The 144,179-nt window shown below is 38.7% G+C and overlaps 1 long non-coding RNA gene across 1 annotated transcript; it reads right to left on the reverse strand.

Annotated features, from left to right (window-relative positions):
* Window positions 1-23,142: 23,142 nt before the first annotated feature.
* On the reverse strand, window positions 23,143-111,579 carry LOC145511494 (uncharacterized). Its single transcript, XR_014057897.1, has 3 exons — window positions 111,386-111,579; window positions 54,733-54,981; window positions 23,143-25,153 (listed from the first exon to the last, which is right to left on the reverse strand). It is a non-coding gene; the product is annotated as an uncharacterized LOC145511494 (long non-coding RNA).
* Window positions 111,580-144,179: the final 32,600 nt, after the last annotated feature.

Here is a 144,179-nt window from a genome sequence, read left to right on the forward strand (position 1 = left end):
TCCCCAGCTGTGCTGACCCCTCTCCCAACCCTGCGGGGTGTTCACAGGGTGCAGCTGACTCAGCCAGGATCGCTGCAGATGAAGCCTCCCCTGGGTGGGCTTTGGTCAGACTACACTGGAAGATGTGTGATGGAAGGATGGTTTGTCTTTCATCTTTGAGAAAGTCAAAGTCCCGCCTGGCTACATCCGAGTAAAGGAAAACGCAAAGGTGAAACTTACGTCTTCTGTCTGCAGTTTCAACTCAGCATGTAAACTGAGTCCCTACCTGTGGTGATGCTCCGCCTCCTGTATTCTGGAGACTTCCCCTTCTCTCCTCTTCTCAGATTTCCTTCCGCAATAGTCATCCTCCTGGTCTGTCAATGACATCTTTTCCTTCTGTTCTTATTGCCCTTACTCTTCTAGTCTACTGTCAAGAATATTTTTTCCCTCTATAATAAAAATAACAACGAGCATCCTGAATTGCTCTATTTTTTTTTCTTTTAGTTACCGTTCTTTCTTTTTCCATTCGATGGAAAACTCTTAGAATGTATGGTAATCTTAACTTTTCTCCTATTATCTTCCAAAAAATACAACTTAAAATTTGCTAAAAGAACTCTAGTAAGATATTTTATTGAATTAAAAACCATCAGTTGAACTGTATTTACAACTTAATAATTAACTGAATGATATAAATTGGCTTATTGATTTCATTGTTTTAAAGCTCATACTTCATGTATTTAAAAAAGCATTTACAGTTAACTGTATAATATTTTATCCCTGAAGAATCAAAGATATTCTCTTCAATTAGTAGGGACCATTTTTCTATATTGCAAACATTTAGCTAATTTACAAATCACTGCCCTTTTTCACTCAGGGTTTAATAAATTTATTTTAATAATAAATGTATTCAATCATAATAGGAAAATATAGTTAATAATAAATATCAGTAATTTGAAAATTAAATATGTGAGTAACCAGTTGGTTTTGTTCTTAATTACTTTAGGTATACAGATGCACAGACACACTCTTTTCTTTAGCCTGTTTCTACCCATATAAAATTTAATAGTAGTTTGACTAATGTGATGAGGAAAATTATTCTATTTATAATTACTGAAAATTTTGAAGAGACTTGAGCATTTTGTTCCTGAAGTAGAAATTAACATTTTAAGGGTACAGTGTTATCAGAGCATTCAGCAAAGCATTTGGTTATTTTTTAGCCTCAAGAAGTGGGAAAATTGTAGTTATTGAAATGTCACTGCTTTGCAAGAAAGACTTCAGTCTCTTTGTTTCTTTGTCTCTTTATCCTTCATTTGCAAGTGCTTGCATAATATATCCAGTAAGTGTATTTTTTGAAGTATAATTATTTTTTAACAGATGCAATCCTTAACTTTTATTGCTTCATATTTATGTTAGAGACTAATATATTTTCTTGAATGCTTGGCAGATTAACATCTCTTTATTTATCTTTACGATTTTTTTTTAAGCACTAGAGAAGTCTGTCATTGACAAAACTGAGCTAATGTCAATGACTCTATTTTTAAGAGTTTTTCTGTGACATTGAAATTTTGGAAAATCATGTACACATATAAATTAGATGATGAGGGTAGAAACTGAAGCTTCAATTGCTAGAGTTACAGTGTATTGTTTTTTTTAAGTTTACTAGATGAGAACATTGAAGCTGTCATTCCATGTTTATAAAATAATTTATTGCTGTTTGTAAAACTTTGCCATTTTTATTCTGACTCTTTATTTTAATAAAATAATCTAATTAAATCATTGATGGTTAAAATCAAACTCCATTTCATATTATTTACCTAGGATTCCTAAGAGCTTCTAAGTGTTTAATTAACTCAGTTGTAGAAGGGTTAACAGTCAGAAATATATCCAGGTCATCTAAGTCATGCAGTTGTCAGATGGTTGCTAGGCAACAGATATCAGGTTTGGCTGATGTATGTTCTAGGCAAAGATTATAGTGTGAAAAGAACAAATTACATGATACCTGCACTTTTATTGTTATGCTTTTTGAAAACAAAGTTGTATTGGAGGAAGAAAAAAAGCCTTGACATTTATCATGCACATCGTATTTCTTCTAAATGTCAGAACTATATTATTTGATAGTTAAGTGATAAGGGACAATAAATTCAAATGACAGATGACATTTTATTTCTTATGTGGTTTTAGATATGAGCCTTCCATTTAATCCCGTTTTTGTAGCGTGTCATCAAGTTAATTAATTTCTAAATCCATTGTGATTGAAAAGAAACTGCAAATGAAAATTAATTGAAATATGATTAATTTAATATATACATATTTTAATGCTACTAAGGAAAAGAAAGGAAAATGACTTATATTACATGATTCTAGCAAAATACCAGACTATTTCAACAGTGATGAAAATGATTTTGAGAGAGGCCACAGTTTAGAAATTTAGGGTGAAAATGTAATTATTTGCAAATGACTTAAAACTGCCATTATTACATATTACTTGATTTATTTTTATAATCCGTGTGAAGCATAATGCCTGTATCTTAGTTATAAAGTCCTAAAACATTAGTTCTTCCTCACTGTTTAACTATCCTTAATAATTGATGAATAAGGAGTAGGTGAGAATTTTGATTGCAAGAGGGAAAAATTCAAAGTTATCTATTAGATGTCTAGGAAACAAAAATATATTGTATGATCATTAGTTTTCAAACATACTATATGTTATGTTAAGCAAAATTTTAAAGATCTAATTTTTATCCCCAAATAAGTAGTTGTGGCAGAAATCATAAAAGAATCTTCTGATTAGTTATTCTTTAGGAAAATTTAATTCAAAACTTAGCAAAACTAATATTTTCTTTTGTGTCAATTGGGAATGCAATCTTTCACCAATTATGAGGTCTCTCAGTGAATTTCTAGTTCTTAGGATTAGAGGAAAATCATAGAAGATATATATTTAAACTCAAGATCTTTACAAAAGAAAATTTTATTAAATTTATATATAAAATTATGATCCTGATGCTTCTCTCTGGTTTCTGGTATTAGATAATAGAATTTAAGAGAACTCAGTTGGCAATGATTTAGCAAGCCAACTGAAAAGTACCACAGTTTTTTTCTAATTCAAGCCAAACTTGTTGCTTATATAAACCTGAATTCTGTATTCAGTTCACAAAGCAGACACCCACTCAGCTATTATAGACTCTAAATCAGGCCAAGATTTATCTTACATCTTGGAAAATCAGCCAAAGAAGATGTTCTTGATTTTGTGAAGTGACAATTCCAGACTCCACGTGAGCTTGCTGATGATACCATATAACCATAAAGATAATAAAATAATATTACTTTAAATTGTGAAAACTACGTTATTTATGAATATGTCCAACATAAAGAAAAATGTAATTATGCTTAATGAGTCCTCTATATAGCAGCTTTTATTTGTGACCTTGTTCAAGAGCAAACTGTCTGCCTAACACTTTAAAAAATAAAGACTATACTCAAGTAAATATTGTTACCAGGTTTCAGAAATGTCTCAACACGTTATGAAATAAGTGCATTTAGAAAATCAAGTCTGTTACGATTTGAGGACTGGATTTCTCAAAAGGTGATGCTGTTTTCAAAGTTATGTCTCTTAAGACTATTATGCTCAATTTTCTTTTTCTTTTTGACATCCAGAAACAGGCATGTCTGGATGAAAGGAGTCTTATTTAAAAGGTAAGAGAAAACCCTTTAAAGGATTAGTATAGATGCCTGATGATTCGACATGAATCTCTGGGATATTTTGGAAAGTAGTTGTGTTTAATTCAGCTTTGCTCCTTTCTTCTAGATTTATTCCACCTTGAGGCACATGTGAAACTGATGTACCATAGAGGCTCAAGCTGTATGAACCCCGTCTCCCTTAAACTGCTAACTACCGTTATCTATATTTTAATAAGGAGACTTTTATTGGTGTTGGGGGTTCTTCTTGTCTTACACCTTCCATTGAGTTATGTCTTCAGTTACTTCCTTCTTCCCATGGGGCTTCCTTGGTGGCTCAGCTGGGAAAGAATCCGCCTGCAATGCGGGAGACCTGGGTTTGATTCCTGGGCTGGGAAGATCCCCTGGAGATGGGATAGGATACCCACTCCAGTGTTCTGGCCTGGAGAATTCTATGGGCTGTATAATCCATGGGGTTGCGAAGAGTCAGACATGGCTTTCACTTTCCTATATTTTTAATAGATTATCTGTATAGAATTTCATGACCATTCTAAGAAATGATGATGAAAAAACTCTTTAGACTTGAATTGAGGTAGAGTAAAATAGTAAATTTTTGTTAGGTCACTAAATCATTGGTCTTTTCAGTTATTCCATAAAACACGTTAAGGAAGGGCCATAACAGAATCTTCAGACTTTATTTTCCTTCCACCTGTGGACACGATCTGCTAGAGACTGACAGATGCCTCTACTGGGTCGCAAATCACCCCATTTACATAGAAGGGATTCTGGATATCCAAAATTGACTTGGAAATTTGTATGTTATTTGTGTGTTATTCTTGAATTACTGAGAGAGACTGATCCAAACAGGTCGCCTGCTCAGCCATGAGTAAGAGAATAGAAGAAAATAGACATGAGGTGAAAAAAATAAGGAAATCATGATGTCATTAGTTTGGTTTATATAATACTTGAAATTAATTTGATTATGTTATAATTGTATTATAAAGTAAAGATGAAATTTGTATCTTAGGCCTTTGTCAGGAGACCAAGCCTGGATTTTCGCAATGCTTACTGTACACGTGGAGATTGCAGGAAGAAAGAGAATAAGGAAGAAGACCGACGTTTATTAAATGTCTTCCACTTCTTAGACACTGTTCTAAGGGCGTGTTGTCTCATTTAACTTTATAACCCAGTAAGGCAGGGAGTGTCATCTCCAACTGAAAGATGAGAAGAAACTTCCAGAAGTTATGCAATTTTCAAAATGACTTAAACTGGTACCCAGCAGAGAAGGCATTTGAACTCAGGCACGTCTGCCTGCTGGGCCCAGGTTTATAGTGGATGCTGAACTTGAAATGAGCAGCAATAGCAGCACCTACAGTGGAAGAGCCGTAAAATGTTCCTCGTTTTGTGGCCTCCTTCTAGTGGCTGAATAAGCATTCAGTGACATGGGCAGAAAGCGAACAAGTCTTCGCTTCCTTTGTTTCCTAAATCCTATGTAGGACAACATTTCAGCTGCAGATTTACAGATAACAGCCTAAGTGTGTTCATTTGGCTAAACCGAAAAATGCTGGTTTACAAAAACACACAAATGGTGAACATCACTTACAACAGTGGTTTGCAAACTTATGTTTCCAACTTATTTTTGAATATGACTCATAGTAAGAAAAATATACTTTCTTTCATCATCAACACACACATACACACAAATTTATAAAATAGTACTTTACCATAGCTACAAGTAACGCGGTATATATTCCATCTCATCTTAGTTCATGCTATGGTATAATCTACCATTTAAAAAAAATACTAGTTATAGACACACTGAAATAATTTCATAACACTCTGTGGGGCCATGATTTATAGTTTGGAAATTACTGATTGAAAGGTATCAGGTAAAGTTTCCTAGGGGGCTTCCTGGTGGTTCAGACAGTAAAGAATCTGCCTGCAATGTGGGTGACCCGGGTTTGATCCCTGAGTCAGGAAGATCTCCCAGAGGAGGGCATGGCAACCCACTCCAGTATTCCTGCCTGGAGAATCCCATGGACAGAGGAGCCTGGTGGGCTACAGTCCACGGGGTCGCAAAGAGTCGGACACGGCTGAGTGAGTAGCACACACAGACTCACCAAGTTCCCTGGAGAATTTAAACTGTAAACTTAGGCTAAGAGAATAAGTGGAAGGTCACTAGACCAAAAGTAGGGAAGAGGAGGCAGTGTAGACCTGAGCTCCAGGCAGAGACAACAGGAGGCGTGCAAGCCAGAAGTGGAAAGGAATTAGGCTAGCTCAGGAAGCTGAGAGGAGGGACTGGGTCGCTGGCATAAGTTGGCAGAGTGGGAAAGTAATAATATATGTGACACATACGCATATTACTCAAGCTATCCATGGGGTCGCCAAGAGCTGGACACGACCGAGCAGCTGAGCGTGCACAGATGCAGAGGTTTAGAGGGATGCTTTTGGAGGAGGGAGTAGTGTTGACAATCAGACTGTCTTTGTACAGAGGTCAAGGTGGGGAAAACCTGAAGGTGGACAGGGCTGGATATCAGAAGGACAGTTCGGAAGCTGTCACAGTGGTCTGCGTGTGAGGTGGAGAGTGGGCTGCGTGGCACATACTTTAGAACAGGCCAGTGAAGGAGAGCTGGAGAAAAGTAGGTGATATAAAAATATATTTAGGAAATAAAAATAAGATGATTTAGTGATGAACTGGTTGTGGAGAGGAAGTGAAGAAGAAAGATGGCTGTAACAGTTATAATGATTGCTAGCATTTTAGACTACTTATGTCAGATACTTTTAAAGCAATTTTTGTGTTAAATTTTACATTCAAACATCCTTCTGAATGTAACCTGCATTAATAAGTCTATTTTCTGTTGTCATTTACACACATTTATTTGTGAAACAGCACGTCTCAGGTTTTTCACTTAATTGGGTAAAGGCTAGTGCTGTAAACTAAAATAAGGAATAGTGGAGATGTTTGTTTTTCAGAGTGGAAATGAGGGGTTGATGAGTTTGGTTTGGATGTCATGGACTTTGGATGCTTCTATGTAGATCTGTTGTTGTTCAGTCACTCAGTCATGTCCGACTCTCTGCAACCCCATGGACTGCAGCACCCCAGGCCCCCCTGTCCATCACCATCTCCCAGAGCTTGCTCAAACTCATGTCCATCGCGTCGGTGATGCCATCCAACCATCTCGTCCTCTGTCAGCCCCTCCTCTGCCTGCCTTCACTCTTTCCCAGCATCAAGGCCTTTTCTAATGAGTCAGCTCTTCACATCAGGTGGCCAATGTATTGGAGCTTCAGCTTCAGCATCAGTCCTTCCAATGAATATTCAGGACTGATTTCTTTGAGGACTGACTGCTTTGATCTTCTTGCTGTCCAAGGAACTCGCAAGAGTCTTCTCCAACACCACAGTTCGAAAGCATCAGTTCAGGGAAGCTGTCGATTGTGTGTGTGATGGGAAAGATTTTCAGGTTAGAGCAGATACAGAAGACAAGGAAAAGTAAAGCACCAGAGTGAGTAAGAACAGACAGCTCCCTAGAGAGCACGCGGCTGATTCATGTTGATGTTTGGCAGAAACCAGCACAATACTGTAAAGCAATTCTCCTTCACTTAAAAATAAATAATTAAAAAAAAAGATTGCCTATAAAGAGAAAAAGACACTAGTTTAGTATTTGGGATCTCTTTTCAGAAGCATCTATTTTCTTAAGGGATGAGGCTGTCTGTTGGTTTGCAACCCTCAGAGGTCCGCAGATGAAATTAAACACTGACTCCCTTAAATGAAGGACCAGCAGAAACTAAGGGAGGAGGCGGACCACTCCAGATTGGCAGGTGGCAGTTCAATAAGCAGGGAACGTGCATAAAAGGCTTGCCATGAGCGAAGATCTCTGCCTGTCAGAATCTTAAGAGTTTGTATAGAGCTTTGCTGGGGTTCAGTCACATATACTTTCCTGATGGTCTCAACAACAGGTTATTCTCTCAAGGCTTGCATCCTTGAAAGCACTCCTTGCAGCAACGCTGGGCAGAAAGCACACGCCAAGGACAGAGCCCCAGCTCCTGGGTCAGCCAGTGGTCACGTCCCCTCTGTGATGTCCTCCAAAAATACCACATCTTTGTGGTATTTACAGTAACTGCAGTGGCAAATACTGTAAATACTGTGGTATTTACAAAATACCACATTGTAATAGGAGAGAAGCGAGGAAAGAAGGAAGTCATTTTAGGCAGAATTATAAATGAAAAGAAAGTGAAAATGTTAGTCCCTCAGTGGTGTCTGACTCTTTGTGACCCCATGGACTGTGGCCCGCCAGGCTCCTCTGTCCACCGGATTCTCCAGGCAAGAACACTGGAGTGGGTTGCCATGCCCTCCTCCAGGGGATCCTCCTGACCCAGGGATCCAACCCTGGTCTCCTACACTGCAGGCAGATCCTTTACTGTCTGAGCCACCAAGGAATCATGAATATAATGATGCAAAGTTGGGCTGGTTATTTTCTAAAGGCTTTTTTATATTCTCTGTGAAATATATAGATAAACTCTTGAGAGAAAGAGAAATAACAGGAGGTAAGAGAGTCAACAAGAGAAATAAGAGAAACCTCGTAGGATTCCTGAGCCGGACTGAAGCCCCACGTTAGCTTATAATGGTTTTAGTCTCCTCACATGTGGGAGTGTTTCCACTAACTCCACAGCTTGCACAAGGGAGGCAGGTCATCCACCTTGTTTCCTGGAAGGATTGGAAGGTGTGTTTCGGTAGGATGAGGTCTGAGTTTAGTATCCGAAGCCAGGGAGATTCTGTAGCTGACAGAATCCAGAGTGTGCCCAAAGGAGTTGTTGGCTGAGGCAAAATGACGCTCCTGCAAACAGCAAGGTTACTCCCTTGTTGCAAGACTGGTGTGTGGTTTGGGTCCTTAACACTGACTTGGAATCATCTAAGACCTCAGGCTTCCCTGGTGGCTCAGCAGTGAAGAATCCGCCTGCCACTCAGGAGACGTGGCTTCGACCCCTGGGTCGGGTAGATCCCCTGGAGGAGGGCAGAGGAGCCTGACAGGCTATGGTCCATGGGGTCACGAAGAGTCGGGTATGACTGAAGTGACTTAGCAGGCAGCAAGCGAGACACACAGGAGAGCTGGAATGGAGGTTGAGACCATGATCCCAAACCTGCAGTGAGTGAGGGGAGAACTGCAGATGGCGGTAGCAAGCGGGTTTTAAATATGATTTTCAGTAGGACTCTGATCATTACGGAACAAAGAATTGAAGGGAGAAAATACAGTCCAGACACTTTTTAGAGTTAGCGTGCAAGGAGGGATTTATAACTGGAAAGGGGTCAAAGAGAACCACGTTAGAACTCTCACAGTAAGACTCGCTAAAGAAGACATAATTTCTGATGCGTTTAGAAATTTTGTCATCAGCCCTCACATATTACTGTGATATGGCATAAAGGCTTCCTTCACTTCCTCGTAGATCAGGGGTTGGAAAAGAACGGGTGAATGGTGGGGTGAAAGTCATCAAGATACCTCCCTTTTCCTGACCCCTGGTCTCTGCTGTGCTGTGAGCAGGGTTTGGAGTCACTGCAGTTACTGTCGATAATTCCGTCTGCTGTTTGTTGACATTTTACATAACAGAGTATGGAAGTCAGTTATGAATAGTAGTCACTGTCTTTTTCTCGTATTTTGATCAAAAAGTCATGCTGAACTGTCCTTGGACACATGGACCTCAGTGACAGTGGTTTCAGCTATCTCCCCCTGCTAACTGCATTTGTGAAATGCATGAAAACAGTGGGATGGTGTGAGGAGACCGAAGGGAGAGACATAGGCAATTCTTGGCTAAATTCAACTGGGGGAGGCTTTGAAATGTACTGCTTAATTGTGATTAACTAGTTGAGCGCTTGATTTAATTAGTAGTTGCTCAATTAGAGAAGAATTTGGTGGGTAATTTTTTTTAATTTCCAAAGCTTCATTTAGTGGGTAGATTGTATCTATTATAAAATGTATTTCCATGTGAGACTGATTTCTTCAATTGCTTTTTCATAAAGAATTCTAGAATTGACACTTTGAATAAAGTTCCATATTATGCGCAGTAACCTTTTAAAGAAATATAAACCAAACCATTCTGATGAATTTGCAGAGTTGTCATGTGGTTTCTTTATTTACAATCATTAGAATTTATGCTGTTCTCAGAAATAATACCTTGTTACACGGCTTATTTTTTTTTTAATGCTAAAGGTGTTATCTAATTATGCCGTAATGAAATGTAATTTATCAAATAGAAATAAAGACAAAACCAGTAATCAGAGACTCTTCCTTCATTCATAGATATTCAGTGAAGGTGTATCATGTAATGAGTTTACCAATGTTTACTCTAGAACAAGTAGAATAAAATTGTCATCATTTTTCCTTTCATCATCTGACAGAGCAGTTGCAATTCATTTTCATAGCTGTACAATGCACGTCGTTACCCTCATCACAGATACACTGCTATATAACCAGCAGTGAAAAAGGGAAGCTTTTGAAGAGGGACGAGATAAAGAAGATGGATTTCTTGTTGAATGAAAGAGTTCGAAGTTCCTTTTCCTTCTGAGCAACTTGTGTTAACACAGAGCTTGCGTGTTCTCAGGTTTGGCCAAATCTCCAAGAAGACAGTTTCTACACAGCAAAGTGAGGAAGACTTCAGAGGGGCCTGACTTACAAGGAGGCAGCCTGAAGCCGGTGCTGTAAGGCGCTCCGTCCGCATCCAAAGCGATAAAGAGATTCCAGTGGAGAGATTGGGTAAGCGGGAGATGAAGGATTTCCTCAGAGCTGTGCTCTGTGTCCCCTCACCAAGGCCTGTGTGTGCACACGAGCGCGGGTGTGTGTGTTGGGACGGTGAACTGTCTACTAATTCTCATCCTGCTCTTCAAATCTACTGTGAGGCACTGCAGGGAAACCTCATGAAGGTCCAGACCCTGTGTCTGTGGTTTGGCGAGCACAGAAGCTGAGGCGGGGGAGGCCTCTGCCAGGCTCAGGCCCTCAGCCGGGTCCCACTCTGTGCGACCCCACAGACTGCCGCCCGCCAGCTCCTCTGTCCATGGGCTTCTCCAGGCAAGAATACTGCAGTGGGTGGCCATCGTTCCCTTCTCCAGGGGGTCTTACTGACCCAGGGATTGAACCTGGGTCTCCAGCATCGCAGGCAGATTCTTTACCATCTGAGCCACCAGGGAAGCCCCAAGTTCAAGATAGGGAAGCATCAGTTCCCCAGCTCTCATCCTCACCTCCATCCCTCTTCCACTCTTGACTTTCTGGAGTAATGGTCTCTTTTAATTCATTTATGGTGATTAGCAACATGGACAGTCAGGTCAACACACCTGGAATAGAGTTTTGACTCCACCCTTGATTGACCCATGAGAAGTTGCAGTTTACTGAAGCCCTTAGGCTTCTGTTTTATCATCTGCAAAATGGAGAGAAGTATAGTGCTGACTTCACAGTTACTAAGACAAACCAACGCATGTCAAGCCATGAGCTCAGTGCCTGAAAACACGGAGCTAAATAGATGTTATAGCTGCTGTAAACTATGGGCTTCCCAGGTGGCACTGCGGTAAAGAACCTGCCTGCCAGTGCAGGAGACGTAAGAGATACGGGCTTGACCCCTGGGTTGGGAAGATCCCCTGGAGGAGGGCATGGCAACCCACTGCAGTGTTCTTGCCTGGAGAATCCCAAGGACAGAGGAGCTGGTGGGCCACAGTCCAGAGGGTCGCAAAGAGTCAGACACGACTGAAGCGACTTGGCAAAATATATATTGAAAAATTACATTAAAATGTATATTTTAATATATATATATACCACATTGTAAAGTATACATTAAAAATGGTGTCCAGTCTAAAATGTCCTAGTGTGCCCAAAGTGTAGAGTCAGGAGTTTCTCCTCTGAACTCAGTTGGGAGTCTTGTGATCTCTGTTGTTTTTTTAAAGTCTTTAGTGCTGCTGGGAGACATCTGCATCAAGTAGCTGAGTGATACGGAATGGGAAGTCTTTCATAGCCAGTCATATCCATCATATGACTACTGAGTGGAGGACAGAAGAGGCTTATGCATAAAGTCAGGGAAATATTCTTGCTTATGAATTGAATTGGCAGGAATAGCTCTATGAAGCTACCAAGCATTCTCACTTAAATGATTCATGAAATGACCAGCTGCATCAGATCTCTAGAACAATTATGGATCCTAGGCATTTGAATGGTGTCTCTTAAAAAAGCCTTTCTCCAGAATCTTTCACTGAAAAATTTTCCAATCAACCATTGTATTTTGGAGTCTAGGAGAGCTATGCCTCCAGCTTTGTTCTTTTCCTCAGCATTGCTTTGACAATTCTGAGTCTTTTCCCTGGTTAATCTTTCCTGTTACCCCAAAAGAGTGGTATCATGGGACTTTCCAGGTGATCCAGTGGTTAAGACTCTGCGCTTCCTGGGCAAGGGGTTCAATCCCTGGTCAGGGAACTAAGATCCCACATGCAGTCAAAAAAACAAATAAAAAAAACCACCAAGAAACAGAATGGTGTCATGATCTCAGTGCATACTAGGAAATCATGGGTCAAAGAAGTTAAATACCTGGCTTAACTTTGCATCGCTAAGTAAGGAGCAGAAATGCACAGTGTCTTTGCAGTATCCCATGACCTCTATGATTACTCAAGTGCAGTTAATTTGTATTCCTTGAATAGAGATGACCAAAACATGGGCCTTCTTCTGGAAAAGGTAACATAATGCCTTTTCAAAGGTACTCATAACTTTTCCTGAAATGAATTTTCCTAAGGCAAAGAGGAAGATATATTAAAAAAAAAAACCTAGAAAGAGAAATATAAAATTGGTTCACTTCATTCTGTGGCCTAGAGGTTACATCGGTATATGTGTTTAATATTTAAACATATGGAACACAGTATTACCAGCTATAGAAATTCCAATATTCCCACACGTGGAAAGGAAAAAATGATTTAACTGACTTCTATCCTTAATCTGGTGTGTTTTAGGGTATTTGGTAGACATTTCATCTAATATCAGATGAAAACAGTTGGCCCAATGAAGAGCCTTTTAAATCTTTAACTCCCATTCAGGTTTTGTTTTGTTTTGTTCTCCTCAAAAATGCTGGTCTTAAGTTTCCGTGTACTAAAATGTGTCCAAATTTCATTTTTTGAGACATTATATCTTAGATCATGAAATATGTTAGTCCTTACTATTTTATCGTTCAATATAGCTGTATAAATTTTGAACAAAAATTTCAGATGCAGAGAAACATTTAAATGGCATTTAAAAATCAAACAAGAATATGTCTTTGTTCTGGTTATATGCTCAGGGCAGGAAAATTAACACTGGGTATCAGATGTTTTTTCTCCAGAAGGAGCATGAGTTAATGGATTCATATCCTACTATTCAAAACTACAACTAAATAAATAGTTGTTGAATTTGAGGATTGGATAATCTGTATAACATTACACACAGGCCCCGGAGGCTATAAGTTACCTAGATTTTTGTAGATCGAACTAAGTTTTGTTCTGTATTTTTGTTTTTGCTTTGCTTTTGTTTTGCTTTTTAAAAGTTATATAAATACCAGAAATACACAGTACAAAAATATACTGAAATATATTTTATAACATATAAATTATTTTATGTCAATTCGCATTTCTAATCTGTATTTTTTGTACCTAAATTATACAGGCATTCACAACTGGTTGATTGCAAATATTCATGGAATAAACTGAGAATAAAATCTAGATAATATACCCCTGATGTGCATATTGTAAAATATTACATTAGACAACTATCTGTCATATACCTCCTTATTCCTTAGAATTTAGACTTCCTTAAGATATCACTATCTGTACTGTATTTTGAAAATATATTTTTGTTGCTCATATTTATTAAAATTTACTATGGTTGTTATTTTATTGTTTAGCATAAATAAGAAAGAATGTAAAAGAAAAAAATCTAGTGTTTTTATTGGTATCAGTATGTGCTTATATTATGTCTAGTGGAATTTATTTACCTTTATTTACATATTTTCTTTTTTGTTTTGCTAACTAAATATCTAAGCAATTTTCTATAATTTGCACTTAATTTTAAAATTATCTTTTCCCACATAGGGAATATAGGAATAGGGCAATGTAGGAGCCGACGGTGACGGGGAATTATGAGGAGACCAGTCTTCTGGGTTAGAGCTGCCAATATTACATCAAAAAGCCCCTGAGGAATCACATTTACATGTGAATGTTTTCTTGAATTTGGGGGGCATATAGAGACACTGCTATGGAAAGAAAGTAATTTCCACAAAGTTGTTTAAAACCAGGGTTTCACTTAGAAGTCTTTTCCTCCAGATATTTCGGTTACTGTACTTACAGTGAAGAGTTCTTTCTTTTTCAATACACGTTTTCAGTTTTAGCACATTTCCCCAGGAAAAGTAGGAGATTGGTGCAGTCTGATTTTGATTTCCCTGAGGATTTAGAAATCCTGTACACTAGAGACTTAAAGCAGGATGGATGGAGTCAGCTTGGTCTGAATGAGGAGGCCTGCGAGGCCGCTGGGTGAAGGTCAGTGGGTAAAGCTTGTTTCCTTCCCTCTTCCTTCACTGGGGTCTGGAACGACTCGCCAGCGCACTGCTCTCAATCTGAGAGCTTCAGCAGACAAGCCGGAGAAGAGCAGTTAGTGAAGACTGTCAGGTAGTGAGGCATATCTTCACTTTCATCATCCCGTTTGCTCTGAGAGCACAAAGCCCCAAAGCAACCCAGTGGCTGTGATGGGCCCTGGGTTCCTGTCTCCCCACGGGCAGCCGAGGTTAGAACAACCCAGTGCTGACCATCGCATCCTCAAAGGCTGTCTAGACGAGGGAAAAGATGTTCTCATGAGCAGTCTTGCAGGCAGGAAGAATATAGGTTTGAGGGACTTGCTGGCTCAACCCTTTTGTGATATGGTTATAAAATGAGAACTGTCATTTGTTTCTTATATATTTTACAACAAGTAAAATGAGGGCGTGGAAGCCACTTATGAAGCCAGTTCCAGGGGGCAGGAGCCTTGCCCAGGGCCCTGTGCTCAGGATGAGAGTGGGAATTGCGTGTGCAAGAGCTCAATGGCGGCTTTAGTTTCCAAACTCACTCTTCCAGGTCAGTTCCATCTGTTTGCTCTGATTGTTGTTATCATTCTTTGCTCGGCCCCTTCTGCTTGGAACTTGTTTTATATAAAGGTCCTTACATTTATTGTTTTTTTGAGTAACTGGGAAATCCTTTTCCTTCAATTTTTAGCTGCTCCACAGCAAAACTTTCTTCTTTTGCTTTTTTGTTCTTGTTCCTTTCCTTTTATGAACTGGTAGCTTTCTTACAGATCCTGCACTAGATCATTCCTCATCTTGAAAAGACAGGAAATCTTTCTAGATCAGAAATTTGTGTGAGGTCTGCGTGTGGCTGTAGGTGCGTGTATACTGTCCGATGGAGGCTAAAGGATCTCTGCTCCGGAGTCGTCGCGTGGGTAGTCGGCTCTTTCCCGCACTTCAGCTCAACGACATGCCCAGTGTAGACATCTCTCCCCTTCTCCGCGGCAGCGAGCTTGCTTGTAAAACAGACGGCCTGAGCGACCTCTCCTTCAGGCCATTTTCTGAGCCAGATCCTAGTCACCTGGCATCCACCTGCTAATTTTGGTTGTTATTACAAAGTTATTATGTTTTAGTATTATGAGGAGAATGGATTTTTAAATGGTTTGGTTGTAAGATATAACAGGGAATTGCATAAGAATAGAATGCTGAGGCTGTAATTTTGTGCGGGGCCTGTATGTCAAAAATCAGGTCTCTAAAAACTCAGAAATAGTGTTTTCTGAATCAAAGTATACAGCTATAATAAAATTCTCTATTTTTGGAAATGGAAAAGAATATTGACCTTTATTTATCAAAGATAGTATAGGTTCCTATACGGAAATATGAAACTTCTCTAGCTAGTAAATAACAGAAAATGAATGACTCATGCTGTCATAGCTTTAAATTATTTTTCTCAAATCATTTGTTTACATAGTAACCAGTCAAATAGATCAGAAGTGTTTATGATGAAAAGTAAAAATTAGTACTCTCTTCTTTCCAAAACCCTACCCACCACCCAGAGGAAGTCTTTTTAAAGGGTTGTTCTATTACTAATCTTCTCAACTAGATGATATGACCACACCTCTATTTTTTGCTTTACTAACTGAATACAATTATTTGCCTGTTGTTTAATGTACAAGATTATTTTTATTGCAGCTGTTCTTTTCAGTCATGCTTCTGCAGAGCACAGCTAGATTGCAGGGTGGCCTTGAGAAGAATGGGTGTAAAGGACTCAGAGATACAAACACAGTCAGTGCTGAGGAGCGACTGCTCCAAATGGACCTAGAAAAATGGACCTGGGCTCAGAGGGGCATGTGCAGGAAGGAAGGTGTTTGTACTGGTTTGTGTGTGTGCTCAGTCTCTCAGTCGTGTCTGACTCTTTGCGACCCCAGGGACTGCAGAACACCAGGCCTCCCTGTCCACCACCAACACCCAGAGTTTACCCAAACCCATGTCCATCGAGTCGGTGATGCCATCCAACCATCTATCTCATCCTCTGTCGTCCCCTTCTCCTCCTGCCTTCAATCTTTCCCAGCATCAGGGTCTTTTCCAATGAGTCAGCTCTTCCCATCAGGTGGCCAAAGTATTGGAGCTTCAGCTTCAGCATCCGTCCTTCCAATGAATATTCAGGACTGATCTCCTTTAAGATGGACTGGTTGGATCTCCTTGCAGTCCAAGGGACTCTCAAGAGTCTTCTCCAACATCACAGTTCAAAAGCATCAATTCTTCGGAGCTCAGCTTTCTTTATACTCGAACTCTCATATCCATTCATGACCACTGGAAAAACCATAGATTTGACTATACAGACCTTTGTTGGCAAAGTAATGTCTCTGCTTTTTAATATGCTGTCTATGTTGGTCATAGCTTTTCTTCCAAGTTGCAAGAGTCTTTTAATTTCATGGCTGCAGTCACCATCTGCAGTGATTTTGGAGCCCATGAAAATAAAGTCAGCCACTGTTTTCACTGTTTTCCCATCTATTTCCCATGAAGTGATGGGACCGGATGCCGTGGTCTTAGTTTTTTGAATGTTGAGCTTTAAGCCAACTTTTTCACTCTCCTCTTTCGCTTTCATCAAAAGGCTCTTTAGTTCTTCTTCACTTTCTGCCATAAGGGTGGTGTCATCCGCATATCTGAGGTTATTGATATTTCTCCCAGCAATCTTGATTCCAGTTCATGCTTCATTCAACCCAGCATTTCTCATGATGTGCTCTGCATATAAGTTAAATAAGCAGGGTGACGATATACAGCCTTGACATACTCCTTACTAAATTTGGAACCATCTGTTCTTCCATGTCCAGTTCTAACTGTTGCTTCCTGACCTGCATACAGATTTCTCAGGAGGCAGGTAAGGTGGTCTGGTATTCCCATCTCTTTCAGAATTTTCCACAGTTGGTTGTTATTCACACAGACAAAGGCTTTGGCGTAGTCAATAAAGCAGAAGTAGTTGTTTTTCTGGAACTCTTTTGCTTTTTTGATTATTCAGTGGATGTTGGCAATTTGATCTCTGGTTCCTCTGCCTTTTCTAAATCCAGCTGGAACATCTGGAAGTTCATGGTTCACGTACTGTTGAAGCCTGGTTTGGAGAATTTCGAATATTACTTTGCTAGCATATGAGATGAGTGCAATTGTGTGGTAGTTTGAGCATTCTTTGGCATTGCCTTTCTTTGGGATTGGAATGAAAAGTGACCTTTTCCAGTCCTGTGGCCACAGCTGAGTTTTCCAAATTTGCTGGCATATTGAGTGCAGCACTTTCACAGCATCATATTTTGGGGTTGAAATAGCTCAACTGGAATTCCATCACCTCCACTAGCTTTGTTCGTAGTGATGCTTTCTAAGGCCCACTTGACTTCACATTCCAGGATGTCTGGCTCTAGGTGAGTGATCACACCATCGTGATTATCTGGGTCATGAAGATCTTTTTTGTACAGTTCTTCTGTGTATTCTTGCCACCTCTTCTTAATACCTTCTGCTTCTGTTAGGTCCATACCATTTCTGTCCTTTATTGTGCCTATCTTTGTATGAAATATTCCCTTGGTATCTCTAATTTTCTTGAAGAGATCTCTAGTCTTTCCCATTCTGTTGCTTTCCTCTATTTCTTTGCATTGATCACCGAGGAAGGCTTTCTTCACTGTCCTTGCTATGCTTTGGAACTCTGCATTCAAATGGGAATATCTTTCCTTTTCTCCTTTGCTTTTCACTTCTGTTCTTTTCACCGCTATTTGTAAGGCCTCCTCAGACAGCCATTTTGCTTTTTTGCATTTCTTTTCCATGGGGATGGTCTTGATCCCTGTCTCCTGTACAAAGTCATGAACCTCCGCCTATAGTTCTTCAGGCACTCTATCAGATCTAATACCTTGAATCTATTTGTCACTTCCACTGTATAATCGTAACGTATTTGATTTAGGTCATACCTGAATGGTCTAGTGTTTTTCCCTACTTTCTTCAATTTAAGTCTGAATTTGGCAATGAACAGTTCATGATCTGAGCCACAGTCTGCTCCCGGTCTTGTTTTTGCTGACTGTACAGAGCTTCTCCATTTTTGGTTGCAAAGAATATAATCAATCTGATTTTGGTGTTGACCATCTGGTGATGTCCACGTGTAGAGTCTTCTCTTGTGTTGTTGGAAGAGGGTGTTTGCTATTACCAGTGCGATCTCTTGGCAAAACTGTGTTAACCTTTGTCCTGCTTCATTCTTACTCCAAGGCCACATTTGCCTGTTACTCCGGGTATCTCTTGACTTCCTACTTTTGCATTCCAGTCCCCTACAATGAAAAGGACATCTTTTTCTGGGTGTTAGTTCTAGAAGGTCTTGTAGGTCTTCATAGAACCGTTCAACTTCAGCTTCTTCAGCGTTACTGGTCGGGGCATAGACTTGGATTACTGTGATATCGAATGCTTTGCCTTAATGGTTAATTTTTCTGTTAAATAGCTTTTGCTCCTCCCACCACCTAGGATATTTTTGCATCTTCTCTTTATACTAATAACCAGTGTCCCAAAATGTTGCAATGTTCCATCCAGTTGTGGGTCTTTTTTGCTGAACGCTGGGAAGGACGTTTGAGCTAAATACTAATGGCCTACTTAGGTCTGCAGCATTCCTCCTTTTACTGTGTCATCTTCATCTTTTTTATCATCGCCATCATCGGTTTCCCCTGTATTTGTTTTCTATTGCTATGTAATTTGTTACAAACTAGTGGCTCCAGAATCACTGCTGATGGTGACTGCAGCCATGAAATTAAAAGATGCTTACTCCTTGGAAGGAAGGTTATGGCCAACCTAGATAGCATATTTAAAAGCAGAGACATTACTTTGCCAACAAAAGTCCGTCTAGTCAAGGCTATGGTTTTTCCAGTGGTCATGTATGGATGTGAGAGTTGGACGGTGAAGAAAGCTGAGCGCCGCAGAATTGATGCTTTTGAACTGTGGTGTTGGAGAAGACTCTTGAGAGTCCCTTGGACTGCAAGGAGATCCAATCAATCCATCCTAAAAGAGATCAATCCTGGGTGTTCGTTGGAAGGTCTGATGTTGAAGCTGAAACTCCAATACTTTGGCCACCTCATGCGAAGGGTTGACTCATTGGAAAAGACCCAAATGCTGGGTAGGATTGGGGGCGGGAGGAGAAAGGGACGACAGAGGATGAGATGGTTGGATGGCATCACCGACTCGATGAACATGGGTTTGGGTAGACTCCGGGAGTTGGTGATGGACAGAGAGGCCTGGCGTGCTGCTATTTATGGCGTCCCAAAGAGTCGGACACGACTGAGCGACTGAACTGAACTGAGTGTCTCTTTATTAGTTCGTAGTTCTTTAGGTCAGAAGTTCAGGCGGGCTGGCTGGGTTCTTCAATTAGAGTCTCAGTAAAAGTTGAAATTAAGGTGTCAGTAGGGCTGTGTGTTCCTCTGGGGGGTTCATGGAAGAATTCGTTTTCTTGCTCATTCAGATTGTTGGCAGAATTTAGTTTCTTGCGACCACAGAGCCAGAGCCAGAGACGCAGAGAATGACGTGTGGGCTCCGTGGAGGACACGGGGTGGGAGCCAAGCGCGGGGCAAACTGGGAGATTGAGGTTGACGTAGATCCACTGGTGAAGCTCTGCATAAAATAGCTCACTGACCAGAGTCTACTCTGTAGCTGAGGGAACGTGCTCAGCGCGCCGTGGTGACCTAAACGGGAAGGAAGCCCAGTAAAGAGGGTATGGAAAGCTGGTTCCCTTTGCATACAGTGGAAACTAACACAACATTTTAAAGCAACTACATACCAATAAAAATTAGTTTTTAAACAGAACCGAGGTCCCTGTTGACTTGCTGACTGTCACCCAGGGACCGCTCGCAGTTCCTACAGGCTGAGGGTGTTCCCTGGCACATGGCCCCGCTGCGTCCTAAAAGCCGGCGTGACTTCACTGCATGCTTGCAGTCTCCTACCTCCTTATCTTTATCAGCCAGAGGAAAAATTCTGTGCTATTAAAAGGCTCACCTGATTAAACTGAGTCCACCTAGGCAATACTCTGTTGATTAACTTAAAGGCAACTGACAACCTTTTTACATCTGCAAAATCCCTTTTGCCAAATAATGTAATATTACAGGTTCAATATCTGGTCATATTTACCATTTTAAGGTCAATTTTAAAATTATTTCTACCACAGCCACTCTCTCTTTATTCTCTCTCTTTCCTTCACTGATGCATGTTGTGTTTCTTTGACTGGTCCTCTATGTTATTTATATTTTTTCTATATTTTCCACATTTCTGCCTTTTTCTTCTATATTTTAGGAGATTCCTTCTACTATACTTTCTCTTTCACTCTCTTTTGAGAAATTTAATTTTTTTCTAAGACCCTTCTTTTTATCTTTTAAGAAATGACATTTTGTTATTGTTTTATTGGTTTATGATGTACTATTAACATAATTTTGAACTCAATAGTTACATAATCAAAGTTTTTAGAAGTTGCTTTCTGTGTTCTGAATTATTTCTGTCTTCTCTGTTGATCACTTTTACTGTTTTTACCTAAATTTTTAACTTTTCTGAATTTAATATTATATATGGTGATTCTTAGTTATATGTTCATATTTAAGACGGTATAGCTGAGAGGACATGATGGGTTTCCTTTGACTTTTTTGAAGTAGGTCTATTTTCTTAGGTGACTGAGGATTTTAACCAGAAGTGAGGCATGAGACTAGATGGCTTATGTTTATTGATAGACCTGGAAGCTGTCTGATAAACTGTGGGCCATACAAATACAAGAACAAGAATTTTTGGAGGTTGCTTGCTTTAGAGTCATACTTTGGCTTTCTCCAAACAGGTTATTTATTTTTCCTTTTTTTGGAGTATGCTATCACATGTTGTGCCCCAGGGGAAAGTCTGGCTGTCAATGCAGAGATATTAGAAGAGAAATTATGTTGCTGATTAGCAAAGTTATTTGTTGTAAACATTTTAAATCAATCTTCCTGGTTTTAATGTTATTTCTCACTTTGGCTCTTTGTTGTACCGGTTGACTTCGAGACGTCTTTTCCAGGTTACTGTCAGGTGAATATTCTCACAGCTATTTAGCACTATTTTTATGGCCTATTCTGGCCTGTAGTTTTATCTCTTCTCTTTCATCTGTCAGTCTGCTCACATATCCCTTAATCTTTGAAAAGTTTGTTGAAATATCTTTTATTCCTTGATGGACCTCTCATTATTGTTTCTAGTAGGAAGTTACTTATTTTATACTTCAGAATCTTTCCGGAGTAGTTGGAGGGATGGATAAAACACAAATATATGTTTCCAGCCTACCATCTTACACTGCAAGTGAAAATTATGGCTCTTTTTTAAACAGATAAATTGATGGGTTGTGTATTTTTTGAGTTTGCTGAATTCAGCATAGTAGTTAAGGACAGAAACTTAAATTTCAGTCTAAAACTAGATGTACCATTTTTACTATATGCCAGCTACACCTGCTCTCTAACTGAATACTTAACCAGTTACCTTAAGAATACAGTGGTTGAAACTAATTGAGACAACATAAGATTGACATTCATCATAGGGTAAATCCCGTGTTAGGACTTAATGAACTGGAATTACAGTTCATTACGGTGATGGTAATAGTAAAATACTGACAGTTACCAAAAAATATGGGTTATTTGATCTATATTGTTGGCATGATCATTAACATCATCAAATACTGATTGAAGAAGCTTTCAATGTCCTGGGCAATAAGAATGCAAAGATATACTGATAAAAATTGTTTTCCTATAATTGTAATTAAAAATAGTTGCTTCTAATAACATGTATGTAGTATTCTTATGTTGCAATGAGGATAAGATTTTTTTGAGGAAATATTTCCAATTTTTATTTACAAATTATTTTAATCAGATATTCTCAAGTTCTGTATTTTTTCCTATGGGTAAGTAGATATGTTTCTTTTTTATATAGTTATTTTAAAGGAAACACTGCTGAATATAACATATATCTGAAACACAAAAGTAGTTTTCAGTTTATATAATCTTTTAGTATACAAATTTTATAATATATTCAATATTTTCTAACATGTATATTTAAATATATAGTATATATTATGTAATCTAATTGCAATATGTATATATCTAATATGTGTGTGTGTGTGTGTGTGTGTGTTTGTATGTGTGTGTGGTAAGTCACATCAGTTTTGTCTAACTCTTTGCAACCCTATGGACTGTAGCCTGCCAGGCTCCTCTGTCCATGGGATTCTCCAGGCAAGAACACTGGAGTGGGTTGCCCTCCTCCATTTATATATATATATGTGTGTGTGTGTGTGTGTGTGTGTGTGAATACATATATATGGACTTCCCTGGTAGCTCAGCTGATAAAGAATCCACCTGCAATGCAGGAGACCCTAGTTCGATTCCTGGATTGGGAAGATCCCCTGGAGAAGGAATAGGCTACCCACTCCAGTATTCTTGGGCTTCCCTGGTGGCTCAGATGGTGAAGAATCTGCCTGCAATGTGAGAGACCTAGGTTCGATCCCTGGGTTGAAAAGATCCCCTGAAGGAGGGCATGGTAACCCACTCCAGTATTCTTGCCTGGAGAATCCTCATGAACAGAGGAGCCTGGAAGGCTACAGTCCATGGGGTCACCAAGAGTCAGACACGACTGAGCAACTAAACACAGCACAGCGCATATATATATATATGTATGTATGCATGTATGTATGTATATATTTATGTATGTATGTATATATGTATGTATGTATATATGTATGTATGTATATATGTATGCATGCATGTATGTATGTATGTATATATGTATGTATGTATGTATGTATGTATGTATGTATGTATCTCCTATGCAAAACGCCTTGTTGGTCACTATGTCTCTTCTCCATTATTCAGCCAAAAATTAATTCTAATTATTGGGATGGTGGTTGATTATTAGCTTTGAGAATAAGAACCTTGCTTCACTTTGACAATTTAAGTCATTTATCATTATGTGGTTGGGACAACTCTGAGACTTCATACATTAAATTAAAAAACAGCAAACAAACAAACAAAAAAAACCGAAATAAAGACTGAATGTGTTCTGGTTAGGAAAAAAAGGGATGTGTGACCAGTTGCCAGTTTATCATTTGGTTTCCATTTTCTCTATCAAAACCAACTATGTTATTATCTCCATTTATGTGAGCTCTGACCTTATTGTGAAATATTATCATCTGTGGCTGTACTGAAATCACTTTGTGTTTAACGTTATTGACTTTTAGAACTTTTAGCTTTCATCTAGAGAGCATGAATATATTCACATGATTTACCCACAAATAAAACATATGAATTTATAAACTGAAAATATAACATTAAAAAAAGTTACTTGGTTTCTAACATTGTCACATTTGACAGCACTTTTTCTAGAACATCTATTTTGAGCTCCTAATTTTGGTTACTTTACTACTTTTTTGTTGTTTGTATTGCTTGATCTTCTTATACTCTCTGATTTTCTTCTAAATCTATACCCTTTTGCAGGGTGGGAGTGGGGTGAAGGGACAGTCACAATAATCACTCAGCTGCAAACACTACAAAACACAATAACGACCATATTTGTATATCCTTTATTTTCTAAATGGTGTGTTTCTCTGTCTCTGCCTCTAATATCTCAGCTCTATTTATCTACCCGCTCGCCTGTCTACCATCTACCTATGGATCATCTATCTATCTTCCATCTGTCTATATATCTCTGTTCCTAGATGTTTTACCAGATATGCCTGCCTGAAAATCCCAAGGGCTATCTAAAACTCACCACATTATAAACCAAGCAAATTCATAGTTTTCCCGTGCAAAATACTCTCTGTTTTTGTCCTACAGCATGCATAGCACATCAACAACAATCTCGAAATCTGCTACTTTTGTGAGTTAATAGTAGTGTCAACAAACCAGTTTCCGGAGTAGTAAATCAAGGATCTTCTCAATTTCTGATCTTTTTTTCCCTTTTAACTTTTACTTTAAAAGTATTTTAGAACTATCATAACGTGCTTTCTTCAAATTTAATTTATCACCAAATCATATTGATTTTGATTGAAAATGTTTATTAGATATCTTATTTCATTTCATTAGATGTCACCGTGGGGCTTCCACGTAGCTCAGACCATAAAGCATCTGCCTGCAATGCGGGAAACCTGAGTTCGATCCCTGGGTTGGGGAGATGCCCTGGGGAAGGGAAAGAACCCAGTCCAGGATTCTTGCCTGGAGGATCCCACGGACAGAGGAGCCTGGCGGGCTACGGTTCATGGGGTCACAAAGAGTCGGACGCTACTTAGCGCTTTTCTTTCCTTCCATTTCATTCTGAACTCACCTTTCCGAGTCTGTATTACCTTGTTCATTGTTTACTAGATGTCTTTTCATTACTATATATTCGGTTTTGTTTTCTGGAAACGTTTATGGAGAGTCAGTTATGAGCTTGTCACAGCCGGGGAAGCCCTCCTCTGTGGTGGCCGGTGAGCGATGGCGATGGGAAGGTGCGGACACGCCGTCTGTTCGCACAGCGGCTCCCCGCTCGGATGCTGCTCCCAGCGCTCATCCCGCCAGTGCCGGGGGACCTCCGACCCCCAAACGTCCGGAGACACAGCTATTGTTCAGTGTTAACATTATCGAAAGACTGTAATTGCCTGGGGTGTTCAGTCCAAATTCCTTCAAGACCCAGCCCTTTGCTTTCTTTGCCAGCAAGAATTCTTTTCTCCTCTTTCCCGTACTACAGAAAAAAACAAAAAACCCCAAAGCATTTGCATTTCCCAACCAAATCTGAACAAAACAGCACAAAGTAAATGTGAAAACTGTTACTTATTGCTATCACTGCCTGTGCCCAGTGTACCCACCTTTTCTTCTTGTCTTCCTAGCTCACCTTTCAAAACTCTTCCCAAGTAAAACCTCCTCCATGAAGGTGTCCTGAGTGAATTGGACTCTTTCACAAGCCTCTGCATTCCCTCTGCCTCAAGAAGACACTTCAATTATAGCACCTGTCAAAGTAAAATCCAGTCATCTTTTGCATGTTTGTTTATTCAGCTAGGTTGAGTTTGTTCAAGTTAGGGTCTGAGATACTCACGCCTGCTATTTCTGGCACCCAGCTCAATGCCCAGCATTTCAGGCCTTTAATACGAGTTTGATGAATAGATAGATGGATGGGTAGGGAGATGAATGACAAAAATTTGATTCTTTCTAAAAATCATTGCTTTGAACATATCGTTAGTCTTGTTCTTATTTCAGTGCCAACAGTTGTGAGAGATTTCAGGGACATGACTTTTGTGACCCTGGAAATAAATTTCTGTATTTTACAACTCCAACACAAAGAGCTAAAAAAAAAAACCCAAAACTTCTCAAATTGTGCATTAGATTCTTTTACATTTTTAATATTTGAGGCATGGAGGGAGAAGCTAATGGAAATTCAAAGTAGATTTGAAGGACAACTCAGTAGTTACTTGTAAATAAGAGCATTCTGTTTATTTCCTTCTAGTTCACTAAGGAAAAAATACTCAACAACATCGGGGGAAAATAGATCCTGCATTTTAAGTCACAACAAACAAAACTAATAAGCAGCAAACCACAGAAACCTGTCAGCTGAAAGGAAGATAGAGCGTTCATTTTATAGACAGTTCACTAGAGTGTCAACAGTCAGTCTGACAGAGAAAGAAATGAAATTTTAAAGGTACATCTATTTTGCTGCAAAAATCTTGAGCAAAATATTGTGTAAGTTGTACATATCTGGAGTAAAGGGCATGCAAATGTGATGCCATATCTCTAACATTAAATAATTTTTTGTTGAGATGCATTCACTTTGAAATTTGAAAATTATCCTAGTGTCATTAATATTAATTCCTTTTCTACAATAGAATATTTGAATACGTGTTACAAAAGACTTTCTAATGATGAAAAGAATGAGGTATGGTGATAGAAATAGTAAGGCACATGTAATTATTTTGATATTAACAACCTGACTCTGGTGATAACAGAGGAAGAAGTCATGAAAATGAAAATTGATCAGAATTATTGACAATAGATCAACTCATGTGATTATCCATGCAATTTATTAAGAATACTTGGAATTTATTACACAGATGATTAGATTAAAATTCAATGTAATGAGATTCTTATCATAGTTAGGGGTCTCCCAAAAGCAAATCCTTTGATTTAGGCACAGATTTGATTTAGATTTGATTTAGGCACAGGTAATTTTTTTGATCCCAGAATGCTGCAGTGAAGCAATGGGGAAAGTGAGAGAGACATGGAGGGAAAGCCAGTTAAAAGTGGGATCTAGTTGAACTAGTTAGTAGTTTAAGCAACTGGACTCAAACTTGCTGGGGGTCCTTTGGGAAACCATGTAGAATAAACCTCAGAATTATCCTTCCAAAGACTGGAGCTAGGACATCACCCACTGACACTCTTGTCTCACTGCCTGAAGGTCGCTCTTGGAGATAATGTATATATATACATCCTTATGCTTAAGTGCTGTGCCTTTAGAGTAAGAGGCTCTGAGAGCTTACGGAGGGAAGCCTGCAGTATGCACAAGCTCCTCCTGCCACAGCTCTGGCTGAAGCTGGCTCTAGGGAGTGTGGTGTGGGCCACCAGCAATGTCCAGTGTACACGTGCCTTTGCATTTAACTTATAATTTCTCCAGCAACTGTTTGATATGTAAAGATGTATTGTTTTGTAATGTTATTGCTCTAAGAGGTAGGAGATAACCTAAAGAGAATAACCTAGTATTTAAAAACCTTCAACATTTTTGAAAATTTTTTGACAAGTCATAATGCACTAGTTAAATACATCCTATCATCTATTTGTTGCTGTGACTAACTGGCTGGAGATAATTCTGCCTTATGTAATTGTGAAGACATCGTTTCAATGAGGTTCTTTCTAGTCATTCTTTACCTTTTTTCTTTGAGTGGATCATGTTAACAAAAAGGAAAAAAGGACTCCTGACAGCTAGGAGAATATTTTTGCCTTCTCATCCTTTATTGCCTTATAGGTAGAGCAGTCCTCCTCTCGGGCCCTGGAAGAGCACTGATTTTCATTTTCAAATTGTGTCTTAAACCGTCTATAGAGGATATCATTAAACTTGTAAGTTATAAATTATAAAATTTTTCAACAAATATCTATTTTGTAAGTCTTCAGCAAAATATATGTGAACAGAAGTTTCACATGTGTATATTTCAGACACTGTTCAAAGGAAATGATCTGTAGTCACATATTTAAGCTTAATTAAAGCACTGTGAGGGAAGAGGTATTGCTTCTTTATTGAACAAATAACAAAACAGACACAGTGAAGAAGGTCTCTATGAACTTCCTAAAGCTCACAGAGATGGTAAGTATTTGAATGAGGTTTTAGACCAGGCAGTCTGATCCTAGAATTGTGCTTGTAACAAAGCAAGTGGTAATATCAGAATTTATTTATTTTTAAATTTTATTTTATTGAAGTATAGTTGATTTACAATGCTGTGCTAATTTCTGCTTCATAGCAGATAAATTCCGCTATATATATATATATATGTTGCTGTTCAGTTGCCTAGTTGTTTCCGACTCTTTGTGACCCCATGGACTGCAGCACACCAGGTCTCCCGGTCTCTCACCAACTCCCGAAGTTTGCCCAAGTTCATGTTCCTTGTGTCAGTGATGCCACCCAGCCGCGTCATCCTCTGCTGCCCTCTACTCCTTCCCTCAATCTTTCCCAGCATCAGGGTCTTTTCCAATGAGTTGGCTGTTCGCATCAGATGACCAAAATACTGGAGCTTCAGTTTCAGCATCAGTCTTTCCAAGGAGTGTTCAGAGTTGATTTCCCTTAAGATTGATTGGTTTGACCTTGCTGTCCAAGGGAATTTCAGGGAATTCTCCAGAACCACAGTTCGAAGGCATCAATTCTTTGATGTTCTGTTTACCTTATGGTCCAGCTCTCACAATCACATGTGACCACTGGGAAGACCATAGCCTTGACTATAGAGACCATTGTCCACAGAGTAATGTCTGCTTTTCAACACTATCTAGGCTTGTCATAGCTTTCCTGCCAAGAAGCAATTGTCTTCTGATTTCATGGCTGCAGTCACCATCCGCAGTGAGTTTAGAGCCCACGAAGAGGAAATCTGTCACTACTTCTACATTTTCCCCCTCTAATTGCCATGAAGTGATGGGGGCGGGTGCCATGATCTTAGTTTTTTAATATTCAGTTTTAAGCCAGCTCTTTCACTCTCCTCCTTCACCCTCATCTAGAGGCTCTTTAGCTCCTCTTCGCTTCCTGCCATTAGAGTGGTATCATCTGCATATCTGAGGTTGTTGATGTTTCCCCGCCTATCTTGATTCCAGCTTGTAACTCACCCAGCCTGGCATTTCTCATGATGTGCTCAGCATATAGGTTAAACAAACAGGGTGACAGCAGACAGCCCTGTCGTACTCCTTTCTCAATCTTGAACCAATCAGTTGTTCCACACAGGCTTCTAACTGTTGGTTCTTGGCCCACATGCAGGTTTCTCAGGAGACACGTAAGATGGTCTGGTAGTCCCATTTCTTTAAGAGCTTTCCACAGTGTGTTATGATCCACACAGTCAAAGGCTTTAGTGTAGTCGATGAAACAGAGATAGATGTTTTTCTGGAATTCCCCAGCTTTCTCTATGATCCAGCGAATGTTGGCAATTTGATCTCTGGTTCCTCTTCCCTTTCTAAACCCAGCTTGGGCATCTGGAAGTTCTTGGTTCACATTATGCTGAAGCCTAGCTTGCCAGATTTTAAGCATGACCTTCCTAGCAAGGGCGATGAGTGGACTTCTTGGATGGTTAGCACATTCTTTAGTACTACCCTTCTCGTAAACTGGGATGAGGGTCGACCTTTTTCACTCCTGTGGCCACTGTTGGGTCTTCCATATTTCTGACATACTGACTGCCAACACCTTGATGGCATCATCCTTTAGGGCTGTGAATAGCTCTACTGGAATTCCACTGCATCCACTAGCTTCATTAAGAGCGGTGCTTCCTAAGGCCCACTTGCCTTCACACCTGGGTGACTGACCACACCATCACAGTAATCCAGTTCATAAAGACCTTTTGTGTATAGTTCTACTGTGTATTTTTTCCATCTCTTCTTGATCTCTTCAGTGTCTACTAGGTCCATTTCTTCTATGGGATTCTTGCCCACAGTAGTAGATAAAATGGTCATCTGAGCTAAATTCGCCCATTCTCGCCCATTTTAGTTCACTGATTCCTGAGATGTCAATGTTTATTCTTAGGACCACTTCCAATTTACTTGATTCACGGACCTAACAGTCCAGCTTCATATGAAATACTGTGCTTCCATCACCAGATACGTCCACTACTGAGCATCATTTCTGCCTTGGCCCAGGCGCTTCATTCTTTCCGGGGCTCCTTGTAGTTCTTTTCTGCTCGTCCCCAGGAGCGTATTGCATACCTTCCGAACTGGGGGACTCCTCTTTTGGTGTCATATCTTTTTGTCCTTTTATACAGGTCATGAGGTTCTCAAGGCAAGTATACTGGGGTGGTTTGCTATTCTCTCCTCCAGTGGATCACGTTTTGTCAGAACTCTCTGCTGTGACCCATGCATCTTGGGTGGTCCTACATGGTATGGCTCATAGCTTTGTTGAACTATGCAAGCCCCTTTGCCATGACAAGGCAGTGATCCCTTAAGGGGAGTCATACATATAAAATTTTATAATATTCTATTTCAAATTCTTTTCCATTATAGTTTATGAAAGACATTGAATATAGTTCCCTGTGGTATATATAGGACCTTGTTGTCTATCCATTCTACATGTAATAGTTTGCAACTGCTCATACCAAACTCCCAATCCAACCCTCCTCCACCCATCAGGATTTTAATCAGAGTGTGACTTAGACCTGGATAGGGCTGGTTTCCAAACCTATGCTTCAATGGGTATTTCCCATGATGTACCTTCACAATGGCCACTGCGACCCTCCTTTGTCCGGCAGGCTGATGTTTTGAAGTGCAAAGCGGTCATATCATCCCTCATTTTTGGTCTGTTTGAAACCCTTCAATGGCTCCCCTTTATTTCAAAGAACAAATTCAAGCTCCATCTTCTGTAGCTCCTTTTCCCTGCTGGCTTCACAGCCTGCTAGCCTTTAAGTGCCACATCCTGATGACGTTGATTTTTTGCAATTACTTGTTTCACACTTTCTCACTTCCAGAATTTACACATGATGCACACTCTGTTTGGAATATCTTGCTCTGATTTCACTTGGTTTCACCCCGTTTTTCTTTACAACACTGGCTAAACTATAACTACTTGTGAATATCACTTTTCATCTGAGCTAGGACATGTCTGACAGTGAAATGAGACACTATGAAAAAGCTATGTCAAGACAACAAGTGTAAATCCACGCTTCTCAGGGTAAGCTGGGTCTCACCGTCATCCAACTGATGAGGGTCTTTCTATCCCCTCATCTCTTCTAATTTGAACTAAGTATTCCTTTCTCTCCCTGTATTTTATAAAGGTTATGTGTTTTTAATAATCTACTGAAATTAACTGTTTGGGAGCCTATTTCACTAGAATGTAAAGTTACCCAGGATAGGAACATTGTTTTGCTCCCCTTTGTACCACTTCCCAAACCCAATTCATCGCAGGCATTTTACAAGTATTTGTTTAATGAATGGACTCAACACGCATTTCCGGTACGCTACTTGTAGCAGGAGAAGACAGATTTAGGGGGACTTTGCTTAGTTTATGGGAGTGGTTTGCTGGAATTGAAAAGGGATGGCCAAGTTAGTGAAAATTAAATTAGGTTAACTTTTTGGCAGGTCTAAGGCTCAGAGTTTGGTCTCAGATGGAAGATTATCTGCTTTGAGATACAGTCATACATCTTAATCAAAACTGGGTTAGTGGGAAGGACTTCAGTTGCAGTGACGAACAAAGGTGAAAAGAAGAGATGTACGTAACCCAGGAGTTTTTTAGCAGGGTCCAAGCTAGTATCAGGTCTCTCATAGTGAATTTAAATATTTCAAAATATCAGTATCTTTTTTTTTCTTTTCTTCTTCAAAATAATGGTATCTTATTTATTTCTCTGTGTTCTGAAACCGTCATTTACTTCTCTGTGTTATGATTGATTTTTTTATATGTGCGTAAAATATAAATACGTACAAAGGAGTATTTCTATTATGCATTTTTTTTATTATATCATATATGTGTGTTTATATCAGTTTGATTACATAACTGTTTTCCTATTAAGCCACATGGTTTTTGAAGGACTGGGGACTCTCTTTTTTGTCTGATTTTAATTTTTAAAAATTGAGATATAATTGATATAGAACATTATATCAGTTTCAAGTATACAACAATTATATTTGATATGCAATTATATCAAATATAATTATTTGATATTTGTATACAGTGCAAAATGATCACCACAATGTCTAGTTAACCTCCTTCAATATACAGAGTTGCAATTTTTTTCCTGTGAGGAGAATTTATAAAATATACTCTCTTTGCAATTTTCAAATATACAGTGCAGGATTATTAACTGTGTTACCATGCTGTACATTATATCCCCATGGAGTTTGTTTTGTAACTAGGATGTCTTTTTCCTCATTTCTCACGTTCTTAGTCGACAGACTCAGGTCAAGTGGCTCCCTTTCTTCCTCCTGCCACGGCCCTGCTCTTTCTCAGAAATCCTTTATATTTTGGAGTTATGGCACATTAAATTCTCACCGTGCGTGAGAGGGTGGCAAGTGGGATAGAAGCCTCAGCGTTATAGCTTGAACCTAAGCTTTTACCAACTTACCACTGTATCTCACTGCTGATGGTGGTTTAGCCACTAAGTCGTGTCCAACTCTTGTGACCCCGTGGACAATAACCTGCTAGCCTCCTCTGTCCATGGGATTCTCCAGGAAAGGATACTGGAGTGGGTTGCCATGCCCTTCTCCAACTCTATCTTACTGCTCTTCTCTTATTTATACACTTACTAAATAAAGGAATGAGACAAAAGCAAGGATGATTGATGAATAAGCTCTTCAGTTCAGTTTAGTTCAGTCGCTCAGTCATGTCTGACTCTTTGTGACCGCATGGACTGCAGCACGCCAGGCCTCCCTGTCCATCACCAACTCCTAGAGTTTACTCAAACCCATGTCCATTGAGTCGGTGATGCCATCCAACCATCTCATCCTCTGTCGTCCCCTTCTCCTCCCACCTTCAATCTTTCCCAGCATCAGGGTCTTTTCCAGTGAGTCAGCTCTTCACATCAGGTGGCCAAAGTATTGGAGTTTCAGCTTCAGCATCAGTCCTTCCAATGAATGTTCAAGACTGATCTCCTTTAGGATGGACTGGTTGGATCTCCTTGCAGTCCAAGGGACTCTCAAGAGTCTTCTCCAACACCACAGTTCAAAAGCATCAATTCTTTGGCGCTCAGCTTTCTTTATAGTCCATGTCTCACATCCATACACGACCAGTGGAAAAACCATAGCCTTGACTAGACAGACCTTTGTCGGCAAAGTAATGTCTCTGCTTTTTAATATGGTGTCTAGCTTGGTCATAACTTTCCTTCCAAGGAGTAAGCGTCTTTTAATTTCATGGCTACTGCCACCTGGGAAGCCCCCAAATTGTTTGGGGCTTACGTGCATGTATGTGCAGTTGGGGTAAATTCTGGAGAAAAGATACAAAATGACCAAAAGTGCCTACTGCCAGTTCTGAAGAGCCAGGAGCAAAAACAGGGTGTCGGGAGCAAAAGCAGGGCAGTGAGCACGCCTCCTGCGCATGACACTAGCAGAGGCTGGGCAAACGCCTCAGCCACCCTCTGGCCCGACACTGACACAGTCCTGCTCTCGTTCCATACAAGGAGCCCACCTGTTCCCTCAGCAAAGAAGTAAACAAGGGGACGTGTGGCTTGTTCTCTCTCCTCCCTCCTGCAGCAGGGACCCCCATAAAACCTTTCTTGAATTTCTTGTCTGGTCTCTGGTCAATTTCCATTAATTAGAGAAGGCCAAGAACCCTGGTCAGTATCAGGTCCACCATTATTGGCTTCTGTGTTGCTTGAACAGCATCCCGGTCTTTTTTTGACCTAATATTCACAGGTCAATCTTTTTCTGTGTTGGCATAGTACTTTTTTCGCTTAAAATGCACATCTTTCAAAAATATATAGTACTGTTAAAATATTACCTAAGAACCATCACAGCTAAAGGAAGGTGTCGTAATTTAACCCATATTGGCACTGAAAGTAAAATATTATTCTGGAAAAGGTAAATTTTTTCATGATGTTCATGTATTAAGTAAATGTCACTAATTGTCAATGATGTTTTATGTCCTTCAGTTTATCACAATAACTCAAAAACAAAAGTTTATATTTTCTTTAGAAACTTTTATTTATTTTCATTCAAATTTTATTTTTATATTTTTATTAAAATGTAGTTGATTCACAGTGTTAGTTTCTTCTGTACAGCAAAGTGAATCAGTTATACATATACACTTATCTCCTTTTTGAGATTCTTTTCCTATATTGTTCCTAACAGACTGGTGAGGAGAATTGCCTGTGCTATCCTTATTAGTTACCTATTTTTATATATACCAGTGAGTATATATCAATCCCAATCTCCCAATTTATCCCTCTCCCTTTCCCTCTTGGTAATCATAATTTAGAAATCTTAATATAAATTCTACTCACATTGCAACACAGTTTTGCTGCTATAGTAATTTGATTGGGAAAGATCAGCTATAGCTATATATTTATATAGTTAGTGTCATTGGTATATAGATAGGTAGCTACTTAAACCCTACACTATGTACAAAAGAGAAGTTAGTTAAGACTTAGGATCATAATTCTTTCCTGCTTCTGCTAGAAACATTTATAAAAATTTGGGCAGGTTATCTATGTAGCCTAACTTGTAACTAACGTATTTTAAAATATGTAAGTACCCCAGAGAAAGAAGAGGTAAGAAGGTAAGATTTAGGTGAAATAAGTAAATGAAAACTTAAATAAAAGATCTTGGGATAAAGAATACGGGGTTATATTTTTAGATTTGCCGATGATTCATTGCCTAGAGAAACCAGTTTATTTGAACATTATGAAGAAACTGTTGAAATACATGAAATCTAAAATTATAAGATTCCAGAACATTTTGTTCACCTAAACAAGTCTTTAATGAGTCAGATATCATAACTAATATTTATTGAGTGTTTCCTATGGCCTAGGCAACACACATATGCATTATCTCAAGTGCTCTCCTGAAAAATCATGAGGAATCAGGACAATTCTGTCTTAGAGAAAATGGAGATATAGAGACATGTCTCAAGTTATAATTCGCGGAGCTGGGAATCACACGTGTCTGGGGATCGTATCCCACCCCCTCAAACACACAAGCATGGACACATTCTCTGGGAAGTTTTGCAGAATGGAAACAAAGAATGTTGTAAAATTGTCTGATGGATTATAAATTTCCTGATAATTAGATGAATAACTATCTGTTGTTGGGCAGTGGTCATATTCATTCATTTTCGTATCTCTAGCAACAGCTAAATTGCCTGCCATATGGACGCTCAAATAATATTAGGTGAGGTGAGTTAAATGATCTGAATGCCGGTGGAGAGCACTGCACTTGGAAGTGTTGGGCGTGTGTCTAGGGCTCTCGGTAAGTAGGTACTGCGCTGTTCCTCTGTCTACTATGTTGTTGCTGGACCGACTCCATTTGCATCTTGAGACTTTAACTTTTGTTCTTTTCATGAAACATCACCAACAATCTTTTATTTGTCATTTTTAGTACACTGAAATTTGGATTTGAGAGCACAATTAAGTATATTTAAATAACCAATAGTTTAGGTGAAAATAGCCCCAGTGGGAAAAAGGCGTGGATTCTCAGTATAATTTACCCCCTTATTCCCTGTTACTACTATTGATACAATGTCCCTCTTTTAAATATATGTAAACACCTTTTAAATGTTATGACACTATATAACCCAAGATGATAGAAGGTATTTTTTTCCTTCTACCTAATGAGAAATACTACTCATTTCTCAGGGAAAAAGGATAATTTAGGGATGAGTTGAGACAGCATCTGTCATAGCTTTAAACCCAGTTCTTTCTTAGAACTCTTGTTATCCAAGGAAGTATGGAATTTTTAAATGCTCTTTTGGAACAAAACTGAAAAGATACATCATCTTTATCTGTTGCTTCCTACTGTTAGTGTCTTTTGCTTTCAAGTGTTTCTATTTTTTAAAGATTTGCCTTATTAGATTTCACTTTTTCATACATTTTTCAGAAAGCTGCTAGAATGTTTCTCTATTATTACTGATTGGCTTCCTGCTTCTGTTTTGGTACTAAAAATAGTTCTACTGGTACTATCATAATTTTTTTCCACAAATTTATTCCCATATCTTTATTGATCAAATAATTAAAAAGCAGAGAACCTTGACTTGGTGGCTGGTCAGTTTTTGTTCAAGTATTTTGTTTTGTAATTTGTCCTTAGTTTATCTTGGAAAATGCACACAATAAAGTTGCCATGAAAAACTATGTGTCACTTATCATATGTTAGATTAACTATTTTGTTTGGTTCTAGAGGGGAAACGTAGAACTAATAGGTAAATATTCCATAAGGAAAGAGTAGAATTTATAATAGGAATTAATTCTATACTGTTACAGTTGTAATAATTTTAAATGATAATTCTACATGCTTAGAAATATTTAAGAAGAGAATTAATGATCCCTTCCCTGAGATATAATAGAGGAAGTTTATAGACATAAAATGTAAGCAGAGATAAATTAAATGATTTAAGTTTTTTATAGCTACAAATATGTAAATACACTAATGTTTACATACCTAATTGTACACACATGTTTCTAAATTGTGTGTGTGTGTGTGTGCGCATGTGATAGAGAAGGTTGAACATAAAACGTTGAGTGGAGAGAGAAGCTATAGCATTAATTAAAAAAGGAAACTCGACTGTTAAAAGGTACAGATAAACCCATGGATACAGAGGAAACCACGGCGCTAACACTGGCACATGATGAACCCGGCTGAGACCAGACGCTGCTGGGAACAATGAAGCAGGCAGGCAGCATAGTCATTGTGATTTGCGGGTTCCTAGACTGGGAATTGATCTGTCTGCCCAAACCCTGAGAAGACAGTGACAGAAAATACAGTGGCTCAACTGGAACATATTGAGAGGCATTTTCTGATTGCTTTCAAGACTTCGTGAGTGTGAGGTTTAGACTGAGGAGAAAAGGAATTATTTAAGTTACAGAAGTTTTCTTTTAGAACGGTTTGGGGAAAGAATGGAAGAGTGTCCACGTCCTTAGAAAGTGTGGAGATCAGACACATATCTCATATGCTTACCTGGTGATCATAGTGGGAAATGCCTGGACTGAGCTGAGTTTGTGCTTTAAATCTAGTAATGAGAAATGTGTTGATGGATTAGTGATGTAATCAAACATGCTCCCAAAAGAATAGAACTCAAAAAGAGGGCATTGCCTCTGTGTCAGAAATTGGGAGGTGTTACAGCTTCAAAATACATAAATTTCCTTTCTAAAATAAATGTGTCAATGCTGATATCAAAGACAAAATCCTTGAATAGGTTTTCAATAGGATTTTTTAATAGGAAAAAAAATAAGGAAACCTCTTAAAGTACAGAGATGTTTCTGATTTATCCACATTGCCGTCTGTAAAGAGCCCAACTTGCCCGTGTTCATATGCAATTGTCATGTAGCATGCTGATTTAGTGTACCAATTTATTTTTATATTATGGACTCAATATCTGCATTTCCTGATCACTTTCATGATGAAAAAATTTTGGAAGCAAAACACAGATAAAATTGGTAAATTCTAAGGTTAAATGCAGTTTCTTTCTCTATAAAAACATTTTAACTTGTCTTTTCCGTTACTATTTCACCCACTTGATGAGGTCAATAATTGTACTAGAATTTTAGACACAAGGGGTGGACAAATAAGCGAGGCAAAAATATCTAATTACAACATGAAGCGTAACAGACTGAACAAGTGACAAAATAGCTAATTGTAGAAGCAGCAACAACTGAACAGGCTAATATTTTTTGTTTAGTTTAAAGGTGCAGTATTCCGCAGATTCTGCGCTAGAATTGTCGTGGCAACAATAACACAGACGCAGAGTCTTGCACTCTTTGACAGTCTTCAGCTTCTGCCCTGAAATGACTACTGTTACATAATTGCAAACGTTAAAAATCCTATGTTAAAAACTTTCTGTTAGGAGAAATAGCTAGTCCTATTGTTTCGTGACAATGTTGCGGTAAAATAAGTTTTTTACCAAGAATCGGGGTGGCGCCAAGGGCTTGGCTCCTTTTCTGTGTAGGGCAGCAGTCTGAGCCGCTCCTTACGATGGAAACATCTGGGCCGAAGAAGTCTCAAATAATCCTGAACTGATAATCCTTTGAAATGTTTCATCTCTTACTTCAGTGACCCTGAATTTCCATGACCAGCTGAAGAGTGGTTTTAGAACTTCCACTATCACTTTCACTTTCATCGTTTGTAACCTTGATGTATCCAGTGTCTTTTCTTGCCAGAAGACTCAAAAGAAAAATGTGAGAGAGGTAAAAGGTAAAGGTGAAAAAGAAGGAGAAAATCATCACGGTTAACCCCAATCTAAAAAAAGAAAAAAAGAGCTGAAATGCTAGACCAGTCATCCTAGTGGTATTGAGAGGAGATGATAGAGACAGACCTTAGACATGGGAGAGCAAGCTGGATTTTCAGTTTTATCCCTAACGGTGTGTGTGCGTGTGTATTACATTGCTTTTGACTCCTGTATAATCTTCTACTTTCTCCATCTATCATTTTTGACTTTTTCATTTCCCAAGTGATGCTCACCACAGTTGACCCACTCTCATTAGCCTCAAACAGTATGGAGATAGACAGCTTCATTCACGTTCCCTGATGGGTTTGCAGTTTCCCTGATTCATTTACTGAGACCGGGGGTTATCGAGTCGCTGTGCGCACACCTGCCGAGTCCCTCCCGGCTACTGTACGCCACGCGGTGCTCAATTGCTTCAGCCACGTCAGATGTTTTGGGACCCCGTGGACCCCGTGGACTGGGGCCGCCAGGCTCGTCGGTCCACGGGACTCTCCAGGCAAGAATGCTGGAGGGGGTTGCCGTGCCCTCCTCCAGGGGATCCTCCTGACCCAGGGATCAAACCTGTGTCTCTTAAGTCTCCTGCATCACAGGCGGACTCTTTACTGCTGAGCCACCAGGGAAACCCAAATACTGCACAATATTTCTAAAACAGCTTAGCAGCTTGGCCTCCTTTCAACAGAAAATATGGGATCCTGCTCTCCTATATGTTTGATAATCCCTGGAATTACCTGATTAGAATGTTTTTGCCAAATTTAAGGTGAAGGATATCTCATTGTTTCAATTAGTCACTGATTATCTGTGAGACTTTATATATGCTTCAGACATTTGAATTTCCTTTCTTTGTATGATGGTTGTTTATGTTTTATTCTATTAGATTTTCTGTTTGTTGTATATTATCAGTAGAACCTTTTAATATTCCTGATATTAATTCTTTGACAGGTTTGACACTGAAAATGCTGCTTCCCACATGGTGATGTCTTTATATTGAACTGAAACATTAATTTCAATGTAGTCAGAAATTGTGTGATTATTTTGAGTGCTTAAAAAGGGTGAAGTGTTTATATGAGCTTGCAAACATCTATTAACTCATGATTACTGATGAGATATTGAAATCCTTTCTATCTTTACCTATTTTGTGTTCAGTTTTATCTGCTTCAGAAAGTGATGTGATAAATTCTCTAATTATTATTGTGTAATTCAAAGTCCCCTGGTAGTTAGCTAATTTTTAAGGCCCTGTTGCAACATTTTTAAAAAATTTAATATTTATCTTTGGCTGTGCTGGGTCTTCGTTGCTGCCTGGGCGTTTCTCTAGCTGCGGCAGGTGAGGGCTGGTCTCCAGTTGCCGTGTGTGGACTTCTCAGGCGGGGCTTCTCGCTGCAGATCACCGGCTCTGGGGGCACCGACTTCAGGAGTTTTGGCCGGTGGGTGCCTTGGCTGTGGCTGCTCGGCTCTAGAGCACTGGTGCCTGGGTTTACTTGCTCCAGGGCACGTGGGGTCTTCCTGGATCAGGGGTTGAACCGACGTCTCCTGCATTGGCAGATGGATACCCCACCACTGAGCCACCAGGGAAGCCCCATTGCAACATTTTTGCTTCAGTGATTTTTTGCAAACGGGATGGGGAGTGGAGTGGACTGCAGGTACACAAATTATGGCATGCCAGCCTCAACCATCTTTACAACTCAATTTTTGCTTTATTTATTTATACACATTTTTCCTTCTTCATTCTTTTGAATTTTTTCTCAGAAATCATTTTTAAACTGGGTCTAGTGTGTCTGAGGACATACTTTACCTTGTTTTTGCAATTAAATGAATTTTAACTGGATGTTAAAATTTTAGATTCACTTATACCATGGGTGGTTGTATGAGAGCTGTTAGGTTGTTCAATATGGTATCACTTTAGCAGGCCATAGACAAGGAGACAAAGAATCAAGTGAACTAAAAATATCTGATCCCCACTTGGAAAATATGGCTCTTTATCTAGTAATACTACAAGCTTGGATTTGTCTCTGTATCTCACTTCTCTATTGTCAAGTCTGTTATGAGCAAAAGATAAATGAATGAGAATGTGGTTTGAAAACTTAAAAAAATTAGGCTCAAATATTCTTTCCTTCAGCACTTTGAGAGTATTTTCCCATTGTAATCTTGTATCCAAGGTCAATTTGTGTACCTTTACAGATAATTTGTTTCTTTTGATTTCCTTTGCTGTCTCTTTGTATCTGATCTTAAAAATCTATATTGTTGTTGTCATTTTTTCTTATCCTATTTGTTTTGTGATGAAAGCTTTCATTTTGTGGGTTCACATCACACTTCATTTCTTAAATTCTAAGGCAGTCTTAATCATGATTTTCTCCCCTCTTCTTTTATTTTTTCTTTCCACATGAGTGTCCAGATTTATGACAACACTTCTACACCTTTCTTCTTTATATTTTAACTTTAATATTTTCCTTTTATTTAAAGTTTTCTGTTTGTGCTCTTCACACATCTCTTTATTTTCCCTTATGTGCATATTTTCTAGAAGTGTCAAGATAACATACATCTAGAGAGAAACAAAACTCCTAGCCTGGCACAGTTTGTGCTCTTTGTGGTGAATCTTTAAGAGATAAAGAAAATTTATAGTTACAAAGGAAGAAACTTCAGATAATCCAATGGAAAAATGGGCTAGACACTAAAAGAGGGCAATTAACATAAGACAAAAGCAAAAAGGAGACAATGAAAGAAAAGATGCTCAAATACATTAACAACCAGGGAATGCCAGTTAGTGCCATGATGAAATATTAATACACACACACTAAATTAGCAATATTAAACAAAGCAAAACAAATCAAATGCAGGTGAAATGTGAAGTATAGAAACTCTGACATGCTGCTGGTGGGAATAAAAATTGGTATATCCATGGGGGTAAGAAATTAGCCAACATAGAAGATCTATGTGTGTGAATGTTAGTTGCTCAGTCGTATCTGACTCCTTTCGAACTAATGGACTGTAGCTCGCTAGGATCCTCTGTCCTTGGAATTCTCCAGGCAAGAATAGTGGAGTGGGTAGCCATTATTTTCCCCAGGGGACCTTCCTAACCAAGGAATAGAACCTGGGTCTCCTGCATTGCAGGCAGATTCTTTACCTTCTGATATACATGCTCTAAAATTAGAATTCAACTCCTATGAATAGCTTCTGAGGAAATGCAGACATATATTGGAGGAAGTATGTATAAATTTTTTCACAGAAGCACATTTTAAAAATAATCTACAACTCTCCACATCCAAACTATTCATCTGTAGTATAAAAAATAAATGTATTTGTATAATTGTACAATGGAATGTTATACAATGGAAATGGATGAACTACACCTTTACACAGCAACAGAATCATATAATCACAATGTTGCAGAAAACAAGCCTTATACAAAAGAGTTCATAGTGTATGGTTTCAAGTATATAAAGTTCCAAAACAAGTGAAAATGCTTATATTGTCCGGGAACTAATATAAAGTGAGCAAGGAAAAATATCTTAAGGCATTAGCTAAAAATTAAAAGCATGTTTTACAAACATACCAGAGGAAATGGCAAAAATGTGTAGAAAATCCTTAAAACCAAAAAGAGAATAGAACAGTCCTGCCAGGAAAGTAAGCATAGAGGTTCCTTGATAGTTCTTGGCCCAGAGCTTCATTTCAAACAGGTCTTCATTCTAAAACGAACAGACCACAAACCTAGGGCTCAAGCACAGTTAGCCATTAGATCTGAAACCTCGTCATGAAGGCAGCTGAGTAAAACAGGTCAACTAAACAATGCACGTATATATAAATAAAGAAATAAAAAATTCATTCTGTCAGTGAAGCAAGCTGTCCACAGTCTTTGGTTGTAGACGGAGAGAGGAAACATTTTTCCCTATACAGATCTGAACTATTCCTAATGTGGCTATAGATTTGAATTTCAAAAAATATGTGACCAAATACTCTAAACTTCAGAATTTACTTTATAGTAACTCTGGCTTTTGTAGTTGATAGAGGCAAATGAAGAGCCTCTCTGGAAGATTATACTTTAATGCAAGACTCAAAAAATTCCCATGGGAGAATCCCTAAGGAAAATAAGCTGACATGAAGGATATTACAGAAATACAGGAGGAAACTTTCAATGAGGAAGAACAGACAGAAATAAATAGCAGTTTCAGACTTGAATGCAGTTACTAAGAAATTGACTAGAATAAGGTAAAAAAGAAGAAAACTATATGTCAGAAACATTTTGTAAAATGTAACAACCATTCATGATAAAATACTTAGCAAACTAAAAAAGAAGTAAGTTGTCTTAATCTAATAAAATGTGTGTTTACTCATGTTTGGGTTCAGCTACAGATAAGAATTAAAAGATGCTTACTCCTTGGAAGGAAACTTATGACCAACCTAGACAGCATATTAAAAAGCAGAGATATTACTTTGCCAACATAGGTCCGTCTAGTCAAGGCTATGGTTTTTTCAGTGGTCATGTATGGATGTGAGAGTTAGACTATAAAGAAAGCTGAGCGCCGAAGAATTGATGCTTTTGAACTGTGGTGTTGGAGAAGACTCTTGAGAGTCCCTTGGACTGCAAGGAGATCCAACCAGTCCATCCTAAAGGAGATCAGTTCTGGGTGTTCATTGGAAGGACTGATGTTGAAGCTGAAACTCCAATACTTTGGCCACTTCATGCTAAGAGTTGACTCATTGGAAAAGATCCTGGTGCTGGGAAGGATTGGGGGCAGGAGGAGAAGGGGATGACAGAGGATGAGATGGCTGGATGGCATCACCGACTCGATGGACATGGGTTTGGATGGACTCTGGGAGTTGGTGATGGGCAGGGAGGCCTGGCGTGCTGCGATTCATGGGGTTGCAAAGAGTCGGACACGACTGAGCGACTGAACTGAACTGACGGACAGATAAGACAAAACTCAAGATATCTGTCTTAAACAAGATAGTTTCTCTTTCAAATAAGTAACGTTTGTAAATAAGTAGTTCGGGGGTGCCGTGATCGCTCGGTGATCACCAGCTGTCCATCCGATTCTGTCTTTTGGCTCCTTGGTCCCCAGCAGGTGGCATCTATTGTGTTGCCCAGCATTCCCGCCGTGGTCCCGCTGAGTCCCACTAAGCCTGCAGAGAGTAACCGAGGGCTTGCACTGGAGGGCCTAACCACACTTCCTCTTACGTGCCATTGGCCAAAACACAGTCACATGACCACACCAGCTGCAAAGGAGATTGGGCGCATAGCTTTTAATCTAGAGAACTATTTCCCAAACTAAAATATAGAGGTTATCCTATTATTAAATGTGTTGGGCATTTTTTGTAAACCAGCGTTTGAGCAAACATTATACAAAATAGTGAAATGTTAAAGAATGCAGTAGGAATTGGATAAGGAAGGCCCTTATAATTACTCCTAGTTAACATTGCAATAGAAAGAAGACATGTAAAAGGAATAGAATTTATAAAGATATAAAAAAATGTATCTACTGTCATATTTGTTAATGTCACTATCATATACACAGGCTCAATATATCCTAGAGATAGCAATTAGAATTAGTAAGAGAGTTGAACAAAGTTGACAAATATAAGAATATGCAAAATAAAATTTATTTATATACACCAGAATATAGAAATTAGAAATACAGTTTCAAAACTGGCACTAAAAATTTGTTGCCAAGAAATAAATCTAGCAAAATATGTACAAGAACTTTATGGAAATATTTATAAATATTGTCAAAAGTGCTACAGAATAGCTAAACAAGTCAAGAAATAAATAGGTTTGTGCCAATTCAGTTCCAGATAATCTATTAATTCTAGGCAATTTAAGTAAAAACTTGAACAGAAATGATGTTGGAAAGGTAGACTATTCAATGAAGGTATTATTTCCCACTATACAAAAATTCAACTTAAGATGAATTAAAATTTAAATATAAAAAGGAAAGCTTTCAGTATTTTGAAGCAAATGTAGGTAAATACTTTATGATCTTGGAACTGCAAGTATATTTTTAATAAAGAACCAGAAGTCAAAAAACAAGATTAAGAACCAAAAATCTAATCAAGAAATGAAAAGCTTATAAATTCCTAGATTCTAAAATTAGGTACATGTCTTCATCATAATACACAAAGTGAGTGTACATACATGGACAGGAATGTTCATGGCAGCATTTTTCATAACAGCAACATCTACAAGCATCCAACATCCAGAGCACACTGGATTAATTGCAGTATATTTATAGGAGAGTATACTATACTTATTTGGAAAAATGAATAAGCTAGGTTTTCACCCAGTCACAAGAATGAATTTCACAAGCACAATGAAAACACCATAGTTTAAAAGAAACTGTAGAGTATGATTCAATTTCAATAAAACCAAAAGCAGTCATAAGAAAATCAGCAAAATACAATTATGATAAAGGTATGATAAACATGCAAAACTCAAGATAACAGTTGCTACTAGAGGAGTATAGGTATGCCCATCCAGGAGTGGTTCACAGGAAATTTCAAGGTGTAGGTATTTATAAATGTCTTAAAGCGAGAAGGGAATATATAAATATGAATTATATTATTATTTTTTAATATTGATGAAATATTTAACATAAAAGAACAAGAAAAATGAATTCAGTAAATCTACAAATACTTATATATAAAGTTTCACTTTCAAAAACAAATAAACAATTGGGACAGTGTAGTAAATAAAAATGACATATTTGTATATTTATGCCCATGTAAATTATTTTAGGAAATGTTACAGAGGAAACCATTGAAGTTTTTTGGTTACTATTGGGGAATAGAACTGAAACTCTTGTTTGGAAGGAAAATCAATAAATATACAATTATCTTTTGATTTCTGTATTATTTTATGTCTAGGTGCAAACATTATTTTTATATTCACTTAAAATAATAATGGTAGTTACCTGAATGGTAAGATTATGAGTGATGCTATGGTGTCTTCAGATAGAGTATGTTTTTAAAAATTTCCCAAACTTGTTATTAAAAAATAGTTTCCTCCAGGTAATTCAACTGGAATGAATAAGAAGACTTAACTTTACATTTTATACCCTTTGGGTTTTGTTTGTTTGTTTTACTTTATTACTTTTTGCAGGTATTTCTGTTAATAAAAAAACAAATAATAGACTCTGGTGCTGAAAGAGAGAAACCTGTCCTGTTGTTAATAAAACCTTTTACACTGGAGAGAAGTAAAATACCTGAGCTTTCAGATCAGAAGATTTTTTCCCCCAAAAGTCACAGATACAAAGCAAAATTTAAAAAGTTACGGAATAAATTTGGCCAGTCACAAGGAAGTAACTGATGAGATGATTATCAGTGACCCAACTGAAACTGTTCTCTGAATAAGTTTTGGTAGATTGTTTACTGGAAGAATTAAGCATTAAGGAGAGTTGGTCTCCAGTAAAATGCATTGTGAAAACTAAAGCCCAATAATTCTTCCCTTGGGAAAATCTCCTCCCTTCCTATGCCTTGTTTATAAACCCTATTCTTCCTTTCAGGAAAAAGCTCCATTTTCCCCAGATCGTAGTAATTTTCTGGAGCTTAGTTTGAACAGAGTTGCCCCTGCTCTCTCTCTCTCTCTCTCTCTCAGTCAGAACATCCTTAACCAACTCTCAAAGCAGTAGCTTATTCTTTTCATTAATAAAAATAGCCTTGAGATATGATTCCTATGCCCTCCAGCTGACCCCACTGAAAGTGAACAATCCAGTGTTTCTTGGTCAAAGGACTGATTAACACAGTTTAATTTTACAGCATATTTACCTCCCCTAAAAGAAACTCCATTAAAAAGTTAATTTTTTACTTTAAGACTCGATCTTTGTCTCTACAGATCTGCATCTTCTGGACGTGTCACACATGAGGGATCGTGCAGTGTTTGGTCTCTTGTGAATGTCTTCCTTCACTTCACCTACTGTTGTCAAGGTTCTTTCATGCTGAGCATATATCATTTTTAAAATTTCTTTTTATTGTTGAATGACATGCCATTGTATGGCTAAAACACCTTATATAAATATATTTACCAGGTGATAGACGCTTGGGTTGTTTTCAAATTTGGGCCATTATGAATAATACTGTTGTGAACAGTGACATCTAGGTTTTTGTGTGGACACGTGTTATTTTTCTTGGGTTTGTGCCTAGGAGTGGAATAGCTGGGTCTATATTTAACTTCCTGAGAAAACATGAAACTATTTTCTACAAAAGGGACACCATTTTTCATTCCTGTGCAACAATGTATTAGGGTTTCAGTTTCTCTGCTTCCACACCAACTCTTGTTATTGTCAGTCTTTTTTATGACAGTTATTCAGAAAACTAAGATCATGGCATCCGGTCCCATCACTTCATGGCAGATAGATTGGCAAACAGTGGAAACAGTGGCTGACTTTATTTTTTGGGGCTCCAAAATCACTGCAGATGGTGATTACAGCCATGAAATTAAGAGACGTTTACTCTTTGGAAAGAAAGTTAGGACTAACCTAGACAGCATATTAAAAGACATTACTTTGCCAACAAAGGTCCGTCTAGTCAAGGCTATGGTTTTTCCAGTGGTCATGTATGGATGTGAGAGTTGGACTATAAAGAAAGCTGAGCACCGAAGAATTGATGCTTTTGAACTGTGGTGTTGCAGAAGACTCTTGAGAGTCCCTTGGACTGCAAGGAGATCTGACCAGTCCATCCTAAAGGAGATCAGTCCTGGGTGTTCATTGGAAGGACTGATGTTGTAGCTGAAACTCCAATACTTTGGCCACCTGATGCGAAGAGCTGACGCACTGGAAAAGATCCTGATGCTGGGAAGGATTAGGGGCAGGAAGAGAAGGGGATGACAGAGGATGAGATGGTTGGATGGCATCACCAACTCAATGGACATGACTTTGAGTAAACTCTGGGAGTTGGTGATGGACAAGGAGGCCTGGTGTGCTGCAGTCCACAGGGTCACAAAGAGTCGGACACAACTGAGTGCCTGAACTGAACTGAACTATCCTGGTGAGTATGAAGTAATATCTCACTGTGGTATTGATTTGCAGTTCTCTGATAATTTATGACATTTAACATCTTTTCATATGCATATTGGCATTTGCATGTCTTCTTCAGAGTAATGCCAATTTTCAATTACATTATTTTTTTTAATTCTTGTATATTGTATAGACTCTTGATCTATTCCATATAAAATTCTCTTATTGGATACATGATTTTCAGATATTTTTCTCTTTGTCTGTGGGTTGTCCTTCTATTTCTTGGTGGTATCATTTGCAATATGAAGGCTTATATTTTAATTTTAATGTGGTCCCGTTTGCTTCTCTTTTGTCAGTTGTGCTTTAGGTTTATATATAAGAAGACTTGCCTAACTCAAGGTCAAGAAAGTTTACTCTGTTTTCTCCTGCGAGTCTTTAGATTTTGCTTTTTTTGATATAGATCTCTGATCTATTTTGAGTAACTTTGCATACAGTGTGAGATGGTGGTTCGACTTTGTTCTTTTGTGTGTGGCTATCATATGATCCCAGTACTATCTGTTGAAAAGAATATTCTTTTGCCATTGAAAGGTCTTGGTACCTTTTTCCTAAATTAATTAATGGTAATTAAAGAGTCTACTTCCGTAATCAATTCTATTTCGTTGATATATACTTCTATCTTTATGCCCATATCACATTGTATTAATAAAGTAGCTTTGCAGTAAGCTCCAAGACTGCAAAGTCTAAGTACTCCTACTTTATTCTTGCTTTTCTATATTGTCTTGTCTATACCTTTAATTTCAGTATAAACTTGCAAAAAATCAGCTTGGATTTTCAATAATAGCTGCTTTGAGTCTGTAAATTAACTAGGGGAGTATTGCCATCTTAGGGCTTCCCTCGTGGCTCATCTGGTAAAGAATCTGCCTGCAATGAGGGAGACCTGGGTTCCATCCCTGGGTTGGGAAGATCATCTGGAGAAGGGAACGGCTACCCACTCCAGTATTCTGGGCTGGAGTATTCCATGGACTGTATATTCTGTGGGGTTGCAAAGAGTCAGACACAACTGAACAGCTTTTGCTTTCATTGCCATCTTAATGTTTTCTGATCTATAAACATGGGGTATCTTTTCATCTATTTAAATAATTCTTTCTTTTTTTCAGCAATTGTTTTGTGTAATAGCTTTTAGTGTACAAATTTTGTGCTTATTTTGTTAAATTCATAGCTAAGTATTTTATTATTTTGGATGCTGTTATAAATGACTCATTTATTTAATTGCATTTTAGAAATGCTCTTTACTAATATAGATAAATGCAAATACATTTGTATGTTGATCTTGTATAATGCAATCTTGATGAGCCTGTTTATTCTAACAGTTTTTTAATGGACTCTTTAAGATGTGTGTGTGTGTGTATATATATTTATAAATTTATATATATATATATAAAACTATATATACATATAATTTGAAAGTAAAACTAGCTTTACTATCATCTGTCAAACATGGATGCCTTTTTAAAAATTTGCCTTACTAGAATTACAATGCAATGTTAAATAGAAATGGTGAGAGCAGACATTTTTCTCTTATTCCCGATCTTAAGGAAAAAGTATTCACTCTTTCACCATTAATTATGATGTTAGCTGTTTCACATAGTTGCCCTTTCTCGGCTTGAAGAAATTCTCTTTTATTCTCAGTTTGCTGAGTGTTCTTATAATGAAAAAATATGTTGGATTTTGTCAAGTGCTTTCTCTGCCTTGACATGATCATATATTTTTCCCCCTTTAGTCTGTTAATATTAATGATTTTATATTGAATCACCCTTGCATTCCTGAGAAATCCCACTTGGTCATATGCAGAATAGAATTTTCACATGTTGCTAAGTTGAGTTTGCTAGCATTTTGTTGAGGACTTTTCCATCTGAATTCAAAAGAGATTATGGCTTGTAATTGTATTTTCTTTTGCTTTCTTTTTTGTCTGACTTTGGTATCAGGGTAATATCGGCTTCAGAGAATGAACCGAGAAGTACTCTCTTGACTTTTGTTAGAGCCTGAGAAGGATTGTCAGGAGTTCTCTTTGGATTTTTGATATAATTCACTCGTGAAGCTATCAGAGTCTACTTCTCTGGGCCTGAGTTTTCTGGATAGCATTAAAATTACTAACCATATTGCACCATTTATAATAGTTATCTATTGCTGTCACAATGTATTATGGTGAAGTTAGTGGCTTAAAACAAAATATTTTTCTATCACACAGTTCTGGATGTTAGGAAGTTTGAGACGGGTCTGACTTGATTAAATCAAAGCATAGGCAGAACTTTTTTTCTGTAGACTCTACTTGAGAATTAATTGCTTTGCCTTTTCCAGCTTAGAGAATGCACACATTTGCTCACGTTTCCCTTTCTCCCTTTCTCTTTGGCAAACCAATTTCTCTTACATTGCATTCCTCTGACCCTCTTACCACGGTCACATTCTCTCTGCTGCTGCTGCTGCTGCTAAGTCGCGTCAGTCGTGTCCGACTCTGTGCGACCCCATAGACGGCAGCCCACCAGGCTCCTCTGTCCCTGGGATTCTCCAGGCAAGAATACTGGAGTGGGTTGCCATTTCCTCCTCCAGTGCATGAAAGTGAAAAGTGAAAGTGAAGCCGCTCAGTCATGTCTGACTCTTCGAGACCTCATGGGCTGCAGCCTACCAGGCTGCTCCGTCCATGGGGTTTCCCAGGCAAGAGTACTGGAGTGGGGTGCCATTGCCTTCTCCCACATTCTCTCTAATAGACCTCAACGGGGAAAAGCCTTCTGCTTTTAAAGACTCATTCCTGTTATTGAGATTATTCAGGATAATCTCCTGTCTCAAAAGCCTTCATCTTAATCACACTTGGAAAATTCCTTTTTCCATGTAAGATAACAAATTCACAAGGCCCAGAGTTCATGATGTAGACATTCTACCAACCACAGTCTGAAAAGTATATTCAATTTTATGCACATTGATTTATGTAATTTCTTCTTAAATTAGTCTAAAGGACAAAGGTAAAGAATTATTCTCTTATACTGTCTTTAAAATAACCTTCATAATTTCCTTTGCTGACACTAAGTTTTTTTTAATGGGCCTTGATTCAAATTACTGTCTGGAACTCCCTCCTGGAGTTTGATTAATTTGCTAGGCCACTCCAGACCTCAGAGAAATATTTGCCTTCTCAGATTACTGATTTGTCACAAGCAGATGGAAGCGATTCACTGGACAAGGTACGGAGATAGGGCGTCGGGCTTCATCAGCGCAACCCGACTCTGCCACGCTCCCCGAGTGACCGTGCCTTCACCAGCCCAGAAGCTCTTTGAACCCCTTCCTTTTGCATTTTTATGGAGACTATTTTACATAGACAAGAATGTGCACAGTGGTAAACAATCCGCTTGCCCATGCAGGAGACTCAAGAGACAAGGGTTTGATCCCTGGGTCGGGAAGCTCTCCTGGTGTAGGAAATGGCAATCCACTCCAGTACTCTTGCCTGGAAAATTCCATGGACAGAGGAACCTGGCAGGCTACAGTCCACGGGGTCACAAGGAGTTGGACAGGACTGAGCGTGCACACACACACACACACACACACACACACACACACACACACACAAGAATGGTTAAATCATTGGTCATTGGTATTTGAACTCAACTTCCAGCCTCCCTCCCCTCTCCATAGGTCAGGGAGTAGGTTCCAACCTCCTCCTCACATGGTTGGCTCCACTGGCAGCTACCAGCTACACTTAAGGTCTTTCCAAGTCACCTCATTAACATAACAAATTATACCTGTATCACTCTCATCAATTAGGAAATCCCAGGGGTTTGAGGAGGTCTGCCAGAAATGGTGACAAAGACCAAATGTGCATTTCTTATTATAAGTCATAATACCACAAGATGTACAATTATGTGATTCATCAAAATTGCTTTCAATGTATAGTTTTTATGACAACAATCAAAATGAGTATTTATGCTACAGTCCATTTGTTTGCTACCTTTTCACACAACTTGAGGGTGCAAAGAAAGTTAAATTATTAGAAACTATATGCAAAACTCACAATATACCGAACATTCCAGGCATGTTATGAAATATCTCTGTCTATTATTGATCTGAGACTATTTTATTAAGAAAGTTTGTAATCATGTGTTAGAAAAGACACTCACTGGCGGAGGAGACCAAGTCAAACCTTAACACTTTCTGTGGCCCTGGGTAAGTCATTTAAGTGTTAACCATCCTCTGGAGGTTTTGTAGTACCTGTCCAGTCTAATTTGCTGAGGTGTTCTGGGGATCAAATGAAATTCATGTGAAAAGATATTGAAAAGCCAAAAGCATTACACAAGTCATAGACAATAGTCACTAACAGGATATACTCAGTGGAGTGATAAAATTTTCAGAGAAAAGTTGCAAACTAAATCTAAACTGTATCAGAAGCTCAGGAAAGTATTCCCCTGTTCCTGAATGAATAAACTTTTGGCTTATGGGTGATAATAAATAGAGGAAAGCTAACATCTCTTGGGGCTCACTGCTAATAAAACAATTGCAGTCATGAAAAGAAGAGCCAGAGGCAAAGCCCTCAGGGCCAGAGGCATCGCTGTGCTGCTCTGGGAACCCACACAGCCCACAGCGGCACAGGATTTTGGCAGAGGATAAGGAGATGGTTTTGTGTGTAGATTCCTGCTGGATCTGTGACATTTCTGTTCATTACTCACCCACTTGGTGAGTTTGATTACTGCTGTGGCCAGAGAGTCTCTGGAAAAGAAAAAGGAAATGGACGGACCAAAGAGCTTTGATGTCTTAGAGTATAATAAATGACAGCAGAAAAGAGACCTTCGTCTGAGGGATGGGGAAATATGAGGCTAGCACCTGCCCTGACAAGCTCTTCTGCTGCTTGAAAAATTTCACATTGGTATTTTCAGAAAGGCTGAGAATTCTTTTACTGGAGAAATAAAACATTTTCACACTAGCTCACTCAAATAACAGAAAATTAAGGGGGGGTGGTACAAATTAGTTATATATAAATAATAGCCATTAATAAACAGTATCTCAAACCTTCATGTCTATTTTCATTTAATCATTACAATAATTCAGATAGATATTATAATCATCATTTTAAGGCCGAGAGTTTGAATGCCTAGGCTAGGTTACACAGCTAATAAGTTGTAGACTATAATTAAGACCTAGATGATTCTAATTCTAGACATCATATTCTTTGCTCACATTCTTGATTTCCAAACACCAGTCCTTGGACCAGTGTTTCTTAATGTCACTGGTGGCTGAATATCTTGAAGGGAAATTCATAACTAAATGTTTGATAATTCTTGGAGACAGAATTAAAAGTTGAGTAGTCTGTGTCTGTTCTTCCATACTATATTGTAAATTCATGAAATTGAAACATCTCTACCCAATAATGAATATATAAGTAAATGAATAAACAAATTTTAAATGCTTGTGAATTTGTATCTCTGAAAAACATTAGATCTGGGGCCAAATTATTTTTTCATATCCAAGTGTTTCAGTTATTTATTCACTTAAATGTATTAAAACAATAAATATATGAACAGAACAGGAAGAAAGCTTAGCAGTAAACTTCACTTAAAAATCATTGGTATTTCGCGTGTACCCCAATGTTCATCGCAGCGCTGTTTATAATAGCCAGGACATGGAAGCAACCTAGATGTCCATCAGCAGATGAATGGATAAGGAAGCTGTGGTACATATACACAATGGAATATTACTCAGCCATTAAAAAGAATACATTTGAATCAGTTCTATTGAGATGGATGAAACTGGAGCCCATTATACAGAGTGAAGTAAGCCAGAAAGAAAAACACCAATACAGTATACTAATGCATATATATGGAATTTGAAAGATGGTAACGATAACCCTATATGTGAGACAGAATAAGAGACACAGATGCATAGAACAGTCTTATGGACTCTGAGGGAGAAGGTGAGGGTGGGACGTTCTGGGAGAATAGCATTGAAACATGTATATTATCATACGTGAAACAGAACACCATTCCAGGTTCGATGCATGAGACAAATGCTCAGGGCTGGGGTAATGGGATGACCCAGAGGGATGGGATGGGGAGGGAGGTGGGAGGGGGCTCCAGGAAGGGGAACGTATGTAAACCCATGGCTGATTCATGTCAACGTATGGCAAAAACCACTACAATATTGTAAAGTAATTAGCCCCCAACTAAAATAAATTAATTTATTAAAAAAAATCATTGGTATTTAAAGCATTTGCTATTAAAGACACCTTTCAACACCTGCGAAGACTGGAGCCCGGCTGCCCCACGCAGGCGCCCTTTGAGGAAGCCAGTGTTCCCTGTCCTTTTTGTTTGGGCACACTCGGCATTTCCCAGGGTTCTTTCCATGAATTCCTCTTTGTCTGCTTTCACTGGGGCCTTCATCCAATTTGTGACTGAAAATATTAAAGTGGTTGCTTGGAAATGCTGAAGTTGGAAATTTACAAGTTTTCAAAAGGTTACATTGAAGTATAGGGGTAGCATATGGTGATCTGATATGTTTTGTCCCCTAGCCAACGAGAGGGGTAGCCTTCTGTGATCTCTTTAATTATTTCGTGGCACTCTAAGATGCCAAGCTGAATTTAGAAACCAGCAAGGCAGCAAGGCTAAGAAAAAACAGAATGTTCTGTTTGTTTCCCATATTTTTGACCGAAGAATTTGTTGTTCATTTAAGAAATTAATTGGAAATCTAAAAGCAGAAGGCAAACTTTATCTAAAGGACAGAGTTAAAGACTCATTATTTTGACTGAAATAGAAAGGAAGTAAGAATGTTTGTTAACATGGAAAGAAAAAAGACAGCACTGAAATGAAGATATTTCCTAAGGAAGAGTTATTGTCCTAAAAGTAAATTTTAACATATAAAAACCTACTTAATAACCACATGGTATTAGTCACTCAGTCATGTCTGACTCTTTGCGACCCCATGGACTGTAGCCCACCAGGTTCCTCCGTCCAGGGGATCCTCCAGGCAAGAATACTGGAGTGGGTTGCCATTTCCTTCTCCAGAGGATCTTCTTGACCCAGGGATCAAACCCGGGTCTCCCGCATTGCAGGCAGATTCTTAACCATCTGGGCCATGAGGGAAGCCCAGTAACCGTATACTGGAAGAGAATTAAATTGTTTCCTAACAGCTCAAGAGGATTGTGGAGATTAAGAGACAGGATTAAGGAGACAAATATAAATGGTAAATCGGGAAATGATTAAAGAATTGAAACCCTGGTAATGCATAGTTGTTAACTTGGTTATGATATCAACTAGGTCTTGGGGAAAACATCATGAGAAATTTGGATAGATGAACTAAATAATTCACTTATTTTCCTATGCTAAAAAAAAGTTTACTCAGAGCCAAGTGTTCCAGGAACCGTGTTAGGATACAAGGATGAAAATGAGAGAAAAAGATGAACTTTGCCTTCATAGAGCCTACAGTATTTGAGACACAGACATATAAGCTAATGTGGAACCCCTTATGAAAAGTATGATGATGTAATGACAAAATTATGGGGCTTTGTGAATACAGAGGAGCACTTAATATTATAGCTGTGCAAAATTAGGAAGATTTCATGGTGGGCTAATTATGGTAGCAATTCCAGAATATCCATGGTTTAACACAGTAAGACTTTTTTTCTCTTTCACTCAAGCATTTCTACATGTTTGATATCTTCGATGGAGCACCTTCCACTGATGTTTTGAAGATTCTTATCCCATGCCTTTGGTGTCTCCTAGAACCGAGTCCATGGATGATTCTGTGTGGCAGACAGGCAGCTGAGGACAAAAAGAACTGAAGGTGTTTTTGGGGGAGGAATGAGACCTAGGTGGGGCATGTTTAGGGACCACATGTATCCTCAAGGGAAGCTGCAAACTAGTAGTGAAAATAAGCTTGCTGACTGACCAGCCTTCTTTATGACACAGCTGATTAGAGGGGATTTCCTGTCAACTGAGTTTTAAAGATGGGAACCTGGGATCCAGGTGAAGAAGACTGGGCAGGAACGTTCTAGAAAGAAGAGGTACCATGATAAGACACAGATTTCAAAACTTACGGAAAAATTTAAAGACCAGCGTCGATGGGCTGTACATTGCAGGTCATGACCGGTGAGCGATGAGGCTCGACTCCTGCTGCTTTTCCCTCAGCTGCGCTTTTCCGTGTATCGTGTTGCCTGCTTGACATTTCCTCTGATGACTCGAGGGCGTATCAGACTCAGCCAGTTGTGTAAAACCACTTCCAGGGTCTTCTACTCGACTTCCTGGCATTTGCTGCGGTTTCCCTTCAAACCTAGTTCTTCTTCATCCTATCACACAAATTTTAAAAAAAGGAAATAATCCTTGACATCTCCTCTCTCTAATTCCAGAAAGAAAACTAATCTCTCACTAGATCTTACATGCTAAACTCAAACTTTTTTGTGAACATGCTCATTTCTCTCCATTTCCACGCTACGATTCTACTCCAAACTAACCATCACCTTCTGCCCTCTCTGCCACGACAGGCCCCTCACTCCACTCCTGGCATCCATTTTTGCTTCTCTTTAGTCTGTTACACCTAGCGATCCATTGGAAACCACGCCCATCACACCATAATAGTCCGCATTTACTAGGTCCTCACATAGTACTAGGCATTTTTGTCCATATATTTGCATTGACTGTCTCATTTAGTCCTCATATACTGATTTACGGTAGAGCTTATTCCTGTTTCGTTTCATAAATAGGCTTGGGATGTTTAGGTTGCTGATTCAATTTCACACAGATGTTAGGCAGAGTAACTTTTAAAAATATAATGGTTTGCTTCCTAAGGCCGTTTTCTAAATCATTATTCTAAAATTTCTCAGTGTAGACATTTAAAATGTTTGCTTATTGATGGATGAATGAGAGAAAGGGGAAGATTGGCAAGTGTTGCGTGTGATGAAGGGTCGTGTTAACACATCTTGTTTTGTCCGTGTGGTGGAAACGTGGAAATTTTTTGAAAAGCGATGATATAGATCTGTAGATTTGAAAGATGTCTTCATTGTACATGAAGGATGGGCTGGAAAAGGAAGTTCAAAGCAAGGAGTAATTTTATTAGAGCTCGAAAGAAATTGGCAAGGGGAATATGGAAAAAATTATATCACAGAAGGATTGAGGATCTTTCAAGTTCTTGAGGGCACACTCCTTCTTTGCCTACTTTGGAGTCTCCTTTCCTTCCCCAATTTACCACCTGGTCCAAATGCAACATTAATTGCATCTTTCGAAAACAAATATCTACTGACTTTATCCTGGTGAAATGAGATGTTCTATAGAGTGCCCAATAAAGTCCTTCCAGAAAATAAAATTTGTTTCTTCACCTTCCTAGCATTTCATTCTAAAATGACTTGGATAAGGCAGAGAAATGGATGTAAAATTACCCATTTTGAGTTTAGCAGAATAAACAGTCACAAAAGTATTGAAAGATAAGGACAAAGTGTCCACGCTTGGAAGACTTTCCTTTGTGACTTTCGAAGGTAAAGTCAGTAAACGTGTTTTAATTTTGCTGAAGTTTTCCTTATTCTGCTTAGTTCTATGATTCCAAATGAACTCTAAAATTTGGTTAAATATAATCTTATGTTCAAATGGGACTAGAATCCTTGTCTGTCTGTTTGTATGCCTCTTCCCTACCCCTGTCTCTCTCTGTATGAATACTTAAAATGTATCTCTTAAACAGAACCCATCTAGGAGCATTTATTCTGATATATGATATGACTCAAAGTATCAGAGTTAAATAACATGTGATGAAATACATTGGGCTAAATTTCTAGTTTCTACTTTAAATGCCATAAATCTATTCAAGTAAATAGAGTTTGAGATGAGATAGGAAGCCTAATATGTAACAAGCATATTCTAGGAATACATCAGAAAATGCTCAAGGTAGGGGGTCTGCAAAATGTTATGCAATTGTGCTGAGTGTGTAGGACCTTCATTTTCTGAAAATATAGAGTCCCACTGTGCATTATTTAACTTTCAAAACAATGGATGGCAGGGACTAGAGTTGTAGAGTGATTTTTTTCATAATAAAGAATCTGGGGAGTGACACAAAGGAAGAGAATGGAAAATAGGGAAGGAAATTTATTCTATGTTCCTCTCTCTGTAAATGCATGTTTTTGGTGTAGAGAGAACAGTAGGTGAATGATCTACAATCATCCTCTTAGCATTAGTCTTATCAGAGATAAAATGAAAAAGCTTGCATGCCCTGTTACTATTCTTTCTCTGTATTTTTTGTTGGTTTTGATACTTTTATTTTTCTCTCTAGCTTTAGACAATTTATCTACTAATAATATCAATAAATTCCCATAATCTAAAATATTTTCCTAATGATCCCAGCATGAATGTGATTAAAAATAAACACAAATAGCATGAAAGAATCATCATAATTTCCTATGTGGGAAAAGTAAGGGAAGATAAATCAATGTTTGGACTTTTGTCGTTGAATAATAATCAGAATCAGTCTGGAAGGTGGAAGGAGGAAATGAGAGAAGTGGAGGAAGGGGATCAAAAGGTACAAACTTGCATTTAAAAAAATAAATGGTGGAGATGTAACGGACAGCACGGTGACTACAGTCAAGAATATTTTATATCAGAAAGTTGTCAAGAAAATAGATCTTAAAAGTTGTCATCACAAGACAGCGTATTTTGTAACTATGTATGATGATAGGTGTTAACTAGACTTATTATGGCGATCATTGCACAACATACACAAATATCGAATCACTATGCTGTACATTTGAAACTAATATAATGCTATGCATCAGTATATCTCAATACAAATAACAAAGCATTATGATCCACAGAGAAAAGTCAACTGGAACGATCAAGAACTTTAAATTATTATTAATAAAGTGTAACTTTGAAAAAGATTTCAGATTTCCTATAGAAAAGATTCTATTGGAAAGCATGCTTTATTTCCTGAAAAAGTATCAATCACATGCTCTTCTAAGAAACATATATGGTGGAAAGAACTGATTAGAGTATGTGGTAAGACTAAAATTAGTTTGGTTATTTTGACTGTTAATAGCCCCATCGTTCACACGCGTTAAACATTGCTTTACGTTGTGGGGGAAGAGGAAGTCAGCGGAGATGCGGGGGTCGGCTGTCTTCCCCGCAGCCCTCGCTCTCAGATGGAGCCGCTGAGGTCGCTTCCAGCCCCGGGCACGCGGCCCAGAGGCGCCGGCGCGCTGGGCCCCGGGCGTCTCCGAGCGCTCTGCACACGCGGGCTCCACCGGGAAGACCGCGTTCCCGCCGCCGCACGGCGGTGGGCCCTGGGTGGGCCGCGGCGGGAGAGAGGAAACGCGCCTGCAGGTCCTCGGATCTCCCGGGTTGCTCCCAGCCTCCAGCTGGCGCCGTGCCCACCGCGAGGTCAGCGCGGACAGGAGACGACTGACGCCGTGAGCAGCACATGCAGGACTGTGTATGGAGATAGTTTCAGAAAGAATCGCAGCTTCGGACATAGTGTTTGATTTAGCGCCGTTTGACAAATATTCATTAAATGCTCTTTCAAGAGTATATAGTCGTAATCATTGTCAGCATTTTCCGGCTCCTGTGTAATCTCACGGGGTGGACGGTACCCTCTCGGATTATCTGAGATGCTCCCTCCAGGGCAGACTCGAGCCTCTTTTTGCTTTGTCTGGGCCACGGCCACCATCACTCCCAGTAAGGACACAGCTCGGGGCCAACGGAGCCACAGATCTTCAGCCTTCTTTCCTGAGCTGTGTTATCAGAGCCCTGCCCTGTGGCCCCGCAGAGTTCCCTAACGACTTTAGAAATCCCCGCTGACCCCATTATCAACATTTCAAGGAAAATATCTGATGCTTCAGGATCAGGCAATTAAACAAAGGGAAAAGATTAAATCATGGAGCTAGACACTAGGTAACCACTTATACTGGACATTGTGACTTTGAGCTATGAACATCAAATGAGCTTTTCACAGTATTTGAAAAAAGACTTGGAAGTATCCAGGAAAACAGTGACACGAGGGAAATCCTTAAGAATACGCCTGTTTTCCGATTAGCTTAGAGAATATGTCTTCCTTATTACCAAGAAAAAAATATATATATACTTCTAACAAATCTGGCAGACAGGACAGACACAAACACACACGCTAAATGTGTCTTCTTTTTTACTGAATTTAAGTGAGAAGTTCCTAAATATAAGAAAAGTAAATTATTCCTACATGTAATCAGCCATCTCAACCTAGCAGAGTTTATCCCAGGAAAATTCAAATGTAACTCATTTGTCTAAAATATAAAGGATGTGTACACAGATACAGACACATATACGTATCACATTAAGAGATAAAAATGCATATTATAATGTATCATTTAAGAAGATAACACAAACTTTCATTCATTTATTATGATTTCAAGATAAAAACTCTTGGAAAATAGCAATAGGATATTTAAATAATAGGTATTTAGCAAAAAATCTATATTTTACTTAATAGTGAGTCAGAAGCACATGGAGTCTGGAAACAAGCTACTTGATTATTATCCTTTAATATTTTTAAAATAAAATCAAAGGAAGACAGGACATAAATTTGAAAGAAGAAAAGATTGAGTTATTGTATGGAAGTAATTGCAGGTGTGAGATTTTATAAATAGATAATATAAGGAAATAAATCGAATGATTCCTAAAATTACTAGACAATTTCTATGAATTAAAAATATAAATAACAAATACATATAAAGAAAAAAATGAAACAGCTTATACGTATGAAACCATGTTAAACCTCATTAAAACCTACAAAAAATAATAAGCACTCCATTTCTTATTTGACTGATAATAGAGTAGAATAAATATAAATAAGAAAGCTATAGGAATAGATATTTGATTTTATGTTGACAAAGCAAGGACAGTGTGAACATATGATCTGTGCAAAAATTGTCACTATCCAGTCATCACATCCTTGATGGTTTGGGAATAACTTACATTTAATTCCCTTCAAAAGTCTGTTCTAAGAACAGACAACTCAACCGTGTCGGATTGAAAGCTCTGTCTTTGTTGGATAGGCTAGACTTGCACAATGGCTAAATCAGAAGAGCCCTGGCTTAAATATTTATATCCAAAAGGCAAGAATGGTTAATACATAATTTCAATCTTCACAGACAAGTAAGAAATTCTTCTATGTTAAAATGCATTTATTCAACAAATATATATTACATCCTTCCGCTGTACCAAGCCCTGGAGATTCGTGATGAGTTAGAAACAGTTCCTGCCTCAGGGAGCCCATGGCATTTCTGCATAGAAAGAAATCTAATAAACTGAGTTTAAAATTGAAGACTTCAAGCTTTTCTTATGAATCTGAATAAACCCTTATTCACATACAGATATTACTCTTTCTGATGGGATTTAGATATAATCTATAGATGGTGAATTTAATGCAAGGATATTAAGTATAAGACTGCTGTTTAAGGCATTGTACACCGCAAAAGTTGTTGGCATCTGTTCTTGAAAAGGGTAATTTGTATATAAAATTGAATTAGACTAAGAGAGACACAAATACCTTAAATACAGATATTTAGGCTGTATATATATTCATTAATAACTGTTTTGATTTGAAATGAATCTATCTTATTTCTGAATATCACTATTACTCTATAGGAGTATTAGGTGGTAAAGTGACATGATGGCATGTGGGTAAAATGCAACTTTTGAATTTCTGGCAGGAGACTAAAGGTTGCAATTAATGGGGTAATTGTCATACAAAAGGTTACATTCTACCTTTTGTTTCTAATGCTGGAAGTTACTTTTTTCAGACACATAGCTATACTTCAGATATCTAACTTTATAATGATACTTGTTGTACACTGATAAAAAAGTGAACAAAATCTATCCAAAAACTTTATAGGCCGGTGTATACGATCATTCAAAATTAATGCATGTATATGTCTAGTTGCATATATCTAAGATGCAGTTTTGGAAGTGATATAAGAAATTAGATTAAATATTTGATTTCAAACATCTTCGTGGTAAATTTTTCCTGAATTTCAAGTTAATTGCTTTTTATGAAGGTCTACAGAATGTGGAAGAACTTAATCCATGAGCTTGATGGATATGAAATATTGAAAATATTTATGAGGGGATATGTACTGAAAACCTCTGTTATTAACCAGATACATTTTACCAGTGGGCTCCTCTAGTGATTTGTAGAATAACTCTTCCTCATCCATTCAACATAGGTAATACCCTTAAATATAGTTTATTTATATTTGGGGGTAAATATTTGATTTTTTCTATTTAATAATCAATTTTTAGGGTGGTGAATAAGTACTTTTTCAACCAAATATTATATACAAAGTATTTTGTTTCATTTCTCTATTTCTTTCTCTAATCAACCCACTGGTCAATATTAGCCAGACTTTATGTGACGATGATGTGATGTGATATGAAGTACAAAGCACCAGCCGTGAAATCGTCTTTGTTTCAGTCTAACCCACAAAAAAATTGCACTTGAATCTGTCTAAGCCTTTCCTTCTGAGTTCTCATCAGCAGAATATATGAAGCCTAAAGTCAAGATGAGTCTGCTCTGTCTGAAAGAATTGGGAGATAGAACAATCAAATGCACTCAGTAGGCTTTGTTTAGGTCCTGATTTGGATATTCCAACTGTCTAAAGACTTCTTTGATAATAGGGAGGATTTGAAAGTAGACTGGACATTAAATAATAGTAAGAAGCCTTTTTTAATTTTAGGTGTGAAAATGTCATATGGTTATGAATAAAGGATCTGCATTTATTTCTATTTAGGTATTATTGGAAACATTTAGAGAAGAAATGGCAAAAGAAATGTCTAGAATTTTTTAAAAATACATCAGCAGACAAGTATAAAAGAGAAACAGGAGAATAGATGAAACCATTACAGAAAAATTCCAATTAGTGTTGATGCTTGATATTGATTCTGTCATATTTATGGTATGTTTGAAGCACTTTATATTAAAATTTAAAGAAAATGAAGTTAAAATAAAGCTCTTCAGCAGTGTTAGAATTGAATAATCAACCATTAATATATCTGTTAATACTATGCAATCATGTAAATATCATTGGTGATAAATATACTAAATATTTACTGTTTGAGCCGGGGTTTCCCTGGTGGCTCAGACAGTAAAGAATCTGCCTGCAATGCAGGAGACCAGGTTTGATCCCTGGGCCAGGAAGATCCCCTGGAGAAGATCTTCACTCCAGTGTTCTTGCCTGGAGAATTCCGTGGACAGAGGAGCCTGGCAGAACACAGTCCATGGGGTCTCGGAGTCGGGAGTCGTACATGACGGAGTGGCTAGGACATGCCAAATTAAAAGAATATGAGAGAGTACAAAAGGCAAACAGGTTCGGATGTGATTGGTTGCTTTTATCTTTGTGTACCCCGTGACCTTGGGTAAGTTTCTTAGCCTCTGAGGATTTCTATTTTTTCTTACTTAAAATAAATACAATATTTTCTGCATGACTAAAATAGGACAATCTTTGGAAAATGACTAATAGAATAAAATATACTAAACTCTATAAACTTTTCCCTTAGTAATTGTTTCTCATAGTTGTTGATGATTATAATGATGGCAATATCATTATTGTTATCATTCTCATTTTAGAAATCTCATTTGATCTTGCTTTAAAAATCTAGGTCAGATGAATTCAATAACTCTATGGCATTGATGTCTCCAGAAAAGAAATAATTTCACACGCCTTTCCATAAGAAAGATCCCAAAGAGTCCTGTGTTAAGCATATATTTAATGAGTACCTACTACATATAGACAGAGTCCCTACTCTAAGAGTCAGGAATAAAGCACTAAACAAGATCAGCAGTGCCTCTGTGCTGAAATGATTGCTATTCTTGTTAAAATACTGCACTAGGCTTGAAAACATAAATTCAATATTTTGAAGTACTGAAATACATGAAATTCAATAAATTTCAATTAAAGTACACTACTGTTAGTTACAGATTTCTCAAGAGACAGGTCAGATGGTCTGGTATTCCCATCTCTTTCAGAATTTTCCACAGTTTATTGTGATCCACACAGTCAAAGGCTTTGGCATAGTCAGTAAAGCAGAAATAGATGTTTTTCTGGAACTCTCTTGCTTTTTCGATGCTCCAGCGCATATTGGCAATTTGATCTCTGGTTCCTCTGCCTTTTCTAAAACCAGCTTGAACATCTGGAAGTTCACGGTTCACGTATTGCTGAAGCCTGGCTTGGAGAATTTTGAGCATTACTTTACTAGCATGTGAGATGAGTGCAATTGTGCGGTAGTTTGAGCATTCTTTGGCATTGCCTTTCTTTGGGATTGGAACGAAAACTGACCTTTTCCAGTCGTGTGGCCACTGCTGAGTTTTCCAAATTTGCTGGCCAGGAAGCAACAGTTAGAACTGGACATGGAGCAACAGACTGGTTTCAAATAAGAAAAGGAGTACATCAAGGCTGAATATTGTCACCCTGCTTATTTAACTTATATGCAGAGTACATCATGAGAAATGCTGGGCTGGAAGAAACACAAGCTGGAATCAAGATAGCCGGGAGAAATATCAATAACCTCAGATACGTGGATGACACCATCCTTATGGCAGAAAGTGAAGAAGAACTAAAGAGCCTCTTGATGAAGGTGAAAGAGGAGAGTGAAAAAGTTGGCTTAAAGCTCAACGTTCAGAAAACTAAGATCATGGCATCTGGCCCCATCACTTCATGGGAAATAGATGGGGAAACATTGGAAACACTGTCAGACTTTATTTTTTGGGCTCCAGAATCACTGCTGATGGTGACTGCAGCCATGAAATTAAAAGACGCTTACTCCTTGGAAGGAAGGTTATGGCCAACCTAGATAGCATATTTAAAAGCAGAGACATTACTTTGCCAACAAAAGTCTGTCTAGTCAAGGCTATGGTTTTTCCAGTGGTCATGTATGGATGTGAGAGTTGGACAGTGAAGAAAGCTGAGCACCGAAGAATTGATGCTTTTGAACTGTGGTGTTGGAGAAGACTCTTGAGAGTCCCTTGGACTGCAAGGAGATCCAATCAATCCATCCTAAAAGAGATCAATCCTGGGTGTTCATTGGAAGGTCTGATGTTGAAGCTGAAACTCCAATACTTTGGCCACCTCATGCGAAGTGTTGACTCATTGGAAAAGACCCTAATGCTGGGTAGGATTGGGGGCGGGAGGAGAAGGGGACGACGGAAGATGAGATGGTTGGATGGCATCATCGACTCGATGGACATGGGTGTGGGTGGCCTCCAGGAGTTGGTGATGGACAGAAAGGCCTGGCGTGCTGCAATTCATGGGGTCGCAAAGAGTCGGACATGACTGAGCAACTGAACTGAACTGAACTGAACTGTTAGTTATAATCTTGGCAGAAGCATTGGGTAGAAAAATTTGAATATGATCAGATTCATACTAAAATCAGTACTCACAACTAAAATGAGAGATTTGCTATATTTTTCTAAACCATAACTAACAAAACACAGATTTTGGTTTATTTCTTTTACAGTTTCTTATTACGTGTTCTATTATTCATCTTCTGCATGCAACATAAATAAATACAGCAAAATATTTACAAATTATGACAAATTTTAGTTAATTAGTGAAAGTGCACCACTTTATTTTCATTATTTACCTTCTAATATTACTTCTAATTTCCAGACAAATATTTCTTTATGTTTGAAGATACGTGTAATTTTAAGTCTGTGTGTCATTTTCAAATTTCTGCAACAATATTGTTCAGTTTCTTTAGCCCAGTTTATGAGACTGCATTTTTGGAGTAACAGGGCAAGCAATTATTTAAAAGTCTTACATGTGGTAAGTGTATTACATTTTACATTTAATCTACTATAGAATGTGACTCTTTTTCTTCCTTTAAGTTATATCTTCCTAACCTAACCCACCTCAATTTTAAGAAAACTGTGAGATTTTGTTTTTAAAAAGTTATGTAATTAAAAAAAATTATAAAGCAGAAAGAAAAATATTAGAAAAATCCTGTCATACTATATTTATTTTCAACTTGCATTATGATCTTGAGTATAATGGAATGTTATTCAACATGATTCACTGGAATATTATTAGCCTTATTAATGTGTCTCTTATATTAACTTTTACTCCTAAAAATACAATTGTTCTTTAGGTCTTTATCATTGCAGGGAACTATTTATTTTTAAATTTTAAGTAGGTGTCATGATGATCTTGGTGACATTACAAATCAAGGATTTTCTGTTTTTGATGACTTCCAGAAGTATTCCCCACAGATATTAGTAACAGCTTTAGCTATCTGATCAGGTAACCTTATTTTATCCACCATAAGCAATTTGGATCCAACTTTTCTCTTATGATTAAGTGATATTTGCATTATTGAACTTGTCTCGAGGTTAAATTTTTTAAAACAAGAGCTATAAGATCTCTGCTTCTGTCTGCAGGTTTATATATGTCTATATATGTATGTTACTCCTGGGGGCTTTCAAGGGTCTCCTTCTGTTAACTCTTCTGACACCAGAACTGTTAAAAGATAAACTGGGGCATATCAAAAATTTAAAGAGTTCAGTTGAGCAAAAATGTATTGAGTGGACCAGTACCAAACCAGAGGAGGTTAGGAATATTCTGCTTTAGTGGGCTTCAAAGAAGGAAGAGATTATTATAAAATATATGGAATATTTGTCTTTCTCCATCTGACATTCAATTTGTATGATAATCTCTATGGGAGGGATAAATTAGGAGTATAGGATCAGGAGATTCACACTATTCTATATAATAGAGAAACAAAAATGATTTACTGCATAACACAGGGAACTATATTCAATATGTTGTACTGATAATAACCTGTAATGGAAGAGAATCTGAAAAATAATATATATATATGTTATATGTATATGTATAACTGAATCACTTTATACCTGACACTGACACAGTATTATAAATAAGCTATACTCCAGTAAAATTATAAAAAAATTGATGGAATTGTTAATTCACAAAGCATTCATTTGATAACAGGGCCAGCATTAAGTCTGAAGCTGAGGATTTAAAGGTGAATAAGGGAGTGTTTCCAAACTTGCTGGCATATTGAGTGCAGCATTTCACAGCGTCATCTTCAGGATTTGAAATAGCTCAACTGGAATTCCATCACCTCCACTAGCTTTGTTCGTAGTGATGCTTCCTAAGGCCCACTTGACTTCACATTCCAGGATGTCTGGCTCTAGGTGAGTGATCACACCATCGTGATTATCTGGGTCATGATGATCTCTTTTGTACAGTTCTTCTGTGTATTCTTGCCACCTATTGTTAATATCTTCTGCTTCTGTTAGGTCCATACCATTTCTGTCCTTTATCGAGCCAATCTTTGCATGAAATGTTCCCTTGGTAGCTCTAATTTGCTGGAAAAGATCTCTAGTCTTTCCCGTTCTATTGCTTTCCTCTATTTCTTAGCATTGATTGCTGAGTAAGGCTTTCTTATCTCTCCTTGCTATTCTTTGGAACTCTGCATTCAAATGGTTATTTCTTTCCTTTCCTCCTTTGCTTTTCGCTTCCCGTCTTTTCACAGCTATTTGTAAGGCCTCCTCAGACAGCCATGTTGCTTTTTTGCATTTATTTTTCTTGGAGATGGTCTTGATTCCTGTCTCCTGTACAATGTCACGAACCTCCATCCATAGTTCACCAGGTATTCTGTCTATCAGATCTAGTCCTTTAAATCTATTTCTCACTTCCACTCTATAGTCATAAGGGATTTGATTTAGGTCATACCTGAATGGTCTAGTGGTTTTCTCCACTTTCTTCAATTTCAGCCTGAATTTGGCAATAAGGAGTTCATGATCTGATCCACAGTCAGCTCCTGGTCTTGTTTTTGCTGACTGCATAGAGCTTCTCCATATTTGGTTGCAAAGAATATAATCAATCTGATTTTGGTGTTGACCATCTGGTGATGTCCATGTGTAGAGTCTTCTCTTGTGTTGTTGGAAGAGGGTGTTTGCTACGACCAGTGCGTTCTCTTGGCAGAACTCTATTAGCGTTTGCCCTGCTTCATTCTGTACTCCAAGGCCAAATTTGTCTGTTACTCCAGGTGTTTCTTGACTTCATACTTTTACATTCCGGTCCCCTATAATGAAAAGGACATCTTTTTTTGGTGTTAGCTCTAGAAGGCCTTGTCGGTCTTCATAGAACCGTTCAACTTCAGCTTCTTCGGTGTTACTGGTCAGGGCATAGACTTGAATTACCGTGATATGGAATGGTTTGCCTTGGAAACGAACAGAGATCATTCTGTCATTTTTGAGATTGCATCCAAGTACTGCATTTCGGACTCTTTTGTTGACTATGATGGCTACTCCATTTCTTCTAATGGATTCCTGCCCACAGTAGTAGATATAATGGTCATCTGAGTTAAATTCACCCATTCCAGTCCATCTTAGTTCACTGATTCCTAGAATGTCGATGTTCACTCTTGTCATCTCCTGTTTGACCACTTCCAATTTGCCCTGATTCATGGACCTAACATTCCAGGTTCCTATGTGATTTTGCTCTTTACAGCATCGAATCTGCTTCTATCACCAGTCCCAGCAAATATGGAAAACTCATCAGTGGCCACAGGACTGGAGTAGAGGTAGGTCCAGGAAGACCCTGGCAGAGAACCTTTTACTACTTCACACTTGAGTAAACTTTGTTATAAGGTGTGGTATTCCCAAGGATGTGCTATTTGCTATTCCACACATGGCTTCACTATTCTAAGCCACTTCACCGGCCAAAGTGTGAGTCTCCACTGAAAAATTAATAGTTTAAAAAATCGATGGTCAATACCTGATTAAAAATTGATGGTCAGTATTCATTTGTTGAATGAATAGTTGCATGAATAAATGAATGGCATTTAAAACTTTGCAAATATCATATTCTCTGTTGCTAGACTTTTCCTAATCTCATCTTCAGAGATTATTTCACTACTAATGGAGAAATATAAATGTAAATCTTATAAAAGTAGTGCTTTATTAATTGTGAGGATAAAACCAATATTTAATAAAACCACTTGTGAAAGGGGAATTTGGACATGAAACTATAATAATAGTCACATAAGGTCAGTTATATGTGGTTGTGATTAGTGGGCCTGTGGATCCTCTTAGCATGATATATAAGGAGTCTTCTAAGTAAAAACTCATCCAAAGAGTTAGACAAATTAGCATGGGAATGGACGGAGGTGATGGAAGGCGGGCAGTTCTGGTGTCTGCATCGATCGCATTGACCGTCAGCTCTAGTGCTTCCCTTTCCCCCTTCTATTTGTTCCAAGTATTTGAGCCAGAGGGCAGGGGAGTGGGAATTAAAAATATATATATTTGAAATAGCTACTTGAGTGAAATGTCTGTTAGGCATTGGTATCATTAGTCAGCAATATTATGAGATCCATGTATGAGGAATGTGAACAGAGAAAGTGGTACTTCTTACTTTTGCGCTGAACTCTGACCACAGTGAAGCCACTTTTTATAAATCTTAGGTTCAAGAGTGTTTCCCGGTGGCATCAGGAACAGAAGTGCTTCTGGAACAGGCAATCCCGGAGAGGCATTTGTCTACTCATCCAGTTATCCACTCAGTTTCAGCATAAATTCGTCCAGGCCTTGGACAATGTGCTAAGGAGATAATTCAATTTTTTGTGTGTGCTCAGTCACTCAATCATGTTCAACTCTTTGCAGCTCCGTGGACTGTAGCCTGCCAGGCTCCTCTGCCAGGCTCCTCTGTCCATGGGATTTTCCAGACAAGAAATACTGGAGTATGCTGCCATTTCCTATGCCAGGGGACCTTCTTGACCCGGGATCCAACCTGCATCTCTTGTGTCTCCTGCATTGGCAGGCAGATTCTTTATCACTGTGCCACCTGGGAAACCCTCACAGACAGGAGACAAAACTAAATTTGCAGAATAGTTTTACAAACTCCATGCCACCGTCCGCTGAATCTTTTTTGTTTTCTAAATAGGTCACGAAACTCATAAAGTATTAGTTTTAAAATGCTCAGAAGAAATAGACATATTTCTTAATTTGGTTTGTTAACTCTTTCTACTTCTTACGCCACTTACTTCTTCGCATTGACTCTAGGTTCTCTTTTGGTTGTTTCTCTGTTGGTTGGCTTTTATAGCACCCTGGGTCAGGTTTCTTGTATGCCAAACGATACCTGTGGATCCTTTCTGTGATCGTGACGAAAGCTCCCAAACCTTCTGTCCTCACACTGCCCCTGCAGAACACAAACCAGTCTCTGTATTTCTATGTAAACTTCCTTAGCGCAAAAATTCACAGATCTAGCTGGGTATTTTTGGGCTTCCCAGGTGGCGCTAGTGGTAAAGAACCTGCCCGTCAACGCAAGAGATATAAGAGATGCAGGTTTGATCCCTGGGTCAGGAAGATCCCCTGGAGGAGGGCATGGCAACCCACTCCAGTCTTCTTGCCTGGAGAATCCCATGGACAGAGGAGCCTGGCGAGCTGCAGCCCACGGGGTCACACAGAGCCAGACACGACCGAAGCGACTGAGTAGCAGGTAACTGGATAGTCGTTTTCTTAAATGATCTTGGTGGCTGGGCCCTGCAACTGATCACCTCACAGGTGAGCAGTTTCTATAATGAAGGAAAAAAGTGAAATCATGTTAATTTAAAATTTGCGATGTCTTCTGACATCCATTCCAGGTACCTGTGGTTCAGATGGATGTTTTTGGTAATATTCTACAAAGTTGGAACAGCATTGCTCTGTGGGTTTCTGGGAAACATTTGTGATTTTTCTCGTGTGCTTTGTGCTAGAAGCAACTTCTAATCAGCAGGAAACAGAGGGTGTGTGTGATCTATCCTTTAAGTGAGTCATATAGGGTAAGTAAAAGAAAGACTTGCTGATGCTTGAAAGTGATACTTTTACATTTTGGTCAAAGACCATTTCTCATGATTTTTAAAAAAATTTTATTTGAGTACAGTTGATTTGCAATGTTATATTAGTGTCAGATATACAGCCAAATGAATCAGTTACATGCATACATATATCTACTCTTTTTTAGATTGTTTTTCCATATTGGGCAGCATTTCCTAGGCTATACAGTAGGTGCTTCTTAGTTATCTGTTTTGCATGTAGTAGTGGGCATATGTCCTCATTAGTGATTTAACACATGCTAAGCTGGAAATATTTTGGTTCTGTTGTTAATGAGGTAACAATATCTCATTAATGAATTCAAAGAACTCAAAAAATAGCTATGGGACTTTTTCCAAGACTACAGATGCCAGAGTTTCAAAATCACTTTTGAGAATTGAGAAATCTATTCAATTTTTCTAATTAATATAGAAATAATTTAAACAAAAAAAGGAAAAGTAACCAAAGCTAAAATATTAGAAATCTAATTTTTAACAAAATTTAAAACACAACCTTTAAAGTATAATTGTATTTATATTGCTATCTAGTTCTCTGCATTGATTTTTTCCAGTTTTTATTTTTAAAAATTTAAACCTATATAAGAATTGTAAGAATATTACATGCACCAAAGGATAACATTTTATCATGCTTTGTCTTTCTCCAATACTTTATCATGGACCTTAGAAAAACATGAATATTCTTCTGCATTACCTAAATAAAAATTATCCCAATCAGGAAATATAACTTTGAAAACAATAATTATTTGATAGTATAGTCCATATTCAAATTCCTCCATTAGTCCAACAGAATTCTTAATATATTTTGTGTCCCTGAGTACGCTAGGAACAACACACTGCATTCAATTGTTATTCCCCCCAGTCTGTTAAAAAAATGGCTACGGGGCTTCCCTGGTGGCTCAGAGGGTAAAGCGTCTGCCCGCGATGCGGGAGACCCGGGTTCCGTCCCTGGGTCAGGAAGATCCGCCGGCGAAGGAAACGGCACCCACTCCAGTGCTCTTGCCTGGAAAATCCCGTGGACGGAGGAGCCTGGAGGGCTGCAGCCCGTGGGGTCGCAGAGTCGGACGCGACTGAGCGACTTCACTTTCACTTTAGTCTGTTAGTAACAGTGAAGGTTGGTGATGGTGGTGGTGGTTTCGTCACTAAGTCGGTGTGACTCCTGCGAGCCGCCGGGCTGTAGACCCCTGGGCTCCTCTGTCCATGGGGTTTCCCAGGATGAGAATACGGGAGGGGATCGCCGTTTCCTTCTCCAGGGGGTCTTCCCAGCCCAGGAACCGAACTTGAGTCTCCTGCATGGCAGGCCGATTCTTTACCTGAGCTACCAGGGAGGTGTTGCTAATAAATCAGAACTGAATTTATGACAACTAATTGAAGTGAGGGAGAACCGTCTTGACAGGATTTTAGCAATATCTGAGAATAATTAGAGTCAAATGGTTCCAAACGGGAAGGAAACACCTCAGTATGGACCCGTCTAGCGTTCTCGGTGAGTTGACTGAGGTGGGACACTCCCGCCAGACGCGCCACTGAAGTGACTTTCGTGTCCTCTGTACAGAGTGTGAGGTCGGTTTCTCCCACTGTTTGGTGATCGCGGCCTGATCGCCCCGCTAGGTGTTCTCTCTCAGGCACTCGTTGTACGAGTTCTTTTTAATAAGTAATCTGTGGGGGAATGATGAGGATATGAGTATCGAGCTCTACATAAATCCATTAATATTATTAGCACCCATTGATTTTTTCTGTTACTACTGTGATTGCTAAAAAACAGTGCATTTTTTTTCTCTTTTAAAAAGTTAATTACTTTATTTTGATTGGAGGGTAATTACTCTGCGATAGTGCGGTGGTTTTTCCATACCTTGCAGGGAATCAGCCATGGGTGCACATGTCAGCCCCATCCTGAACGCCCCCTTAATCTGTAGTGTTTTTCAATATTTGTTCATTGATATTTATCCACAAGAAGAGATTTTCTTTTTCCTTTCTTTAATATTTTAATAAAAATAGAGATATTGGCTTCCTCTTTTTTTGCAATGTCTTATGTTCTTATTCATGTGGATACCCAAACCACCCCTCATGTGGCCACTGGGCCTACGCAGGCTGGCTCCAGGATACTTTCAATATATTCCTATAACTTTTAAAATAAACTCCTCACTTTCTGTGACAAGAAGGCTTTTGTGTCTTATTCTTTCCCTGCCTTAGCCCTGGAATCAGCGGTTTTCTCAGGAACCTGTGTTTTCCTGTCCATTTCTGTGCCATAGTCACCCACCCTCAGCAAGCTGTTAGTTTCATTAGCTTCAGGATTTCACCTCCCATATTTATTTTTCAAAATTTAGACAATACCTATTAAATATTCCTTCTCATTCATTCTTATCCAAAAAAGAAGTGAATTATAGATATTTATTAAACGTATCTTTTTTCACTTAAAGAGCCTATCCTGGGAATCATGATATATAAATTCACAAAAATTTACTTCATGTTTTGTGAAAGCTGTATGGTATTTCATTTTGTGGAGAACAGTTACTTATATAATCTCTTGTATGTGGAGTATGTCTTTCAATTTTATTTTTGGAAGTGTATCTTAAGGGTAAATTCCTAAAATGGTATCTTCTTGTCAAAGGGTAAACACATAATGTGTTGTTAGATCCTGCCAAATTCTTCCTACTGAGTGAAATCTATTTTCTTTTGTTCAGTGTTATTGGAATATAGTTGATTTACATTGTTCAGTTAGTTTCAGGTGCAGAGTATAGTGATTTTTATATATAAATATATATGTATATTTATTTTCAGATTCTTTACCCATACAGGTTATTGTGGAATATTGAGTAGAGTTCTCTGTCCTATACACTAGGTCCTAGTTGGTTATCTATTCTCTATATAGAGATTTCCCTGGTAGCTCAGACAGTAAAGAATCTGCCTGCAATGCAGGAGCCGCAGGTTCAATCCCTGGGTCAGGACAATTGCCTGGAGGAGGGAATGGCAACCCACTCCAGTATCCTTGCCTGGAGAATCCCAAGCACAGAGGAGCCTGGTGGGCTACAGTCCGGGGGATGGCAGAGTCAGACACGACCGAGTGACTAACACTTTCACTGTAACTCTGCATGAGTAACTCCCGAGCTCCTGATTTCCCCTCCCCCTCACGTGTCCCCTTTGGTGACCACAGATTCGTCTTCTGTGTCTGTAGATCTATCTCTGTATTGAATATAAGTTCATTTGAATCATTTTTTGAAATTAGATGCACATATGAGTGATATCATATATTTGGCTTTGTCTGACTTATTTCACTTAGTATAATAATCTCTAGTTATATACACAGACTAAATCCACTTTGTATTCATACCAGTAATACATGAAAATGTTTTCCACACCTTCAAACAGCGTGTGTTTTTAGACCTTTGTGCTTTTGTCAATCTAGTAAATAATACATAGAATTGTAGTATAGGGGAGGTTAATATGAAGTTTTAAAATTATGAGTGCATTTATATAGTATTTACATGACTATCATATTCTCTCAAGGGATTTACATTGTAATTCAAGATTAGTTGAGCATAAGTTAATAAACTCTTAAAGTGTTAGTCAAATCTTCTTATGCAAAGCTCTGAAAGATTCTTTAAAAAAAAAAACAACTATAATACACCTGGAGATACACTACAGGGAATTCATAATATTCTTTCCTCAAATAATAATATAGTTAAAGCAATGTATTTACTCATTTCCTTTTTTATTTACCCTGGTGTATGTATTTTCCAGAATATATAAATCATAAAGCTTTATCAATCAATCGTTTTCTTCCTATTTGCTTTATTTGTTTGCTTTTATCAGTTGCTTTTTATTTTGATATAATTTAAAATAATTTAAAGCTTCTGCAATACTAGCGCAAAAACTTCTATTGTACTATAGGAAAATCATAAAAATCAGAAAGCATTGATAAATATTGATACATATTACATTACCATTGATAAATATTGCTATCTAATCTACAGTCCATATTTATCTTCAGTTGACCTATTAATGTTCTCTATAGCTACATTCTTCCTCCAGCTCCCCAGATCGTAATTTACTCCAAGATAACTCCTTAGTTTTAGTTGTCACATTTCTTTAGTTTCATTTAATGTGAAATTGTTCCTTAAAATTTCATCATGCTTCATAATCTGACATTTTTGGAAAGAATTGATTAGAGACTTTGTAAATTGTTCAATTTGGGTTACCCTTGTTTATTAACTCTTTAAGATGACTAGACATTGTTGTATTTAATTACATTGCAATGTACTTACAAAGTTGAATTGCTTTTTCTTAAGAGTTAAGCTGATCTAACTTAGTCAACAGAATGGGAAAGACTAGCGATCTCTTCAAGACAATTAGAGATACCAAGGGAACATTTCACGCAAAGATGGGCTCAGTAAAGGACAGAAATGGTATGGACCTAACAGAAGCAGAAGATATTAACAATAGGTGGCAAGAATACACAGAAGAACTATACAAAAAAGATCTTCATGACCCAGACAATCACGATGATGTGATCACTCACCTAGAGCCAGACATCCTGGAATGTGAAGTCAAGTGGGCCTTAGAAAGCATCACTACGAACAAAGCTAGTGGAGGTGATGGAATTCCAGTTGAGCTATTTCAAATCCTGAAGATGATGCTGTGAAAGTGCTGCACTCAATATGCCAGCGAACTTGGAAAACTCAGCAGTGGCCACAGGACTGGAAAAGGTCAGTTTTCATTCCAATCCCAAAGAAAGGCAATGCCAAAGAATGCTCAAACTACCGCACAGTTGCACTCATCTCACATGCTAGTAAAGTAATGCTCAAAATTCTCCAAGCCAGGCTTCAGCAATACGTGAACCGTGAACTTCCAGATGTTCAAGCTGTTTTTCGAAAAGGCAGAGGAACCAGAGATCAAATTGCCAACATCTGCTGGATCATCAAAAAAGCAAGAGAGTTCCAGAAAAATATCTATTTCTGCTTTATTGACTATGCCAAAGCCTTTGACTGTGTGGATCACAATAAACTGTGGAAAATTCTGAAAGAGATGGGAATCCCAAACCACATGACCTGTCTCTTGAGAAACCTGTATGCAGGTCAGGAAGCAACAGTTAGAACTGGACATGGAACAACAGACTGGTTCCAAACGGGAAAAGGGGTACGTCAAGGCTGTATATTGTCACCCTGCTTATTTAACTTATATGCAGAGTACATCATGAGAAACGCTGGGCTGGAAGAAGCACAAGCTGGAATCAAGATTGCCAGGAGAAATATCAATAACTTTAGATATGCAGATGACACCACCCTTATGGCAGAAAGTGAAGAGGAACTAAAAAGTCTCTTGATGAAAGTGAAAGAGGAGGGTGAAAAAGTTGGCGTAAAACTCAACATTCAGAAAACTAAGATCATGGCATCTGGTCCCATCACTTCATGGGAAATAGATGGGGAAACAGTGGAAACAGTATCATACTTTATCTTTTGGGCTCCAAAATCAGTGCAGATGGTGATTGCAGCCATGAAATTAAAAGATGCTTACTCCTTGGAAGGAAAGTTATGACCAACCTGGAAAGCATATTAAAAAGTGGAGACATTATTTTGCCAACTGCGGTCTGTCTAGTCAAGGCTATGGTTTTTCCATTAGTCATGTATGGATGTGAGATTTGGACTATAAAGAAAGCTGAGTGCCGAAGAATTGATGCTTTTGAACTGTGGTGTTGGAGAAGACTCTTGAGAGTCCCTTGGACTGCAAGGAGATCCAACCAGTCCATCCTAAAGGAGATCAATCCTGGGTGTTCATTGGAAGGACTGATGTTGAAACTGAATCTCCAATATTTTGGCCCCCTGATGCGAAGAACTAACTCATTTGAAGAGACCCTGATGCTGGGAAAGATTGAAGGCAGGAGAAGGGGACGACAGAGGATGAGATGGTTAATGGCATCATCGACTCAATGGACATGGGTTCGGGTGGACTCTGGGGGGAGTTGGTGATGGACAGGGAGGCCTGGCGTGCTGCGATTCATGGGGTCACAAAGAGTCGGACATGAACTGAACTGAAGGCCTGATCAGGCCTCTTACCAAGTTCTGTCAGTTACGGAGTCCAGGAGCCCTGACGGGAAACAAAGCTGCCTGGCTCGGATGTGCCTCTGGCAAGTTTGTACGGGGATTTCAGCAGAGCAAAATTTCATTTTATTTAAAAGTGTGGAGGCTTGAATTAAACATATCCTAGTTTGTTTTGACTTCTTGTCAATAAAATAAAAAAGCAAAAAACAAAATTAAAAGGAAGGAAAATTATGACATCATTTCATCTATTAGATAGGGTTATTTGCATGCTTGTTTGTCTTTATAAAATTCTGCTCACTCAATTTTCTCTGAGTATATACACTATGTATAACACAATGTATATATATACTTTATACATAGTGTTACTAACTTTTCATATCTATTTGCAACAGCTGCAAAGTCACTTTTGAAAATATTTAAATGGCTTACAAATTGATACTCTTTCCTTTTTGAATTCAAAAAATTTTTTCTGTAGGACACTCTTAAACAATTTTCAAACACCAGTGTACTGTATTTTTTTATGTTTTAGAAACTATCTTTTCTGTGAAATTGAAATTTGACGTTCAGATACATTGATAGTTAAGTGGCCAGGACACTTCAAAGGACTAGAGATTATTGGAGAAGTGTCCTTCTAGTGGGGAGGCCTTCATACAAAAGAGACATTTTTATTTAAAAGTTAGAAACCTTGTATTGCTATTTAAGTAATTTTCTCACATAATAATTCCTTAAAAATTGTAATTGCTTTAAGTTTTACTACTGATTGTAGTCATTTGTGTGATTGTATCTGTGATTGATGCATTTTAATGTTGCAATTGTCTGGCAATTTTCTATGATTATATCCATGACTGGTGTTCTTTATGGCGCAATTGTGTGGTAATAGTCTGATTATATCACTATTAAGATTTTTACATAACTTTCTCTCAGGACACATTTGAAGAATAGAGGCTTTATTTCTAAAAGTATAAGCTCGTCTGTAAAGCATTCAGTACCCCTGCTTGGTGAGATTTCTCCATATCAAGTCAACAGACTGAATGATTTTCAGAAGAAGTCCACCATGTTCATTTTCCATATTATAGTATTGAAAATGTTATTTAGAACTTTATATTGTTAAAATGAACTTATTAAAATGAAATCAGGAAAAAAAAACGGGTCTAATGACAAAAATGGAAAAGGAGTGGCCAGCATATTCGGGAAAAATCTCACAGAGAACAGCTTCGGGAAGGCCCAGGGAAGAAAGAGGAACTAATCAGACGGCGCGGAGAGGTCAGCTGATGGAAGTTCTGGGAAGAGCCTCCTGCACCTGGACTTAGAGACAACAAACCTGACCTCCGTGAGAGCAGACTCAGTGATGTCATGGGGACAGAAAACACGTGGAAATGCAACTGGGAATCACAGCGGGATAAAGAAAGTTCCCTTGGGAAGTAGGTGTGAAAAAAGGAGAAAGATAATATCCATAATATATGGAGAAAAATAAGAACAATTTTTGTTTTATCTTTTTAACACAACAGCGATGACTATACAGTGAATGTAAGAAAACAAAAGAAAAGGTTAAAAAATACCGGGCGAAAATGTCTCTTAAGAGGTTCAGGGTTTCATTAAAATTCAAAGGAAGTATGAAACAGGTACCTTTGTACTCATGTCACACGGAGCCATAGAAGGAGAAGGGGACAGCAGAGGATGAGCTGGTTGGATGGCATCACCAACTCGATGGACATGGGTTTGGGTGGACTCCGGGAGTTGGTGATGGACAGGGAGGCCTGGCGTGCTGCAGTCCATGGGGTCGCAAAGAGTCGGACACGACTGAGCGACAGAACTGAGCTACAGAAGAGGGAGGGAAGGTGGTCAATGAAGATAAATTCACTTGCGGTGGGTGAAGGAAGTCGAAGGAATTCCTGCTACTTGGTGACTATATTTGCTATAATTTAAGAAAAGACATTTCCTCTACAGAGAAAGGGCACGAAGGTGTGCACGGGAGTGAGGATCGAAGGAGAAATGGGAGATGGAGGAGACCTGGCCGGTGGAAACGCGCTGGAGGATTACCAACTGAGCTTGCGTGGAGAAACTTTGCTTCGGCACAGACATAAGGCTTTTTCCCAGCTGTGGTTAATGGTCTGCATACGTCCTCAAGCAAATGTCCCGAGTGATTTTCTAATGATGATTGACAGATGCCGTGTAGTGGAAGGACAAGCAAACGAGGTGGTTGTGGGTGGAGTGCTTGAAAGTGGGGGACCACAGGGTCTGGTTCAAACAGGGATAAAAATGCAGCCACCAGGAGGCTGATGACACAGACGAGACGCCAGAGTTCCGGGATCTGGTGAAATTCAACCATTTGTACACTGAGACTATGAAAGGAAAAAGGCTAACAAGGTAAATATTTCTAATAAGAAAATAAGATTTCCGATTCAAAGGTTTTGGCAAAATCACAAGAGAATTGATTTTAACATCAATAGCGTTCATAATTCTTTTAATTAGCTTATTTATTCTTTTGAAATGTAAAAGATATCTGAGATATAACTGATTAATTCATTTTAGTGGTTCTCAAGAGTGTCTCTCATTTAAAATTTTTTTATTGAAATATAGCTTATTTATGATGTTGTTTTAACGAAGTGTATATAGCAAAGTGATTCAGTTATTCAAACATACATATATATATATATATATATATATATATACAAATACATTTATTCTTTGGTTTTACATTCTCTTCCATTGTAGGTTATCACAAGATATTGACTATTGTTCCCTGGTTTGCACAGTAGGTCTTTGTTGTTTATTTGTTTTATATATAATGTATGCACGCATGCTAAGCCACTTCAGTCATGTCGGACTCTGTGGCCCTACGGTCTGCAGTCCGCCAGGCTCCTCTGTCCGTGGGATTCTGCAGGCAAGAAAGCTTGAGTGGGTTGCCATTTCCTTCTCTAGGGGATCTTCCAGACCCAGGGATTGAACCTGTGTCTCTTATGTTTCCTGCACTGGCAGGCGGGTTCTTTACCACTAGTGCCACCTGGGAAACCGAGGTGAGTCAAGGTGAAAGTTGTTCAGTCATGTCCGACTCTTTGTGATCCTGTAGACTATACAAGTCCATGGAATTCTCCAGGCCAGAATACTGGAGTGGGTAGCCGTTCCCTTCTGCAGGGGATCTTCCTGACCCAGGAATTGAACTGGGGTCTCCTGCTTTGCAGGCGGATTCTTTACCAACTGCACCATCAGGGAAGCTATCAAGGAGACCCATAATAGTGCGTATATTTTAATCCCAAGGCTTCCCTTGTGGCCGGTGAGCCCCTCCTAAGGCGCCCGTGCAGCACTGTAAGGGCTCTCTGCTGTTACACGGGCGTTATTTACAGAACGTGGGGTGAGAGAACCTGGACACACATCTTGGCTAATCTGCTCCTTCCCCACACTCCCCAATAATTTTTATATTGACTAAATGTGTAAATGATTGTATTTTAGATGTGCTGTGCTGTGTTTAGTCGCTCAGTCGTCTCCTCCTCTTTGTAACCCCGTGGGCCGTAGCCCGCCAGGCTCCTCTGCCCATGGGATTCTCCAGGCAAGAATCCTGGAGGGGGTTGCCATGCCCTCGTCCAGGGGGTCTTCCCGACCCAGGGGTGGACCCTGTGTCTCGTATGTCTCCTGCATTGGCAGCAGGTTCTGTACCACTAGCGTCACCTGGGAAACCCTAACCTGCTACAGACAGTGTCTGTTTAAAACCCACATCCCAGACGGAAAATACAAACAGCATCAATAAAGAGCGCTGTTCCAGTGTATACACACTTCTGCACGAATAACTTTATTACTGCTACTGAAAATCAGAAATTTCCTTGGGTCTTCTAACTAGATTTTTCTTTAACCTTAGAACGCTTTTTCTTCAGTAAGCTCATCCTTGGAGGGAGTCGGTTTTCTCTCTGCATCTGTCATCTCCACTCCAACCTGATGTTCTTTTTCTTTTTCTTTTGACACTCAGAATTTGGAACTTGAGAATATTCTAAAATCTCAAGGATTTTTTGGTCAAATTTTATTAATGCACTTAGGAGACAAATTTAATGATTTAAAATTATTATATACTATTAGGAAAATGAAAATTAAGGCAATAACGAGAGACCAAGTTTCCAAAGAAAAGGGAAACCCACCGAGCTGGGCTACAATGTCCTCCAGGCTGCTTTTCTGTCACCCTGTCCACCCTACAGGCTGCTTGTTTACTCTTGCTGGGGATGGAGACGAAGTAGGCAGAGGTAATCCTGAAAGGCAGGGAAGTCAGGAGAGTTTCAAACAATTTTTTGGATCTGGAGAGACCAAAATTATAGCCTGCTTCTGTCAAAGCACCTGGATTTGAGGAATATCAAGATTCCAGACAGAAGGGAGACACAGAGAAGTGAGTAAAATATTCCAGTCTTGCCCTCGAGACATTTACTGTTTCTAAGCTTCTCAGGTCAAGTGGCCGATGCATCACTTGAGATGCATCAGTCTCCCTGAACTCCCATATTTTTCTTTAAATTGAAGTATATTTGGCTAATATTATTGTGTTGTGTTAGTTTCAGGTGTACAGCAAAGTGATCTATATATATATATCATATGTCTGTATGTGTTCTGTTTCAGATTCTTTTCCATTATAGGTTATAATCTCCCAATATCTTTGTGTCCACAGTCCCGCAAAATGTTGTTTCCCTTTGAGTAGGTCCCCCTCTCTACTCTGAGTCTGTAAATGGCTGCCTATAAAAAAGGGAGATTTCAGCACTTTCTCCCAGCGTGTTTTTCTCAAGAATCACAGACCTGCATTGTGTGTTTTCCCAAAATCTGAAAAAATATTGTTTCATGCTTATCCAGTGTCCTTGTTTTACATGGCGAGAAGCCAAGTCCAGCACCAAGGCAAATTCTATCACAGTTAGAAGTAGAGATCATTTTTATTTACAGTTCACAATTAAATAATTCCTTGTGTGCTCAGTCACTTCAGTCGTGTCTGACTCTCTGCGACCCTATGGACTGTAGCCCACCAAGCTCCTCTAGCCATTGGAGTCTCCAGGCAAGAATACTAGAGTGGGTTGCCATGCCCTCCTCTAGGGGATTTTCCCGACTCAGGGATTGAACCCACATCTCCTGAGTCTCCTGCGTTCAGGTGGATTCTTTACCCACTGAGCCACCTGGGAAGCCCAAATAATTTATTGCATGATCGTAATAGAGCATCTTGGAAATATTCTTTTGATTTTTTAAGAGTATTTTAGAAATAATAATAACAATAAATTTAAAAATTATCATACTCTTTGGTTACTTTGGTCATTGAACTTTCAACTCCCAATTTGATTTATGGTAAATCACCAAACTGAGATAGGTGAATTCAGATTAAATATCAAGGGCACCTTATCTATAAGTATCAATAAATATTGTGAATAGAAGCACTTCAAAAAGATTTATTAAAGTATCTAGATCAATGTCCATCTTTGTTTTTCCTATGTTAATTTAAGCATTTGTTATTTAAAATTTAATTAATTTCTATATTTTCACATAAATATGCATATACACATTTGTGCACTGAACTCAGCACCCAGAACCCTTGGGTTGCCTGGCGGTTACCATGCCTCTCTTCTGAATGCCTCACAGCAAGGCATCCAGAGCAGAGAAGCAAAGTGCATGAGGGCCGAGACCCAGGATTCAGGACTGTTGAGAATGTGAGTGAAGTTCTTCTTCTCAAACAAAAGTGAAGGCGTTTTCTGGATTAAGGGAATATAACAAGGGGAAGGAGGGAGACAAGAAGCCATGGACGGCATATTCCTGCCCCTAAGTCCCTCCCTTGGAAGTCTCTCTGGCTGTACCCTGTTTGCCCCGCACCTGTCCCTGGCAGCAGGGCGCACACTGCAGGAGCCTCAGGGAGACGTTGCCGACTGCCCCAGATATGAGGCGCGACAGACATATTTCTGTGGGACCGAACTCAAACACTCCTCTGAAAATGACGCAGGCATGAGTGCGTATCCCTCTCCACATCCAAAACGTTCCATCTCCACCCAGACTGTAAGCGTGATAGGCTACCTGAGTGACCACACCAGCTCTTCATCCGCAATGCCAGCATTCAGCGAGTTCCTAGCACTGATAAATTCGATCATCAAACTGTTGATTCAGTCAGATGGGGGTTACAGCTTTGTAAGAATGAAGAAAAATTACACTGATTAAGTTTAAAGGGCACTTGTGTCTTATTAATTACTCATTTTAATCTATTTTCCAATGAAGCAAATTTCAGAAAGCATTATGTATGATAAAGTGATTTATTTCCTAAAGTCTTCTCAAAAATTCACCAAAGTGGGATAGAAAGTTTGAAATTCAGTAAGAATTTTGTGAAAATTGTTGTGATATATACTGCTACCATGTTATTTTTGCAAAGACAATAGTGTCTAATTTAGATTTCGTTGATCTATTGCAAGAATTGTAAGGTAACAAAGATGCTTAATTTAACAGCTCTGCACTTTTGGTGGTTAAAACTAGAGGAAGCATTAAAAATATAACTGGCCTTCTAATCTAAGATTCATAACATTAGCATCAGCAAAAAGTGCAATGTATAATTATATTTTTCCCAGGATGTTTACATTCTTTTTTCCCATTGTCTTGCTTTTGAAAACAATTCTGGGCACCATATTGAAGTATTCAACTGTTACGCCAGCATTTTATAAACATCTGACATAACAAAAATAATTGTTTTAACATCTGTTTCTTTTCAATTGAAATCCCATGTTTCTAAGACCATCTGTAAAATATCACAAGCATGGAGGTGACTCAAATTTACGACTGTTCACTTTGAATTTATATGCTCTTCTAAATACATTACTGTTTAATGAGCACACTTTAAAAATCACATCTAAATCTGGACATTAAGAGAAATTTACCCTTTTTAAGGAAACTCCAATAGTTTGGCCACCCGATGTGAGGAGCTGACTCATTGGAAAAGACCTTGACGCTGGGAAAGATTGGGGGCAGGAGGAGAAGGGGACGACAGAGGATGAGATGGTTGGATGGCATCACTGACTCGATGGACATGGGTTTGGGTGGACTCCGGGAGTTGGTGATGGACAGGGAGGCCTGGCGTGCTGTGGTTCATGGGGTCGCAAAGAGTCGGACACGACTGAGTGACTGAACTGAACTGACTGACCCTTCTTAAGATCGTACTACCCATTAGACACATTTCAAGCCCCCTCCCTTCTTCAGGAGTTCTCTCCTTGGGGTTTCACTATCCTACACAGACCTGCCCTGGTTCCAGATTCCTGTATGGTGTTTCCTCTGAGCCACTCGCATAGTCTCGTGGACCCTTCACTTCGGTATGGGGGTTAGACAACTACACTTTAGGATCTCTGAGGATGAGTGCCTTTTTCTTCCGTCTGCCTTTAGCACAGTGTCAGAAATGGTGCTCCAAAGACGCTCGGTTATTCTTAGTTGACTCTGAATAACAAAAGGATCTCCTGGAACCTGAATTACTGGTAAGAGCTATGCGGTCTTCAAACTGAATCTAGGAACCTAATGCAGTAATCAGGGCCAGTTAGCTGTTATCTCACATCTAAACCCATTGGAATAATTTTTAAGAGAGTTTACTTAGAAAAGCCATGGATTGATGAGTTCTGGGATGGTTGGTCCTTGGTGTTGATAGTCCTTACCATAACGGAGGCATCATAGTCTCCAGGAGGTTCCTCAGGAAGCCTTTTGTTACTCTTCCATCTATTGCTCTGTTGTCAAATATATATCTCAAACTTGTAACCTGAGATATTTTTCAGTGTGGGGACTGAGAAGTAGTCTTATTATAGCACATTGTATTGTCAAAGATGATGAACCACAAAATGTCAGTGCTTGGGGAATATTTATATAGTCCAAATACACCCAAAAGGATCAAAAGAAGATAGGAATTTAGAGCAAAAACACAAGAGACATAGCGCCTGCTTTGTCCTTAAGGTCTAGATATAGAAACGTGTGGGAATCTGCAAATCACCAATAATGTTCCTTGATCACTACTCTTTTCAGCTATGTGTTTCTTAACTCTCCTAAGAAAAGAGTTGGAGGAAACATCTTTGAATACCCAACTGTTTTTTGTTATATTCAGCTGAATATGTTTGGTTAAATTTTGCAGATACAATCTTGATAAATTTATTATGCACACAAAGAACAAGGCAATATTTTATTTCTAAATTCTACACACAAAGATTCTCTCTGTGGGTTTTGTTTAGTCAATAGTTTCTTTTGAAAAGGAGCAGAAAAGACATTGACCAGTCAATCTGATAATGGAGTTTAAAGATTTCTTCATTCTAGGATAACTGTTCTTTTCTCAGAATTAATTTCTCCAGCCCAATAGTAAGAAAAGCCTTTCCTTTGCTCCTTGGCAGGGAATATTTACAACTGGGATAGTTTGGTCTATTTCTTCTTTGTAAATGTCTTGAAAATATTTGTCTTATGGAATACTATTTTTCCTGACAGAGAGCACAGTTCCTGCATTTGATGAATAACCTATTGACTGGAGAAATGCTTTGTTTTCTGGAGAATCTGAACTCATAAGGCAATCAGAAAATTACATTTAAATGAAATTCCACAGCAATATAACCTTCTTCGTTCTCTGCAAACACTTGTGGAGTTTGGTTTCCATGGTTACTTGTTACTAGTCCTCTGTTCTCTTGGTTCTGTGCAGAGCTGGACGAGAGATCAAGCCTAGTGTCATCATAGTGAGGCAGAAACCGAAAATAATTCTTTAGCGGACGGCCAGGCAGCAGTTTAGAACACATACAATTTTAGCATTATAATTATTATAAAATATCACTGGAGCTTTTCCCCTCACCCTGACCTGCTATAGGAATAAGGATAAGAAAGACATGATGGTATAGCCATATTGATTATCTATCTACTATGTATGACTAACAGACTGTACTCCTTTAGAAAGTTGGAATTTTCAGAAAGCATAGAATAAAGTACAGTATTATAGTTTGGGTGTATACATATTTGTGTGTATTAAAAGAAAATCCTAGTTCGCAAGTGAGTGATTTTACCTCAGATAAACCTGACAAATGGAAAAGCTGTTCCCAGGATTTTACATTCAAGGGCAGCTCTGATCCATTTGATTTATGGAAATTATTTAATTTATCTTATGAAGCAATGATATGATACTGATTTTGAATACTGCTTCAAAAAACCAAACTGTACCTGGGAAATTATGCTTTGGTTGTATATAAGCTAACTGTGTAGAGTTAAAATGGTTTGATGGATCCTTAGTGTAATTTGGCATCTGAACAGCAACCATGATGTGATTGTTACCTCAAGATCACTTCCCAAAATGTCAGGATTGTCAGACAGAAATCGGACAGATAGAACTGATGATGGAACTCTTTGACAATAAACCTTTGATAGGTAATCTAAATAGGAGACAATTCAAGAAACAGCAGTATCCCTTATCAGTATGACCTGCTGGACAATATAAATATATCCTGTTATTTAACTATTATCTTCTAACTGTTCTTGGACACACAGGATCTGTACCAAGAAGAAAATTGCATGTTTTCCCTATGCTTCAAGGTATGGCTTTTTGAAACGGGCAGAGTATAATCCTTTCCCTCTTACAGCTTCTAGAGCCCCAATCCCCACAAATGAAGGATAAGGGCAAAACTAGAGATGTCTTGAAAATTGTGTTTCTGTATCTCATGTTTATGGATAGAATTCATTAATTTAGATTTTAAGATGCTAGGCAAGCAAACAGATTATTCCAGTGGCATAATGTGAGAGCAGGTGCCCTAACCTGCAGTGCAAATTAGGAGATCTTGGATATTAGCTGCGACAGAAGAAATCTTTATTTTCATTAATATGAAACTAAAATGCAGTACTCTTTTGAAGTAAATAATAAACCACAGTTAATTAGCAGGACTGATGACTTTCTCCCCAAAATAAATCATTAATAATTTGAAGCCATATTTCAGTGGCTTCAGATATCTCAAAATGTCTGTTATGAGACCTTTCAATAGCTGTTGGTGCTAATGACTAATACCAATACCAAGAAGGATATTTGTTGGTATATATTTTATTTTTAAAGTGGAATGATATCTGATTTTAATATACATTTTTCCTTGGATTTTTCTTTACTTTTTAAACATTTCCTTATGGTTCAACATACAGCCAAATCTTTTCATAGCCCAGAAAGGTAAGGAAGCCATAGTCTAAGCAGAATATTATCTGGAAATTGGGTAATAGCTTGGGACTTCTGTGTATCAACCTACTCCTCAGCTCTGTGTCCAAAATAGGAATTGAGCAGACATCCAAACACCAAGTAGTGCCAAAGCAAACCAACACCAGATCTCTTGGTGGCCGTTGACTCTGGTAACTCCTACAAAGTTTAATAATGAGAACAGTAAAAGCACCACAGATCAAAGAAAAGAAACATCAAATGAAGACTCAAAAAGACAGTACCTTTGAAAATGAGCTATTAATTCAAAAAACAAAATTACTTCAGAAAGTTCTTTGACATCCTTGATGTGGAAAATGATCAAGATTGAACAGGATAAGATGAAAAAGGAGAAGAAAAAGATAAAGAAGTAACCAAGAAAACAAATACCCATGTATGAATGAAATATTTATCAGAAAAATTAAAAATCAGGATTTAATGATATGTAAGACTTAAGACTGCAGGTGGTGACTGCAGCCATGAAATTAAAAGACACTTACTCCTTGGAAGGAAAGTTATGACCAGCCTAGACGGCATATTAAAAAGCAGGGACATCACTTTGCCAACAAAGGTCCATCTAGTCAAGGCTATGGTTTTTCCAGTGGTCATGTATGGATGTGAGAGTTGGACAGTGAAGAAAGCTGAGCACCGAAGAATTGATGCTTTTGAAGTGTGGTGTTGGAGAAGACTCTTGAGAGTCCCTTGGACTGCAAGGAGATCCAACCAGTCCATCCTAAAGGAGATCAGTCCTGGGTATTCATTGGAAGGACTGATGTTGAAGCTGAAACTCCAATACTTTGGCCACCTGATGCAATAAACAAACTCTTTGGAAAAGACTCAAATATTGGGAAAGATTGAAGGTGGGAGGAGAGGGGGACGACAGAGGATGAGATGGTTGGATGGCATCACCGACTCAATGGACACGAATTTGAGTAAACTCCGGGAGTTGGTGATGGACAGGGAGGCCTGGCGTGCTGCAGTCCATGGGGTGGCAGAGTCGGACATGGCTGAGTGACTGAACTGAACTGACTGAAGACTTAAGACGCTTTCCTCCATAACAGAGGGAAAGCAAAACAACAAGAAATGACAGAGAATGAAATTATAGGTATTTCAGCAGGAGAAAAAACCATAATAATTATGTTAAGTATTGTTCAAGACCTTGCATGATTGTTGGAGATAAGTCTATCAAAAATTACAAACATATACAAATTTAAACAGCCTGCAGGAAAAACTTTACTATTTAAGGTAAAATTTTTTAAAAGAGAAACCCTTCTTTTAGAAAAAAGTTAACTAGAAAAGAAAAATAAGGTTAAGGATAAATAAGAAAATAAGAAAAGTAAAATCTATAACAGCACACAAGAAAAACAAAATACATAACAACACAGATTAAAAGAAAAAGAAAAATAGATTATTAGTAAAAGAAGTAGTCTAACTTCCAAACTATCTGAAACATTAAATACCAGATGTTAGTATAGATTGTTTATGAAGACTTGAGAGATAATTTTTATCCAAACAAATTTTAGAAATCAAGTATACAAAGTATTCAAATATTCCAAGTATTCAAAATATAAGTAATCAAATAATAAAACATTTATTTACAAATTACTTTGAAAATGTTTAAAAGTTTTCAGTGCATATTTCAGTAATATTCCACTAACTATAAAATAATTCCAAATTAAATGTTTATGATTGGAGAAATAAGGTATAAAATGCAAAAACTAATACAAATTAAACTGAAATAATTGTTTCAGAGAATTTATGAATGTAAAATTAATTGCTGTGTCCTTGGTGTAAATCATGTTACATTAGATTTTGCACTTGGGAATGTGCAAGGAAAAAATGAGGGATGTTAAACTCCTTATCATAAAAAAGAGATGGCACTTTGTTTTGATTCTAATACTGTTCAGTATTACAAAACTAGTTTCAGACTTGTTATTAAAGGTATATTTTTTAGAACTTTCTACAGTAGGTAGAATAATGCAAAATCTTAGTAGGGTCTCAAAAGGGAAATCTAAAGTGGACAACTTATAGACTGAATTTAGGATCAAATGATTTCCATATTTCCAAGAGGGAATCTGATGGAGATAAAGCTAAATTCACGACATCATAATTTAGTTTTGGTGGACACAACAAAGCAGGGGTAATGAACTGAGTCTTGACTGACAAGCAGAATTTTTGTCCAGGTGAGCAGATTATTTCTGAAATAAATATCATGAGAATTTCTGGAATGAAATAGTGAAATTATGCAGTGTTTTATAGCCATATCTTTCATAGACCAAGTTTTTTTGAAAAGAATGACTAAATCACCCTAAAATAGGTGGTCTTTAGGTGTATCTACATCATATTGATACGCATAGCCTCAGTAATGTTTTTAAAACTTCTTGAAAATGATCAGTAATAAAGTGAACACCCTGTAATGTATAACTACAGAAGACGAATATGTGCATCTATTTGTATAACAATTCTATTTATGTAAAGATTTATGTAAATATTTAAAATTCAGTTAAAATGTCAGTGTTTAAACTATCATATTGCCAAGAAGAGACTATTAGTTTGAGTAAAGATAATAAAATTCCAATATATGCTGTTTACATGAAACATACCAAAAACAAACAAAAGCTAACGTGCAAATGTTGAAATAGTAAGTGCAAATAAAAAGGAAAAAATATTCAATATTTATTTCAGACAAAGTTGTCATTAAGGTAAAAGTCCTGGAAGGGAAAATAAATTTTAAATAGAAAACAAAAATTCAGGCCCCAGTGATGAGATGACCTACTTTCCAGTGTAAATAGCAGAGAACAATATATAGTAAAATAAGTTTCAGGAAACTATGAGAAAATAATCAAGGAGTTACTTTTAATACATGAAAAAAAAAATCCAACCCTTACCAGAATAAAGAGACATAAATTTGTAAGTAGGTTTGCAGGATGTAAATTATTGAGAAGAACAGAGAAGATTGAGTAATACATTCCCTAGGTGTTGGAGTCGTGAGTGAAGCGAAAGGCACTCAGTCGCGTCTGACTCTTTGTGACCCCATGGACTATACAGTCCACGGAATTCTCCAGGCCAGGATACAGGAGTGGGGAGCCTTTCCCTTCTCCAGGGGATCGTCCCAACCCAGGGCTCGAACCCAGGACTCCCGCATTGCAAGCGGATTCTTTACCATCTGAGTCACCAGGGATGCCTTGTTGGAGTAGACGCCCCAGATTTGTGTCTTAGCTGTGTTTCTGATCTGCAGTGCAAAGCACGTGAGATCGGAACACTTCCCCCGGGAGAGAGACCGCTGCCTAGACCTCCTCGGGAGCTCTTCGCCTGCGGTGTTCTCTGCTGTGTCCCCTTTCACCCCCCCGTGCCAGCTCTCAGGTTACTCTTGCTGGCACTGCTCTCCGCCCCGCCCTGACTGTAGGTCTACCAGCAGTTCACTCTGGGATCTTCCAGGAGTTCTTTTCACCACCGACGTAGGCCCACTGAAGTCGGGTTGCAGGACTGCAGTAATCACGATCCGGATCGGCTATGTGTGCCGTGGGGGCAGCTCCGACTCTGACTGGCCCCAACCCCCCGGTATTTGTACCCACAAAGTGTACAGCTGCTGAGGCTAGACCCATCTAGGCTGCAGGAGCAGTTGTCTGTTCAGATGTTCCGAGGGCGCTGAGTTTGCAAAACTGGGGTGTAAATTTGCCGTTTTCGCAGCTGTGAGGAGAGATTTCAGCTTTTCTTCCTTTGTTGCATGGCCCCGGGGCTCAGCTCTGCTCAGCCCCACCTCTGCATGTGGGTCCCCCTCCAGCCTCTGCGCCTGAAGCTGTGGAGCCCGCCAGCCCGCCCAGGCATGAGGGGGCCCGGGGCAGCGACTGGGGCGCCAAAGCCTGCCCGGGTGGGAGGCGCCCCTGGGACCCCGTGGAGAAGGAGGGTGCTGGGGTAGAGAGCTGGGTGCAGGCTGTCAGGTGGAGGAGATGGAGACAGAGACTGGGGCGAGCCGGCTGCCCAGGAGGGGAGGAGGTGGAGGACGCAGTGACCAGGGCAGGGGTCACATGGTTTTGATTCTTCAGTTTGTTGACATAGACCCAATGTCATTACTTCCCAGATGGCATGGTCAGTAAAGTATCTGCCTGTAATGCAGGAGACCCTGATTCAACCCCTGGGTCAGAAAGATCCCTGGGAGAAGGAAGTGGCAACCCACCCCCGTATTCTTGCCTGGCAAATCCTATGGACAAAAAAGCCTGGTGGGCTACAGCCCTGGGGTTGCAAAGAGTCGGACAGGACTTAGTGACTAATCCACCACCAGTGTTCACTGCAGCATTATTTACAGTAGTCAGGACATAGAAGCAACCTAAATGTCCACTGATAGAGGATTGGATAAAGAAGATATGGTACATACATACAATGGAATATTACTCAGCCATTAAAAGAACACAATAATACCATTTGGAGTGGGATGGATGGACCTAGACATTATTTTACCAAGTGAGGTAAGTCAGACAGAGGAAGACAAATATCTTATGATATCACTTATATGTGGAATCTAAAAAATGATACAGATGAACTTATTTACCAAACAGAAACAGACTCACAGACATTGAGAACTAGCTTACGGTTACCTGTGTGGAACAGAGCAGGGAGGGATAGATTGGGAGCTTGGGATTGGCATGTACATACTGCTATATTCAAAATAGATAACCAAAATATTCTGTAATAGCCTAAACAGGAAAAGAATTTGAAAAAAATAGATACATGTATATGTGTAACTGAATCACTTTGCTATACACCTAAAGTCAAGGAATTCTATTTACAATCTTAATTTCTCTTGCCATATTGCATAACACACTCACAGGTTCTAGATATGAGGATGTGAGCATCTTTTGGGGACCTGCCAAAATAGTATGCTTAAAATGTTTGCTTTCCCATGTACTGCCTTTTTGAAATGTAAAATATGCAGTTCTGAGGAGAGAAAATATGTTAAGAAATTAGAAATGAATATACTTAAATAAATTAAGTTTGTATTGGGTAAAGGTCTTATCAGAAGACACTCTAGCTTGTTTGGGTAGGTTGTTTAAGTAGCTTGTTCTAGCTTGCTTAAGCAGAAAAAAATTTACGGTGAAATATCTCTTGCTCACAGGATCTTTAGAGGAGCTGCAACAATATAACCAAACAGCATTGGCCCAGAGCAGTGGTTTTATCTTTCTGTGGAGAAGCTGCCTGCAGCTCCTGCGGCTCCAGAACATTCTACTGTGTTTCTTTTCACTCTGGTTTATTTTCTTGAGCTACCATTACAAAATACCCCTGGCTGGATGCATTAAACAACAGAAACTGATTTCTCACATCCCAGCAGGCTGAAAGTCCAAGGTCCGGGTGTCAGCACGTTCAGGTCCTGGTGAGGTTCTTCTCTTCCTTGCTTGTAGAGGTGGATGTCATCTCTTATAGGACACTAATCTGATTCGACTGAGAGCTCACATTATGACTTCATTTAACCTTAATTATTTCCTTAAAGGCTCCATCTCCAAATACAGCCACACTGCGGGGGGCAGGGGATTAGGGTTTCAACATCTGAATTTTGGGGCTAGAGGACACAAACATTCAACCCATAACATTTTAGTAATATGGAGTTTTCATGTCTGATCTGGATTATTATGCAAGTAACTTCTAAACATAAGAATCCTATGGGTACTTTAGAAATCACTTGCATTTCTATATACCAACAATGAAAAATCAGAAAGAGAAATTAAGGAATCAATCCCATTCCCTTTGCAACGAAAAGAATTAAATATCTAAGAATAAACTTACCTAAGGAGATGAAATAACTGTACACAGAAAATTATAAGACACTAATGAAAGAAATCAAAGATGACATGCAGATGGAGAGATATTCCATGTTCCTGGGTAGGAAGAATCAATATTGTGAAAATGACTATACTACCAAATGCAATCTACAGATTTAATGCAATCCCTATCAAATTACCAATGGCGTTTTTCATAGAACTAGAACAAAAAATTTCATAATTCATATGGAAACACAAAAGACCCCTAATAGTCAAAGCAGTCTTGAGAAAGAAGAATGGAGCTGGAGGAATCAAGCTTCCTGACTTCAGGTTATACTACAAAGCTACAGTCATCAAGACTGTACCAGCACAAAAACAAAAATACAGACCGATGGAACAACATAGAAAGCCCAGAAATAAACCCATGCACTTATGGATACCTTATTTTTGACAAAGGAGGCAAGAATATACAAAGGGGCAAAGACAGCCTCTTCAATAAATGGTGCTGGGAAAACTGGACAATTACATGTAAAAGAATGAAATTAGAACACTTGTTAACACCATACACAAAGATAAACTCAAATGAATTAAAGACCTAAATGTAAGACCAGAAACTATAAAACTCTTAGAGGAAAACATAGCCAGAACACTCGATGACATAAATCAAAGCAAGATCCTCTATGACCCACCTCCTAGAGTAATGGAAATAAAAACAAAAACAAGCAAGTGGGACCTGATTAAACTTAAAAGCTTTTGCAAAGGAAGCTGTGAGCAGGGAGAAAAGACAGCCCTCAGAATGGGAGAAAATAATAGCAAATGAAACAGCTGATGAAGAATTAATTTCCAAAATATACAAGTAGTTCATACAACTCAATACCAGAAAAACAATTAACACAATCAAAAAGTGGGAAAAAGACCTAAACAGACATTTCTCCAAAGAAGACACACAGATGGCTAACAAACACATGAAAAGATGCTCAACATCGCTCATTATGAGAGAAATGCAAATGAAAACCACAATGAGGTAACACCTCACACGGGTCAGAACGGCCCTCATCAAAAAGTCTACAGGCAATAAATGCTGCAAAGAGTGTGGAGGAAAGGGAACGCTCTTGCACTGTTGGTGGGAATGTAAAATGATACAGCCACTATGGAAGATGGTATGGGGATTCCTTAAAAAACTAGGAATAAAACCACCATATGACCCAGCAATCCCACTCCTAGGCATGTACCCTGAGGAAACTAAAATTGAAAGAGACTACACTGTATCCCATTGTTCACTGCAGCACTATTTACAATAGCTAGAACGTGGAAGCACCTAGCTGTCCATCAGATGAATGGATAAAGTTGTCGTACATACACACAATGGGATCTTACTCAGTCATAAAAAGGAATGCCTTTGAGTCAGTTCTAATGAGATGGATGAACCCAGAACCTATCATACAGAGTGAAGTCAGAAAGAGAAAGATAAATCTTGTATTCCAACGCATATGTACGGAATCTAGAAAAACGGTACTGAAGAATTTATTTACAGGGCAGCAATGAGAAACAGACATAGAGAATAGACTTACGGACATGGGGAGAGGGGAGGAGAGGGTGAGATGTATGGAGAGAGGAACATGGAAACTTACATTACCGTATGTAAGATAGATAGCCAACGGGAATTTGCTGTTGCCTATCAAACAGGGGCTCTGTATCACCTAGAGGGGTGGGATGGGGCAGGAGATGGGAAGGAGGTTCAAAAGGGAGTGGATATATGTATACCTATGGCTGATTCATGTTGAGGTTTGACAGAAAACAACAAAATTCTGTAAAGCAATTACCCTTCAGTAAAAAATAAATTAATTAAAAAAAATTCTGTGGGTACTTTGACTGGAAGAGCTGAAATGTAGTAGTGTTAGTGGAGGAGAGTCTGGAGACCACTCCTCCTCTGGGCCTTGGTTCTTGGTAAGAACACAAAGAATAATCTGAGGTCTTACCTGTTGCAAGAAAGTTTATTGATGGTAAGGAAAGAAAGAACAGAGAGGCTACCTCAAGAGAGAGGTGGGCTATGCCAAGGGAAGCAAAGACCCGGAGGGCTGGGGTACAGAGTTTTTAAGGCAAAGTCATTTGCATAATTGAGAGGGTCTTTGATTGACAGTTGCAGATTATATAAGAAGATGCTCTACTGCGCATATCCTTCCTGTAATTCAGTCTGTTATAATTAGATGTATGTATTCATGGAATATTTATGAGCAGTTAATAAGTCCAGTGGCCACCAAAGGTTACTTTGGTGCATGGTAGAGTGAGGTGTGCACAGGTGCTGGGGTAGGGAAAGTCTCGACAGGTTTTAGTGGGGGATATTTCCTGGCCCCTGACTCTCCGGAATACTGATAGGGATGTATTAGGGGCAGAGCTGGTATATTGCTTGATGGGATTAGGTGGCCATTGGATGCTTAGCTGAAAGGGCTGCTTCTCCTTGCTGTTTGCTAACTTCTCGCCTAACTAGCACCACAGTGACAGGGATGTGAAGACAGGTAGTGGCTGTATTTGTTCTTTGGAAAGTGAGATTCACTGATGGAAACCTACCAGTCTGTACAACAGACGTTCAAGATACTGTTGGCAACCACTTAAGACAGGAAGTGCATAAAAATAGATGTAGAAGTAGCATGAAAATAAATGTATCCTATAAAAATCTCATTAATCTCAAGGTTGTTTTTGTGAGATAGATAAATCAGGAAGAAAATATCAGTGTTGGCTAAGTCATTATAGAAAATCTGATAAAGCTGAACTAAATGAGAATATTGCCCTATCCCTTAAAAGACTGAAATCAGATCATTTAATAAGACACTTTTTTTTTTTCAAATCCTCAAGAAACAGATAATTTTCAGCCTATTTAGATGTTTCCAGAGCATAGAGAAAGACGAAAAGCTATCCTGTAAAGCTGATAAAAAGACCTAACAAAGAGTAAGAAAGAAAATATCAATCTCAATTATGAATGTAGATGAAAAAATAGAAAGTAAATTATCAGCAAATGATATCCAGCTGTATTTAGAGACCTTAATTCATCACAGCCAGTGGGGTTCATTTCATGAATGCAAGAATAGATCAATGCTAAGAAATTTTTTAATCAAATCTCTCATTCTAGCCGGTCTAAATGGAAATATATTTAACTATCTACGTGTGTAATTTAATTGACTCTAATTATCATTTCTGCCTCAAAAGACCAGAATTTTTGCCTTGACCCAATAAAACTATGTACAATGTATAATCTCAGAGACAAAATCTGCATCATGCTTCATGTTGTGTTTGAATCTGCTTAACTGGCTAGTTCAGCTAGTTCACATTAAAAGGGAGACAACATTTTTGTTGTTTACAAACAAATTATCTGTGTATCTTTGGGCAGCAGAATCATCAGAAAAACTGAAAGAACACCTGTAGCATCATGTAGTATATATAATGATAAGCATGTGTTTGAGGTCTGACATCTAACCGGGCTACTTGTTGTCTTGGAAAATTATTTAACATTAATTATTGAACTATACAGTAGTTCCAATTTTATAAATCTCATTTTGCATGGGTTAAACTGGACATACTACTTGTGCCTGTCTTTCATTTTGAGAGGTTTAAATGAGATGATACACCTGAAACAGTAAGTATGAGGCTGATGCACTGTGACCACTGGTATTGTTATTCTATTATTATTATTTTATTATTTTCAATATTACTATTGTCACTATTATTATTTTCAGGATACAAAGAATAACAGTTAAACATAAAGTAGATATAAAAAATCATTATATTCCTTCTATACCAACAACATCTAGTCTGAATTAAAAAAAATCAAATTCAACTTCTTTTGTTTTACTTATAAAACATAAAAATTAAATCATCATTACATAATCAAAAGAGTAGTCTCTAAATTTTATAGTAATGCATATACAACAGCAATCTAAAAGAAAACAGAATATTATAAAAAAGATAACTTGATTGACTTTAAAGATTAATTGATTGAAATGATGACCTTTAATTGTTGTGTACAAATTTGTGGAGAGTTGGGGTGAGGAATTGACTTTATGTAGTTATGATAAGTGTATTTGTTGTGGCTTTCTCACTGACAGTTGTTAAGGAAAGGAGCCATGCAGTCTCTGGAACCTCCCAGTTCATCCACTGATTCTCTGAGACTGGAGACTGTGGCCACCTCTCTCAAGTGCAAATCAACTTCCTGTTGTGATTTCACACAAGCGAACAGTTTGTAAGCATATCAGAAGGGAGTCCAGTACAAATATTGCATTTACTCTGTTATTATCCTTTAATTTCACATATGTGTTTCATGGATATATTTATTTTATTCTTCTGGTAGTCCCAAATAAGTAATAATCACCTCTAAGTTATTCATTTATCCAGTAATTCCTTCACATAACTATTACTTAGTACCTGCTGTATGTCAAGCACTGTACTAGATGATTGGAATACATTAGTGAACAAAAATGATTTTTTTGAGCTATATTCTAGTGGTAATTTCCTTCTATTGTAGGTGTATAATTCCCAGGACTATGTAGATTAAAAAATAAATTATGGCATATCTGAAAATCTCTCATCAAAAGAAATTAGTATTACTTTGTCAGTAGAAGTCACATTTGGATATTTTAAATGTCTTCCCATATACTTTATCCCATGAAACTATCCCTATGCAACAGAAAAGATTCAACCTTTGATCTGAATTTTCAAAACCATTTCTTCATATACTAATTATAGGATTTATAAAACTTTTCTATAATATCCTTTGTCTCTTGACAAGCTTTAAATTTTCTCTCTGCTGTAACAAAGGAAATATTTAATTCAAAAGATATTTTGAATAGGTGTGATTGTGTTACATTTTACTTAGAGAAGAAATTTATCTAGAAACTCATTTCTTAAGCATCTTGCACTTGAGTGTGTGAGATTGTCTCAAACTAATGAAGTTACACAAATAAGGGAACTTAGGAGAAAGAAAAAAGAGGCAAAGTGAAGAAAGACAAAGGCTCAGCGTGTCATCATAAAGCTCAGCCTTGAAAAACTGAGCAAATATTGATAGGCACATAAGGAGCGAAGGAGGAAAGGGAAGTCCAGTGTGAGAAAAGAGGATCATTAAAATCATTGAGGTGTAAGAGTGAGCATATATTCGAACTCTGAATGATGTTTAGAAGTTCCAAGCGGCTAGAAAATAGGGCATCTAGAAGGAGCAGCAATAGATACATCTGCAAATGTGTGACCGTGAGGAGTCTCAACACCAAGGGCAAGGAGTTTAAAATCTTATCCTAAAAGCAATAGAATACGGTAAAAAATTGAGGGACAAAATCTAACTTGCAATGTAGTTTAATGATGGTTGATAATTTGGGAGAGGGTAGAACTTAAAGATATAAAGACCCAGTTAGTAAACTACCTCCATGGCTCATTTGAGATGTGATGTGGATCTGAATGAACTGCAGCACTGGAAGAAGAATGGAAAGGAGATAGAATCTACAGATTAGATGTGGATGACAGGGAGAACTAGATATGACTTCATTATTACCCAGAATGGCTTGTGAGGGTATAGATGTCATTAGCCAATACAGAGAGCATAGGGAAAAAAGGAATTTTTAGTGTAAAGTTCTCTTTGCTTGCCTTTCCATTTGGTTATGTTTAATTTGAGAAGTGTTAGGAGTTTAATGTGGAAATGTAAGCTGACAATAGTATGTTAGAGTTAGGATAAACCTCATATTCAAAATTCTACCTTATATATACCTTTTATTTTGAATATTAGTGACATTAGCTATCTTTTTATGATGTTACTTATAATTACAAAATATGTTAAACATGGTAAGGAATTGAATATGTAAATATTCACAGCCTCATCGTTGGTTGTATTGGGTTTAAGTGTTGAGTTTTAAATAATTGTTAGAAGGGAGTTCAAGAAAGAGAGAAGAGTTGGAGAAGAAGGAAAATTACTATTTAGTACTATCCAAAGAGAATGTTGAATTACTTTTACTCTTTTCATTCACATTGAGTCAATAAAAACACAGATTTTGAAGAATCACTGAAATATGGCATTAAGATCCACACACAAGTGATCAGTGGTCTATGTTCTCCAAGGCAAGGATCCACTTGGCTTACTATCAAAGAAGCAGATTTCAGATTGATGTATGTCACACTTTAACTCATACAAATCTAATGCACTTTAGTCCTAAGATATATATTTTGACATAGTAGGTCTGGAGTGGGACCCAGTATTCAGCATTTCTAACAAATGCTGGATGATGCTGAAGCTGCTGGTTGAAATTTACAGCGCAAACTTTGGAAGAGAAGAGAGGAATTCGATAATTTAAAATCCCCCCAAATACCCCAGCAGCCCAGCAGCCCGCAGAAACAGCAAGCTGCGGGGCTTTCGGTATTAATCACTGAACTCAGTGTTCTTACCTAACTCGATACGATTCAGGTTCTGAACACCGGCCATGCAGCTGGGAATGGCTGCTCACACTGCAGAATGTGAAGTCTCCGGTCTTTTTCAATCTCCGTCACTTTAAAATTGAATCTTGAGTTGTGACGAATTCTTAATCTTGGCTCCGCACAGGATGGCCTCAGGTGCCACACGTCCCTGGAAGCAGAGCATCCTGTTCTAACGCTGCTGTGAGACTTTCAACAGCCTGTTCATTTTTCCCTCTTTGCTTTGAAGTCTCTTTGATCTCTCAGGTACCTGAAGAGAATGGGCAAACTTTCTGGCCTATCAGGAAAATAATCTCTCCACCACCCCTCCTGCAAACAAAAACAAAAAATAAACCTCAAATGCACAATCCATTTTTTTTTCCCTTCTGGTGTTCTTTGCTAAATATTTGATAATGGGTTCAGTCAGGGGTAAATTTGTGAAGTAGCTAAAGATTAACATTAATAACTTTCCAACCCTCAAAAATCTCTTCTTTATCCATTCTTAGGAACCCATAATCTTTATTTTTTCCCTCTACTTGTTAACAAGCGATTTGTTTGATCTTCTATGTACATGAAGGTAGACATGATTAGCAGGTGAAGAATTACTTCTGCCATGAAGAATTTGCACTTAGTTTAAATAGGCTGTGTTTTTTAAATTTTTCATTTATTTGCTTCTTTATTCTCGGCTCTTCTGGGCCTTCGCTGTTTTGTGCCAGTGTCCTCTAGCTGTGGTGCAAGAGCTTTCCACTTCAGTGGCCCCTCTTGCTGCAGAGCCTGGGCTGAGGGCACACAGGCCCCAGTAGGTGTGACCCACGGACTTGGCTGCCCTGAGCATGTGGGCAAGAGCCCAAAGTATCTTGACCGGATCTGCCATATCCCTCAATACATCAGGAGTAATGCCATATTGCTGAGAGATAGGGCCAGCCACAGGCCTCATGAAGAGTGGACAGAGGAAGCTGACATGTAGAAGGTGAAACACCTTAATAATATAGGCCACATAGTAAGCCCCCAATACGTATTCCAAGAGAAAAGAAAACGTAAAGTGATATCACTTATAAGTGATATAAGTAATGTAAGTTCACTTTCAGGACATCAGATATTTGTAACAAAAACTCAGCAGTGTTTATAAAACAGTATAAATTTGTTGTTGTTGTTTCTCAGTTGCTAAGTCCTGTCCAACTCTTTGTGATCCCATGGACTGTAGCTCACCAGACTCCTCTGTCCTCCACTGGCTCCTAGAGTTTGCTCAAATTCATGTCCATTGAGTTGGTGTTGCTATCTAATCATCACATCCTCTGCTGCCCCCTTCTCCCTTTGCCTTCAATCTTTCAACCCTTGCATCAAGGTTTTTTTTTCCAACAAGTCATCTCTTCACATCAGGTGGCTAAAGTACTGGAGCTTCAGCTTCAACAACTTTTCTTTCAATGAACATTCAGGGTTGATCTCCTTTAGGATTGATTCATTGGATCTTCTCACAGTCCAAGGAACTCTCAACAGTCTTCTCCAGTACCACAAATTCAAAAGCATCAACTCTTTGGCACTTAGCCTTCCTTATGGTCCAATTCTCACATCCCTATGTGATTACTGGAAAAAATAGCTTTGATGACATGGACCTTTGTTGCCAAAGCGATGCCTCTGCTTTTGAATATGCTGATTCCCAGGTAGCTCAGTGGTGAAGGATGCGCCTGCCAGTGCAGGAGTTACAGGAGGTGCAGATTCGATCCCTGGGTCAGGAAGATCCTCTGGAGGAGGAAACGGCAGCCCACTCCAGCATTCTTGCAGGAGAATCCCTTAGACAGAGGAGCCTGGTAGGTTAAAGTCCGTGGGGTCCCAGAGTTGGACACAATTGAGAGGCTGATCTTGCACTAGGTTTCTCATAGCGTTCCTTCCGGGGGGCACGCATCTTTCAATGTCATGGCTGCAGTCACCATCCGCAGCGATTTTAGAGCCCGAGAAAATGAACTTGGTCACTGCGTCCGCTTTTTCCCCTACTATTTGCCATAAAGTGATGGGACCAGATGCCATGATCTTAGTTTGCTTTTAGTGTTGAGTTTCAGGTCAGAATTTTCACTCTCCTCTTTCACACTTATCAACATGCTCTTTAGTTCCTCCTCAATTTCTTCTATAACTTCTCGCTGTAATCTGAATTCCAGCTTGTGATTCATTCCACTCAGCATTTTGCATGAAGCACTCTACATATAAGTTAAATAAGCAGGGTAACAATATACAGCCTTGTTGTACTCCTTTCTCAAATTTGAACCAATCCGTTGTTCTGTGCCCATTTCTAACTGTTGCTTCTTGATCCGCACACAGGTTTCTCAGGAGACAGATAAGGTGGTCTGGTACTCCCATCTCTTTAATGATTTTGCTGTGATTCAAACAGTCAAAGGCTTTAACATAGTCAATAAGGCAGAAGTAGATGTATTTCTGGAACTCCTTTGCTTTCTCCATGATCCAGTCAATGGTGGCAATTTGATGTCTGGTTCCTCTGCCTTTTCTAAATCCAACTGGTATATCTGGAAATTCTCGGTTCACATACTGTTGAAGCCTAGCTTGAAGGATTTTGAAATAACCTTGCTAACATGTAAAATGAGCACAATTGAACGGTAGTTTGGACTTCCATTGGCATTGCCCTTCGTTGGCATTGCCCTTCGTTGGCATTGCCCTTCTTTGTCATTGCCCTTCTTTGGCATTGGAATGAAAAGTGACCCTTTTCAGTCTTGTGGCCACTACTGAGTTTTCCAAATTTGCTGACATATTGAATGATGCACTTTCACAGTATCATCTTTTAGGATTTTAAACAGCTCAGCTAGAATTCCATCACCTCCACTAGCTTTGTCTGCAGTAGCTTCCTAAGGCCCACTTGACTTCGCACTGCAGAATGTCTGATTCTAGGTGAGTGATCACACCATTGTGGTATCTGGGTCATGAAGGCCTTTTTTGTAGGGTTCCTCTGTGTTTTCTGGCCACCTCTTCTTAATTTCTTCTGCTTCCTTATCATCTCTGTCCTTTATTGTGTCCACCCTTGCATGACATATTCCCTTGATATTTCCAATTTTCTTGAGATTGCTAGTCTTTCCCACTCTGTTATTAATCTCTATTTCTTTACATTGTTTGTTTAAGAAGGCCTTATTATCTCTCTTTGCTGTTCTCTGGAACTCTGCATCCAGTTCAGTACATCCTTCCTGTTCTGCCTTGCCTTTCACTCCTCTTCTTTCCTCAGCTATTTGTAAAGTCTCTCAGATAACCACTTTGCCTTCTTACATTTCTTTTTCCTTGGGATGGCTTTGATCACTGCATCTTGGACAGTTCTTCAGATACTCTACCAGATCTAATCCCTTGAATCTATTCATCAACTCCAAATCCTATACAATTGTACAGGATTTGATTTAGGTTATACCTGAAGTGCCTAGTGGTTTTCCCTACTTTCTTCAATTCAAGCCTGGAATTCTGCAATAAGGAGCTCATGCTCCGTGCCACAGTCAGCTGTAGGTCTTCTTTTCACTGACTGTAGAGAGTTTCTCTATCTTTGGCTGCAATCAAGGGGATAAAATATTTGCAAACTAAATTAATCAATATGTATATAAAAATCAGCTTATGATCAAATATGGCTTATCCCAGTAATCTGAGGAAGTTCAATGCCACAACATTTATTTTTGACGTATGTATTTAACTGATGCTGGGATGTACCACTAGCTACTCCTTCTGGATTTTAGGACTGTTTTCCTAGTGCCCAGGGTTGCTACAAGCAGTCAGGCCTCACTTACTGATCATTTTCCAAAATGATTGGCTGAAGAGCGTCACCTTGACCATGGTCAAGTTCCTTTTTTCCTGAATAATTTTCAACAAATGACTGGCCCATGAGGGAGGATAAAAACATGGCTCCTAGTCCCTAGTTCAGGAAAAGTGTGATACCGCACTCCAGCTTAGCTTTGGGGCTTCTTGTGGTGTTAGCTGATGCTCTTCTTGTGGTTGTACTACAGCCTAGCTCCTCCCTCTGTCCAATCCTGCTTCTTTCCCCTTCCTTCATAGATAATGATTCTAGGACTGATCAGCTGGCTACATGTAAATTTTCATACGAGCATATGAGTCCTCCTATTTGTTTCTCTCGCTCTCTCTCTCACTCTCTCGCTCTCTCTCTCTCTCACTCTCTCGCTCTCTCTCTCTCTCACTCTCTCTCTCTCACTCTCTCTCTCTCTCTCGCTCTCACTCTCTCTCTCTCTCTCTTGCTCTCTCTCTCGCTCGCTCTCTCTCTCTCTCTCTCTCGCTGTCTCTCTCGCTCTCTCTCTCTCTCTCGCTGTCTCTCTCTCTCTCTCTCTCTCTCACTCTCTCTCTCTCTCTCTTGCTCTCTCTCTCGCTCGCTCTCTCTCTCTCTCTCTCTCGCTCTGTGTGGTCATGCTCTCTCCCTCTCTGATTCTTCCTCAGAAAAAAGCTGTCACCATGAATTTGATGTTTGTCTTTCAAGTAGACATTTAAAGAATAAGTTTTAACTTGTCATCCATTCATTTACTTATTAAATATAAATTGAATGCCTGGCATACAATAGATATTATTCTAAAGGTTAGGGATAAAGCAGTAAAAAAATATAGGAAAAAATCCTTCCACTATTGGAGCATACATTCTAGTAGAAAAGGTGGTAAACACGATTTTAGGATTAATTAATGCTATCTGAAACAATCAGTTAAGGGGATTGACTGATAAGTTGGTCAGGAAGTGCAACTGTGAACATGTTTACGCAGAGGTTTGAATGACACAAGGAAACAGAAACCATTATGAAAATTGAGAGGCAGAATATCCCGAGGAGACATTTCTCTTGACTTTACAGACGGTCACGACCATTTCGAGTTACTGCTTTTGTGCTCTTTTATCTGCTGCACTGACGTTGGTCAACAGCCAGATGGTGGCTATGGCTTCTCTCTGTTACTCTTCAAGTTCTTGTCACTTCTGTTGACTTCACGCCGAGTCACAGAAAACGATAAGGATAGCGTATTTGACTTTAATCACCTTTTCTCCACTTTCCCTAAGAAAACAGTAGGAATCTTTCCTGAATTTGCCATTGGCCTATTAATGTTGTTTGTCACATGGCTTTAGGAACAGGAGTGGTGCTGGAGATTTTAAGGATTACAAAAATTATTTTATTTAAATTGCAAAATTTATTAAATTGTGAAAATTATTATATTTAAATTAGGTAACATTGGGCTTCACAGGTGGTTCAGTGGTAAAGAATCCATCTGCCAATGCAGGGCTTCAGGTTCGATCCTGGGTCAGGAAGATCCCATGGAGAAGGAAATGGCAAACCACTCCAGTATTCTTGTTTGGGAAATCCATTGACAGAGGAGCCTGGTGGGCTACAGTCCATGGTGTCACAAAGGAGTTGAACACAACTTAGTGACTAAACAAGAACCAATTATTATATGTGAGAATAACGCACTGTGTCAAACATCTTGGCTGCATACATAATAATTGTTTCCCTGTTTGGACCATACTCGGTTCCATTTTGTAGATAATCACACTATGTTAATTGCAGATAGTGTCTGTTGCATAGTTAAAGGTAGTTTTCTTTTCATTTATTTTTTAATTTTATTGATTGTTTTTAGTACTAAGAGGGAAATGAACAAAAAATTACTGACATCTTTTACATGGGGTGACACCTTTTATAGGACGTCAACATATAATCTATTTAGACTTTATTTTTTTCAAGTTGCTTTTTTCTTTTAGATTCTCTTACATATAAAGTTTACCTCAATATATTTTATCAACATGATTACTGGACACTTTCAAATAATATTTAAAATTTATACGGTGAAACAATTTTTAATTTTCTGTTTTATTCACGGTATTTTTTTGTCATATTGTGAAGTAAAATTTAGATGATTTACTTAGGTTACCAGTTATGTAGATTAATATCCTCAAAACCTTTACTGTAAAACCATTATCATTGTGTGTATATATTGTTGTATGCTGAAATTTTGCACATACTTAAAATTGTTATTAATAAGTTTTTGCTGTCATTGGGCTTTATTTTAAACTAAACCTATTATTCTTTAAAAACAACATATTTTTAATCACTTGCTCTTTTACCTACTAAGGTTTTAATACCTACTTACGCTAAGCAGAATAAAACGGCTTCCGTGACTCTCACCCTATGCTGTGACTTCTATGATTGTGTTGTTTATGGCAAAAGGGAAATTTTCTTGCCAGGTGCAGTTTAGTCACATAAAAAGTCCTTTTAAAAGCAGAGAAGTTTTCCACCTGAAAGTAAGAGAGACTCAAAACACAGAGAAAGAGTCAATTCTCCATTGCTAGCTTTGCAGATAGAGGAGCAAATTGTACCCTTTAAAGCCATGAGCCACTCCTGGATGACAGTTACTAAGGAAAAAGAACCTCAGTCCTACAGCCACGTGAACTCGATTCTACCAACAACCTGAATGAGCCTGGAAGTGAATTCTTCCCTGCGCTTCCAGATAAGAGCCAGCTCAGTCCACACCTTGATTTCAGGCTTGTGAAACCTTAAGTAGTGAATGCAGTGAAGTTCACAAAATCTTATGGCCTATATAACAGAGAAATAACAAATGGATTTTAAAGTGCTATGTGATAATTTGTTACACAGTAATAGAAAGCTAATATACTGTTAAAACATTAAAAAATCACAAAAACGTCTTGAAAATGCTTCAAGTGATTTAATAACTTTTCAACATCTATTTTGGTTTTATATCATAGGTGATAAGAGTAGTTTCTGTTTGTGTTTAAGGGTCTCTCTGTAAAGGAGTGTGGGTATGGAAGATGCAGTTTCTGTAAACTTAAGTTCTTAGACCATATTTCTAGGCCTGGGTCCAATCTAAATATATCTGATAATACAGTGAGCCTTGACAAGTAAGTCATTCTCTCGGAGGAAATAAATTTTTCCACTGTGAAAAATGAAATCTTGTAGGGAAGCATGGACTGTTTGGTGTAGTCCCCTCTCCTCTAATACACTCTTAGTGTTTTCAGAGTGACTCACTTCCCATGTGGGATCAGTTTCCTTCTGGTTTAATATAAACCAGAGTTGTAATTACCTTGTAATGATATACCTTAAGGTTTCTAAAATTCTTTGTTTCTCAATTTTCAGCTTTATAAAAAAGGCTGAAAAATGCTATTCCAATAAAAATTTATTTATTTAAACAGTATCAAGGGAGATATCTTTCCTCATATCAAACATATATACGCATAGATACATATTTGTAGTCTACATACATTAAATACATATTTATAGATAATCTATTACAGACTTCAAAGTAATCTCAACCTCATGGCTATCTTTTGGCTTTAATTAACACCTACAACATATTACTAAGTTATTCGTAAGGTTTTTTAAAGTTTTAATTTATCTTTTAATTGAAGGATAATTGTTTACAGAATTTTGTTGTTTTCTGTCAAACACTAACTAGAATCTGCCGTAGGTATACATACATCCCCTCCCTCTTGAGCCTCCCTCCCTCCCCCTCCCCCTCCCCCCTCCCCGCCATCCCCACCCTCCCTTCCTCCTCCCCCATCCCCACCCTCTAGGGGATACAGAGCCCCCGTCTGAGTTCCCTGAGTCATAGAGCGATTTCCCGGTGGCTGGCTATCTTACACATGGTAACATAAGTTTCCATGTTCTTCTCTCCACACATCTCAGCCTCCCCTCCTCCCTCCCCCGCGTCCAGAATCTGTTCCCTATGTCTGTTTCTCCACTGCTGCCCTGCAAATAAATTAATCCGAGTCGTCTTTCTAGATTCCATATATACACGTTAGTATCCAGTATTTCTCTTCCTCTTTCTGACTTACCTCACTCTCTGATAGGCTCCATTGAATGTCATGTGCCATGCCGCGTGCTCTGATTGTGTATCTATACTAAATAACCTATGGTCTCCACCTTTCATGAGTTATGTGGAAACAGATGAGAAACATAAAACGAAATAACATTTATAAGCCATATGCCAGGATAATAAAGTATTTTAATTGACTGTGTATAGAAATTTATAGTAGTAGTGGGGGAATACTAAAGGGATTTTTTTTTTTTACTGTATTTGTTTAAATGCCTTGGGCAATACGTTATCCTGGATTCATTCTTTATTATAAACAACAAAATATGAATAAGATTAAATAAATTAATTTTTAATTTTTATTCTCCAACAAAAACTGAAACAAATGTATTATTTTATCTTATTTATCTTTCTGTTTTTTAAAATTTTTGAATAGTGAAAAAAAACTCAATTTATAATTTTGTAGAAATATTAAGGAATTAACTTTTCCAATATGTTAATTATAGCTTCGTTATCATAGGCAGAAAGTATAAAGGATATATCTATATCTATATCTATATCTATATATATATACATGAGATTGGTAACAACAAAGAGAGAATTGCTAGTTTGATAATACTATTTGCTATAGTCTTTTAATCTTTGATATTTGATTACATAGCCCAATCCACAATAAAACACTTTATAATCACCACAGACCATACAGGAAGAATAAATGATGTATGATGAGAGTTAGATGTACAGAGAAATTTTGATATTTTGGTAAGTATGGTAAATCGGAAAAGTTTAGTTGTCTTAGGACATTAACTGAGATATGAATAATTAAAGGTACAGAATGAAGGACAGATTTAAGGTCAGAAGATTAGTGCTTAAATCTTGACTCAACCATTAAAAAACTTTATGTTATTTTAAAAAATTCATTTACTTTTACTTTGGGTAAGATGCTTCTTGGCAAGAAAGCTATGATAAACTTAGTGTGTTGAAAGGAAAGACATCATTTAGCCGACAAAGGTGCCTATACTCAAAGCTAAGCTATGGTCTTTCCCGTAGTCACATTCTACTGTGAGAGCTGGACAATAAAGAAGGCAGAGCACCCAAGAACTGATTTCAGAAGAATTGATGATTTCGAACTGTGGTGCTGGAGAAGACTCTTGAGAGTCCCTTGGACTGCAAAGCGATTAAGCCAGTCAATCTTAAAGGAAATCAACACTGAATACTCATTGGAAGGACTGATGCTGAAGCTGAAGCTTCAATACTTTGGCCACCTGATGTGTGGAGCTGACTCATTGGAAAAGACATTGATGCTGGGAAAGATTGAAGGCAGAAGGAGAAGAAGTCTACAGAGGATGAGACGGTTGGAAAGGTATCACCAATTCAACAGACATGAACTTGGACAAACTCCAAGAGATGGTGGGGGAAAGGGAGCCAGGCATGCTGCAGCTCATAGGGTCATGAACAACAATAGATGCTTGAACTGTCTTGGAACTCTTTGAATTCTCTCTGTTTAAGCAGCAGGATTCTCTCTGTTTAAGGATATCTTTCTGTCAGAGCTGTTGGGAGATTCAATATTAATACTATAAGTGAGATTTCATTTTAAGCTGTAAGATATGCCCAAGTCGCAAATCAAATACTTGATTATTTATAATAATAATATTAAATAAAATAGGTAATTGTCACATCAAAGACATTTCATTTGTCAAAGAGTTACCAGCAGTCATTGCTCGAACACGTTTACGTGGAGGCTGAGGGTGATGTGAAGTGATATACAAAGGATGTATACATGAGGGAATTTGCAGCTTTGAGGATGCGCAGAAGAATGAGGTGTGGGTAACAATACAGGCAGGAGGCACATAATCAAGAGTCTTATTGATGCAACATCTCCATCTTCCTCCGGTTAAAGATGATTCTGTGGAAAAGATTTTGTTACAACTTTTACGTTAGATGTGCCTTGAGCCTTTTTATACAATAATGTAACAAGAACTTTTTAATATACATTCTTGATTGGTTGGTTGTTTGAATGATAATACATTCTTACACAAAGTAATCAGATTACATTGTTAGCAATTTTCACAACGGAGAGGCAGTGTTGAATTCACAAGGGCTAGCTCTGTGTAAATGGTCAATCTGTTTCCATGGTTACTGCCGGCTGAGGAAAGTGTAAACTTGTAGGTGTTGGCTAGTGCCCTCTTATCTTAAAGAATCTCAAGAAGATTGTTTCTATAAATATGGTTTCCATCTCTGAGCTAAGTATGGGTGTGAGGATAAATTTAGGGAAGAGACAGCTTTTAAGCCGTATAAATAGCAATTCGAAAAGATCCCTTTCTTTGAATTTTGCATCATATTTTCAATATTAAGCATGAACATATTTGTAGTTTCCACTATTCTAATTATAAGGAAATCCACCTTATCACATCTTTTCTGAAGGCATCCATTTTTATGATTTTCTTGGCCACAGGTGCTAATGTAGTTCTCAGTAATGCAGAAGGCTATCTTTTTAAATACAATCTATTACCTTTTCAGAACTATTACCAGAACCAATTTTAGCAGACACAAAGAGGATTTTAAAATATGATACAGGAAAGATATTTTCACATCCAAAATAAGCTTTAGGAACTTGCAAGAAGCATAAATGAACATATTCGGGTTATATTTAAAAGAATGGAAAGTTTTAATTTCTCATGCAAGTACACAGCTATTTTTTAAAACCTATTCTTTTTGTGCTTATTTTCCCTATGAAATAATACTTAGAATTTTATTTCTTTAATGCAAAATAGCAGTCATCTCATTTTCTATCTTTAAAACGGTTGAACTGTTTTCGTTATTTGCTTTGATTTTATTCAGTGTTTTAGTGCAATTTTTGTTTCTTCCCCACCCCACTCCCCAGCTGCCTGCTGAGAACTCCCATAGATTTCAAAGGGAATCCCATAGCCCTAGAACCTCCCTGGCTGTGTGTATGTGCACATAACCAAGTGATAAAGTGGCTGAGAATTACTTACAGCATGTGCAAAATGAAGATTAGAATAATAATTTCATCATTATCATGATTATTGCTATTTAATATTTATATAGCACCTTAGTCTGAGAAGCTCAAGAAACTATGAATTTTAAATTATCCAGTGGACTCTAATCTTAACTATACCTCTATGTGCTGGGAAAGGCACAAAATGAATAATAGATTTGAGTGCCGTATATTGCTAGGGAAATCTAATTCCATTGCTGTTTAGCTCTCTTCTGTCATTGGAAAATGGCATTATATATTTGCCTAGAAAGTTGGATTGCTATCTCATTATTTTAGTACTGGGGGTCCATTTGCTATTTATTTTGAAATCACTCCAGGTGACAGCTTATTCAAAAGTAAAGAAGAGATACACTGATAATTTTTATTATATTTGGCATTAGTCGTCAGCATTCCAAACTAATCCTCAATGAAAAGAGAAAATTTTATTGTGTTTCATCTTGTATTGATAAAGCTGGATTCAGTATTCTGTCTTTGGGCCTGTCTTACACATGGAAGTGAATTTCAAATTATTATAAGAAAGTATTTCATGCTATTTTAACCTAAAATTATAACAAAATGTAGAGCATCATGAATTTCATGAATAATGGAGTTATTAAAATATTCATTTTCTTAATAATATGTTACAAGAAGCCTTAATTTCTTTGACTTTTGAAGTATAATTACCGCTTTATTATATTCAGATGCAGATTTTAGATATTTTTTCTTATATAATATACTACTGATTCTCTGTAAGACTTTTATCTTTCTATTCCTCTTTTTCCATGTAATAATGAAAGACTTTGAAAAAGTTTATCCAGAATTAATTATCCCGGAAGATGTTAGAATAATCATATAGATAAATAAATAGAGTAAAAGCTGTTCTGTAGGCCTGGGCATGTTTTAAATGTCTCATTACAATAAATAAATTTATGATTGTAGTATAATCAAGTCAATAATTTGTTGCTGTTCAGTCAGTCTGTTGTGTCCAACTCTTTGTGAGCACATGGACTGCAGCACACCAGGCTTCCCTGTCCTTCACCATCTCCCAGAGCTTGCTCCGACTCCTGTCCATTGAGTCAGTGATGCCATCCAACCGTTTCATCCTCTGTCGTCCCCTTCTCCTCCTGCCTTCAATCTTTCCCAGCATCAGGGTCTTTTCCAATGAGTCAGTTCTTCACATCAGGTGCCCAAAGTGTGAGTTTCAGCTTCAACATCAGTCCTTCCAATGAATATTCAGGATTGATTTCCTTTAGGATGGACTGGTTGGGTCTCCCTGCAGTCCAAGGGGCTCTCAAGAGTCTTCTCCAAGTAAAAAATAAAATTTTGCAAATAGTTGCAAAACAGGAGAGGGTAGTGTAGATAAGAATACATGAGGTAACATTATTGATGTTACTTTATTTAATTTAATATCTTCAACTCCAAATATATATATTACTTAACTATTTTGCACATAAGAAAGTTGAAACTGAAGAAAGATAGGAAAGTTGAACAAAGTCATACGGCTGGTGACTGGTTGAAGAAATTATTCTCAAAAACCTGTGCCCCTAAACCCATGACCTTCCTTGTCAAGGGGACCAGTGATGGACTAGATTTGACGGAAAGGAACGCATCTTGAGGGTTTCTCCATAACCCCGGTGTGTGAACACTAACCTGACATGTAACTTGGCCTTGACTACTATTTCATAGATTAGAATAATTACTCTTTTTGTTTTTATCTGAAACGTTTTTACTTCTATATCCACTCCCACTGTGAGTTTTCATTTATAAACCATTTTACATTTCACATAAACAAATAAGTTTTGCAAGGATTTTCTATACGAATAAATGCATTCTAAATACTACAACAGCTACTTCAACCTCACTGGGTGTGGATTTTGGCGATCAGCTTATCTCACTTGCCTGCTTGCCATGCATGTTTTTTCAAATCATATGCACAAGAAAACTGCAAATAACTACATGTTGCAGATATTCAAAGCCACTATAATCAGTAATTCTGCTGTTGCCAAAGCTCTACTAGAGTTATCCTCCTTTAGGTTTCAATTTGCTTGCTTACTGTTTTTAAGCCTTACTTATTTTTTTGAGGACTCGCTCCACAAAAATATGATTGTTGCATGGATTTCTCATCACTGGGGAGACTAGATAGCCCTATGGGAGGAATGCTGGCAAAGTCATATGGTCCTTATGTACCAGTAGTTCCAACACTTGAACTTCATATACCAGTGAAATACAAGTATGTGTGTGTGTATTTAATATACTGTATACACATAAACACAGTCCTCACTATTCTAATGGATCTAAATGGCTTCTGGGCTTACAACAATAGAGAAGCCCTTGTTGCAAATGATAATGAAAATTCTACAGACCTTGATGATACACGATCTCTCAAAGACTAGACTGTATTCATTAAGATAAGCTTAATGCATATAAAACTTTTAAAGCCAAATCCTCAGAAATGGTCTAAATAAAACATTTCATATGCCTACAAAACCCCCTGCAATATAGTTTTATATAAAATATATGTATTTTATTTACTAATATTTTATGTGTACTACTTGCTTCTATATCCATTAGTGAAACTATTTCCCTTTTTTATATGGTAATTACTCTGATAATTGAATCCTGAGAGTGTAAAGAATAACAATGAGATGAAAAGTGCCAGGACCATGGTCTCTCTGTACACACTGTTATTCACCCCTCTTACTTGCTGGCCACTAGTCCACTGCAGTAGATGGGATATGTAAGCCCGGATTCCACTTCAAGGAAGGACTGCTTGCCCAGTTATGCGGGTGTGGTGAACCCTCATCTGTTCACTCCTTCACGGCCTTCATCAGAAGCAGGGGGCTGTCTCAGCAAGCTCATGTCTTTCCCGGAGAAATCCGCATCGAGTGACTGGGCCTGGCAGGGGGATCAATGCCAACGGGATCAGGTCATTCATGACAGCAGTCCTGCTCCCCTAGTGCTACTTTCAGAGCAAAGATGCATCAAGCCTGCATCACTGATTTCCTTCTCTTTCCAAGTCTGCTTTATAATCCTACTTTTCACAGGTGTTGACCTCTAAAAATGAAGGTCATGGCATCTGGTCCCATTGCTTCACGGCAAATAGATGGGGAAACAATGGAAACAGTGACGGACTTTATTTTCTTGGGCTCTAAAATCATTGCAGATGGTGACTGCAGCCATGAAATTAAAAGACGCTTACTCCTTGGAAGAAAAGCTATGACCAACCTAGATGGCTTATTAAAAAGCAGAGACATTACTTTGCTGACAAAGATATGTCTAGTCAAAGCTATAGTTTTTCTAGTAGTCATGTATGGATGTGAGAGTTGGACTATAAAGAAAGCTGAGCGCTGAAGAAGAACTGATGTTTTTGAACCGTGGTGTTGGAGAAGACTCTTGAGAGTCCCTTGGACTGCAAGGAGATCTAACCAGGCCATCCTAAAGGAAATCAGTTCTGGGTGTTCATTGGAAGGACTGATGTTGAAGCTGAAACTCCAATCCTTTGGCCACCTGATGCAAAGAAGTGACTCATTTGAAAAGACCTTGATGCTGGGAAAGACTGAAGGCAGGAGGAGAAGGGGACGACAGAGGATGAGATGCTTGGATGGCATCACTGACTCAATGGACTTGAGTTTGAGTAAGCTCCAGGAGTTGGTGATGGACAGGGAGGCCTGATGTGCTGCAGTTCACGGGGTCGCAAAGAGTCGGACACGACTGAGCGATGGAACTGAACTGAACTGGCCTCTAATAAATGCATTGTTCCTCAAACTTTCAGCTTCCGCTTCTGAAAACCCCAGCCTATGACAGCTGCCCTCAGATCATTTGCCCTGTTGTACCAGTTCGGTCATGCTGTGTATGGAGCAATGATCAGCCCAGTATAAGGTGGAAAAGAGCGTGATTAATTCTCCTTTGGTCATTCTATCCACTCTTAACTGCTATTTCCCTCCAAGAAAATGGCATATATATTCAAAAAAATTCCTAAAATTTTATTTTCTCAGGTCCCCAGATTTTCTTGTTTCCGTCACTTCATTAGGGCTGGGTTTAGAAGACAGACCTAACAGTCTGCATTAATTTACCTTCTTGCCAAGGAACTCTGTGGTATGTTAAAAGATTAAGAAGTATTTAAGTGGTATCAGGTGGCGGTAGGCCTTCATATATTTTGTACTTCCATCATAAAAATACTAAGGACTTTTCATATCATGGTATTGAAATCAATTAAAAAAATCAGCTTGTTAGAATTGAATTGAAGGAAATTGCTACAGCGTTTATCCCCACTAGAACTTTACTCTTAATGGTTTGTTTGTCTAAAGAAGCATGTTTAGTAGAGAATTTGTCTTCTAGCAGTTAAACGTTAATTGGTTAATTTAAACTAAACTCATTTGAGGTTGACGTTTTGTGTTTCCCTGTCATTCTTATCAATGAAATTCTGCCATAACAGCTAAATGTGGCATCAAATGCATAATTGTAAGGCTGAAAAATAGGCGCTTTATAAAATGAAAGGTCCTCTCTTTAGGAATACATTCTTTAGTCAGGCTCTAAGCGCATCATTAACCTCCGTCTACCACACTGTACTTTCAGTGTCAACTATGTCATAATTTGATAAAGGTGCTATGAAGGAAACAAAAACCCTGATGAAACTTTCCTAGTAATCTCTACAGTGTAGCATGAGGAAACCATAAAAATATGGCCGGTAGACATTTAGGTGAGTAAATGTCATAGCACTGACTCCTGACACCAGGCGCTCCATTAAAGTGAGATGGGCATGCCAGGTAACTGTTATCAGGAGTCATCTGGATGCACTGAACTAAGTATCTGTCTTGCTGGTTATTCCAATTAAGCAGGCATGCCAGTTAGCAGGGTAATGAATTCGGGGAACCCTTTTAATCCTGGCACTCAATTTCTTAGCCCATTCTCCTCAGCAAGGCGTAGCGTAAAAGTTTATTTTCTACTTCTTTAACCGTACACGTTTCCGCAGTATGGATTCTTGGACCTTGATAGTTACTTGTTTGGAAGTGACTTCTTAATTCCCTGGTGCCCGTTTCAATTTGACCACTGGAAATATACAGCTGGACCGTTCTGAACGGGCAGCCGTTCTGAGAGCTCGGCAGTGCCACCCAAAAGGTCAGGATCTGGAAAGTTATTTCAGATTTCACATCGACACACCCATATAGAAAATATTAACAGTGGTTATGCCTGGGTGATAAGATTACAGAAAATTTTCATTTTTCTTTCATAAGTCTTTGTATTGGAAACAATGAACATGTAGCACTCTTGTAATAAGAAAAGTGTGATTAAAATGTATTTTCTTTAATTCACATATTTAAATAAGGGCGATAAAAGTGAAGGTTTTAGAATCAGGAACCATTAGTACAATTACTTGAAGTAGCACAGAATGAAAAGGAGAATAACCAAATTTCCTTCTTTTACAAAATGTTTAGCTGTCAACAGTGCTGGCTTTCGGTTTTCTTTTACATTTCCCTCAGTAGAAGTGTCTGTTACCCATCTGTTTCTCTCACAATAAACACATAGAATAGACACCAAAAATCTTACTGATAAAAGAAACCTTAAATTTCAGCAGTTTTCACAGCTTTATTTCACAGATGATGGCGCTTGAGCTGCAGGAGTCATATTTTAGTGGCGTGGTTGTCTCCTGATTTGCTATAGTTGATTTTATTGCTTAATTTTTGGAAAACCGAACTCTAGACAGAGAAGTGCTATTTTTGTAATATGACATTACTGCTTTGACAGTGTTAAGATGACCTCTCAATTCATTTATCGGTTATGAAACTCTAGTTCTGTTATTATCCCTTGCAGAGGTTACATGCTGACCCAGGTAAAAGCCTGGAAAATATTTCTTTAACCAGGGAATAAAATCAAATGACTCTTCCCTCTCATTTATATCTGTGACAAAGAGGCTGTCCACTTCATTTTACCATCCTTAGTGAAATCATCTTATTTTTCTTCAGCTGCCCAATAGGAAAAATAATATGATGCTGAAAGATGAAATATGAGTCTGAAGATTTAGAAGTAATAGCGAAGTGAGTGAGAAGAATTGCTTGTCATTTATCCTGGGCTCTGTGCAGCTGCAAAGACCCCGTCCAACACAGGCAGCTGTTTAGGCTTGCTTTGCCTTGTAATTTTTCCAGCAGCACTTCCCTTAAAAAGTGTCATCGACTATTACGATCATCTATCTTATGTAAAAATAGAGTGCTATTTAATTGGAACCAAGTTACTCTTCATAACTGTCTTCTCACAACAGCAAAATGAGGTAAAGGGAAGTTTTGTGTTCTTGTTATAGTTTTGTCTACAGATTTTACTGGCTATGCTTTGTCATCTCGTTGTAGCTTGGTGGTTCCAGCCAGTATAGACTCAAATTTTACTGACTTGTATTAACCCATCAGAATCCACCTGGTGTTAAAAGGCAGGAGAGCTCTATGATCATTTTCGCTTTCTTTGTTTCTTTGTTTTCGCTTCAAGTGGAAGAATTTATGTCCAGGGTTTATCCATTAGGAAGAAAAGAAGGAATCAAGTCATAACATCTCGAAGTCAAGGGTTCTTTTAATTCTCTTTTTTCCCAGGTTTATTGGACTGAACTGCCAGGTTGTGGCCAGCAAGCTCTTTAATTTCAAATCTGTAGAGATGTGAGAGATGATAGTTCTTAAAAACTGATTGGAAAATGTGTGTTTATTTTCAGTTGAAGTTCATTTTGCCAGTGAAGCAATTGACAGTCTTTAATAATAGTTCTCTACCGAGTTCTTGAAGCAACTGAGAAATGTGATTGAAAGGTCAACACGTGGCGGACAAAATATCACCTTTATTTTATAAAAGGTCTGTGTTTACGGGCAATACTGCATCCAAGAAATAGCAACCGTAGCTATGGGGCTGGACTGGGCCAGGTCTCTCCCTGGTCTCTTTAGGAGGCTCCTTTAAAAGCGACGGAGTGGACGAAGAGACCGGGGGATGTGTTTCTTGAAGGGAGATCAGTTTCACGAAGGCCAGAAGCAAGCTGTGTTCTACTCTTGTGCGATTCTTCTTTCAAATACAGAATCAGGGGAAAAGGAGAGAGTTGGGACCGGCCGGGGTGGTTATAGCCGGCGAGCTCCACCCCATGGGGAGGAATGTTGGAGACAGGGCATTTCCCACGTCACCCCACACGTTGAAATAACCCCAGAGTAGGGTACGCCATCTTATTTTATTTTTTTTTAACTTGAAGAATAGTTTGTTTACTATATATATGGCTTCCTGGTGGCTCAGTTGGTAAAGAACCCACCTGCAGTGCAGGAGACCCTGATTCAATTTCTGGGTCGGGAAGATCCCCTGGAGGAGAGCATGGCAACCCCCTCCAGTAATTCTTGCCTGGAGAATCCCATGGACAGAGGAGCCTGGTGGGCTGCAGTCCAGGGGCCACAAAGAATCGGACATGCCTGAGTGACTAAGCGCGCACACACACATATGTGTATACATATATGTTCAGCTATATACATATATATCTGTTTCATGTTATTTTCCGTTATGGTTTATCATAGGATATTGAATATGGTTCCTGATAGTTCTCTGTATTATACAGTACACCTTGTTGTTTATCTATAGGATGTGCTGTTTTAAAAGAAACACTTCACCATTTTATCTAACGATATTTATATGGTGTCCTTTAATACCTAACTAGTACTTATCCTTCCTTGTTTATTTTATTTTGCTTTCTCATTCTGTAAAGTAGCAGCATGACTGAAGACATTTAGGAGGTGGGGAGGCACCTTTCTTCTCTTGACTGACTGCCAAGCAGAGCAGTTTGTGCCAGTCGGCAGCAATATCTTCTGTCATTGTTCTGTGCTATAAAGAATTAAGGGACATTCTGATCATATCCAGAGTTGCAGCAGACATCTGAATCTGATTTATTTATCTTCTTGGGAACTGCAGATGGTCAGGTCTCTCTTTCATTGCCTTAGGGATCAATCGATTTCCTGAGCTGATGTAACTAACTAGCCTGTTCTTTTTGGTACACCTGTCCCCATTGACAGAAAAGATTGCTGCTTTGCCTTCAACATTCTTGTTAGGGTCTTTTGGCAGATGTTTGTTTGTGCTACCTGTCCAAAGTTAAATTACTGGAGAAAAAAAAGACCTGCATGGTATCTTTGATTATAATTGATAACCTCATTTATCTGAAAAGGTAAACTCTTCCCATGAACTTTTTCTTCATATAAATGTTATTTTACTGTTCAATCACAATAAATTGTAGTTTTTTCATTTCAAACATAGGCTGATATTGGTAATTTCATATGATTCAATCTACTGTGATCTGAATTCATTCATATAAATTCATTACACAGTCAAAGTTTATAATATACTATCTACATGCTCCAAAGAAACTATGTTTCTGTATACACACAACAGAATTAAATACGTGTGTAACATTTAAGATATATACAATATATATATGTTATGTAAATACTACATACTGTGTACATGCAGTATTTAGTTTTTGCATATGTGTAATGTTTAAGATATATACAATATATATGTTGCATACATGTGTGTGAAAAGTGAGAGTCGCACAGTCATGTCCAACTCTTTGGGACCCCATGGATTATACAGTTCGTGTAATTCTCCAGGCCAGAACACTGGAGTGGGCAGCCTTTCCCTTCTCCAGGGGATCTTCCCAGCCCAGGGATCGAACCCAGGTCCCTGCATCACAGGCGGACTCTTTCCCAGCTGAGCCACAGGGGTGGGTAGCCTATCCCTCCTCCAGTGGATCTTTCAGACCCAGGAATCAAACTGGGGTCTCCTGCATTGCGGGCAGATTCTTCACCAACGGAGATATCAGGGAAGCCCAATAAATGTGTGTACCTACAGTATTTAGCTTTTGAGTACGTGGCAAGAATATCCTGAATGTAAAAATATGTTTATAACTTAGAGGCTAGTTGTAATGTGGAATCTGATGATATTTTAACGAACTTTCCTATTTTGTATCCTCAGGAGAGGATGAGAGTTTAAAAGGCAAATAATGTCTTAGTCTTTTCATGAAAGTAGTTTGAATTTTGGTGTACCTGAAAAAGACTGGTGGTCTCCCAGAGCTGCTTGGACTACATTTTGAGAACCCTGACTTAATAAAATATTCTGACACAGTAGGACATGCTAGGGGAGTGTGTGTGCGTGTGTGTGTGCGTGTGTTTGGGGAAGTGCTCTATACAGGGTGGTATCTCTGTGGGGAAGGAAACCTTACTGTGCTGTGCTTGGTCGCTCAGTCGTGTCCGACTCTTTGCGACCCCGTGGACTGTAGCCCACCAGGCTCCTCTGTCCATGGGGATTCTCCAGGCAAGAATACTGGAGGGGGTTGCCTTGCCCTCCTCTAGGGAATCTTCTCAACCCAGGGATCAAACCCAGGTCTCCCGATGGCAGGCAGATTCTTTACTGTTTGAGCCACCAGGGAAGCCCAAGAATACTGGAGTGGGTAGTTTATCCATTCTCCAGGGGAACTCCCAGACCCAGGAATGGTAACCAGGGTTTCCTGCATTGCGGGCAGATTCTTTACCAGCTGAGCTACCCGGGAAGCCCAGGAAACCTTGAGCCATTGGCTAATAATGAAGAGAAGCCAGCACAGGGCCACCTGGGAGAAGGACCTTCTCTGCAAAAGAAACGGCCAGCAAAGGTGCTCCTAGAAAGGAGATGAGCAATTATTGACTTAGATAATTCCATACTTCCTTCATAGAAAGACTGGCTGCTGTCCAGTTATTAAGTTGTGTCTGACTTTTCCCGACCCCAGGGACTGTAGTGTACCAGGAGTCTCTGTCCTTCCGCATCTCCTGGAGCTCCTCAAGCTCATGTACAGTGAACAGGTGATGCCATCCAACGACTCATCCTCTGTCGCCCCTTTAAGGCTCCTCCTGCCTTCAATCTTTCCCAACATCAGGTCTTTTCCAATGGGATGGCTCTTGGCATCAGGTGGCCAAAGGATTGGAGCTTCAGCTTCAACATCAGTCCTTCCAATGAATACTCAGGATTGATTTCCTTTAGGATGGACTGGTTTGATCGCCTTGCTGTCCAAGGGACTCTCAAGAGTCTTCTGCAGCACCACAGTTTGAAAGCATCAATTCTCAAAAAGTTACATGTGTAAATTTCAGTCACTGGAAATGACTTTTGTTTCAATTTAATCAAAGGTTTGCCAAATCTAGGAATGTGATTCTCCCTAACAAAGATGCACTGATTGTATCATAATACTGCTTTACTAACAGCTGTTCCAACTTGGGGTGTCTAAAGCACGTCTTGTGCCTCTTTTTCTACCAATTTTGAAGACTTGAATTGCAGGGACTATTCATAGTTATTTTCTCTAACTCAGTGAAGTAAAATATTTAATAAAGACATATATTGAAGCAGCTAAAATACATGCTTTTTTAAATTTAACTTACGAATATGGGAAAATAATTTGTTAAAATTAGCCATATGTGAAAGATTTAAATTTGCCTGTCTGATGTAATTATGTATAGCTACTTTTCTTAAGAAATCTTCAAGTAGAATTTTCATTTATCATTGAAATAAGTAGGTGAGAAATGTGACTTTTATTTATGATTTTACAAAGCAGAATTTATAATCCTGTATTGCAGAATATGCCTGAAAAAATTTATGGAAGCATAATCTATTTTGTATTCAGGTTTCTCTAAAATTTATTTGGTTCCCTATTTATTTTTAGAATCTTTTTATAAGAACGGTCATTGGTGATGCAATTTGAAAAATTTCCAAATTGCCTGTATGTTTAGGGATACGTGGCATTAGAATTTGCTGTTTTAATTCAAAATAACAAATGAAGTTATTCATCAACTTCTTTTTTTTTTTTCCCAATCTACCTCAGTATGTGAAGCCTATCCTGTTAGGGAACAACCTTAAGCTGTTATATCTAAACGCTGTCATTCATTGCTGCCATTTCATTTAAGTGGAGCTTTCTGTTCTTAGTAGATGTGAAAGACAGATGATCCAAACTGCATCTACCCAAGAGAACTTCTCAGGAATTTGTTTTGTCTCAGGTTTGAAGGGCTTTCCTGGCTCAGTGGTGAAGAATCCACCTGCCAATGCAGGAGATGTGGGTTCGATCCCTGTGTTGGGAAGATCCCCTGGAGAAGGAAATGACAACCCACTCCAGTATTCTTGCCTGGGAAATCCCGCGGACAGAGAAGCCTTGCAGGCTGTAGTACATGGGGTCACAAAGAGTCAGACACGACTGAGCAACTAACACTTTCACTTTTAGGTTGTCAGAATCTGAATAACTGTCTTTCCTAAAAAAAACCACGAGTTGCCTCCTCTGCCAGGCCATCTGTGATAAGTGGGAATATTCTATAGAAGGACTGGGAAGATGGCATGAACCCCGTCAACAAGTGAACATGGCACCTTTTACAGCTTTCTTTTTTTTTCCAAATATGACCCTTTCTGGTTTCGCTGCTTATGATTCCTTTCTATGTCTTTTCTGAATCATTTCAAAATCCTGCTATAGGTAGTGAGACGCAAATACCACTTCCCTTGGGCAGAGTTCCTGAGTCCTCTTTCATGCTTCTCTGACATTGTTTTTCAGAAGCAGATAAAGTTCTACTGTAGGATGCTTCTTTCAAAACACTAGCACAACACATTTTACTTGCCTTTGTTGTCATGCCAATCACATCGTGCTTTGCGTTGGAGTTATTTGTGGACCGCTGAGCTACTGTGGTGGGGATAGTGGGAACAGGATGTGTCTTGGATTTAGACAGTGCTCAGCTGGAATCCAGTTTGATGTTAGAAATCTTTTGTAAACTCTTTGATCTTTAGTTTCTTCAGTGGTAAAATAGGGTAAATATATATTTCAAGATTTGCTTGGTAATTATATGCAATTTTATTTGTAAGGCATATTGAATGCACTAGAAATGTTTAATCCGCTTACTTCCCTCCTTGCCTCCTTGCCCGGGGGTCAGAATGATATTTTATTTACCATTTAATCTCATAAAGTGCCATGCCTAATCTGGGGGCTTTCTAGAAAGAAAATTAAATTCTGCTGCCTCATTTTAAGTATTTGGAGCATCGTTTCAATTATTATCAGTGCTCTAATCTGAGGAAAAGTTAGTTCAAACTATTACAAAGTTGAAGAACGTGAAAGTTATCTAGGGGAAGAAAGGTGAGTACAGGTAAGATTGTGGAGGGGAGTTCTCCTGAAGGAAAGAGCAGTCACATCACATCGTAGAGATTTAACCAAGGAAGGTAAGTATGCCTAAAGTAGCTGGGAGAGAAAGTAGGAAAGTACACAGTATTTGAGATAGTTGATCTTTCAAGATGTGTTAAAGATTTAAGACTAGATCCTCAGGAAAAGACATGATATTGAAATACTTTAATCATCAGGGTATACCAGTGCAGTTCAGTTCAGCTGCTCCGTCGTGGCTGACTCTTTGCGATCCCGTGGACTGCAGCATGCCAGGCCTCCCTGTCCATCACCAACTCTCGGAGCTTACTCAAACTCATGCCCATTGAGTCGGTGATGCCGTCCAACCATCTCATCCCCTGTCGTCCCCTTCTCCTCCTGCCCTCAATCTTTCCCAGCAGCAGGGTCTTTACCAATGAGTTGGCTCTTCCCATCAGGTGGCCAAAGTATTGGAGTTTCAGCTTCAGCATCAGTCCTTCCAATGAATATTCAGGACTGATATCCTTTAGGATGGACTGATTGGATCTCCTTGCAGTCCAAGGGACTCTCAAGAGTCTTCTCCAACACCACAGTTCAAAAGCATCAGTTCTTTGGCGTTCAGCTTTCTTTATAGTCCAACTCTCACATCCATACATGACCATTGGAAAAACCATAGCTTTGACTAGATGGACATTTGTTGCAAAGTAATGTCTCTGCTCCTTAATATGCTGTCTAGGTTGGTCATAGCTTTTCTTCTAAGGAGCAAACGTGTTTTAATTTCATGGCTGCAGTCACCATCTGCAGTGATTTGGGAGCCCCCCCAAATAAAGTCGCTCACTGTTTCCCCTGTTTCCCCATCTATTTTCCAAGAAGTGATGGGACCAGATGCCATGATCTTAGTTTTCTGAATGTTGAGCTTTAAGCCAACTTTTTCACTCTCCTCTTTCACTTTCATCAAGAGGCTCTTTAGTTCTTCTTCACTTTCTGCCATAAGGGTGGTGTCACCTGCGTATCTGAGGTTATTGATATTTCTCCCAGCAATCTTGATTCCAGCTTGTTGTTCATCCAGCCCAGCATTTCTCATGATGTACTCTGCATATAAGTTAAATAAGCAGGGTGAAAATATACAGCCTTGACTACTGCTTTCCTGACTTGGAACCAGTCTGCTGTTCCATGTCCGGTTCTAACTGTTGCTTCCTGATCTGCATACAGGTTTCTCAGAAGGCTGGTCAGTTGGCCTGGTATTCCCATGTCTTTCAGAATTTTCCACAGTTTGTTGTGATCCACACAGTCAAAGGCTTTGGCATAGTCAATAAAACAGAAATAGATGTTTTTCTGGAACTCTCTTGCTTTTTGATGATCTAAAGGATGTTGGCAATTTGATCTCTGGTTCCTCTGTCTTTTCTAAAACCAGCTTGAACATCTGGAAGTTCACGGTTCACGTATTGCTCCAAGCCTTGCTTGGAAAGTTTTGAGCATTACTTTACTTGCTTGTGAGATGAGTGTAATTGTGTGGTAGTTTGAGTATTCTTTGGCATTGCCTTTCTTTGGTATTAGAATGAAAACTGACTTTTTCCAGTTCTGGGGCCACTGCCGAGTTTTCAAAATTTGCTGGCATATTGAGTGCAGAATTTTCACAGCATCATCTTTTAGGATTAGAAATAGCTCACCTGGAATTCCATCACCTCCACTAGCTTTGTTCATAGTGATGCTTCCTAAGGCCCACTTGACTTCACATTCCAGGATGTCTGGCTCTAGGTATGTGATCACAGCATCATGGTTATCTGGGTCATGAAGATCTTTTTTGTACAGTTCTTCTGTGTATTCTTGCCACCTCTTCCTAATATCTTCTGCTTCTGTTAGGTCCATACCATTTCTGTCCTTTATTGAGCCCATCTTTGTATGAAATTTTCCCTTGGTATCTCTAATTTTCTTGAAGAGATCTCTAGTCTTTCCCATTCTGTTGTTTTTCTCTATTTCTTTGCATTGATCGCTGAGGAAGGTTTCTTATCTCTCCTTGCTATTCTTTGGAACTCTGCATTCAAATGGGTATATCTTTCCTTTTCTCCTTTGCCTTTTGCTTCTCTCCTTTTCACAGCTATTTGTAAGGCCTCTTCAGACAAACATTTTGCCTTTTAGCATTTCTTTTTCTTGATAATATAATCAGATTTATATATTGGATGGCATCACCAGCTTGGTGGACATGAGTTTGAGTAAGTCCCAGGAATTGGTGTTGGACAGGAAAGCCTGGCATGCTGCAGTCCATGGGGTCTCAGAGAGTCGGACACGACTGAGTGACTGAACTGATCTGAACTGATGGCTTCCCTGGTGGCTCAGTGGTAAAGAATCCACCTGCCAATGCAGGAGATGCGAGTTCAATCCCTGGGTCAGGAAGATACCCTGGAGAAGGAAATGGCTACTCACTCCAGTATTCTTATCTGGAAAATCTCATGAACAAAGAAGCCTGACGGGCTATACAGTCCATGCAGCTGCAAAGAGTCTGACAGAGCTTACCAACTAAGCAACACTAACAATATATTTTTGGTGATCTTTTTAGGTATGAAGTGGAGAAAAGGCAGGGTGGTAAGTGAGAATGTCATGGTATGAGCACAGGACACATAGTGAACATGCACATACATAAACATGTACATACTGAAACATACATGCCTGCGTGCATGCTCAGGTGCTTCAGTCATGTCCCACTCTTTGTGACCCTTTGGACTGTAGCCCAGCAGGCTCCTCTGTCCATGGGATTCTCCAGGAAAGAATACTGAAGTGGGTTGCCATGCCCTCCTCCAGGGGATCTTCCCAACCCAGGGGTGAAACTTGTGTCTCTTTCGTCTTCTGCATTGCGGTGGATTCTCTACCCACTGAGTCACCAGGGAAACCCAGAAGGAAACATACAGGTCTATAAATATAAGCATGCTGCTGCTGCTGCTAAGTCGCTTCAGTCAAATATATAAGCATATGTCATCTTAAATAGGACTTCCCAGGTGGCGCCATTGGTAAAGAACCTACTTGTCAATGCAGGAGGCATAAGAGATGCGGGTTCCATCCCTGGGTTGGGAAGATTTCCTGGAGGAGGGCGTGGCATCCCACTTCAGTGTTCTTACCTGGAAAATCCCATGAATATAGACGACTGGAGGACTACAGTCCATGGGGTCGCGAAGAGTTGGACATGACTGAAACGACTAAACACACATCTTAAATAACTTCAATTTCAATTTCTTCTCCCTGAATGGTGCTATAAGAGATTATTTCGTTTATGTACCTTTTAGTTTTCCTGTATAATTATTCACATGTGAAATAATAAAATGTTATAGCTTTATATTAATGTCAAAGATTAGTTTGTACAATTTGATTTCACATTTCATTAACACATATACTAATCTAACATTGTTGTTTAACAATTACCCGGACTATTTAGATGTACAATACTTTATTTAACCCTTTCTATGTACTTTTTTTTTGGAGGACTTTTGCTTGTTTCAAAAGTCTCCTCTCTCAACTTTTCAGTATTTCAAGTGCTGTTTCTTTTCCTCCTCGTATTCCCATTTCTTTCTCAGGCTGCATTGGTTTTTTCTTCCTTTAGCTCAATTTGAATAAGGCTGCATTTGTTTCTATTGTGAACTTTTATTTTGGTTTGACTAGTCTTTCTGGGACAGATTCTTCTCTCTTCCCAAAGATGAAGTGGTCAAGGACTCTTCTCAGATGTCCTTTCCTCCACCACAGTTGAGAGCCCATGTGTCCCTTCCTTGGGTAGTAAATAATAATCTAAAATTACATTAACACTGCCCCAAGCATTACCTGTTTCACTAAGCACTTGAATAGGCTTTGTGTTTGAGAACAAGCAGCTCCCAAACAAGACTAGGCAGCATGTTTTACTAACATATATTCCTGAACCCTCCCTAGGTGTTTATAATTCAGGAATTCTGGATGGGACCTGGGTACATGTATTTTTGACAGTCTTTGCGGGTGATACCTATATAACCAGATTTACTTACCGCGCGTTAGGCATTGCCCTAAGTACTCCAGGTATTATACTATTTAATCCTCGCAATCCTGTAAATATTGCAGAACAATTACAGGCATTTCTCCTTTTATTGTGCCTCGCTTTGTCACACTTCACAGATAAGTGCATTAAAGAAAAAACAAATCGGAGTTTATAGCAATCCTGCTTCGAGCAAATCTGTTGGTGCCATTTTTTCAACAGCGTCTGCTCACTTTATGTCTCTGTGTCACAATTTTGTAATTCTCAAAATATGTCAAGCTTTTTCATTTTATTAAACTTGTTAACAGTGATCTGTGATCACTTTGGTGTTTACTACTATGACTTGCTGAAAGCTTAGATGATGGCTAGCACTTTTAATCAAAATTTTAAAATTAAGATATGCACTTTTGTGACATACGCTATTGTACGCTTAATTAAGCAGAATGTAGTGTAAGTATAACTGTGCACGCGGTAGGGAAACAAAAACTTTGTGTGACTGGCTTCCTCATGGTAGTTGCTGTCCTGAAGTGCTATGGAACCAAACCTGTAATATTTCCGCGGTCTGCCTGAACTTCCTATTTTACAGGAAGACAAACTGAGATATTACTTTCATGTAAGTGTAAGACTTTTCAAACAAGGTCAAGTATGACACACCTAAACAGGCTGATTCTGGAAGGCAGGCTTTTAACCAGATGAAATGCATATGCAAGAACCCCTTAGAAGAAATGGAGTAGCCCTCATAGTCAACAAAAGAGTCTGACATGCAGTACTTGGATGCAATCTCAAAAACGACAGAATGATCTCTGTTCATTTCCAGTGCAAACCATTCAATATCACAGTGATCCAAGTCTATACCCCGACCAGTAATGCTGAAGAAGCTGAAGTTGAACGGTACTATGAAGACCTACAAGATCTTCTAGAACTAACACTGAAAAAAGACATCCTTTTCATTAAGGGGACTGGAATGCAAAAGTAGGAAGTCAAGAAACACGTGGAGTAACAGGCAAATTTGGCCTTGGAGTACAGAATGAAGCAGGGCAAAGGCTAATAGAGTTCTGCTAAGAGAACGCACTGGTCATAGCAAACACCCTCTTCCAACAACACAAGAGAAGACTCTACACATGGACATCACCAGGTGGTCAGCACCGTAATCAGATTGATTATATTCTTTGCAGCCAAAGATGGAGAAGCTCTATACAGTCAGCAAAAACAAGACCGGCAGCTGACTGTGGCTCAGATCATGAAATCCTCATTGCCAACTGCTGTTGCTAAGTCGCTTCAGTAGTGTCCAACTCTGTGCAACCCATAGACGGCAGCCCACAAGGCTCCCCTGTCCCTGGGATTCTCCAGGCAGGAGTACTGGAGCGGGTTGCCATTTCCTTCTCCAATGCATGAAAGTGAAAGTAAAGTTGCTCAGTCATGCCACACTCTTCGCGATCCCATGGACTGTAGCCCACCAGGCTCCCCTGTCCATGGGATTTTCCAGGCAAGAGTACTGGAGTGGGTTGGCATTGCCTTCTCCCCTCATTGCCAAATTCAGACATAAATCGAAGAAAGTAGGGAAAACTACTTGACCATTCAGGTATGACCTAAATCAAATCCCTTATGATTATACAATGGAAGTGAGAAATAGATTTAAGGGACTAGATCTGATAGACAGAGTTCCTGATGAACTATGGACGGAGGTTCGTGACATTGCACAGGAGACAGGGATCAAGATCATCCCCAAGAAAAAGAAATGCAAAACAGCAAACTGGCTGTCTGAGGAGGCCTTACAAATAGCTGTGAAAAAAAGAGAAGCAAAAAGCAAAGGAGAAAAGGAAAGATATTCCCATTTGAATGCAAAGTTCCAAGGAAGAGAAAGGAGAGATAAAAGAGCCTTCCTCAGTGATCAGTGCAAAGAAATAGAGGAAAATAATAGAAAGGGAAAGACTAGAGATCTTTTCAAGAAAATTAGAGATACCAAGGGAACATTTCATGCAAAGATGCGCTCGATAAAGGACCGAAATGGTATGGACCTAACAGAAGCAGAAGATATTAAGAAGAGATGGCAAGAATACACAGAAGAACTTTATAAAAAAGATCTTGACCACCCAGATAATCACAGTGGTGTGATCACTCACCTAGAGCCAGACATCCTGGAATGTGAAGTCAAGTGGGCCTTAGGAAGTATCACTACGAACAAAGCTAGTGGAGGTGATGGAATTCCAGATGAGCTATTTCAAATCCTGAAAGATGATGCTGTGAAAATGCTGCACTCAATATGCCAGCAAATTTGGAAAACTCAGCAGCGGCCACAGGACTGGAAAAGGTCAGTTTTCATTCCAATCCCAAAGAAAGGCAATGCCAAAGAATGTTCAAACTACCGTACAGTTGCACTCATCTCATCCTAGTAAAGTAATACTCAAAATTCTCCAAGCCAGGCTTCAGCCACACGTGAACTGTGAACCTCCAGATTTTCAAGCTGGTTTTAGAAAAGTCAGAGGAACCAGAAATCAAACTGCCAACATCCGATGGATCATCAAAAAAGCAAGATAGTTCCAGAAAAACATCTATTTCTGCTTTATTTTGACTATGCCAAACTCTTTGACTATGTGGATCACAAAATACTGTGGAAAATTCTGAAAGAGATGGGAATACCAGACCACCTGACCTGTCTCTTGAGAAACCTGTATGCAGGTCAGGAAGCAACGGTTAGAACTGGACATGGAACAACAGACTGGTTCCAAATAGGGAAAGGAGTACGTCAAGGCTGTATATTGTCACCCTGCTTATTTAACTTATATGCAGAGTACATCATGAGAAATGCTGGGCTGGATGAACAACAAGCTGGAATCAAGATTGCTGGGAGAAATATCAATAACCTCAGATATGCAGATGATACCACCCTTATGGCAGAAAGCGAAGAAGTAAAGAGCCTCTTGATGAAAGTGAAAGAGGAGAGTGAAAAAGTTGGCTTAAAGCTCAACATTCAGAAACCTAAGATCATGGCATCTAGTCCCATCACTTCATGGGAAATAGATGGGGAAACAGTGGAAACAGTGTCAGACTTTATTTTTTTGGGCTCCCAAATCACTGCAGATGGTGATTGCAGCCATGAAATTAAAAGATGGTTACTCCTTGGAAGAAAAGTTATGATCAACCTATTAAAAAGCAGAGACATTAGTTTGCCAACAAAGGTCCGTCTAGTCAAGGTTTTACCAATGGTCATGTATGGATGTGAGAGTTGTACTATAAAGAAAGCTGAGCACCGCAGAATTGATGCTTTTGAAATGTTGTGTCGGAGAAGACTCTTGAGAGTCCTTTGGACTGCAAGGAGATCCAACCAGTCCATCCTAAAGGAAATCAGTCCTGAATATTCATTGAAAGGACTGATGTTGAAGCTGAAACTCCAATACTTTGGCCACCTGATGCGAAGAGCCAACTCATTGGAAAAGACCCTGATGCTGGGAAAGATTGAAGGCGGGAGGAGAAGAGGACAGAGGATCAGATGATTGGATGGCATCACTGACTCAATGGACTTGAGTTTGAGTAAACTCCGGGAGTTGGTGATGCACAGGGAGGCCTGGCGTGCTGCAGTCCATGGGGTCGCAAAGAGTAACAGACGACTGAGCGACTGAGCTGAACTAACCAGTATGAAATCTGTCCACAGGAACGTACCTTTCCACATGTATTAGGCTATGAGAGTTTTTGCCTAGTATCTGGGCAGGTGTTATCTAAATTTCATGGTTTTCTATAGAAAATATTGATGGTGAAAATTATTAGGGAGAGCAGAAGGATAGGTCGACTTGGTGAAATAAAGGTCAAAGAAATAATGTGCTGTCATAACCACAAAATTGCTTCTGAGAGATTTAGAGAGTGAGCTGCTCTGTTTTTTTATTTGGACATCCATCTCTGAGTTAGGGCTATGCGGTAAGGAAGGTGCAAAACATCTTCTTATCATTTTCAAGCAGTTTCTGTTTCACTAGGCAAAATCTACTGGTATGGACTGAATTGTGTTCCTTCAAAATTCATAAGTTCTTTTTATTAGTTTTTACTGGAGTGTATTTGAATTACAATGTTTTAGTTTCTGCTGTGCAGCAAAATGTCAGTTACATATATATGTATATGCATTCTTTTTCAGTCCTTTTCCCATATCGGTCATTACAGAGTAACGAGTTGAGTTTCCTGTGCTGTACAATAAGTTCTTACTAGTTATGTCTTTTGTATGTTGTAATGTGTATATTTCAGTCCCCATCTCCCAATTTGTTCCTCCCATCCCTTTCTGCCTTAATAACCATCAGTTTTTTTTCTCTAGATCTGAGGCTCAATTTCTGTTTGTAAATAGGTCCATTTGTACCATTTTCTTAGATTCCATTTATAGTTGCTATCACATCATAGTTGTCTTTCTCTGTCTGACTTACTTCACTCACTATGACAATCTCTAGGTCCATCTATGTTGCTGCAAATGGCATGATCTCATTCTTTCTTATGGCTGAGTGTTTATCCATTGCATATCTGTGCCACATCTTTATCCCTTGCTCTGCCAATGGACATTTAGGTTGATTCCATGTCTTGGTTATTGTAAATAGTGTTGCAATGAACATAGGAGTATATATATCTTTTCGAATTATGGCTTTCTACAGATACATGCTTGGGAGTGAGACTCCTGGCCATGGAGTAGCTCTATTTTTTATTTTTAAAGTCTTAGCTCTCAGTGTGATGACATTTGCAGGTGGGATCTTTGGGAAATGATGAGGCTTAGGCACAGTCATAAAAGCGGATCCTCATGATGGGATTAGCGCCTTTGTAAGAAGAGGCGCTAGAGAGCTGACTCTCTTTTTCTCTACACCCTGTGAGGACAGGGTGAGAAAGTGGCCATCTGCAAACTCGGAGAAAATCCCTTATCAGGTGCTGGCACCTTGATCTTATACTTCCCAGCTTCCAGATCTGTGCAAATATAGATTTCCATTGTTAAATCATCCAATCTACGTGTTTTGTTAAGGCAGCCCTAGCTGACTGATACATCCAAGCATAAGGACAGAACCTCAGCATAAAAATGGCCAAATTTTATTGATAACTTACTATGTAGCTAGGTATTTGGAAGTACTTTCATATAGTTAACTTAAATTTCCCAACTGCCAAATGGCATAGATTAACCAAGTCCTCCATTGATCTATTCTTAAGCTTCATTGTATTTGACCTGTTAGTATTATTTCACACATCTATATTCCTTCTTCTTGAGACACATTAATTATTTGGTTTCAGGAACACTAGCTTTCCTTTTCCTGGACTGGCTATTCCTTTTTTAAAAAGATTGAAGTTACAATTGACAAACAATATTATATTATTTTCAGTTACAACATAATGATTCCATATGTGTATAATTGTGAAAAAACCACCACAATGAATCTAGTTAATATTCTTCACTATATATATGTGTATGTGTATGTATATATATAATATTTTTCTGGTAATGAGAACTTTTAAGATCTATTCTCAGCAACTTTCTAATATGCAATCAAGTATTACTAGGCTTGTGATGCTGAGTATTACAACCCCATGACACTTATTTATTTTATAACTGGAAGTTTTCGCCTTTTGACTGTCTTCATCTGTTTTGCCCACCTCCTGCTTCCTTCTCTGAAAACCTTACCAATCTATTCCCTTTATCTCTGAGCTTGTTTTTTTTTCACTTACTTCACTTAGCATAATGTCCTCAAGGATCATCTGTGTGGCTGCACATGGCAAGCTTTCCTTCTTTTTTATGGCTGAATAGTATTCCCCCATATATTCCATTTTATTTACCCATTCATTCACTGAGGGACACTTGGGCTGTTTCCATATCTTGGCTATTGTCAGTAATGCTGTAATGAACATTGGGGTATCTTCTCAATTTAGTGTTTTCATTTTCTTCTGATGAAAGGCAGAAGTGGGGCTACTTAAAAATATGGCAGTTATAATTCTGATGTTTTGAGGAAGCGTTATGCTGTGCTCCGTGGTGGCTGCACTGGTTTACCTTCCTCCCACAGCGCCTCAGGCTCTTCCTTTCTTCCTGCGCATCTTCAGCAGCGTTTGTGAAGTGGCTGCCCTATGTCTTTCCCTTTAAGTCTCTTCTGCTGGTTCTTCCTCATTTTGCAGCTCCCACTGTGTCTCAGCGCTCGGTCTCTGGGCCTCCTGTGTTCCTCCCCTGGGTGACCTCACCCAGCTCCATGACTCCAGATGCCATCAGCAGACGGACGTGTACCTTTTTTTCTGTGACCCAGGCCTCTTATTGAAAATTCATTATTTATTTTTGATTGAAGGGTAATTGCTTTACAGTATCGTGTTGGTTTCTACCGACCATCAGCATGAATAAGCCCCAGGCTGCTTTTCTTGAACTCCAGAGTTGAGCATAGACTCGATCATTTGCATATCCGTGAATGTCATCCTAACATGGTCCAAAATCTACTCCCCCTCAGTTCACACTTCTCAGTTTATGATCAATTTGTTCTTCCTTTTCTTCCACCTACTATGCTGACCTTGACTCCCACAATTAATTAGCTGATCCTATCAGACACCTTCAGAACCTGTAGAATGAAACCTCTTCCCAGCATCTCCGCCACTGTCATTTGGGTCTGTTTCTCACTTGGATCATTGAGGTGAGCTCTTAAGTGACTTTCCTATTTCTATCCTTAACATTTGGTCTGTTTTCCACGCAAGAGTGATCTTAAAACATAGGTCTGGAACCTGCCAGTGTCCTTCTCCAAATCTGCCAAAGGATGACCGACTCGCCCGGAGTATAACGTAAGGACTTCGACCACCTTCCCGACCAGGACCCCCGCCCTTGCCCCGGCTCTCCTGCCCCTGGGCCTCTCTCATCGCATCGTGTCCACCCTCCTGATTCCCCCTCACTGAGCTCGTTCTCAGCCCTCTTCGGTGTTGGGCTGTTCTTGGCAGATGCGGATACACTACTGTCCTACAGCTTTTTTCCTGGTTTTCTTTTCCCTTGGAATTATCACCTCCAGTTATCCTCACTACTTTCAGGGCCTTACTTCTTGGTGACGTTGTTAATGATCGTTCTACTTTAAACTGACTCCAAAGGTTATTGCCATTTCCTTGTGAAATTATACTTTTTTTGGGCCATTCCACGAGGCATGCAGGATCTTAATTCTCTAATCAGGGATCAAAACCAGAGCCCTGGCAGTGAAAGCGCCCGGAGTCCTAATCCCTGGACGCCCACAGATTGCTCTTTATGGTTATTTTTAAAACTAATTAAACCAATTAAACCTCTATCAGCACTCTTCCCATCATATTTTTTGGGGGAGGGAAGAGGAGTACGTTGATATTAACATTATTTAATTGGACTTTTTTTCTATTTTAGGCAGTTTTGATAATTCACATAATTGCAGTCTACTTACTCAAATTGTAACATTGACTTTTTTTAATTCTAGGAAAGTAGGGTAGAAGAAACTATCTCATGTTTGAATTACCTACATAATATTCATTAAAATTAAGGTATTGCAATGTTGTTTTTAGAAAGGTTGTTAACCACTGTGTGTAAGAAAATATTTTCATAGGTACATTCAGATTATTTTGGAATATTTGACTGAATGCTTTGCAATCGGTAGCTTTGTTTTATTTTTGTAAGTCCAGATTGGGATACTGGAAGCCTGTCGTCTCATCCTGGCGGCCTTCACTAGGCTTTTCTTGTGGAATCTGAGTCATTCACAATTGGGTGAGGCCAAAATTTAGAGCCTTGATTTCTGTCCCTTTCTTGAGACATCGGTCTTGAGCGACTTGGAGTTTTGTCACTGAATTTCAGACTTAAAAAAAAAAGAAGAGCATATGATATTTTTATTCAGTGGAGTAACTGAACGTAAACAGTAAACATCCCTTGTTCATGACGAAAGGCAAGATGGCTGCTTAGAAGATATACTCGGGAAAACCATGATCTGGGAAACTCCCTCCGTACATGGGCGCGCAGCCTCAGAGCTCACGCCCACTTCTTCTGCATAAAACACTGGGCGATGGTAGCCTGACCACTGATATGAGCCCCAGAAACGGGTAGGACATCCTCTAGTTCAAAAAACTGCTTTATAATTTGTTGAATGTTTTCCAGGGCATAATTATCAGGTCCGTCTTTTCAGGGATGCATGTTCATAAAATTTATCCCTTTTTTGACCTTCATATACATTCACACAATTCAGTGTTTTCATCTCCATTTTGTTTCCTTTGAAATCTAGAGAAATAATGCAGAGTTTTGATGATTTTATTGATTCCGAGTAATGTAATATCATTTCTTTTTTATTGCTTTTGATGCAGGCTAAATTTTTCATCAAGTGTTTCTCAAATATTACATGGGATGTACTTATAAAAAATGTGTTCATCGTTTATCTGACACTCAAATTTAACTGCGCATCATGTATTTTTATTTATTAAATTTGGCAACTCAAGGGAGTTTGTTAAATCTCTCCAAATATTATAGAATACAAATATCAATAATTTTGAGTCAATATATACATAGGAAAAAAATTACAGTTGAGGAAACACATCCAATAAAAAGAAAAAATTGAGTCAAACCGTATGTGGATCTTTCCATACCACTAGAAGTCTGTTCATTTTGACATCATATTGATCTATTTTAAGACTGATATGAAGAAAGCTCTCTAAGTGGTTAAGAGTTCCATCTCTGTCATTAACAGGACTGGCTATACAATTTGCAATGGCACCCCACTCCACTACTCTTGCCTGGAAAATCCCAGGGACCGAGGAGCCTGGCAGGCTACAGTCCATGGGGTCGCTAAGAGTCGGACACGACTGAGCGACTTCACTTTCACTTTTCCCTTTCATGCATTGGAGAAGGAAATGGCAACCCACTCCAGTGTTCTTGCCTGGAGAATCCCAGGGACGGGGGAGAGCCTGGTGGGCTGCCGTCTATGGGGTCGCACAGAGTCGGACACGACTGAAGTGACTTAGCAGCAGCAGTGCTAAGTGAAAAGGGTAAGCTCCTTGCTCCAGGATGTTTAAGAATCGAAAACCAGAGACAAGAGAACACCTAAGCACACAGCCCTTCCAAGTTCAGGTTCCTTGTGTTGAGCCCAGGAAGACTGTGATGGTGGTTAGACAGGTCAGGCTCATGAGGAGATATTACTGTAGATATTATGATTGCCATTTTGCAGATGCAAAAGGTGAGGTTTTGAGAAGCTAAGTAACAAGATTTGAATCTAGATCATCTGAAACCAAAGTGCTCCTAATCACGGACAATATTACATCCTGCAATGTTGAATCCTAGAGAAAGCTAAAACCAGAGAAAATCAGTGGACCAGGAGAAGGAGAGGTAACTGTTTAGATGGAATTCAAATGTCTGCGGAGATTAAGCAGATCAAATAAATGAGTAAAGCAGATTAGGAATCATTATACCAGGATTGGTGAGAATTGTGGATAACTGGAACTCATATAATGTGCAAATCCATTTAAATCCAAAGTGCTAAAGCCTGTTTGTGAACTAAATTTGACCAGGGAGGAGAGGCAGTTAGTGATCCTGTGACCTTTTGTTTAGATATTGTGAATAATCATATTCATTGTCTTTCCTTTTTTTAATCCCACACTTCCTAAATAACAGGCTTTGAAATAAATGTGAGTGGGTGTTAGGGAGCCTTTTAAACGGTGATAATAGCAGTCATATTTTTAAAAAGCATTCCTTCAATTTGATGAAAAGGAATTTACAGTATCTGTTCCAATGATAATGTGTAAAGCATTCTGGTTTGGTGTATACTGCCCATATAAAGCCTTTATACTTCTGATGCTTTGGGCTTTTATCAATTGATTTTCATAAGGGATAATTAACTAAGTGTTCAAAATTGCCACATACTTTTTGTGTACTTCAAACAGAAAGCCCTTTTCTGACCCAGAGCTAGGATCTGAAAGTGCTAAGCATTAAGGAGAATGGATTAGTCTTCAGACTGTCAGTGCCAGAGGGGTTAATGGAAAACAGTGTGCCATATTTGCCATTTCCCCTATATTATCTTGCCCAGAACACCCGCTTAATGAACTAGACATAAATTATCATACTATAAGCACATTCTTTAATAACAAAAGCCTTGTGGAAACATTCCATCTTGTTGAAATAATAAACTCAGAAAAATGATTTTGATGAAGTTTTCTCAAATGCTACATGCAAAAAAATGCAAAAAAAAAAAAAAATCGATTGATGGTGCTACCAGATTTTTGCTTTCTCTGGGGGCAGTAAATATCATTTTACAATTTTAAGTGGCTTATTTCAGCTTGAATTTGAGTATTGCTTTACAGAGTCCTTCGATTTAGTATATTCTGAAGCCTGTAAATGGTTCTTTAAGGAGCTTTTCCCCTTATGTTTCTTTTTTTTTTTTTTTTTATAAATTTATTTATTTTAGTTGGGGGCTAATTACTTTACAATATTGTAATAGTTTTTGCCATACATTGACATGAATCAGCCATGGGTTTACATGTGTTCCCCTTCCCGGACGCCCCACCCACCTCCCTCCCCATCCCATCCTTCTGGATCATCCCATTGCCCCGGCCCTGAGCCCTTGTCACATGCATCGAACATGGAATGGTGCTCTGTTTCACATATGACAATACACATGTCTCAATGCCATTCTCCCAGAACGTCCCACCCTCACCTTCACCTTATGTTTCTTTCAGTTGTAATAATTCCTTTTCAAATTTCCCTTTTGAGAAGTATAATATATATCTTGAGTATATATGGTTCTATATCTATTATATAGATATACAGATATTTGTAAAAGTAAAAAATAATTATCAACTATATATTTAATGATGGTCATATATCATTCATTAAAAACAAATTATTTTAATTAGGAATATATTAATAAATACTATTTGTCAAACCCTTGGTTTTTCCAGTAGTCATGTATGGGTGTGAATGTTGGACTATAAAGAAAGCTGAGTGCCAAAGAATTGATGCTTTTGAACTGTGGTGTTGGAGAAGACTCTTGAGTCCCTTGGACTGCAACAAGATCCAACCAGTCCATCCTAAGGGAGATCAGCCCTGAATATTCATTAGAAGGACTGATGTTGAAGCTGAAACTACAATACTTTGGCCACCTGATGCCAAGAGCCAACTCATTTGAAAAGACCCTGATGCTGGGAAAGATTGAGGGCAGGAGGAGAAGGGGACGACAGAGGATGAGATGGTTGGATGGTAATATCGACTCAATGGACATGAGTTTGAGTAAACTCCGGGAGTTGGCGATGGACAGGGAGGTCTGGCGTGGTGTGGTCCATGGGGTCGCAAAGAGTCGGACATGACTGAGCGACTGAACTGAACTGAACTGAACTGAGATGTGATGCTGACACATGGTGCTTTTACTTATGTTTTGCTATTTTATTAGAATTTTGAAAAGTCAGTAAAGCTAAATGAAATTACTAAGCTATTATCTCTTCTTACAATGCTAAATAAGAAATGTATTGAGATCCACTATATAAATTAGTATTTTCTTCCTCAAATCCAAGCACTTCTTCAAAGCACTGTGTAATTCCACTCCATTCATATCGCTCTGCTCCTCCTGATTCTTGCTGCCGTGTTTCTTCTCTGATCTATACCGAAAAAAATTCTTCATTATGCAGATTGGATGATAAAGTCAGAGTCAAGAGGGAAGGGATTTCCAAACACTTTGCTTAAATATTTTCTTTCCCTGAGAACTCACAACCAATAATCTTCACATGAAATAGCAAAGAGATTTGCATGAACCCACATAGCCATGGAAAGTGGTGACAGTTTCCCCGTTGGTTTCGTCTTCTGTTCTTTCTAAAACTTTCCCAATTTCAGAGTGAATTTCGCACTGAAGTGGTCAGCGGCACCCAGATTCTACAAGCTGTCATTAAAATATAAGATCCTCCTTCTTTGAGAATTTTTTATATAATCACCCAATATGCACATTTTAAAAGCTGGATTTATCATTTCAATGACTTAGGAACAATTTTACTTAGAGAAAACTCACTTTATTGTGCTCTAAAATGAAGGTTCTTAGCAGAGATGATGCTACTCGGTATTTCAGATCCAGGAAGCAGGGGTTTAAAGAAAGGAACAGCTGTGCCAGGACCCTGGGTGTTATTGTTCTCAAGTTAGAGGTAAAGGGACTGAGGTTACATTATCTCTCCAACATTATGGAGAGAAAGACATATAGAACCACTCTTCAGGGGTATCTCCAAAATTTCCAGGGGGCCTTGCGGCTGAGAATGGAGTTGCTTCTTGTTAGCTAATTGGAAATATAAAATACTCTTTAAATTTGATTGTATAATTATTTAGATTGATTTAACATACCTTTTCATATAAATTCATTTGCTTTGATAAATAAGTCATAGGCTCATTTTGGAGGGTTAGGAAGTAGTGAAGTAAGACTTTGTAGGGCTGAGTTACAAATATTCTAGGACTAAGTTCTCCAGTGAATATTTAACATATAGACTAAAAACCTTCATTGCTGTACTGAGCAAGGGTGATATGCTCAGAAATAAGAGAAGGGGTTTATTCTATTTTGACAGTTTAAAAGACAAGCTTATATACTCAGTTTGATCTTCTGGTCTATATAAACACCACCTGTGGCAAAGATGAGACGTTTTCATCAACAAGAATCTTATATCACTCTAACCCACATAATAGAGATTTTTGGAGACCTCTATCTACTTTATGGAACACATCACAGAATTTTCAATTAGAAGTTCCAGCATAAGGATTGCAAAATATGTTATATTTTTTTGTGTTTTCATAGGAATTAGTTATTTTGTCAGGAAATGCAACCTAGAGTGAGAATTATGATTTATTAATTAACACTTGATTATGATACTAGCACTTGCCAATGTAGCTCAGTAGGTGAGAATAAATTTAACAAAGTCTCTGTCTTTTTTTGGCTTACACCATGTCATTCATTGTACAGTCTAATTAAAAACAAAGATTATTATTACCATTATGATTGCTTCTTTCTCACTTAGTCTAGTTTTTGTTAATTTTTCCCACTATATCTGTTTTAATTTTCATTTCTTTTAAAATTTTCTGTGTGCTAGACACTATATTTTAAGATATAAATTTAATTTTGTTCACTTAAGATTAAGAAGATTAATTCTTATAGGCTTTTAAACTATGCACAAGCGTCCTATGAAAAACTAAATTTTGATCTTACAACTTGCTCACTAATAAGTTTGAATATCTTTAAATAGCTGACTAAATATGATAACTAATTTATGTTCTTATTCATCATTCAATTTATTGCTTGTTTAAAAATTCTCCATAATTGCAAAAACACTCCACACACTGGCTATGACACAAAGGATCAGATTGTTAAATCAAATGTACACAAAGCAAAGGGTATGTTTTATTAATGATTATTAAACAGTCAAGAGACACTGGTGAAACAAGATGTTCAAATCCCCCAGTACGACTCTAGTCTTTGTTCTTTCATTGGATGCTTGCTAACTCAGGTTAATGAAGAGAGATAAGGTGCCTTATACAGAGAGATGGACAGAGCATTTTAAGCCAGGAAAGAGCTTAATTTTGTGCTCTATTATTCTTTCCAAATTTACATATTTGAAGCCCTACCCGCACCCTCCACCCCCGGTATGGTTACATTTGGAAATGAAACCTGTAAGAAGTAATCAAGGTTAAATGGGGTTGTAACCAGGTGGCCCTGGCCCAACAGGATTAATATCCTGATAAGAAGAAATACTGGAGAACTCTCTCTGGATGAGAACCCAGCAGGATGGCAGCCAACTGCAGGCTGGGAGGAGAGCTCTGCAGGAAAACGGAATTTACTGGGACCGTGGACACAGATTTTAGCCTCTAGAACTGTGAGGAAATAAATTTCTGTTGTTTCAACTACCCAATCCATAATGCTTTGTTATAGCAATCCTAGAGGACTAATACATGCTCATATAGCTTTTGAGACATTTTTCCAGGGAGCCGTGCCCTATGCAGTTATAGATGGTACATTTTCTTACCATTACAATACTTGAAAACCAGGTATGTTCTGCAAAAAGCATACTGAAGAAAAGGAACCTACTAGCAAAAAGCATTTAGCATATTTACAAGAAGAATAGACTGGATTACATGCCATCTTTTTTTTTCTAGGCGTGTTTCCCATCAAAATCCCTCCCTAGGTACAAGATATAAGTGGACTGAAGATTTGTTGCTATAATTCATATTTAACAACATAGTTAACACTTTAATTCTGTTTAAGATATATTTGTAATGTATTTGCTATCAGAACCTGTGGAAATAACAGTTTTTAAAAATGGTTGTATAGTTTCCCCATTATATGAAAACACTCCATTTTACAGAATGCGCTTGCCATTTTCCCCTCAGGGATTGTACATTTTATTGTTTTTACATCTGATTCATCAGTGATATGGAATCTAGAAGTCAAACAAATGTTTCAGATTTGTTTCTCATGTGACTGATAGAGGATCCATAATGCATTTCTTTCCTCTTCATCCTCTTCCTGTCCATCCTCTTCCTGGTCACTGTTCTTAGAAACCTGCTTGTTATTCTAGCTGTCAGCTCTGACTCCCACCTCCACACACCCATGTATCTCTTTCTCTCCAGTCTGTCCTTTGATGCTATCTGTGTAAGCACAACCATAATCCCAAAGATGGTGAAAACATCCAAGCGCAGTATCAGAGCATCACTTATGTGAGCCGCCTCCTCCATATCTGTTTTGTCCTGTCCTTTCCCTGCTTGGAAAAATTTCTCCTCGCTGTTAGGGCCTATGACTGCTATGCGGCCACATGTCTGCCCCCTGAGGCACATGGTCATCAGGAACCCCTGCTTCTGTGTTCTGCTGATAAAACGTGTTCACTATTGATGGACAGGCTGGCTCAGCTTTCAGTGCAGGAGACCCGGGAGATGTGGGTTTGATCCCTGGGTTGGGAAGATCCCCTGCAGGAGGAAATGGCAGCCCACTCCAGTATTCTTCGTAGGCTGGGGCAATCTCATGGACAGAGGACCCTGGCGGGCTACAGGCCACGGGGTTGCAAAGGGTGGGACATGACTAAGTGACTGAGCATTCAGATGATCTGACTGACGGATATCTCAAGAGTTTATTAACAAGAACTGCTGCAGTCTATTTGTATATTTAATTGTATTTGATTAGCTTATTGTAAACATATTTACTCTCTTCCTCTCATCTTCATGGGGTCAACATATTTCCTTTCTGATTTTAGATTCAGCCACACAACTTGTTTAGGCCCACGGAACGGGCAGAAGTAACTGTGTGCTGATTCTCAGCCCAGACCCTTCCTTAGAAGCCTTGCAAGTTCTGCTTGTTCTCTGGAGGGTCTGCTGTCAGCCTGGGAAGAATAACCCAGCAGAGACAAACCTCTCTAGCTAAATGTGGCCAAGATCAGACAAAAAGACCCTCAGATGCATGAGAAAGCCTAGTCTCAATCAGAAGAGCTCAGCCTAGACCAGGTTGGATTTCAGAATGGTTTGTTGCTGAGTACTCTGAGGTCATAACTACAACTTGCATGTCTAGATGAAGGATATATTCCTAGAACTAGAATTGCTGAGACTGACTATGTCCCTAATTCAGTGTATTATAGATTTCATTCTTTATTGATACTCTTAATATATGTTTAATGATAAAATATAGACTGAGTCATTAGAAGTCATGATTTATAGTTTCTACATTTGGAAATTCAACCAAGCATGATGCCGTCCTGATAATGTTAATCCTAATAGCTTATTCTTACTTTATATGTTAATTCCACTTACCTATATAAATTATAGACATGGATGTCTTATTTTTATAGAAGCACAAAGTTAAAGATAAGATACTCGACTGCCTAGAATGGGCTTCCCTGATGGCTCAGCGGATAAAGAGCCCACTGCAATACAGGAGACACAGAGACCCGGGTTTGATCTCTGGGTCTGGAAGATCCCCTGGAGGAGAAAATGGCAACCCACTCCAGTATTCTTGCCTGGAAAATCCCATGGACAGGGGAGCCTGTTTGGCTACAGCCCAAGGGTTTGCAAAGAGTCAGACACGACAGAGTGAGCCCACACACACACTGCCTTGAATAATAAAGTCAAGTATTTAAACTTTGTATAAATAAATAGATTGTCTTAAAATGATTTATGTGGGTACTCTGGAAGTAGAGTATGCCTTTTAAACTTCTCAGTTTCCCCAATAAAATATCTGTCCTCTCAGATCCTTAAATCTACATGGAAATGAAGTTGATTTCAGGTACTTACCTACCAGGGAGTAAAATCTGGAACTGAGAGCAGCTCAAAAGCTACAAAATCACCTTGAAAACCACTTTAGTTGCTTAAGTATTGTTGATCCACCCACTTTTCTAGACATTATAAGTGCCTGTCAAGAGCCTCTGAGAGTCGTGGATATCTGGATCAGATAGGTTTTCCACCCAGTTGTCTGACATTGAATTGGCTGTTGAGTTGTCATTAACTTAAATTGAGAGACGTTAGAGGAAAATTCTCTGTGAAGGTTAGAGTTGCAACTATTTTAAGTTGTTGATATTATTTAGTATATACTGCAGAGTCTTCTCTTGGAAATGTCATAATAAATTTTTTCCCATCCTACATCAACACCATATATTTCTTTGCCTCAAATTTTAAACTATTTTAAATTCATTCAGCATTGTGTATTGCTTGTGTTTTTGAAAACCACTGTGAGCCTTACAAGAACATAGCAAAGTACAAATGTGAATGTAAATATAAATCTGGTTGAAGTGTGATAAGGCAAGGCAGGCTTCAGGATGTTCTTTCTATATGACATTAAATTATGAGACAGAGATGTGTTCTTCCACTCATACTTCATTCCTTGCATAGCCATTATTTAACTGCCTGCTTGCTCTGGCATTAGGTTAACGAGAATGAATGTGTGGCATGGCAGCTCCCGGATTCTCTGTTCCACTTTGGTTGCAAAGAAAATCTGGCCTTGAGAAACAGCTGCAGAGTGATTGTCACAAGACCTGTCAAGTAACTCCACTGATTCACGGCATGTCACGGCCCTTAGGACACTAAAAATTATGATGGATGCAGATTTTTACTGGGTAGAGAAAGGAATATCTTTCAACAGCTTAAATGGCTATCTTATGCTTTTAGTCTCAAATTGCCTGTACAAAGACCCCAAGTCTGTATTTTCAAATCATATAGATAGCAGGCACGTATACTTGTTAAGGGTTAAACAGTTAATAATTAAAAGTTTAAAACATTTAAAAAATACACAAATACTCTTAATTATCACTGTGTGAATTATTTTTGAGTACATATAATAATGAAAATGTTCTAGTATTTTTCTCTGTACAAAAATCTTTAAATGATTTGAACTATATATTTTTATGTGTTTGAGGTTATTCTTTGGCTTAGCCTAAATTGCTTGAGTTAGCAAAATTTTTAAAGAAAAAAATATAAAGAAACATAAAAATAAAAGGAAACTGTAGCTGTCAAAGAACATCTGTTTGTTTTGAAACACATACATATACACCCACAAGATTTGCTCTCACAGCATGCCTAAGGTTTTTCCAAATTCTGTGATATTTGCATTTTTTTAAGATACTGCATGGCACTTATCTTTGGCATTGAATTTTTACTTCATCTTGTTTTTAAAATGTAAGTCATACATACATTTTATTTTATCCATTAAATCAGCACAATGACACGGTTCTTTTTATTATACAATTATTAATTTACTTAGAATAAATAAAATAAAATTCAGTCTTCCAAAATAGAGCATAACACCAAATCTTAAGTTTGGATGTTATCCCATTGTTCTGAACAGTATATGCAAGTGGATCTTGCCACGTAGGTGAGAATAATTCAGTGAAATAATTGGAAAGATTATTGAGTGTGAGGAGCCCAAGACCAAGGTATCATGGGACAGTGTTCTTACTTATCAAAATATTAAGCTCCAAAAAATGAGGCTATGTTAATAAAACAGTCATAATTCCTAGTGTGAAACTTGGCATTTAAAATGTTGTGGTAAACTGTATATTTTCAGAAAAGTAAGTAAAGAATTTGAAGCCATTTATTTTCTAGTTGGCTTACACCTCTCAACAGAAGCAGCGCTTACCCAGAGCAGCGCTTACCCAGAGCAGCCCTTACCCAGAGCAGCGCTTACCCACAGCAGCGCTTACCCAGAGCAGCGCTTACCCAGAGCAGCCCTTACCCAGGGCAGCGCTTACCCAGAGCAGCGCTTACCCAGAGCAGCCCTTACCCAGAGCAGCCCTTACCCAGGGCAGCGCTTACGCAGAGCAGCCCTTACCCAGAGCAGCGCTTACACAGAGCAGCGCTTACCCAGAGCAGCGCTTACCCAGAGCATCCCTTACCCAGAGCAGCGCTTACCCAGAGCAGCGCATACCCAGAGCAGCGCTTACCCAGAGCAGCGCTTACCCAGAGCAGTCTGCCTTGATGACCTCATCACCCTGCCAGTCTAGGTCAAGTTCTCTTTATTTTTTTAATGTGCTTCCAAAGAACCATGTTCCTTTTTGTGGTTGTAATTAAGTACTCATTTATACATTTATTTGATCATTTGATAATACATCCTTTTCCTATTGTTCTGTCACCAAAATTGAGCATGATGCAGGAACACAGTAAATGATTTTTAACTTTATGAAAGGCTGAAATGATTCTTACTGAATTCAAAGAGGTTGCTCTTTTCTATCGAACTTTTTTTTTTTTCAGAACCGTGGGCTGATAGGGGACATGTAAGTGCTTCTCATTGTATTTTGTCCTAAGATATACTACTACATATTTTCTTTTGTATATATAGCTGACATCACATTTCAGAAAGATGCTTTCTAATGTCATTAATATGACTGACTAGGATTGGGATTTATCTTCCTCTCTGAGATAATTCTGGTTTATCTGCATATTGTCTGAATTAAGGGAACTGACATGCATGTGTGCATTCTAAGTCACTTCGGTCGTGTCTGACTCTACAACCCCGTGGACTGTAGTCTGGCCAGGCTCGTCTGTCCTTGGGATTCTCCAGGCAAGCATGCTGGAGTGGGTTGCCGTGCCCTGCTCTAGGGGATCTTCCTGACCCAGGGATCAAACCCATGTCTCTTAGGTATCCTGCATTGGCAGGTGGCTTCTTTACCACTAGTGCCACCTGGGAATCCCAGGAAACTGACAGGTCTTGTCAATTATGTTTGAAATGCAAATGTCTTTGGAAGCTAGAGACAAGTCTTTCTCCAAGTCACAGGCAGTTTTGTTTTTTTTCCCCTCCCCAGGAATTTAAAGATGATGATTTTCTGTGGAGAAAGGTTGGGCAGTTTTGAAAATCTATAAAAGATTAAGGGCTTCTTAATTTGAGGTTCCTTTAGGTGTGACAAAGACTCATGTATGTGCTGTTCACATTGGTCTGCCTCTGTAATACCCCGTGGGACTTAGAAGAAGGACGAGAG

The sequence above is a fragment of the Giraffa tippelskirchi genome, chromosome 6 (assembly GCF_054371585.1).
Source record: "Giraffa tippelskirchi isolate mGirTip1 chromosome 6, T2T-mGirTip1v1.2.pri, whole genome shotgun sequence".
NCBI classification, from domain to species: domain Eukaryota; kingdom Metazoa; phylum Chordata; class Mammalia; order Artiodactyla; family Giraffidae; genus Giraffa; species Giraffa tippelskirchi.